General features: G+C 39.0%; 6 protein-coding genes across 6 annotated transcripts; 2 read left to right on the top strand and 4 right to left on the bottom strand.

Moving 5' to 3' along the window:
- Positions 1 to 1076: 1076 nt before the first annotated feature.
- On the bottom strand, positions 1077 to 25052 carry maco1b (macoilin 1b). The gene is made up of 11 exons (XM_041812667.1): positions 24753 to 25052; positions 22948 to 23089; positions 19967 to 20093; positions 17709 to 17832; positions 13476 to 13654; positions 12388 to 12949; positions 6220 to 6378; positions 5422 to 5604; positions 5186 to 5306; positions 4308 to 4482; positions 1077 to 3300 (listed from the first exon to the last, which is right to left on the bottom strand). The coding sequence occupies exons 1-11, from the start codon at positions 24830 to 24832 to the stop codon at positions 3098 to 3100; spliced, it is 2055 nt and encodes a 684-aa protein (XP_041668601.1). The 5' UTR covers positions 24833 to 25052; the 3' UTR covers positions 1077 to 3097.
- Positions 25053 to 26075: 1023 nt separating this feature from the next.
- On the top strand, positions 26076 to 30606 carry rhd (Rh blood group, D antigen). The gene is made up of 10 exons (XM_041813382.1): positions 26076 to 26277; positions 26618 to 26804; positions 26989 to 27139; positions 27961 to 28108; positions 28246 to 28412; positions 28583 to 28720; positions 28803 to 28930; positions 29023 to 29102; positions 29274 to 29347; positions 29524 to 30606. The coding sequence occupies exons 1-10, from the start codon at positions 26127 to 26129 to the stop codon at positions 29590 to 29592; spliced, it is 1293 nt and encodes a 430-aa protein (XP_041669316.1). The 5' UTR covers positions 26076 to 26126; the 3' UTR covers positions 29593 to 30606.
- A 144-nt stretch (positions 30607 to 30750) lies between these two features.
- tmem50a (transmembrane protein 50A) lies at positions 30751 to 34927 on the bottom strand. Its single transcript, XM_041813383.1, has 7 exons — positions 34788 to 34927; positions 34153 to 34256; positions 32490 to 32602; positions 31949 to 32016; positions 31594 to 31686; positions 31306 to 31366; positions 30751 to 31198 (listed from the first exon to the last, which is right to left on the bottom strand). Exons 2-7 carry the CDS (start codon positions 34252 to 34254, stop codon positions 31153 to 31155), a joined length of 483 nt encoding a protein of 160 aa, XP_041669317.1. The 5' UTR covers positions 34255 to 34256; positions 34788 to 34927; the 3' UTR covers positions 30751 to 31152.
- Positions 34928 to 36752: 1825 nt separating this feature from the next.
- On the bottom strand, positions 36753 to 38741 carry mgst3b (microsomal glutathione S-transferase 3b). The gene is made up of 4 exons (XM_041812089.1): positions 38501 to 38741; positions 38271 to 38393; positions 37920 to 37992; positions 36753 to 37200 (listed from the first exon to the last, which is right to left on the bottom strand). Exons 1-4 carry the CDS (start codon positions 38624 to 38626, stop codon positions 37100 to 37102), a joined length of 423 nt encoding a protein of 140 aa, XP_041668023.1. The 5' UTR covers positions 38627 to 38741; the 3' UTR covers positions 36753 to 37099.
- Positions 38742 to 39734: 993 nt separating this feature from the next.
- On the top strand, positions 39735 to 42979 carry rsrp1 (arginine/serine-rich protein 1). The gene is made up of 5 exons (XM_041813380.1): positions 39735 to 39941; positions 40394 to 40973; positions 41069 to 41235; positions 42444 to 42518; positions 42641 to 42979. The coding sequence occupies exons 2-5, from the start codon at positions 40415 to 40417 to the stop codon at positions 42797 to 42799; spliced, it is 960 nt and encodes a 319-aa protein (XP_041669314.1). The 5' UTR covers positions 39735 to 39941; positions 40394 to 40414; the 3' UTR covers positions 42800 to 42979.
- Positions 42980 to 48308: 5329 nt separating this feature from the next.
- syf2 (SYF2 pre-mRNA-splicing factor) lies at positions 48309 to 56067 on the bottom strand. The gene is made up of 7 exons (XM_041812085.1): positions 56018 to 56067; positions 55643 to 55741; positions 54106 to 54231; positions 53368 to 53485; positions 51479 to 51569; positions 50934 to 51032; positions 48309 to 48738 (listed from the first exon to the last, which is right to left on the bottom strand). The coding sequence occupies exons 1-7, from the start codon at positions 56033 to 56035 to the stop codon at positions 48573 to 48575; spliced, it is 717 nt and encodes a 238-aa protein (XP_041668019.1). The 5' UTR covers positions 56036 to 56067; the 3' UTR covers positions 48309 to 48572.
- Positions 56068 to 121896: the final 65829 nt, after the last annotated feature.

Raw genomic sequence — 121896 nt, 5'->3', positions numbered from 1 at the left:
CTTTTAATGTCTGATGGACACTTTATATCTCTAGAGGTGGAAGTCGATTACTCTTTAGTTCCAGTAAGTCCGGGGTTTAATAAAAAACAACCAGACAAGCTTTCCCTTTCTAGAGTGTTTACATCTGCAGCGTAAAGGCTTTTTTTTTTTATTCCCGGAGTTCCGTTGCTCATCTGAGGAGTCTCAGTTCTGTAAGATTCAGCAGCTTGATCCACACTCATTTCAGCATTTCAAAGTGATTTCACAATTAATTTGAATCATGTGTGCCGAAACAACATCATGACGATATATGGAAGCTCACTTCCGCTGCTTAAAAAAGAAAAACATAAAAGTCTGGCAATTCTTTAAAAAAAAAAAAAAAAAAAAAAAAGAACCGTAAGTCAAAATTATGAGATAAAAGTCTAAATTCCTTGATAAATTTTCTCAGAATTTAGAATTGCCAAACGTATCTTTTTAAGAAGCAGAAATGGGCTTCCATATGATGATCTGCTGGAAGAAAAAAGTAAAGCCTTTTAAGGTTTAAAAAGGAAACAACTTTTAAAATACATGTTTGGTTTTTTCAATGCTTTTCAGTTGGTTTGATGTTTTCTGGTGCATTTCAAGTCTTCAGGGAATCAGACCACTTATTGGCTTTTAACAATGTGCCCAGTAGATTTGCAGCTCAAGTTTGAATGTTTGATCTGTAATGGATTGTTGGCTGCATTTTTATGCAGATATTTGAGACAAGTCTTAAGGCTTCTGTCAATATGGGTTGATTTATCAATATGGATCAATTTAAACCTTTTTTTGTCCAGTGTTTTACCCTTATGCACCAAATCCTGCTAAACAGTCAATACACCTATAAATGTAACCCCTTATACACAGATTCCACATTTCTAGGTAGAATTTGTGAATAAAGATTAGCATGTTAAGCGCTGAATCTGCTTGATCTTACACAAGTTCAACCCAGCATCCACTTCAGGCGGTTTGATTTTCATAACAAAGTCCAATCAATGCAATTTAACTTTGACAGAACAAATTATTAGTAAAGTGTACGGACAAACAACTGGATTAAATAAAGGGGAGGAAAGCCAATCTGCAAGAAAAAAATGTTTATTCCTTGTAAACCTCACAGAGCGAGACCACAGCCAAGGTCAGACCTGGGGAGAAACAGAGCAGTGACTGTGGGCATAGAAAACAAAAAACAAAACACTTTTCTATACTTTCAGCAATCAGCTGACCAAACAACTGACTTATCTGTAATTTCACTTTTTTTTCAGGAGCCAATGACAGCAATCTGAGCACAAAAAGCTTCTCCATTTACAATAGGTGAAAACCACACGCATAACAATGACCATTTCAAATGATATTGAAACCACATCAGACTCGAGCGATTTTCTCCCTGCAGGAAAATAACAATACCAGAAACAGATAGTTAAGAAAACTGCTTTAAAACAGCCACATGCCCAACAGTTGTAAATACTGTAACATTCACAAAAGAAATTTGACTTTCTAGTCCTTTACTTTAACTACACAGTCTACTACAAACAGGTGACCACGTCCTCAACCTGCTTAACAGAAACTTTCACCAAGTGATATTCAAACTGGATATTTAACAAACATGTTGGCCAATGTGTTCACAGTACATTCTTGAAAACATTTCTAGAGAAACAAGCATTTGAGTCTTGGCACACAAACTGAAGTTGAAGATTATTTAAATAAAAATTATAAACTTCTATATTAAAATTGGCATTTCCAAAACATTGTGTACATTGTACGGTCTGTCTATACAGCTTCCCTTTAAAACAGCTTGTTTTATCTATAGTGCAACTTTAAGTTGGACTTGAAAAATAAAGGAGAGGGCATCAGCTACACCTACAGATTTGGGGCTGATCAGCAGTAGAGATAGCCTGCTAGTGGACATGTTATAAGCTGGAGACCTGTATGTAGTAGACTCTGTGGTGGCTAACATGCCAACAGACAGACAGTAGGCTATTATGAGTACGGTGAAAAGTCTTAGACTTGGTGCCATCTACTGTATCTATTAAATGTTTATTTTTTTACATAAGGGACAAGGTTGCCCTCATGTGGACACCATGGATCAGCTGGCATTAGGGAGTCCAATCAGCATCCAAAGGCAACTTTGTCCCACACTCATTCAGAAGGGTTGGGCCAGCTGGATCACATTATCAAACTCACTCTATGACATCAACTCAAGGCACTGCGATTATGACAACTAATAAAAGACAATGCAGAGTATCGCACAGAAGCTGGTATACCATACAGACTTCTCTTACTGCACTCTTTCAACTCAAAAAATACAGATGGGGAGACCAAACGAATATTTTCAATAATGGTTAACAATAGAAGCTGCTTGTGTCCATTTAAGTTCAATGTTTATGTTCCTGCTAACAACACAAGATCCTTTCAAATGTGTTAAAACATCTGAATCTTGAAGAGTGAACAGACTAACCCACACAACACATTCCAAACAAATTACCCCCAAACACAAAAAGCAGCTGAGCGCAGGGTTAATTTACCAAAAAATAAAGATCAAATGTATCAGGAGTAAGGGTCTGTGCCATCTTTGCACTACATTCCTCTGGTTTTTCAGATGTTGCCATGTTACCTTAGGAGAAAAAAAATCTGTCAGCAGAACAGGGACACAAATAAGGCTGTATGAGAAAATGTTTTGCAATTTTTTAGGAAGGGAAAAAGATTAACCTAAAGTTAAGAGTTTTCCCAGTAAAAATGAGCAGGGAACTGGTTTTAGGTTGTTGCAGCGGTGGCACTAGTAGAAAGAGAGAGCAACAACCATGCGATGCATATATATACCCGATTCTGTGAGGTTTCACTGAACACTGTAGAGAAAACAAAAAGGGACTTCCTAGTTGACAAGTGATTTCAATTTGAGTTTTTTTTTTTATCTTTTGTATCAACTACAACAAATACAGTCACACAATACAACATCCTTCTGACCTGGCGTGGAGAAAAATAAAACCCCAAGAAAGACAATGTTCTCAGCTGCAGACATGCTGAGCAGATTTGGAAAATGGTGGCCCTGCAGGGGAAATAAAATGACAGGAGGATGGAGGGAGGCATGGGCGGGACAAAGCGTTCACTTTTTGAGTGGCTGGTAAACAGAGGCGTTGGGGTCTAGGCCAGAGGGATTGGTGTCCATGAACTTGGAGGAGTAGTGGGGGGCAACAGGGGTCATGCTGCTGGTGTCAGCTGTGTAAGAGATGCTGGGCATAACGGCCATCACTTCAGCTATTTTCTGCTTCAGATCTTTAATCTCCTGGTCCTTCTGCATGATCTGACCTGAAAACAGAGACAGCAGCAGCTTAATTAGATAACCTTGTGGTTATGGCCCAAATTTTTGTAGGTGTGTTCATACTGTTAACCCTCTGAGCCCTCAGCTATTTTTCTAACTGTTGTGTTTCACCGGGACTTCTTGTCTTTAAAAAGCTTGTAAAACATCAACCCGTGGTGCACAGTCAAGCTCTTAACATCCTTTTTCAGGACAATATGGGCTTTAAGAATATTTCACTTGGATTTTTAAAAAGTCTTGGGACTATAAAGACAAAAGAAAAAAGTTAATTAAAACTTGAAGACTTTCATGTATTCAACACGGTAAACAATATGACTAAGGCTTTGTTCTCCTATCTGTTGGAGACAATAGAGTGAAAAAATATCATTTTGTGACAAAAGTCTTCAAAATATTCACATTTTTACCAAAAAACAGTCTTTGCTCTTTCGTGAATGTTAGTCAGTTAAAGCAGTTCCTGTCTGCAGAGACACAGAGGAACACATCACAACCTCTCTCTCTTTCTCTCCATCATGACTCACTCAGGCTCTCTAAACGTGAGCACATGCGCTGTTTGGCAAAGCATGACGTGATGACGGAACAGCCTGCCATTGGTTGTCACAGCCCAGTCACAATGGATTGTGGGATACAAACAGACAATATGATGGATGGCAAAAGCCGCTAGCTGCAGGAGTGATTGAAAAATGGATTTAAAAATGTATAAAAAGACATTCAATACCGGCGTTACTGGTGTGGGTTTAATCTCTAAAGACCCCAGAAAGTCACCCAAGTTCAAGGCTCGCAAGAAAACATTCTGTCGAAGCTACGAAGGCATAGATAGTGTCCAGAGAATGGCACAACGAAGGGCTCTCAGGGGAAAAAAAAAACAAGTGGCTATGATTTATGGTTCAAAAGTTTTAAAACTTTGAATAACATTTGTCTCTTCCTGTCCTATACGACTACGCTGGGCTCAGGGGGTTAAGTGTCACATGTAAATGTTTTTTATGGAAATCTTGCTGACCTTGTGCAATCTCAAGTTGTCTTTTGGCATCTCCTAGTGCAGAGAAGAGGTCCAGTTTGATCCTGGTCTCTGCACTCAGGCTGTTCTCCAGGTGCTGTGTCTTGTCCTGCATGGCTGACAGTGCTGACATCAGTACTTCTGTGTCTTTTTCATTCTCCTTGTATTTATGAAGTTCCTGAGAAACGGTGGAAAAGAGAAACAGTGTGGTTTAAGTGAAGTTAATGTTTTTAAACAGTGTGAAAAGCCTGGATTTGTTTTCTAACAATTTAAGCTTGTGAAATGTTATCTGCAAGACACAGATGCAAGGGGCAACCTTTCTTTTTTTTTTTTTTAATCGTCAACACAAAAACTCATTACCAACAAAGTGCTAACAGAGGTTCTCAAAGCACTGTTTTAATTACAAGAAATTTTTAACATTAAATCAACGGGCTCCTCTTGGAAAGTCTTGACAAAGTATGTCCAATACTATACTGTCTAATGCATAAGCACCTGGTAAATGTTTACGTTTCAGCAGCTCTGTTCCTGCTAACTGACTTGGGATGTGAAAAAATTCTGCAAATCAGTATCTTAGTCAGATGTACCATAAGATTAAAATGCAGTGAGACAGACCTGCAACAGGTTACCATATTCAATCCAGCATTTTCCCTAATTGCTTAGCAATATCAAAAAGGTCCTGAAACACTGATTTTGAAAACACATCCTATAACTCAAATACAGCACTGAGAATTATGACATGACATGAAAATAGAACAATTTAACAGTTACATTGGAAAGTCTTTTTTTTTTTTTTAATTAAAACTTGACAGATGTGCAACCCCCAATGGGATAAGCAGTATAGAAAATGGGTGGATGGATGAAAAAAGTACCCCAAAACATACCTGGACTTTCAACTCAAGTTCTCTGATCTGGTCCTCCTTTAGCTTGATGTCCATTGTTAGTTTTTTACACTCTGTTTCTAATTCAGTGATCCGCCGCCGCAGTGTATCTGTGCACTCCCCTCTGAAAACAGAGTAGTCACTTTATGTCAATAATTATAAATGTTTACTAAAAGGGGGACAAGTCAAAGGAGTGAAAGGGTTGTATTAATTTCACATGTTAGCAAATGTGCAACAACCTGGATGCTGCTGCTAGTGCTACTGCTCTTGCTGCTGTTGCTTCTTCTAACTTCTTTCGCTTCTTTTCCTCTGCAAGCTGTTTCTCGATGCTGGCTCGAGCCTCCTGTTCTGCTTTGAGCCTCTTCTCCAGTTGGCTCACAGCCTGTTTGTCCTTTTGCTTTGCCTGCACAGCATTATGGAGCCTAAACATGCACAAGAACAGAAATCATAGAAGAGTGCATTTGTGATATACAGAATATTAATAACTTGGTGTTTGGTATTTGAGTTACAACCTTGTTGTACAACCATGTTTTTTTTTTTTTTTTTTGTGAAGATGCCTCTGGCAAACATGACTGAAAGTTTGTGAAGGTAAAGCAGTCATTAAAATAAAGATTTTTTTTTGCTATGACTCATAATTTCAGACAGTGGGTAACTAGTAAATTGGTAACTGGACTTGTGCTTGTATAGCGCTTTTCTAATCGTGTGACTACTCATTGCTTTTAAACTGCAGGTCACGCTACCTATTCACATCAATTACTCCACATTCATACACTGATGGCCATTAGTTTTTGCTAATCCCATTCAAATGGATCTATACACATTTACACAGTGCGAGCTAATTGGGGTTAACATTCTTGTGTCATCGACATGCGACTGTGGCAGCTAGGGATCAAAGTCTTGACCTTCCAATTACAAGGCTGCCTACAGTTGCCACATTGAGGTTTTATACTCTGTATACTGAAAATAGTAATGATCCTCAAAAAGAAGAATCCCTAGTGTGTGCTATCTTTAACCCACTGATTGGTATCCCCACTTACTTGTTCTGCAGTAGCTCATTTTCTTGGCGCAGTTGGCCCAGCTCGGTACGTATGGAGCGCTCAGCGCTGCCCAGCGAGCCAATCTGGCTGCGGAGGTCCTGCTCAACCTGCCGGCTGGCCTGCAGGTCTGCCTTTAACTTCTTTACATCCTGCTCCAATCTGTCCCAGTAGGAGGAATGAACAAAGAAGGGAAAAACGAATAAGCTATGGTGACAATCAATACAACTATTTAAAGTGCAGTAAAATGTAATCCTTAAATCAAACGTTTTTCAACGTATTGATGAATTTTTCTCTACGGAAATAGGTACACTTAAATTGTGGTCCTTCATCAAAGATTCACTTACAACATTATCTGCCTTAAAGTCAATATTATACACCATGTCAAGAACAGCGATGACCCTAATCCTAAAAAAATCACATTATCATAAGATCTTTGTATTACTATCTGCCTGCAGTAAATGGTTTTACAACTGATGGTATCACGGGCTGATCAGCATAAGAGTAGATTCCAGTCATTTCTACAAAGATCTGTTTTTGCCATGTGTGTAAGCCTGGTGTTTCCCATACCAGTCATTTGGGATAGTGGCCTAAGACCCACACCTACACCCATAGGCCACCATTGTTGTTTCCACTGAAGCACACTCTCTGCAGTGACAGTGACTTTTTGCTTTGTTTGTCTCCTTATACTCCTCAACAGGGACCATCAGTTAAAATTCTTGTAGTGCCAGTTTGACAAAATTTCCTCAAGGGAAGGTCCCAAATATATTTTCATTTAACCTGTAATGTAATTCAGTCTAGTTCATCAAAAACAATGACAAAACAATATTTCATAAACTGGAGGTAATAATAAAATTATGACAATCTAACAATATCAATAAAATACCAAAATAAATCATTTTTATAGCAAGTAAAAGAAGCTTTGAAGACTATTCAAAAACAAAATTAGGCTGCCTACAGACAGCTCTTGAAAGTTCCTAATTTACATTAAAAAGCTTAATTTAGAAAAATTAAATAAAAGGTGAAGTGTTGGTTTCCCCCTCTCATTTCTAGATATTCATTTTCAATGCCAATTTTTAAATTAAAAAAATCTCAAATCATTAAACAATTTTAAAATGAACTATTCACTGTCTTCTACTCTTAGTCATCTTGTTAAAAAAACAAAACAAAATCTGAGCTAAAATCAGGCCTTTATCAGACAGTCCTGGAGTCATCAAGGAATTTTTATGTCAAACGAAAGCCAAAAGAACTTCAAGGGAGCACTGTCTGTTGTTCTGCTAGATCAGAGGTCAGTGTGGTTGTTCAAAACAAGTGCTTTAACACGTGTTTCACATTGCTTGACAATACCACATTTGAAGATCCTGAGTGTACTGAAGTATACATGAAATGTTGATTTTAATCTACCCGTGGGAAGAATGAATATATAACTTGATTTATCAAAGTGAATATAATCAGAGGTGAAAAGCCAAGATAACTGATAACTGCTAAGGACTTGTTTGGTGTGCAGATCCAGCTAGCAACAATTGATAAATATTTAAGTGATGCTAGGCCCAAACCAGCTAAACTGAGAGAATATGATGACAGCTATCTCAGTTTGGTTTTATTGAGAACAGCGATGGAATACCAAAATGTGTTGTGTGTCTTCATGTGAAGCCATGAAGCCCGCCAAGCTAAAGCGTGATCTGATAAGAAAGTATGCAGAGTTTTAGGACAAAACAGAAGAATTTTTTCTGACGAAAGGGTGAGGAATACATCTGCCAGAAAACATGAACGGTGAACCTGACCAAAACCTCAGAAAAAGCACAGAGGGATTCTTATTAGGCTGCTCAAAGGATGGCAAAAAGTAAGAAGCCACACTCGATTGGACAAGAGCTTGTATTTAGGTTAAAGTTTAAAATACAGCATCTAGGAGTACCAATGGCAGTTAACATATGTTTAACCAGCGTGAGGGTTATGTTGGGGTCCTTGGAAAATTTTCTGCCATGTAAGGGGTCCCTAGCCCGAGAATAGTTAAAGGCCTATTACGGCATTTTCACATTTTAACAGCCAAGAGAAAACCATTTTTCACAGCCTTTGATCTCACCTTACTCCACCTAAGCTTCTGGAGCCTTCTCGATATGCTATTGCTTTACAGATCAATAGAGAAGAAGACTGGATGATCACTCAGTGCAGATTTTAGGTTCATTTCTCCAGTATGGGTCTGAATTTTAGCGCAGTATTGCAGAAATCGCATGCAAAACATTAAATTCCCGCAAGTGTCACTCTCATAAAAATCCTGCATAAAAACATGAATTTACGATGATTATTATAGTGCCCCATTATTATCACATCACAGAATAAGAAACATAAGCCTGAATCATTGGCCCACCAGCCTGCTCTCCCTCCCTCTCCTTTTTTTTGCATAAACACACACATGAATTTGGGAAGGTGTGAGTGAATAGTGGAGATGACTGTTTGACAGCATAGCGTCTTCCTCAGCTGGCAGCAAGCACTGGGGTTTACACCTTATCCAAGTGTGGATGTCAACATTAAAACCTTGCAGGATTGATATAACTTCTCCACACTCTATCTGTGCGTGTTGTAGTATCAAATGCTTAACGTCATTACGAGGCTTTTCCTTCAGTGAGTCACAACTAGATCGAGAGTAACACTTCACAAGTTGTGACAAAAGAAATTTATAAAACACAGAAAACAGAGATTAAACAGGTAGATGAAGAGAGAGAGGAGGAGAGATGGCATAGGCTAGGTAGATGTGAATGTGTATACGTGAGGGAATGTGTGTGGATAATATTGGCTAACTGAAGGTGAGCAGATTAACGTTGTGATCAAACCCCTAAATAAATGTCAAAATAAGGTACCCATTAATCCAACTACAGAATGCAATTCCTGAAATTGAGCTGTGGAATAGAAACCGGGCTGTGAATGCTGTAACTATCATGTAGTATTAGTGTAAAAAACAACCTATCCATTATAAATCAGGTAATGAAACCTGCATCTTAGACGAGTGTTCCCATACAGTCTTATTTATTGAATGGTTATAAACTTTAAATTTAATATTGATGCGAATACAATGAAACACAATGGAATTTATAATTATACTACTGATAATGATGCCAGTCATGTCAACCAGACATTAGACACCGAAATTCAGCAATGAAAAGCCAATATCAGAAAAGATAATAGGCTGGTGACTGGTACCATCTAATCCAGGGGTGGGCAACTGGTGGCTTGCAGGGCCACTAAAACTATGACTAAAAATGTTTGTCAACTGCCTTTTTTCCATGACAAAAACTAGACTAAGACTAAAAAATATAGCTCAGGGATGACTAAAACTAACTACAAGTAAGTTTAGTTTTTGTCTAGATGACTAAAACTAGACTAAAATGTAATGTAGTTTACGTCGGACATTCAAAATTGGTGCTATTTCTCCACTGTGGGTAAATCTGTCAAAAAACAATGTAGAAAGCAGGGACCCCAGGTTTGGCATAGAATGCATAGAACACATTACCATGACCTGGTACCAGATTTAGGTAAAAAAAAAAAAAAACGCTTGGACTAAAAGTAAAGCCTAAATCTTAGGACTTTTTATGGATTAAAACTAGACTAAAATGCATTTGAGTTTTCGTCGACTAAAAATAAAAAGGGTAGAAATGACTAAAATGAGGCTAAAACTAAAAGACATTTCATCTAAAGACTAAGACTAAGATTAAAATTGAAAATAGCTGCCAAAATTAACACTAGGTCATATCAGGCTCAGCCTAACTCAATACAGCCCCAGTCGTCAATTTAAAATACCCATAAATTACAAATTTTATGAAAAAAGGGAGAAAATCTACCATGAAGACATGAAAAATGTCTCTTAAAGTCTTTCACTACTGGTATTCGGTCAATTCTTTTATTCAGTTTTTTGATTTGATTAAAACAATTTGAATTTTGTTTTCAATTCTGGCTCTATTTTATTTTACTTTTAACTTAATCTATTATTCATTAATCATTCATCTATCATTCATTATTCATATAAATTCATTTTTAATATATTTGTTTTAAGTTATTTATTTGTTTAAAAATTAGAAATTGATTTTGAACTTTTTATTTGATTTCATTTTTCATGTTTATTTGGTTTGCATTCTTATTTATGCTATTTTATATATTTTACTTTTGAATTATACTTTGAATTGATATTAATTATTTTTTGTATTTCTTTGATTTTGTTTTTTATTTAGTTATGTCTTTTATTTTTTGGTTTTAGAAGATTTAATCAGCTGCAAGTGTTTTTTACATACACCATTATATGCAGTTGTGAAAAAAACATGCAAGTAAAATAACAAGAAACAATCAAATTAAATATTTCTATTAGCACTTATGGTCAAAAACATAAAGGTTCAACAAATGACCATTAAAGCAAAATATTCTTCCTTTAATTAAATTATTACTAATCACAAGGTTTAAATTGAGAATATCCAACAATCTGTGACAAGTGGCTCTCTGGCATTGGTGATAAAATTAATATCGCCCTTTTGGTAACCAAAGTTGTCCATCCCTGAACTAATCTATAATCCTGGAGAAAATATAAGTGGAGTTCAAATTGACTTATTATTCCAGAACCGAAAGTTATTGCCAGAAACTTGAATTTGGTGTTATTTTGGTTTCTGCAAACAAAATCAATTGTCTCATTCATCCCATCATCTTTGAGCAAATTATAACATTAAAGAATTAAATGAAAGAAAATTTTTCAATCAATCAAATATTTGAGTTAAATGTCAAGTATTTATAAGCTATTAAATGTGTGAACTTCTTCTGTGCATCTGTGTAATGTCAGCCCTTTCCACTGGCAACCACCGCAAGTATAATTCAAGCTTGTGGGGACCTTGCTCTGTATACAGTATGCAAATAAAGACAGATCCCTGTTCCCTTTCAATTGCCTTTAAAACACTAAATAATGATGAGAAACTGCACATAAAGCATTGATTATGTGGACCCTTATGACCATATTTTATCTTTATTTGTTCTATGCAAACAGAGACTCACATGACGCATCGATAACTTAATGGCACTGCATTACTATAAACTGAATAATAAATTCCTGTGTGTAATATCTCTGGAATGCACTACTGACAGCATTTGGAGGCACAGTTTATTTTTATATGTAGCTTTCCTTACATCTACAACATGCAAATATAGCCTCACTCCGTTCTGCCTGTCTTGTGAGTTTTTCATGCACTTATTCTTACTCTATGAACAGACCAGTCTGTTCTCTATTTCCCTGTAGTCTAAATCTTAATGCATGATCAATGTCTCTATATGCTGGGCCAGTTTATGATAATGCAATGCCATTAGGATACTGAGGTTTCACCCAAGTCTTTGTTTGCATAAAATAAGAAGGGGAAAATGGACATAAAGCTGCACATCATCAACACACTGTGTGTGGTCTGTCATTATTTTGTTTTTAAAGGCTACTGAAGGGGAACAGGGCTCCACCTTCATTTACATTTGTAAGTGGGATAGTGTTCCAGTGATCACTGAAGACAAGAGGCCAGGTGTGAACAGCGGTGCTTATAGCTATACAGTTATGATCAGCTCATTGCCAATATCAAGTAGGCTATTTAACCTCTCTCTCCCTCCTCCTCTCTGATAAGTACATGAGAGGCACTAATGAGCTCCACACTGGCCTCCTCACCTCTCCAACTATATTCACTTCGATCTACACTGCAACTAATTTCATCTTTCTATTACTGTCTTCACTAACTGAGGTGCTTATGGCTTCATATCAAAATGGCTTGACAGATGGCATCCCTAGGGAAACAAGTATGGGGAGGTAGGCAAATAAGTCCGTCTATGTCACTACCCAGAGTGCACTGCTGTGTGAAAGACAATGGATGCCTATGGGGGAATTTATAAATACAGATTTTTTTTCAAAAAAGACAGTCTGTATTTTTGCGCAATATAAATTTAAAGAAATCAGTGTTATTCAAGTAAGGTCAACCTGTTTTTGACATGCAAATTTCAGTGTCTGCCAGTATGGCATGGCACAGTAATTTTGGGATCTTAAAATAAAACGTTTTATGAGCCAATTTTTGTAACATGAACAGAAAAATATTGATAAACTTTCTAAAAAAGTAAATATACTAGTTTTAATTGGTGAACGTGTGTGTCTGGGTACAGGCTTCTTACCTTACAAGTGCTTCTGGCTTACTCAGCTGGTTGTTGGGGATACAGTTGTCTGTGGGATCCCTGTGGGAGCCACCTGAATTCCCCTTCCCAACTGTTAACTTGTGCTTCTTCTCATTCTTCCCTGTGGAAGAGGAGGCTGTTGATGCAGAGGAGGGCACGCTGCCGTTGGTGGCGCTATGGCCACGGGGCGAGGAATTGAGCGTTGCAGCATTGCTGCTAGCATTTTTGTAGTTTTTGGAGGAGGAGGATGATGAGGATGAGCAGGAGGAGTTGTTATCCTCTTTAAGCAACAGGTTCTCTGTGCTGCCCAGCTCTGTGGTCAGTCTCTTGTTGTTCATATGGTTCTCCATATACTCCATCTCCTGGAGTTTAGAGTCCACAGATGATGGTAGGATGCTGTTGTGCTGTTTTTTAGCATCCCCACCGCTCCTTCCCTCTTTCCCTTTTTCTTTATACTCTAACTCCGGCATTGGTGCCGATGTCTTTTTATTGGCTGGGGCACCATTCTGTGATACTGGAGGTGTGTCCACTTCAGATATTCCTTTAGCTGCTGCTGCTGCTGCTGCAGGTGTGAGAGAAAGATGAAGGGGAGAAATATGCAATAAATAAGAGAGTGTTCAAACTCAATGGCCAGAGTCTCCTAGGGCTCTTTAAACTTTGAGACAGGTATAGCAGCAAGAACAGACTTCTAATGCTACACAATCTGCCATGGTACATCAGGCTAGCTTATCTGGCATGAGAAATTAATGCCAAACAACCAGGACTAGAGGAAAGCCTTTCTGTGACTGAAGCACAGTTCACTTACAGGTTCTACCTTTTCCAGTACAGTTCCAGTACAAACTGATCAAATCTTACAGAAATACTCTGACAATGTAATACATGTGTTTTCACTGACTTAAGCCTATTCCCCAGCTTACCCATTCAAGAAAAACAAGTACTATAAGTAAACATCAATAAACTTCAAATGTGCCAATTTAACTACATAACAATCTAAATGATGTGATATTTGTTTTCAGCTGAAACAGAAAGTTTCCTCAAACCCTGGGGCTTCATATTCAAAATCTATGTATTCCTGTGGATTATCTTACCTTCTTCCGCTTCTCGCTCTTGCCTCTGAAGCATTTGTTGCTCTGGAGGCAGAGCCTGTTGCAGGAGTTGCATGTAAAATTCATTTTCCTTTTGCACCTCCTTCTGCTTCCGAAGGCGCATCTTATAGCTTACATAGCTCTTGAAGCCAAATCCAAGTGTGACCACTGGGTAGCCAATGCTACAGGAATGAAAACAAGAAGCAACGTCAAAATCTGGTTTAAAATACAAAATGTATCAACAGTGTCTTATAATTCTCTAAGGTATGACAAAATTTAGACTTTGTGGCATAGTTATGTAGCTTGGAATAGTCAAAAACAGCTTGTAATTCTTGTAAGTTTCTAATAAAATGCACCAGTTGTGAAAACGGGGGCCCATACCAATGTTCAAAATAACAATTTAGACATTGGCTGATAACAATATCCATGTTAAATCCATCACTTCTTTTGGTGTATTACTCCCACCATGACAGTTTTAATTTTGGAAGCTAGTTCAAATTGAATTTTAGTCGGTAGCTTCCAGTGTTAATTGGTTTCAGTCAAATTTGTGTTATTTTCACTCAGTTTTAGTCTTGGTTTCGGCAACAAAAACTCAAAAGCATTATAGTCTAGTTTCAGTCACTAGAAATTCCTTACTAGGGCTGCATATTGCCACTGGTTTCCTCAATCAATTTGATTTTGTTTCTAGATTTGATTTGATTCACAATTCGATCCAATATCGATTCATGTAGGGATGTTCTTAGTTAGTAAACCTTTTCTGCTTCAACATTTTAGAGATTCTCAGAGAACTAAAGTTAGAAATAGTGCAAAGAATGTTCCAACCAGGCACATCATTGAAAATATCAGGATCTGCATTCAAAATGGACTCCAAACTAGAAGAATTTACATTACTATTTTATCTTCATGTGACGCATCTTGCATATGGCCTTCCTTTGGTCCAGCTTGACTGTGTCTTTACAGTTTTTAAATCCAAAATGCAGACTGATGTCCTGTTTTCAGCTTTGTTTTACCTTCAGTGGAGCAGAGCTGCCAGGCTCCACCATGTTTATTTTAAGGCAGAGATAAGTTACTTTTTGCAAGTCCAAGTTGAAACTCTTGTTGTTAAATGAATAAAAATAAAATATAAGTAAATTTTATAAATTACTGTGCAAAGTTTAAGTAAGTCTAGAATCTATGATTGCACTGTTTCCAATTGGCAGTAGTAATTGTCACAAAATAGATTCTCACACTACATATTTTAAGATATGGTGCATGCAGACAACTATGCTCATTAATTGACAGAACCCACAGCACAGATAAAAAAAAGAAATGTGCATCACTAGGGCCCTATGAAATATGTTTTATTTTATTTTTTTCCAAAATTCAATTTTTTAACATTTCCACTAATTTTACCATAAAAGAGTGTCCTGCTTATGTAAATGAATAAAATGTTCACTAATTAACTAGAAATAACCTTAAATTTATTGAAAAAGGGCCACAGTTGGCCCAGGAGCCGTTGTTTGGATAACCCTGATATAAAATAACTACAACCAGTGTAACAGTCAGATATTTCCAATATTTTAAGACACATCCACGTGTATAATCACATCCTAACTGATGTTTATAATGTAAATGAAGAAATCCTTCTGTTCTCTCAAACACAGAGCGATAGTAACTTAATAAGAAGGTAACATTAAAGTTAAATAGTTAAAAGAAAACCTAAATTTTTCCTTTACTCTCACAGTATGTAACAGTGCATGCACTTTGATGCTGCATTGTGTTTTTACTCCTGACTGTAACAGTTGTCTCATCTCCCTCTATACATTGCTGTCTGTCCGTCTGCCTCATATCAGACCGCTACGTTGATGCAGACATGTAGCATGTAACATCATTTATACAACGTGACCTCATAAAATCTCTGATTCGAGTTTGAAGCCCTTGAGAGGTGAGCAGGTCCTCAAGTTGTGACTTCAGCTGTGTGTCACACCTCTCTTTCTGTGACTCTGGTGAAGTGAGGTAAAATAACTCGAAGCATGGATAAGTTTTCTTGTAGGTGCAACATTATGTCGCACTGTATTGCCCCGTGTTAAGCTACGTGATGTTTGCCAGTGTTCCGTGCAGCTGCTTTGACGTGCTGTTATTGTTTTTTTTTTTTTTTTTTTTTTTTTTGGGGGGGGGGGTTGAGCCTTTCTGAAGTAAGGCACAAGTTACGCCACACTTTAGTAAACCCCCGGAACATATTCCTTAGATATACGTTCCTCTTTCTAAAAAAACAGCATTTTCTGTCAAATTCATTCAATTTCTGCGTTAAATTGTAAATTCCTTTTTTATTGGTCAATTCTTTGATTCAGTCAACGATTCCCTTAACGCGGAAATCATAGGGCCCTACATCACCTTATCTTTTTAATAATGTACATTGTATGAGGTTGTGAATGTTATATTATGCTAACTTCACAGATAATCTAAATGTGATGCATGGTTATTACTCATGTCTGTCTAAATAACTAGAGATCCTCTTCTTTTTGAGTGCTCCATCATTTCCCCGCTGTAAACTGCAACAGTGTGTGTAATTGGTGTGGGGAGGGGGCTGTGAAACAGAGGAGTAGAGTAGTAAAATCATCTGTAGCTGCACAGGTGGAAGTTTACGTATAAGGTAGAGATATCCAGCTCGTATTGATAACACACCTAGATATCCTAAACAAAATGACTGGGTGGAAGCCTCAAACCTCAAACCAGAGTCTAAAGGCTTTTAGAGGCGAATGCAGGTCAACTTTTAAGCTGCATGAGCCATGTAAGTCTGAGACTGGTAACGCGAGGAGCTGCCAGGAGGAGGAGAAGGCCTATAATAAAAGATCGATCTCTGGGTATATGAATCAATATCGTAATTGAAAAATGAGAATCAATCTGAATCCAAGAATCAATTTTTTAAACCCAGTCCTATTCCTTACAGATTAATCTTTAATTTTAGTAAAAAAAAACAAACAAAACTATTATTTCCTTTGAACTGATTTAATTAGTCATATTGTAAAATCAATATAAATGTAAAAAACTTAATAATGCACAATCGATACCTTGATTACTTTAAAATGTACTGAAGCACATACTGAAACACCTTGAATGCTCTTTCACCTCATCTCTGCATGTTTTTTTACAGGTTATATGCACAGTTGAATAATCACCGATTTTGAACAATAAACAGCCCATCTCTAACATTTTAGTTCGTTTTAGTTTCATTGGCATAAACTAGAATGATTTTTTAAAATCTATTTTCAGGCGCGCCGGTAGTCAAGTGGTTAAGGCGCATGCCATATACACAGGCGACCCGGGTTCGAATCCAGCCCGTGGCACTATTTCCTGCATGTCTCTCCCCGCTCTCTCCCCTGTTTCCAACTCTATCCACTGTCCTATCAAATAAAGACCAAAAAATAAAATCTTAAAAAAAAACAAAAACAAAAAAAACACTGTATTCAGCTAGTGCTAGTCTTGCAGTCCTTATGGAAAAAATGTAGTCCATGAATATTTTTAGTCATTTAGTCAACGAAATTAACACTGCAATATGTCAACATTTTCTCTCATGTTAAACTGTAAAAAATAGATCACTTTTTTTCAAGTATATCAGATATCTACTGATATCTACTGAGGTCATCTTTCTTTTCAAGAGTGTCCTGGTTTGTCTAGCAGGGGACTTCTTCTGCCCAGTTAAAAATCACCTGTCTGATTCTGCTGTTTAAGTGTGCTAGATGCAAGCATTAATTTGACTGCACTGTGGTACAGGTTATTTGGCTGACACCAGTGTTAAACAAATGAACCTGTGCTACCTACTTTCTATGAGTAAAACTGCAGACCTTCCTTAGCCTGTAGAGTAGAGGTCCTAAAAGAATTTTCAAACATGTGAAGACTGCATATGTCTCAATCTCTCAATATAATGAGTCTTTTGGAGAATCACAGAGAAACTTGGCCTGTTTTTTTTCTTCAAGTGCTTTTAAGTGTCGTATTGACTGCTCATCAAATAACTTCTTTGTCGTTAAGCTTTAATAACACAGACAGATTGGTTATTGAACTGAAGTGACTGCCTTGGATGCACATTACATGTTATGTAAATATACATGATAGGACAAATATTTTTCTGCCTAGTGAGAATCCATGGTGCAATTACAAGAACTGTTGTTTTCAGCCCGTCAATTATGATGGGCTTTGTCACTCATCTAGGCCTTGTCATGCATTTCAAACAAACCAGGTCCATCATCTTTGGCTCACCAGTGTGCAGCAAAGGGACGGCACAAGTCCACATGGAAGTTCTTCAGGTCTTTGAATCTGATTGCTGCCTCTATGTAGACAAAGAGTATCCATAGAGACACTGTGGGCAGACAGACTCCTCTCTCTGAGAAAGAAAAAAGAGAAAAAAGAGAGGAGGCCAAGAATGTTATTAATGGCAAAAAGCATCCGTAGTGTGTGCAATCTTAAATACATACAAAATACTTCAGATGAATATCAAAAAAGTGTCCAAGTTAGTACAGAGTAGCTAATCAATGTTTAATTGTTCTTTAACAATAAAAAGACACCTTTATTCTGTGCTGTGATCAAAGTCTCTAAAGGCTGTTGAGGCCATACTGGTGTGTTAAGAATGCGCCTGTGCCTAGGGTTTTTGTAAGAAAACATTTTCAGGGAAATGGATTTCCAGGTCTGATTTGGACACAAATTTATCATAAGTTAGAAAGCTCAGAAAGAAAATGGGGGCCGCAATGCGTTACTCCCTCCCCCAACTCAGACTAGGATTTCAATCCGACACCTGGCCTATGGTCAACACAGGGGGATACCGCTAAATTAGACTGACAACTAATCCGCTGAACGCAGCTCAATTACAAACAGCATGCCAAATTCTTAGAAGCAAGCTAACTATTGGCAAATAGAGCAACATAATGTGCAGGGGTACTGCACAGACCTTTCCCGAGTAGATCAACAAGTACAGTGCTACTGCTAAGAATGCATGTGGTCTTTCACTGAAAAATAGAGGAGTGAATATTTCCGTATCTCACGATTTGATTTGATTCAAAGTCTGGGGGTAATGATTTGATTCAAGACACATTCACTATTTGTTAAAAAGGAGTGATAATTTCAGCATCTAGTCCAGTCTGCTGTGCAATAAGGAGCTTTAACTTATAAACCGACATTTAAAGGATAATAAAATGAGTTTTAGATTCAAGATTATGCATTTTTCCCTATTTGTAGCATTCTCATCAGCTAATTACAGTAACAAATGGTCACAAAGTAAAACCTAAAAGAAAAGACACCATTAATTTGTGTTTAAATTGCAAATATTATAAAATGTATAGTAAAGTATTTATCAGAAACTTAATGAAAAGATCATAAATCCAAAGCCTACACTGTTGATGATGCTTCAGGAAGCAGGTGTTATGTTTTAACAAGTGACTGTGTTAACTGATGACTTTTCTGCTGAACGTGTTAGTGATTGTTAACATTGTTAAAACACTGAAAAACATAATTTTGTCTTAAATAAGTTTAGAAAACATCAACTTAATTGAAAAATTCACAAAGGGGACTCTTTGAGTTTACAACAGGCTATGTTATTGAGACAACCACAGATACATTTGACATGTAGTCAACAATTAACACAGTCACTCATTAAACCATAACATCAGTCTTTGATGCAAAATAGATGATACATCTTCTTATCTAATTGTCCGTGACAGTTAGCAGCTGTTGGCTGTTGATCTACTTATTCTAAATCCAGGTGAATGTGTCTGTATGACTTGATCTCAGACATATAAAACATTCCTGAAGTACGCTGTATTACTTTAGCAGTACACATAGCTGACATGTTGGGTTAGGTTTTCCTCTTACCAGAGATTGCAGAATCCAGAATCCAAATGTTCCTTTTGATAAAACAAGACAGGCTGAGTAACTCATGCCAACTTAGTAACTCATAAACGGTGTTAACAGTTTGTCAGTACGTCAGATGCAGTAACGTAAGCATTATGACGCAAAGAGCTAGTGTTGCTAATGCTAACAGCGCAGCTCATAAGCCACACACCTCCTATTGTATTTGTGCATCAGGAAAGGTGGAGACAGTGCACGGAGGAAAACATCAGCATCAGGTTTGCTGTGCTCAAACGGTCTGTTTTTGAAAATGCACGTCAGAGTCATTAAAGTATGTTTAAAACTATCCTTCAACAATCTGAATTAATTAAGAATCGTAGAAATCAATATTTGCGATTCTGATGTAAATTGATTTTCTTCAGCACCTCTACTGTAGATAATTACTTGTATTAATATTTCATGTTGAAAGATAATTCCCCCCCTTCCTCCCTTTCTTACTTCATTCATTCTCTCTTTAGGTAATGGTATGTTAGGTAAATTTTAGCCATTAAATTAGTTGCTAATTTTATTTAGTTTTTCATGTGAAAACTTCCGTCAGGTTAAGAACGGGCATACCCCCATTTCTCATAAGAAGTAGTTTAAAAAATGTTAAGACACCTTTACACTGAAGAGATTACCTGTGTGCCAAACATACTGCACCCACACATAGGTACTGGCAGCGAAGAAAAGCCATTGCACTGGGATGAAGAGGAGGCAAATGATGTCCGAGGTAAACGCAACACACACAAAGAATACTGAGAAGGCCTGTTGGGAAGAAGACACATGGTTACAAAAAACCAGCTGAAAATGCAGTCAAGGCAAACTGTCTACATTTGTGGTTAATACTCAAAACCTTTTAGTCTGAGAAAGTGGAAAAAAACCCTCATGGACTCAGTTAAAATGAAAACTATAGGCATTTTCACAGTTAATTTCTGCAGCAGCCATGTAACAATGACCTGTTGTTATGCATTGACACATTTATTTTGATACCACATTGGCATATGTGGGGCCCCCGTTAGTTCACAGAGCACTACAGGGTTACACTCCTCTGTTGATTCAAATGTTACTGTTTTTACCCGTGTTACAAACTCTAAAGTCAGCTGGGGGGATGAACATTTAGAGTTCTTCAGTGGCTTACAAAATTGCAATTGCAATGTCAGGCAGTGCAATAATATAAACATATAAAAGGCTGCAATTATTTCTGAATAAAGTTGTTCTTGAGAGGTTTATAAATGTTCCTGCAGAAAAGACTTCAAGTTTACCTTATAACACTACTGCACTATGAAGAAGTACCTTCTTTAAAAAAAGGAAAAACTTGTGGGTTTTTTTTTTAATATTTGGTTATTTTGAAAGCAGTACCATAAAAACTTCAGGTTTTGTATTTTTTATGATAGTTAATATTTGTATGTTCTGAGTTGAGTAAACATGCTCTAAAATTATCATAATTCTCTGAATATTCCTTGATAACCAAGCAGGTACCTCATGATACCAATTTTGTAATATATTGCAATAGCAAATAGCAATATTGTCCAGTAGTGCTGGTTGATTAATTCTGTTTCAATTATGCTTACAATTTTAGTTTCCCACAATGACAAGAATTTCAGTTATGGCACATTTTAGGAATGCATTTAGGAGTAAAAATGTGATGTGTTTTTTTGATAAGACTGTCAATGTTTTAAAATAATGATTTTATTCTGAATTTGTTTCTGGGGCAGTTATTTTGATATTGAGGTCACTTAGCAAAGTTGTACAGTCATTTTTTCAGGAACCTGTCAAAGTTTCTTCAATCATAAATAGAGGTGAGTGATAGGACGATCTTAGATCATAAGGAAATAGAATGTATTGAAGCGCTACAAAGCACAGAAATCCCCATATCATATGCTCTACCTTTACAGCTCTAAGATCCCTAACCCCTCCCATTCTGCTTCCTAAAGGAGCAGGGATTCAATGGCTAAAGAAGAAAGTGAAATTCAACATTTAGTCCTTCAAATAGCATTAACTGCCTTACATGAACCAATCCTGTAGTTACAATCATTTAGTGGATAATATTCTGCTCTCTCTGTGTTTGATTATTTATTTAAGTTATTAACAAGCCTTTTCATAATGGTATAATATGATGGTGTAATATAATGGTGTTAAAACTTTATAAACAATAAAATAGATTAACAAAAAAAAAAAAAAAAAAAAAAACTAAGGAAAACACAAATCATAATCCTAAAGTGGTGGAAAAGGCACAAATTGGCTCCATAATATTAAATCAGAATTCTTAAAAGATATGGCAACTGCTTGAAATATTCAGGAAAACACCTCCAGACTCTGCTTACCTGATGGTAGAAAAATTAAATGACAAATATGTAAATATTTCATGCACTGACCATCAGGTTGTTGTAGAAGAAAAAAGAATTGACTTGTAAATATAATACTTGTGTTTTTTTAAATTTTGTATTGGAAATAAGTTTTTTTTTGTTTTCTTCTGTGTTTGGACAGTAATTTACAAATTGGCCTCAAAACAAGAATGAAAAGGAATCATGAGAAAATTGAGATTGGGATATAGCCTTTAAAAAATGTTGGTATGAATTTTTTTCCATGTCGCCCACCCCTAATCATACATCACAAATGCCATTTTAACACACTGTTGTAGTTTAATTTAAATCACCAGGTTATGAGTGATATCTCTTTATGTAAGACCTCACTGTCTGTCTCCTTCTCTCACTCTTCAGCACATGTATTATTTTTTTGTGCCTGTTTTTTTCCTAAGCTCACATTTTAAATGTAAAAAGGATCATTTTCTCAAGATTAAACCACAGCTGCATGGTATGACAAACAACCAGTAAAATGAAGAGTGATTCATGTATTTTATTGACGTGCATTAATTATTTAGTAGAGTAAACAGCTCTTCAGCCTTTCCTGTATAGAATCAGTCCTTAAGAAATCTATAAGACCAAGAAATTTTAACACAATGTTTAAAAAGCTGTGGTTGCCATTTATGACAACACAGCAATTTACTTAAGCCTAGTTATTTGGAATTCACACGCAGATGTAAAATCTCTTATTGATTGTGCTTATTAATAATAATATCATTATCAATCCAAATAATTTTGATTATAATTTTTTATATAATCAGATCTGTTGCCCAGTATAATCAAAAGCACAAATTATTGCCAAATTGTGCAGCACTAGTGTGTATATTCCCAGTTGCAGCAGAAGAGAGGATGAATAGAGGGAATTAGACTGGCCTGGATGGCATGTCTCCCCACTTGATATTCATATTTTCAAAAATATATACATTCCTTGGGCCAGGCAGTGCACAGACAGGAAATCCTTTGAAAATAGCGCTTTCTTGGTACAAGGCAGGAGTGCTCAAGCCCTTTTTTGTCAATGTGTGCATGTGCCTGACATTAGTTATGGCAGAGGCTGCACTGAGGCAACTGCCTTCATTTTAAAGTGCTGTGGGACACACTGCTATAAATGTATCCATAATAAGAGTAAATATCTAAGGCCATTTTTAGGCTCTAGGTCTAAGTAAGGGTTGCTAGTTATACTGTAATAAACAGAAAAGAGAGCTTTGTCTAATATCCAAGTTTAATAAGAAAAAGGAAAAAAAGACAGAGCCACTCACCAGCCCCTGGTATCGAAAGGAGTCGTACACACTCCGGATGAAAAGCCAGAATGGCCAGAGGTATTCAAACCTGAACTCCAGCACAAAATCTGCCAGCAGCACCAGAGCCCACACCACCAAGAACTTCAGGTACAGGAAGGTACTAAAAATAGACAAAGAAATAAAAAAAAAATCATATTGGTAAAAAATAAATAAATAAATAAATAAAATTACAGAAATTTCAGAAACACAAGATGTATTTAAACAGTTTTGGGTTACAGTGAGCAAGCTGATGAATATACAGAACAAGCACACTAGTAGATGAAAGGGATTCAGCACTCTTGCATAGTGTTGCTTTGAAGATTTTAGCATCATATGCTTCTTCTTTTTATTCTATAAATGGTTGATATAATCCATACGCATCTATCTTTACATACATCTTATATCATTTATCATATCTAATAAGGCTAAATGATTTGGGAAATAATAATAATAATAATACATTTTATTTGTAAGCGCCTTTCTGAACACTCAAGGTCACTTTACAGATAAAAAAAACAACAGATAAAAGCAAACACAATATAAAATGGGACAAAGTAATTACAGAGAGTGGGCTATCCTGAACAGGTGAGTTTTGAGTCTGGATTTGAAGAGAGAGAGAGTCAATATTCCGTATGTCTGGTGGGAGTGAATAAATAATGTCATTGTGATATCTTTATTCATGTTTTTAAGTTCCTCATCTTATTTTCAACCAACACATGCAACAAATCATTCTATATCTTAACCAGCAAAATATTAAATAGATTAAACTAGGGAGGAATTACTTTGACTTATAAAGCAAATTCGATATGATTTGATATATTGAAGGGTATGATGATTTTTATGTCATTCTTATTTTGATTAAGAAAAACTTAGAAAAGTAAAGGAAGTCCGATGTTTTGTAAACTATTCTAAAATACATCGATGTTTTATGATGGGTGGAATAACATCTCTGCTGCAAAAAGTGGCATTAGACTGGTTTTCTGCGAACACACATACATACAGATAGATAGATAGATAGATAGATAGACAGATAGATAGATATTTGTTATTATTTATAAGTGCTCTACTTTTCTAGTTAGGTCCAAATGACACGTGTGATTGATCAAATACATAGGAAGTTACAGAGGCAGAGGACCTGGCAGGTGAGGCTGGAAAGAGCAGCTTAGCTAACGTTGTAAGCTTCCCAATTCATAACAGCAAAGCTGTCCCAACTTAATAGCGCAACAGCTCTTCGGAAGTTTGACTGTAATAACTACGCTTCAGATAGCCAAATGCGGCTTAATGCTAATATACACAGCTGCTGGATAGGCATGAAAATAAATAGGCAATCTTTGACAAAGCGACTGTAACTGTGTTAGCTAACACAAGTTACCTTAGCTAGCTAACAGTCAACGGCTAATTTTGACGCAGCCAGTAGTGACAACTAACGTGTGAATACGGTAGACACTTCATGATTGTTTATTTACTCTTCTAAAACCACAACAACGTATCCCACACAGTATCACTGCTGTGCAGGGGACGCTGTGGCATATTTCTACACAGGCTGTTTTGGGGCCTAGCGCTACAGCTAGCTTAACATCTAACATCACTTGCTAATAAGGCTACAACGAAAACATACCGCTAGCACACACTTAGCTTTTATTAGCGACATGCTATGTTAAGAGGTTAGCTTGAAAACATAAGGAGGTTCAGGTTACACGGCTAACAAGCCATAAGGATCCCCATTCAATGCCCCACATAATGGTCGTGAGAAAGACCCCCTTCTCCAGACCCCTATAACTTACCTGCCGTATATACCCTCTGTGATTCGGTTCCGTTTTAACGGCCGTCGGAGTTTGCTGCAGTCCGCATTGCGCCGCTTCATCCTCCTCCTCTTGGCTTTGGCCTTCGAGTAACCACTGTAATCTTATCCAGTTTTCTTGTATATACGGACAATGATAATGAATGAAGTGGCTGTGGTATATACCGCTGTTATTATTTTTCCCCACTGGAAACAAAGAAATAAATAAAGGACTCTATTCGGGAACCTCCTCCTTTTCTGTTAGCGCAGACTCAATAAGCCCAAACCGCGCTGTATCTTCACGTCCCCTTGGTTGACAGCTGATATATCCAATCAAGCCATCCGCTGAGGCCTCTCACTGACGGATATAGAGATGGACCATTTATGTGGCTGTGTGGCCGGTCGCTCAGTTCCCTTCCACCAAACACAACAACGGAGCAAGCGGAGGCGTGGGACGCTCTGTGCGTAACAGCAAGCCTTTAACCAATCGGATTTCTTTGGACAAATCGGGCATCGCTGATTGACCAATGGAATGATCGAGAAGGCGGGTCTATGTCTCTTAGAAGGTTTTGTCTTTGGTTTATTATGAGTAGAAAATACGAAGTCTTTGGGGCAAATCTCCCTTTGTGCATGAAACAAAACATCCATTCCAACATACGGGGGTTATTTATTGGAGAGCCACAGTGAGCGGTTCATGACAGGCAAGCCGTCAAGCCTGTGGACCTTTCGCACTGCTTTTGTTTACAGGTTAATGTAGGTCTAATGAGCGGGTTAGTGTCGGATGCTATTATGGTTTAATAACCAGCCCCCACCACCAGTAACAACAAAAAGAAAAGCACGCTCATTTTTTTTTTTTTGCAGTTCCTTGCTTTTAGCTTGTCATTGTCTCAACGGTCATTACAAAGAGATGGGGAAGGAGTAACATCATTAATTGACGTAGGCCTATGGTAGCAATTAAAACAAAAACAGCTAGTTTCATGTGATGTAATGCACACTGATACAAGATGTAAGCTGACCGTCAGTAAATTATGACGTTTTCTTAGGCTAATTATTTTGATTTAAGTTCAATCCTTGAAAATAGCATTTGCACAGAGGGAAATGTGCATTTTAGCCTACGTATAAATACAATGTAAATCCTATAAAATCCTATAATTTAGGAATTGTTTCCGTTTAACTGAAATTGATACTGGATTTTGTAACATGGGGAAATAGATAGCAACGCCTCTGGACATCAAAAAACGTATTCAATCTTGATGTTGTGCTGTGGGTGTAATAACAGATATTTCAGTGCTTTGGGGTTGCGCCCACATTAAAAGCGCCAGGGGGGCCAGACCATCGTCAGTCTGAAGAGAAGTGGACGGTGTAGCCAACGTCAGTGATGGCTCCTCGGTACGCACCAAGCCTTCGGTGGCGCCTGGCGCCTTTGTTGCTTTCTCTGCAGGTGGGATTTATTGCAGTTTATGGCTTTTACACCGAGATCAACAGCAATGAAAACATTCACGGGATTACATTCAGCAACTTCTATCCAAGTAAGTTTCAGTTTGGAAGGAAAGTAGCTATTTGGGATATTGCTGCTAGAACATAATGTTTTATTTTGGAAAAAAAAAACATTAAAATAGGCTATATAGCATTAGAAGCATACAAGGTCATTAGATATTAATTTAAATTTACAAGTTTGAATGGTGGGGTGTGGGTTACTGCTGCTTTGTAATGATAAGCTCACACAGTTGACAGTTTTCCAGGAGCAAATGGCTGGGTTGCACTGACCTGTGGATCTTAAACCCAGCAATTATAGTATTTTAACAGACTGTATTGTGATGGGTATGAAATGAACATTTTTCCAGGCAAACCATCTCTTCTCTCTTGCAGGCTTACAGGACTTGGATGTTATAGTGTTTCTAGGGTTTGGATTCCTATGCACTTTTCCAGTGCGTTATGGTTTCAGTGGCTCTGGGTTCAACTTTCTTGTAGCTGCAATGACCACCCAGTTTGCCATCATACTCAATGGAATTGAATCCTGGTATTACAGAGGAAAGATCAGAATTGATCTGAAAAGGTAGACTACAACTTCATGCAATTATGTGTTTCGATAAACAACTTTTCTTTCAAACCTCTCTTGTTTTTAAAGTTAAAAACCTAACTTAACAAACAACTATCAAGCAATATCTACAAAATCATGAAATACACACAAGGATTTTATGTGAAAGTCCTACTTATTCAAATATTTTGTTTTCTTACAGCTTAGTGGTTGCTGAGATGTGCACAGTATCAGCCCTCATTTCTATTGGTGCTGTGCTGGGGAAAACTAACCCTGTGCAACTCATCCTTATTGCCTTGCTTGAGGTGTCTGGATTTGTCCTGAATAAATGGATCCTTCAAACTCTGCTGAAGGTCAGCACCTGTCTGGGTTCACTAGTCCACAGGGGTTTTAATGTTTGTGTTACTCGAAAGTTCTATTAAAAACTGAAACTGAAATCCAAACTCTATGTCTTAACACCCTAGATATGTTGGAATAGGTTTCCTGTGAACACATGAAAGCACTGAGATCTATATGTGACTGAATTTTGGATTTAGACCATTAGAACGCTGTTCACCTCTTTCCTGGCTTGATTTAATTTGGGCAAATATAGGAGCCCACGACATCTCCGGTCTCTAATGCAATGATATAAAATCACCAGCTGATCCATATCGATACGGTCTGTTGCTAGCCGATATCAGTCTTCAAGATAACATCCAGTTACATGCTTTTTTTCGTTCACTGTGAGGTAAATTCCACAAATATAATATCCACGGTTGACTACAGGTCATTAAAAGTATCATAATGGAGAGATTTGTTCCAGAAAACAGTAAACTTTATCTACTCTGGCTCAGAGCTGTGCTGTGATCAGAAGCATTTTTTAACTTTAAGAGGATCATATTACTTGTGAGTGAGCGTAGCTTCAGCTCATTCAACTGACACGCCCACACTATCCTAGAGCAGATTTTACTGCCTCATTTTTTATTATTTTGAAGCTTAAATTTGTAACTTTAGATATGTTTTTCATGACTGAAATTTAGCCTGGATGTTCATAACACAGTTGCAAGTCAAACAACAAACCTAAAATGCAGATCTTTTGTATCATTTTACAGGGACTTTAATATCAAAATGTAATTTCTTTCCAGTTCTTTTACTCATACTTACTATGGCTTACTATGTTTTTTCCCCACTCCAGAGCCAACCTTTGAACAGCATCATGCAGCTTCACATCTTCGCAGCCTTTTTTGGACTCACGCTTACCTGGATGCTGTATAGGAAAGAATCTGAGCAAGGATTTGAAAAAGAGAAATCTGACCACAAAACAAGATTGTTCTCCATGTTGGGTATGTTTTTCTAAGTGTGCAGCCAGATATGGTTCTAATGATGATACATCAACTGGACTGCCTCTCCACCAACTAGAAATAACAGTTTAAATCACAAAGGAAAATCTGAGTGTCAATCCCCTGTCTCTGCTCTCTAGGAACTGTGTTCCTCTGGATGTTCTTGCCGACTTTTAATTCGGTGCTTGTAGATGATGCTGTGAGGAAGATGGAGGCAGTGTGCAGCACCTACCTGGCTCTAGCTGTGAGTGCTGTAACGGCTGCAGCCGTGTCTGTCCTCTCCAGTCCCAAGGGAAAACTCAATCCGGTATGATCTGAAAGTTGATATTTCTACTCCACCTTATGCTCCTTCAGGAACACTCAAATTCAAAAGCACATGTACTTGTAAATGCACGAGGAGCCAAAATTGAAACAGCTTAATTAAAAAATCTCTAAATGTAAGCATGACCAGATCATACAGCTCCACCCCTCTGACAGAACCATATGCAGACATGCATCCTTGCTGGTGGTGTTGCTGCTGGGGTTTCCATTTCAGTGATTCATCAGCCATGGGAAGCCATGACTATCGGACTCACCGCAGCCCTCATCTCAACCATTGGATTCAGATATCTCAAGGTTTTAAAAATTACATTTACCAGTACATGCTGTGATTTCATCATCTAAACATCACAACTACTAATGAGGTCTTTCTCCCCAGGTCCACATGCTTCTGGCATTTCAGTGCCATGACACTCTTGCAGTCCTCAGCACACATGGACTCCCTGGTCTACTTGGATGGCTGGCACATCTCCTCCTTCAGCTTAAAGACTTTGACAATCAAACCATGTAAGAATGAAACTGTCATCTGATAAGCATTTCACAGGAAAAATATATGAAATGTATGTAGCACCCTGTCTAAATGGTCTTTCATCTGCTAGGAGAATCCGGTTTGCCATTTTTCACATTGGTACACTTCTCACCACCATCACTCTGAGTCTGTCCATGGCAGTTATTACAGGTATATCTTCTTGTCAATACTTTTTCCATAATCTAGAAAAGACAATGTGGATGCTTTTGTAGCAACAGAATGCCATAAACAATGGAATTTCATACCACGTAGTTCTGGTTTTCATTATCAATTCAGTATGTTGTCTGTTTATGCCTTTAAAATGCTGTGCATTATTTAAAGGGCTTTTAGTCAAACTGAACTTCTGGAGACCAACCCCAGACAGGAAATGTTTTGATGATCAGGCTTTCTGGGAGGTACGATATCAAGATATTTTCTTAACATAAATCAAAGTTGATAACAGGAGAGTATTGCATATTAGCAGTGAAAGGAACATCTTTCAGTATCAGTGCTAAATGATAATTAACTTAATGTGTGGGATATAGGTAAATTCAGAATGTGGTAATAAACCAAATATTTTCATGTTTTACAGTTTCCTCATCTTGCAGTGCTAAAGTACAGTGCGAAGAAAGAAGCCAGTGCAGCTCAATCCTTGGAATAAAAACCATTTTTTTGTTTTGCTTTTTTAACAAGTATATTCAAATTGATTTTTCTGCATGGAAAACAATGTTTTCATAAGTGCAAAAATACATAAATGAAACTTATTTTCTGCTCCTTCTGTTTTGGTTTGATAATGATGTAGTTGCCAGACACTCCAGATCTTATAGTTTTGACTGTACTAAAGAAAATAGGTAACTGTTGTCCCTTAAAGTCCCTGTAAAGTGATAGAAAATATCTGCATTTTAGGTTTGTTGTATGACAGGCATATGTGTTATGAACCACCAGGCTAAAATTTAGTCATGAAAAACATCACTAAGGTTATAATAATCAAGCTTCAAAGTCATGAAAAATGAGGCTGTAAAACCTGTTCTAGGATGATGTGGGCGTGTCAGTTGAATAAGCTGAAGCCACACCCACTCACAAGAAATATGATCCTCTCAAATTTTAAAAAGAAAAAGATTCTGATCACAGAACAGCTGCCTGGCTCTGTGCTCAAGCAGAAAGATAGAAGCTGGGGATTAAATTTACTGTTTTCTGGAACAAATCTTTCCATTATGATACTTTTATTGACCCACAGGTTATTGTGCTTGATAGATTTGTGAAATTTGCCTCACAATGAACAAAAACAGCATGTAGCTGGCTGTTAACTTTAATGAAGGCAGTGACATCAGCTGGCAACAGACTGTATCGAGATGAATTGCCTGGTGATTTTATATCATTGTAGTGCTAGAGGGGTGGGGTAATTCCCCATCAAGACCGTCGATGTCATGGGCTCCTATATTTGCCCTGCTCAAGTACAACCAAGCCAGGAAAGAGGTGAACAACTTTCTAAGTCTAAATTCAAGATTCACTCACGAATAGATCTCAGTGTTTTCATGTATTCTCTGGAACCCTACTCCAACATATCTAGTGTGATAAGACACAAAGCTTGGATTTCCCTTTTTAAAGACTCTACATAGAATTTTTCTGGTAAATACATTCACAACAAAACTGAGAAACACTGAAAACCTTGTTGACTAGTGGTCAGCAGTTTGAGCCAACAAAAAAATCTGATGACTGCAGAGTTTTAGAGGTAAACTGGTGTTATTACAGGCGATTTCAAACAGTCCTCTATGTTTGTATCAACTTTACAAGTACAGTTCAATGAAACATTTTATACTATAATAATATAGAGTTTTATTTTCTCCATAAGAGACAGTTTTAAATTAAGGATGCCACAGAAGTAAACTAAACCAAAAAGGAAATGTAGACAGTTCCGTAAGTAAAGCTCACAAAACAACGCCATTTATACACAAGATGTAAACCATTATAAAATAATGGCTACGCAATCTGAGTGCAAAAAGACACATTTAAAGATGTGCCACAGTCAGAAACTTTTAAAGCATTTGTGAAAATGGGTGCTTAGTTATGATTAAGCCATTTTAAAGCAAAAAACATAAATAAAAAAGTTGATTTGAAGGCTAGAGAAGTTTATATAAAGAAAATAATCACTAAAGCATTCTGTGTGATACGATGCAGAAAGCCGAGTGTATAAACTGTTGACATCAAGTCAGTCAGTCCATTATTGCCAGAGATCTTCTGTGCGTCCAAACTTGAAGACCAAACCCCTATTCAGTAGAGAGGAAGATAATCTTAGAAAAACATTCTGACACAGTTCTTCTGCTCAAGGATGCTTTGGCATAAAGCCGTATATTGCTAAAGAGAATTAACTTACCCAAAGAAAATGAATGCATTTTGGAAGAAAATGGCGATACCAGGGTAAACAACTGTCCTTTCTGGAAAAAAAGAAACCACATTACCATGTTATTTAAGTTGTAGCAGCTGATAATCAATTTAGAGTGTGTGACATTTTGCAGCCTTCATACAGCAAAAGCCAATTAAGTTAAAGCTACACTTTTTCAACTTTTACATTTTTAAAAGGAACTTCTATATTACTCAGCATTCAATGTCTTGGCACATATTGACTACTTCACTACAAGCAAAGCAGACAAACAGGACTTACGAGACACCACAAATCCCCCAAACAGAATCCACATGGAGGCAATGAGGGAGCCAAAAGCCAGCATGAAGCCAATGAAGAGCCATACTCGAGCACCTGCAAACAGAGATAAGAACAAGTCCGTTACTGGGTGAAACCACACAGCACTTTTCTTTTGATGCATGTAATAATCCTAATACCCCATGTTGTCATCCTAATAAAAAACTCTAATATGGGGGTTATAATGTAGTGCAAAAAGAGTGTGTAGTATGAGAATATTCAGTACAGAAACCACCATTTTGAAAAGGAACTTGAGAGTACTCTGGGTAAACAATATGTACTCAGAAAACAGAGTAGAATCAATTTTTATTATACACACCTGTCTGTCCCATGCAGCCTTCACTGTAGCTGTCTCCTCTCACTTGGCCATTTGAAACGGCATTTATCCTAAATTGGTCAAAAGAAAAAAATATATATCAGAAGCTAAAGAGAATGTATTTTTTACCAAAAAGCTTAGAATGACACATCACTGTTATTTTAACAAACTTAGTCATACTCTGTCCATTGATTTCAAGACATTCTGAAACTTTGAAGGATCTTACAAACAGAATCTTGCTTGTAAATGCAATCTAGGACAAAAATAAGCATCACAAGTTGCATATCCTTGGTTTTAGTAAAGTCCTGCGGAGTTGCTTAGTTGACATTTCGATAGCTTAGTTGATGCCTTGATGAAAGTATGAAATTTCAATCCCCCTCCACCCCTCTGCAATATACAACCCCCAGTATCATGCAAGTCAAAATTTAGGTCATATAACAAGAATCATACCATTTCCATGACAAGAAACAAATTCTATTCTAGATGTGTGAATAAACTGGAGGCTATTTCCTATTACATAAACAGTCTATTAAGTCTGTCTTACATGAGAAAGGCCACAGTAGCAATGACTCCACAAGTGTGATATGCATGATGAAAGTCTGCCTCGTCAGGATAGATCACTGCTGCATCAATGATGATCCACCAACCAGTGAAGAACTGTAAACAGAAGATTGAGAGTAAGCACAAGGCAATCAATGGGAACAGTTAGCCTTCTTGTTAATAAAAGTTATATAGATATCAGAGCTGTCAAACAATTAAACATTTTAATCATGATCAATGCCAGAATTTCTATAGTTAACTATAGTTGACCAATCTCCTTTCTGTCACATTATTCAATTTCCCCATTTTGCCTTTAAAATGATTTTGGTTTCATTTTAGATTTCAATATTGTCTTAAACTAAGTGTAACTGCCCTCCTGGATATAGACCTTGGGTAGTCAATATTATGACATAAACTTATCTACCATTAAAAAAGAGCTTCATATAGATTGAAAAGGTGAATGTTTGAAAATACAAGATGAAGATTACGTTTTTACTTGTCCACTTAGCAAGTGAAAAAGCTAAATGAGAAATTAAGGGACAGTGGTGTACTGATTTTACATCACTGACATCAGGAAGACTCTGCATTAGCCAAAGTGTGCTCTTAAGTTTCACTGAAACATATGGGGACTTTCTGAAGAAATTTTGGTATACTTTTAATGGAATACGTTAGAAATGTGTCTAAGAATTTTCACAGAAACTTTTGCAAACTTCTTTGAAATTTTAAGGAATTTTTAGGATTTTAGAAAGGAAAATTTCCAAGAAATTCCTGCTCAAAGACAAGGCTGAGTTTTAATCTATCACAGTGACACTCAACGTGTGGCTCCATTAAATAAAGGGAAACTTTGACCTCAGAAATTAGCCATTGGAAGTCACATTATAGTTGGCTTTAATTGTCAACTTTTAAATTTGTCTGCATATTTCCATTGCCATTATTTGCAATTTTTGCCAGTTTTAATCCATTTTTACTGCTTTAAGTCCACTTTTAGCACATATTTTGCCACTTGATGCCCATTTTTTGACTCATTTATCCTGGTTTTTTTTAAACTATTTTCATTTTTTTCCCCATTTTTGCCACTTTTCACCCATTTAAGCTGCCGTTTGCCATTAAATGCCACTTTTTTTCCCAAATTGCTGTCACTCTTTGCTGCTTTTTTGCCCATTTTAGTCATTATCCACTCATTTTTTGGTCGTGTTTTTACCACTTTTAGCCACCTGTTACTAATTTTTTGTCACTTCTCATCCAAATTTTGCCCCTTTTTTGTCACTTTTAACTCAGTATTTGGCATTTTATGTCGATATTGCCTCTTTTCACCCTTTTTTGCTGCCTTTTGACCATTTTGCCCCCTTTTCCTTATTTTTATTGCCACTTTAACCCATTTTTACCACTTTTCACCATTTAGATTATGGCTACAATAAGTAGAAAAAAACAAAACAAAAGCTCAGGTCACCAGATATATTATATATACAATTACATTAATTATATATATTATTTAAAAGATACATTATAGCCATGTATCCTGAACATCTACTACAGGAATCCACAACCCCACAGACACTATTCACTAATAACTATAAACAGAAGCAAACCAGAAACACAAATATCAACTTCACTCGATGCAGATGAAGTGTTTATCCACTCTCATCTGAGAAAAATCAGTGAGGTACCAGAACTCCAGCAGCTACAGATGCGATGGTGTTTCTCCTCTCTCCCCAGTCCACATTGCACTCGCAATCTCCGCACCGGATTCCGTCCAGAAAACCTGACATGACTATGAGAAAGGTCGTTAAGTTTCACAATTCGAAGATGTGAACACAAGTTAACATCAAACATTTTACACTGTCACTGTGACAACTCAAATTGTCCAGTTTGCATAAGTCATGTTCAACTCTCTAGAAACAGACACGACCTCTTTAAAAACAACGTAGTTTTATATGCAGTCGCTGGAATGTTACTCTGAGGTCTGATGTCTAATTCCCCGTTTCGTTTCCGTTTCGAAACAATCACAAAGTTGTAGTTTTTGCTCAGGCTATGTGACGTCTGCATGGCAACAAAGTTGTCGAGAAATCTAGTTTAATATTACAAGCATAGCGTGTTTTCGTTGGTAGATGAAAAAGCATAGCTATGTAGTAGAAGCCTTTTGTTCATAGCTTGTGTACTAGCAAACACTTCCTGAAAGGCTAATACTTACAAAGATGACGCTAAAATACCCACAATACAAACGACAGTGTCAGTACATAACATAAATACACCCAAAGATAAAATATTTTGATTTTTATCTTACTTTCAAAGGCATTCTTACCTTTTATTTTCGTTTTTTGATGTAGACCCCTTAGATAAGCTCGATTAGCTTCCGAGAGAGAGCTCAGTCATGCACATGCGCAGTTAATACACACCCATTTGGTGCAAGTGGATCAGACCTGCCTGCGACCGACGCTGTTTATTATGTTGCATTCAAGTGAGTGAAGGTAAGAAAATAAAGACAGTACCAATCAGTCAAAACTGACATACCATTAATGATGGGACAACATGTGCATATCCAAAGCAAATCAGCGGTGTTTTAAATACCACGCGGGTAATGGACAGCTGAATGTTGTGGGTAATGAAATACGACAGAAACCCATGAAAAAATACTTCATTGTATCCACAGGCGTTAGTCGGTAATGCCAAAGGGAGACATCGCCTAATAACTTGACCACTGCACCACTTAATCGAGTTGGCGGTCTTTATTTATTTATTTATTTTTTATCTGCTTTGTGTTACTTTGTAAGGGCTATACAGCAGCGCTGTTGTCATACAGCAAGAAGGTTCCTGGTTCAAATCAGGGTTTAGACGGGGCTTTTATGTGCGGAGGTCCATGTCCTCTCCACGCCTTCCTCACGCGCACCAAAGCTTGTTTGGTTGATTGGTGATTCTAAATTGTGTGTGGGTGTAAATGTGAGTGTGCCTGGTGGTTTCTGTGTCACCCCTGTGACTGGCTGGTCCAGGGTAAACCCTGTACTCTTGCTCATTGAAAGTCAGGAGAGTCTGGCTGCAGACATCCATAAACGCACGAGCATTGCCTGCTCCATAAGGTGTATGCACTTAACAGTAAAAGTAAGTCTGATGTCTGCAGCCAGGTGCCTCTCATGAAGCTAGGATTCGTCCACACACCCACTGCATCCTAGAACAGCATAAGCGGTAGAGATGCTTTGCTCTGTTTTGCTGTGTCCTTACTCTAGTGGAAAACTCACAATGAACCCGGGCAAACCTTCATCAACAGTTTATGACATGTTGGGTTCTGTAATTCAGACATACTTCCCTCACAACTGTATTTGATGAAACAATGTTTACATCTTATATAAAAAGAAATCTCAATTCTAAGGCCCACATAATTGGTCTTTATACATAATGAACAGGCCTACCGTAATCTCAAGAATGTAAACTGTGTATTATATGTTTCTTGGAATATAGTAGGCTATTCAAATTTCTTTGCTAAGAAATTGATAGAAGTTATTCGCCCACCCCTTAGAAGGCTTATTCAGCACACAGTATACGTCTTAATAAAATGTATTGGTCTACTAAACGTTTTATTAATTATTTTATTTGTCTTACCTCATAAATACATCATTCCAAATAAAATCAAAGTATATCTATTCAAGATTGGTCAGATACTAAAACAATAAATGTAAGTATGTCCCAACTGCAATCAATGAATGCATGTTTTGTAATTGTGAGGGAGAAACCACTCAACATCTTTTTGCAGCCACTGCTTTTTGATTTAGAGAAATACCTTTTAGAAATACTTGGAAAAGACAGAAAAACTTATTTTTGCAATTCAGATTTATTAAAAATGGTTAAGTACATTTGATTTTGATTGTAGGTACTTATCACTTACACTAAATGAGATGCCTTGCTTTCACAATTTAAAAGATTCATATTTAAAAGTATTTTTAATCTAAAATTTAAACATCACAAACAAGAAGCTGACAAATATAACTGCTTGATTCAGAAACTTCAATACCATCCTCCCAATTAGTTGATGCACCATGTTGTCTTTTCATGTTAGTGTTTGTTTCTTGTTAAAAAAAACATTGTTTTATTATGTCCATTTCACATACTTGTTCTTAATTTAATGCAGTATCATGCACAGGGAAGTGTAGAACTTATGAGCATGTATGTTCATACAGATTGTATTTGAAGTTTATGTTTCTGTAATTGATCTAATAAAGTTATTTTAAAAAATCCAGGCAATACATTATTTGACTCAGTGGTGTGGATGGTGAAATAAATGTTTATGTCATTCTTTTTATTAAAACCTTTATAGAAAGGTGTGATTCTAGATTCAATAGCATTTTAGACATTGAAAAGTGTGAGCTATGATGCCTGTTGCCGGCCCTTTAGTTTAGGGAAAGCTCTGTATCTTGGGCTGCAGCATATTGTTGATGAGATCATCAAGAAGCCAATCACAACAAGTATTGTCGCATACAAAGTTAATGGTCCAAAATATATTTTGAAATTAGCATAACAAGTATTTTCCAACTGTCTTAAAGATTTGCATTTCCAAATATCATGCCATAAAGCCTCATTGACTTAACCATTTACACAGATAGGAATATAAAATGCAGGAATGTTTTAAAAGAAGCCAAGTAACTGCAAGGCAACACATATGGAAAGAATAATGACGCCAAAATATCCAATGTAGCCATAGACACCATTCATCCTTTTTTCTGGATCTGAAATGAAACATAAAAACAGAACAATGAAATCTTCAAGGTTAAACAAAATAAGAATGAGACAACATGTAAAAGTCTCATATTTGGAGATTTAAAAATATATTGACTCTTTCTTCCCACACCCAGAAAGTTTACCGTCAAGTAGACCAAATTGTTTCATAACTGTTATTTTTATCTTAAGCTTGAATTCATATTTTATTTTCTATAAAATATTAAAAAGAAATGGATGGAGAAATCTGCTACACATTAGTTTAATGATAAGAAGCTGTTGTATTTTAAGGCCAAGCCTTTAAATGCAACATGAAGCTTTTTTTTATTGTAATGAACTGTTGTGACTTAGAGCTCTTACAATACTGTTGGGTCAAACAACACTCATCAATACAGGAGTAATTCTATCCCTCATGTAATGACTAGTAATTTAGTTGTTGATAAGATAACGGTCAATTCATGACCTTTGACTCACAACTTAAAATTCAGACCAATCACCAAAATGACTATGGTGTTTTTCCTTCATTGTTGCCCCACTTGGATAACTTTGATATATGTTCTAATTTATGATATTACATCCTATTAAGTAATATAGCTACATGTTTTCGAAATTCTTATCATATTGGATTTTAAAGGTTTTGTCAGACAAAAAATAATGGAGGATCTGAGTGTAGGAATAAGGCAAATTCTCCACAGTGCCTCAATCAAAACTCCAAAGTCTTAAAACTGACCTCCAGTGTAGTAGCCCCAGGCATATGAAAACCTGCTGGTAACCCAAATTGCTCCGAGCACTGATGCTGTCAACTGAGCACACAAAGGCAAAAAAGGTAAGGAAAGATGAAGTAAATACAGAGGTAACTCTATGCAAATCAAAATATGCTTAATCATTGTGACTTTGTATTGCTTATCTAGAGAATCTGGGACAAAGATCATGAGTCTTTCTGGAGCCTCCCACTCGTGTTATCTATGTCATTGACATTTCACATCATTTTTAGCTCAAGAAATACATTTCTAGGATTCAAATCTACAAATAAAAACTGATTTGTTTTGCAATGTTTGTGTGTAATAATAACAATACATACCGGGTAAGCAAGGGCTGCTATGGTCTGGAAAACAAGCCACTGTGGGTACACCTCTAAGGTGTTCTGGTGTGCTCTCTGGATACAGTTGAACACCTGCTCCTTGTCACTGTACATAGTGGGATACTGCAAAGTGAAACATAAGGGTCGTCATAAATTAGTCCGACAAAGAACTTAAAACTTTCCCATTACAGTTTTAAGTGTGAATTATTGCTTTATTCATTATCTTTTACCTTAACATTGAACTTGTTCCTGGCAGCCCCAACCTTAACAGCTAAATATCCAAGCATGATCCAGCTGTAAAGGTAGGTAAATATGACATATCCGAAGCTGGACGGCAACACAGTCAGGATATCCATGTTTGACGGATATAGTAATCGGTTTGAATGCGTTTCAAGGTAAAATGTCGCACAGGCATCCGCGAGGTCTGTTAAATAACTTTAACACCCTTTGCACAGAAGTCAGGAAGCGCCAAACTAAACGTTATTGGTTGCATTAAATATCGCGAGATCACAGAGACGTTGTGTATTTCTGTTTACATAAAGGGTGGAAGAAGAAAGGAGCAGACGTCTGCTTGTTTCTTCATTTTTTGGGCACTCTCTTTTATTTTCACTCTTCATTTTCCAAAGTAAACTGTCATTTAGTGGTGTCAATATTCTGCTTCTGTCTCACAACTGTTGTCAACCATAGACTACAAATAGAAATGTGTGTGTCAACCTATGGTCAACCCAAATGTTACATAGTGAGAATCGGAACGAAGAAGGAAATCAGTTCCTTCCGTTCCGATCTAAATTAATTATCAGAAACAAACTGCGTATGATATGATTGAATGATTGGATACAACATATCGTGAGCGATGTACGGTGAAAAAAAAACATTTTCAAGATAAAATCGACTTCCTCTGTTCCTCTCATGGTGATATGTTGTTTCAGAACGAGTTGGTTCAAAGTGTCGACTCTTTTAAATGCGCGACGATCCCTTATGGGAGCCGTTATTTTTTAATGTGTGAATACTTATGGTATTGATTGACAGGTATGACCTTTTCGCCACACCACTCTTTCACAAGCACACCATGCATTTAGGACTCCTGCTTGATGGTGTTACATTAATGTTTTATACAGCAGCATCATTCAGCCCAGTCAGAGAAGAGGTTTCATTTGATCATCAAGTTGTTTTGGTGAAAGTGTATTTCACTGAACAATTACATGATATTTTCATTAAATAAAAAAACAAGTATGATAGGAGTAAATATCAGCAAAATCGTTGGTGGGTCCAACGAAGCCAAAATGGTAAAAAATGTAAAGGAGCCGAAAGAGCTAGCTCCAATTGCTGAGCTGAGCCCAATGATCCAGATCACTTAAAAGAGCTTGAATTCCCATCACTGTCCTCTCAACACTGACCAGTCAAGACAAAGAGCCGTTGGGTTGTCGGATCACGTGACTGGAATTTTCCAGAGTCTACTAAATCCGTTGCTCGACTGGCCCAGCGACAGTTGGAGTGACGACGCAGTAGAAAGATCTAGGAGGCAGTTCACTGACTGCCGTCGGTGCTTTTGTTTTGTTTACCAAATTCGACGATTGTGGTTGAATTCTCCTTCGCTACGTTTTGAGAGGAACGTCTCAGCTGTATTTCATTCACGTTGAAGGAACAGTTTCTCAATCTTCGAACGACCTGGTAAGAAATTGTACTTCCGCCGGCATGGCCTTCGCCATAGTTTTTCGAAGCTGTTTAAAATTAACGTCAAGCTGCATGTTTGTAGTTGTTTTGGTAGCATTTGTTTTAATTTAATAGACGGCGTTGTAAAGTAATTGTTTGTGGGTGATTGTTTTTAGCCATTGGCGAACATATCTAATTGGTTAGCAGTGTAAGCTAAGCTACACAGCTAGCTTTAGCTACACATAGCTTGCGTCATAATGGAAATTTCCAGCAGTTCTCAGTCAGCCGTTACAGCTACACACTGTTGCTTCCATCGCTAGGGGCAGCACTGCGAAAACAGTTATGCAACAAAGACTAAAGGCTTACACATTCCATTGTGGCGTACATTATGCATTTAAAGTGATGTAATACGCTTGAAACTGTAAAAGTGATATTCAGTCTCACTGGGGTCTTTTCTTGTCTCATTTCAGATTGTGTAAGAAAGCAACAACATGGCAAAAGAAAAGGATTCGCACGCTGAAATGGCATATGCTCGCAAGACTGATGGCATCAATGTGATCTTTGACAAGAATAGCCCTGCTTCATCTCGTTCACGCTGTGGATCAAGTACCAGCTGTGAAAGTGACTGCTCTTCTGATTCTGGACACTACAGGGAACATGGTAGCAAAAGAAGGGGCCACTATAGGTCTTCATCTTCCTCATCTTCTACATCTTCATCTAGCAACAGATCTTCACGCTCTAGGTCCCGCTCTCATCCTCGCTGCCACAGACAGTCCTCTCGTTGTGGCTGTGGTGGCCATCCCAGATATGGCCGTAGCAGATACCTCCGCTCTCCACCACGCCGCTACAGGGCACGGTCTCGCTCTTACAGCCGGTCACCTTCACCAGACAGGTACTCTCATCGCCACCAAAGGTCTCATTCCAGGTCCGTTAACAGTTGGAGCAGGTACAGCAGGGCTGCAAGCCGGTCTTCACAAGCCTCTTCAAGAACCTACCGGAGCCAGTCAAGTTCTACATCACCAGTACATTCTTCCAGATTGAGTTTGAATGGTAAGTTAATTTACTGGTAAGTTAAACAATGGAATAAATATAATATGCAGTGAAATTAATATGGTAAACCTTCCATTTTTGCTTGTGTTCCACAGACAAAAGAGAACTCTTGAAAGCTGCAAGAGAAAATGCAATGAAGATCTTGGGAGTGGAGATTCTGGACCTTCCAGACAGTGTGAAACCCATCCTGCCAGAGCAGTCAGAATCCAAACCAGAGCCTGACCCAAGGGTAATGCAACACCCCAAAAAGATTATTTTACAGGTGGGTGTCTCTGATTAATGTCAGCTTGAACATACCACACACCAAAGATAAGGCTGAAGAATTAATAATGTTGGCCAAGATAATATTTTCATCTTTCACCAGATGTAAGTACAGGACAGTGAGTGTAGGAAGAGATAGACTAGTTTTCTCATTACACTTGTGCTCAACATTCCACTCCTCGCTATGATTTTAGAACATGTGCAGCTTTAGTTGTACTAAAGATTTACAGATTTACTTTTTACAAAGGTTAATCCTAGTTTTCCCATTTTTTTGTATCAAAGTTACAGAATGTTCTGAACCTGTAGTACAGTTAAAGTGGCCTGTTGATAAGCCTGAGGTGTATGATGTGTTGAATTTCCTGTGTCCTGTGTTAACCTTTGGATCCCTGCGGGAAAACAGAATACTCTCTGTATTTATTCCTGTTTTCATAGATAACATGACAGTGGTCTTCTTCACTCAACGGCACCTGGGATTTAAAGGGCAGTCATGTGACTTGGGTGACAACAATGTGTTTGCGTAAAAGGTTAATTGATGTTCGATATTTTAAGTTCATCAATTAGATGTTTGCTATTTAACACCTATATATATTTTTTCACATTTTAACATTATGCACACAGCCCATATATATCTTATTCAAATAAATTGATGCTACACTAGTAGTTTAGATGTTGTTTTACGATAACTTTTATTCTAACAGAAATTCGTTACATTTTGATTTAAAAAAATGTTTGTATATGTGCTTGCAGTTGAAATGGGTCATTGTTATTTAGCAGAATCCTCCAGTTGCTGGTGTGCAGGGACTGGACTGCATTATAGTGACTATTCCTGTCAAGAGCTAAAAACAGATGAAGAACTCCACTCCCTATACCAAAGATAAGTTGGTACACCTGCCATGAGGGGTTGGGAAACCTATGCCACCATCATTATGCGACTGTAGAAAGAGAAGACATTCCTTTTTTACTTGTTTTTTTTTTTGTTTTTGTTTTATTCTGCCTCAAAGGTCTTTCTTTGGGGGAACTTTTTAATAATTGGGCAGTTAAGAAATGCAGTTTGTTGTAGTTAAAATTTAATAACACATGATGTCAAAATTCCTTGCTGTAGAAGTTAAAACTTTTAGCAGTGAACTTTATAAACAGTTAAAGCTTGCCCTGCCTACAGTTTCATTCACGTATCTGACAGGTTCTGCCTTTCTTGTCTTTTTGAAACAGAGCAGTGAGGAGGAGCCTGATGATCCACCCAGCCTGAAACTGTCTCCAAAAGGGAAAATCTCTTTCAGCATTAATGTAAGTGACTAACTCCCTGATGACCTGAACTGCCACAGTTATAAACCATGTCAAGCTTTCAGTCATCTTAAATATATGTTCTGTTTAAATGTATATTTTGTCCTCTGCTCTTGTCTCCTCAGAATTCTGTGGTCAAACCAACAGTGGCAGTGCCACCTGTAGCTAAAGTGACCCCCAGAATGGACAGCTATGAAAGCAGGAAGCCTTATGGCCACTGGGTTCCAGTTAAAACAGGCAGAACCTCCAGTTCACGCAATCATTCATTTGCCACGTCACATTAGTGCGGCAAAGTATATGGACTACTGTAAATAGCTTGTACATATGTGTAATTATTTCAATGATGATGTTTTCTTTCAGATGTTAAAGTGGGAAGAAGTGAAGAATTCACTCAGGTGGGATTAATTTTTTCCACTTGTTTATTTTGTGTTTTTCATTGATTCCAATAAAGTATTTGAAAAACAGTGAGTGTGTTCATTTTTTCAAATTACTGATATGCTTTGGCCTTATCCATTCTGACTCTTTGGAAATGACTTTGAAACATATCTTACTGGCTATAGAATAATTTAATCAAATTGAGTTGGTGGCCTTTCTTAAGGGAAAAAATATGGCCAACCCAGCCGCCTGCCAAGATCTGTTATTATGAAACTATAATTTTGAAAATACCATATCCTAGCAGCATCTTTGATCCAAATAGAACTTGAGTTAGTAAATGTCTGTCTCTCCATGTATAAGTACAATAGAGTTTAAAAAATGCTAACTGCTTTCTATTGAATGTTTTTTAATTAGCTATTACCAGTGGCTCATCCTAGCAGTTTTATTTCACTGCAGAGTCTCATGTTAGTCAATTTAAGTGGTATGTTTATATAATGCTGCAATCTCTGCTGTGACCACTTGATGTCAGTATAATTGTGGAAGAGCAGTGACTCGTGATGTAGTTAATGGACGGTACCAGCCAACCATAAGAACTTTTACAGATGCAAAGATAACATGCCAATCTATCTATACTTACTAATGATTTAAACACATTTTAAATTTACTTTACTATTATTGATTTGATGAAAATGATTTATTTCTGTACTCAACTAGAAGAACATGTATGAAAAATAAGCCTCAATTACCAAAATCTATAATTTTTCATAATTATGTTTTAAGGAAATATAAAAAAGAAATCTACATAGGACTCATGACACTTTCTAAAACTGCTAAATTGTTTCACCTGTGCTAACTTCTCCTAATAAGCACAGCTAAACACCCTTCTTATGCCCATATAAGGACATTACAGTGCAAAGTGGTGTGCAAAAACAAGGCACTCAGGCGTGAGAGAGAAGCAGCAAGCAAAACGTCAGCAATATCCAAGTTAAACCATAAAACCAACTGTAATACTTCAAAATACGTAGTTCTAAAGTGAATGAAGTGCTGCTCCAAGTGTCATCAAAAGAGGGAGTAGTAATTATATTTCTAGCACCAGTAGTGAATATTAAATATGCTACATTTATCCTGTCATAGCAGCACTCATTTGTACAAGTGCTCTACATTGTAAATTTTGTTCTAGCTAAGATCAAAATACAGATAAAATTTTGATGAATATCAGAATCTTCTTAAAACCTGCAGAAGTGTATTTCAAGAACAAATTTCTGCTTAAGAACAGTAGGTGAATGAGGCCCACTAAACTCTAACCATGCTGGGAAAGAAGAAGTCAAGGCAGAGAGAATATCAGTGAGCAACTTCTTAGGAACTGCAGAGCCATAGGCTAAGGCTATTTATTTCAATTCTATAATGTGTCTTCTACTACATAGACTTCTTTGTCATTGGAAAGACTGCACTTGTGTCTGAGATTAAGAATGAATATTGTCCATAAGGCTGGCATCAGAGGATAAAAACAGTTTTTATGGCATGCAGTATTGGTCCTGGTGGACCTCAGCCTCTTACCAAGAAGGAAGGGCTACATAAAGTCCATGTCTGGGGTAAGAGGGATTTCTTGCAATTTTACCTGCACGCCTCAAATTCCTGGAGGTGGAGGGCCATGGAGAGATGGAAGACTGCAGCCAACCATCCTTTCTGCAGAGTGGATATAATGCTGGAGCCTGTTCATTTCTCCTGCTGAGGCTGCAGCGTACCAGACCACTGCTGATGCTGTATGTGCAAAGGCACACCAGCACATGTATTTTTAACGTAAACCAGGGTTTTAATGTTGACCCTGTTTTTTGGAAATGTTTTACTCTTTTGAATATGTCATAACTGTTTCTTTTATCTGCTGATTTGGGTCTCTGGAAAATAAGAGGTTGATGCAGATTTAAGAATATGTAGTAAATTTTTTGTCTTTTATACAGAGCCAGAGCTACAAAGGAAGCACATGCTAATACTGCTGACTCTAGTGACCCTCTATATTCAGAATACAAGCTTCTGCCATCGTGGGTATAGCCTTCTAAGTCTAGTTTTAGGATGAAATATAAAATTCAAGTGCACTTGTACTGTCTTGTACCTGTGCAAATGTCAATTAAAAAAAAATCTATGCCAGCAGATTCAAGAAATTGTTTGTTACTGGTATCACCAGCTTCTTAAACAGCACAAGTTGACTTTGTGACCCACAAAGTGTGTGTTCAGTGTGTTTTCCAGTGCTCTTTTTTTACATGAAGTTTGTGCAGTTTGTTTTTTGTTACTGCTGGCCTATAAGAAGAATCAAGTTTACTTAGAGCACAGATAAAGTAGAGCACAGTCCCTCATACTAGCGTTTAATTTGCTCTGCCCCACAACAGATGGATGCCTTTATCATCAAGGCATTTTGACATAAATGTTTGGAAGTGCATTTCTGATTTTTAACCCTCAGGATCAGTATATAGCATTGTTAAACTGCCAGGGACTCTAATACATAATAGAAAAAGTATGTTGGGAATAAGACCTACACTTGTACTGTACATCTTTCTACTGCATGGGTCTCAAAAATGATTGCAAACTATTTACCATTATTTTACAGTTTCTATTACAATCTTGTACATGTTCTTTCTTGCATGCCTTTATATAACCTGCTATATGTCTTGAATTAAAGCATGTGCTTTTATTTGATCAGTTCTTGGCAAATGTTAGAAATAATATAATAAAACGTGTGATTTATTGCCAGGATGTGATTTATCTATTGGCTTTGATAACATTTCTTCCAGGGTTTCTCAGGCTGATATCAAATTACATGTCACAATCTGTTGTAATGAAAAGGTAAAAACTTATTTTTGACTGCCAGACTTCATGTCTCCTGCTGTAAAACCGATCTGTATCTCTGATTAATTACTTAGTGAGGAGATAAGCCAAGCAAACACATAACAATGGCTGTCATTGGAGGCTGAGTAGAAATATAACAGCAGAGTGTGCATGTTTACTTCATGCAATTCAGGATAAGTGGTGTGCATATGAATATACAATAGTTCTCTCCACTTACACATTTTGTTTTTTTTTCCTTGTTGCTGCTAGTTGGCCATTTGTAAAGATTTTGGCAAAAGAAAACCTAATCCCATCATCAATATATATTTGTTTTCTAGGTTAAAATCAAACTTGTTAAGAGAACCTTCAGTGGCATTTTGCTTTCCTTTACAATTATTGATGTAGTTTTTTTCTCATACAGACAGTATCCCAAGGGAAATCAGATAAGAATACCAAAATATCTAATAATTAACCTGAACACCACAACCCTTCCCAGCAGCTATCAAGAAGAGTCACATGTCGAAGACAGTATTTGAAAATGCCTCCTACCTGTCATTGCTTAGCAAAATGTAACATGTATAACATGGCAGCTTGCATGCTTTATGATGGGGAAGACTGACGCAGCCATGAGAGATATTAGAGTATGGCATCTTATCACTTAACATAGCACAAAAAGTAAAGACATTTGTTTTTGGTAGATTATATCTTTGTTGTAACAATGTTTCTTGGTAATAGATCTTAAACTGTTGGAAAGCCTATTTATGTCCATTTTAAACGGGGCCACATTTGTATGAACATGCATTTATTGGATGAGCAGCAGAGCTGAGTATGTGGGTTGGTCCGTGGAAAAATGTGGCAATTTAACAAACAGGAGCCTCAGCAGCGTGTGGAAGAACCATACACAGCCACAACAACCTGGCGCCTTTTCCTCATGCTGGTCACACACCGCTGTGGGATGGCATCCCATTCAACCAGCATTTGTCACAAGTCAGCCAATGTGGTTGTGTTGGTCACTTTGGCACAAACACCATGCCCAAGCTGATCCCACAAGAGTTCAATGGGGTTGAGGTCAAGACTGCTGGCAGCCCACTCCATCCTCTCCACTCCCAAATTCTGGAGGTAGTCCCTGGCCGTTTTTACACAGAGATAAAGACGAAAAGGAATGCCCGTCTCCGTTCCGCAACGAACAATTCACACAAAGGTTTTACAGAGTCGTGCACGCCCAAGTTTACACACACACACCGGCGCCCCGTAATCAGACGGCATTCGCTGCCCGAGCTGCTGCTTTTGATGAAACTTGAAACTCTGGATTTCTCTGTTCAAAACTGATAAACCCCACTCTGTGAGGGCAAGCATTGCCATCTGGGAGGATAAGTTCAGTCTCAGACTGTGGAGTTATGGGATTGCCACAAGTTGCAAAATCTTATCTCTATATCTCTCTGCATTGAGATTGCCTCCAATGATGACAAACCTAATTTTTCCAGTGAAGGAGATGCCGCCCCACACCATCACACTGCCTCCACCAAAAGATGTTACACTATCAGTGCAGCAATCAGCACCGCATACTCTGTGTGTTCTCCACACTTGACCCTATGATCTAACAGCCATAGGCAGAATCTGGACTCATCGCTGAACATAAAGTTCCTCCACATGTTCAGGTTCCAGTGCACGCGTTGCTGACACCAGTGCAAACGGTCCTGATGGTGAAGGGCAGTCATGGCAGGCCTCCTGGCAGCCCTATGAGACTGGAGATTTGTTGTGTTCAGTCTGTTGCGTATTGTCTGGGTAGAGAGTTGTCGGCCATATTGTCTAGCAAACCATGACTGCAAATCTGTGGAAGACATCCTATGGCTCCTAAATGCTGACAGAGTGAGGAAATTGTCTTCTTGGAGTGTTGTCTTCTTGGTACATCCCCCTTATATATATTGAACTTGGCCTTTGGTTTGCAGATGGTACTAGGGCTCACTAACAATGAAGCCGTAATTGTTTTTTTGCAGAACACCAGCTTGCAGTTGCCCTATCACATGACCCTATCCAAATCACTCAAACATGGCAGACACTTATTGACCACTAGTAGCAGGGCCCATACTCACAGGGGCTAACAAACAGCTAAAATAAGTTCAGAATTGGTTAAGATTTGGCTAATTTTTCAAGGGCGCAACCCACATACTCAGCTCTGCTGCTCATCCCACAAATGCATGTTCCTTACAAATGTGGCACCATTTAAAAGAGAAATAAACAGGCTTTCCAAAAGTAGAAGATTTATAATCTACCAATTATGAATTTCCTTACTTTTTGTGCCAAGTTTATAAAGGATTGATTAAATTCAGTTTTCATGACAGCATAAACAAACCTGTTGCCATCTGTCCCTGTAGAGGATGCATGCTTTTATTTGTCTTTGGGCAAGGTTTTTTTCAAAGGGATGTAAAAATGAAATGCTTTATTTTAGTTATTATCTGTGTGCAGCTACACTGACATTCTTCTGGTATCTTCTGTTCAGCATGCCTTAACGTCTGATGTCGGTTAAAGGAAGTTTAAAATATCTACCCCATAGAATCACACGCAGCCAGCCCACAGGAATAAAGTGTGCTAGATTAATGGGGGTTGAAGATGATTTATTTAAGAAGAAATGGAAAAAGATAACCACAACTGTGCCTTTTTAAACTCAAATACTGTACAGAGGGACCACAATTTACATATCATACAAATAACTGAATTATGTTTAGCACAGAATGACTAAAGTATTGTGTAAAATTGTTGCTTTATACTACTAGCTATTTAAGATATGTAGACGTGTAAAATAGAAATTACATAAAAGATCAATCCAAGACTCTTGGATAAAGACAAACCACCATCCACCCATCAGACAGCTGTGCCTCTCTCCAAATTTTGTTTGATCTCTGCGGTGTATTTGCCATAGAAGCGTTCAGCCTTCTTGTTGAACTTGGCATTCCTTTCATTGATGTAGTCGATGTCTGCATCGTCATTGTAGGCCCTGCGTCGACTGTATTTGGCTCTCTTCTCAATCCTGAAAGTTACAAACAAAAACAGCATTTGAGAATTTTTTTCAACCAGTTTGGCCGGTATATATGCCTTATTTCAAAACAATAATTGGCCGCATGCAATAATTTGAGGGTTTGCATCTGAGTTTCCGTTGTCAAACCAAGCCTATCTCTGAGGGAGCTCAGCGCTGCTGGAGACTATGCAGGGAAAGTTTGACCAGAACATTCTTGAAAAGCAGAATTTTAATCTAAGGGAGGTTTTCCTGGCTAACCAAAATCTTAATATCATCAGCGGTATGGAAGGATTTTTGAGTTAGTCATCGCTGCAAGTAATGAGGAGGTTGAAACAAAGGAAACTGTATAGCTGAGCGGCTGAAACACCGATGCAGCAGCAGAGAGAGAAAGGTCCACGCCCAGCAGAGCTGGAGTGGACTTCGATAAATCTACCTATGACCAATCCTCAGATAAAGTTGGATTGTAGTCAACACAGTATCACATCGTGCAGAATGGCATGGACAACTTGGAGCTGATAGCGAGGGCTCCATCCCTCTGTAGCTGGTTGTTTAGGCCTGGGGTGTCCTGGCTAATTAGCGGAAGCAATCTTGGATAAGCCATCAATGAGAGGAGGACTGGACAGGACTATCTGCTGTGGAGCTTTTGTCTTTTCAGGACTCCAAATAAACCAAGTTGGTTGGAGTTCCAGCTTTAGCAGAAGTTACAGTTATATCATCATGAGGACTGATATTAGACAACTGACAGTAAGACTCATTTTCATTTGAAATGTAGAGTTTTAACGTGGTGTCCAGTTAACATAGCACTGGGGAGTTATGTGTCTGGATGCTTCGCTGTTGTTAGTGGAGGATGGTATTTAGCTGTTGTAAGCTGCTAAGTTATGGTAGTGGCCAATGTGCTAACAGGCTAACGGTGCTAATGCGAAGCTAACTGTTGTTGTTTATGAGTTTAACGTGGACGTATATTGTGTAACTGTTGTGTGTGTGTGTGTAAGGAAAAGTGCACAGCTTTCATTTTCATACTCTAAACCATGTACACAAAGAAAAATAAGAGAAAGTCTTTGTACAGTCATTTCCATGGTGTAATCACGTGTATGTGTCTACCAGTTTTTAATAACAGCGTAATAATTACTCAGGTTTACTGTTGGCTTGGTTTCTACAGTCTTGGTTTTGGGTCAGGTTTGGAAATAAAAATGTGTCCTCAGTCCCATTTAGCACAGACTTGTATGTATCAATGTATCACAGGATTTCAGATTTATGTGTTTTTGCTGCTTTAATGTAGCAAAATAATGTTAAAGCAAATGTCCGGTAGTTGTTCTAAATGGCCGGAATTCTTGAGGACTGCCTGTCAATTTGACCGGGGACAAAAAAGTCTAGCAGAAACTCTGGTTTGCATTTGAATTTGGCAAGGAGAGTGGCAATGGAAACTACACACCAATGCATACCAAAAAGAAAACACAGTCAACTGGAGCTTCTAGTCTTGATTCAATGAATCTTCAAAGCATTGTTGTGTGTCATACCCTGGCAACTACTCCTTGTCTAATGTCTCCCAGTCACATCTTTTATACTCCCGTAAGACTTCAAATGCAGAAAAGCACAGGAAAAGACCAGGACAAATGTCAAAGGGATTCTTGTAGCAAAGACAGAAATGTAACAAGGAACCAGCGGAGGGATTTCACAATCTGAAGCAGCAGTGACTCAAATAGGTGGGACACAGAGGGTACAGTTTGGTTCCTCCATGCAGGGTCAAATAAAGGTTTGTCAAACCATATTGCCCCACTCACCTACCGTCAAAAACTAATAATCATTACTAGGCCATACATTGCCAGCCATGGGCTTACTAGTGCCCACTCCATGCATAGAAAATAGTCTACTGCCCGGTTGAAGCTGTTTTAATCAGTCTTAACTCTGTAGTGCCAAATTCTTAACATCAGATGGACACTGATTCACACAAAACGAGTGATCATAAAAGTGGGGGGAGGCTGTAAAGTCACTTTTTTAGTCAAAGCTTACACAAAAAATGTTATTTGTTGTTGTTTCATAATCCCTGTGGGTCACACCTTCAAGTTGGAAAAGTCAGAATAGGAAAAATCAAGTCCATGTTATTTAGTGTTCATTGGTTTGGGTTGATATTTAAAGGGTTGAGTGAGAACAAGATTAAATAAGCAGATGGTCAGGAAAGGATATGACTGTATTAGAGGGTGACTTACTGTTTCTCAACATCATCCACCATGCGGTCAATGCCCTCCTTTGTGGGAACATGGGTGCCGTAAATTAGGCTATTGGATGTGGGGTGGAAGTCCTCACCACTGTGGAGCACCAGCAAATTGATTAGAGAAGCACAACCACAGCTAATCAACATTTTACATACTGTTAGGAACTTTTCAATCCTGCTATTGTGACTGAGGCTATATTAATGTGAGATGATGATGTTGCCTCAAGGCTAAATGTGTTGGTGGATCTGTCATGGTTCTGCATGGGTCAGCCTTAAAGTTTATAACCTGTGGGCACATTCTCTACTTCAGTCTGGCCTCGGATTCTAAATGCTTTGTGCTCATACAAATGGGTAAATTCTGAAGTGATTACAGTAAACAATTTGTTTCAATTCACTTTGCTGTAAATTTCAGTTCTGGTCTCAATAGCAGGATGTTCTTGTCTACTGTCTGAGTTATCTGTGTACCTGTAATCACTATTCAGCAAACCAAATATAGTGTTATGTTACGGCGAAGAAAAATGGGTCAAATGTAAATCTCACCAGTCTTCCTTCTGCTTCTCGTAGCTTTCCAAGTCTGGTCTAATTTGCTTGGTGAGCCTTTGGTACTGTCGGAATTGAGCCTCGGCATAGCCTGTAGTCCGGTGTGTAAAGGAGAGAAAAAATTTTAGTGAGTTAGAATTACCAAGACAAACAGAAAGAAATGTGAGCTAAGAGGGATGGGCTGCAAACTCCTTCTCCCTTCACTGAAGCACCGCAGAGGATCCTTTTCTTTCTAGAGGTTTTAATGTAACAGAGGTCAGCCATACAGATGAGAGTCACCCAGGCCACTCATTCACAAAGTCTGGGCCAGGGAGAGTTTTTATTTTTGGTTGAATATGATTTTATATAATGTCTTTGCTACAGTATTCAATGTGACACTTATTTCTGCAGTATACATTATAGCCATATGGACTCTACCCTATAACACTAACCCTCTCCACCAAAGAAACAAAACAATTCTATACCAGCAACTGAATGGCAAAAGAGCTAAGGTCACAGTAATTGGTGCCTGGCTAATAAAAAAGAAACGCAGTGTTCCAGACCAGACAACTAATTAAGGCCCAAAGGGTCAGGCATTTGAAAAAGGCCTATGTAACAGAGGTAAAGTGGCTTCTTATTGTCTTGTTAGATGAAAGCACTGGGTCAGGACCACACTGAGTCTAAAATCAACCCAATTAAAGCTAGTACTAGCTTTCAGTGGAAGACAAAGTTGTTGGATTGCGATGGCTTGAGCATTGTAAAAAGGTGGGTCATCAGAAATAAAAAAGTTTTGGAAACACTGCCCTAAGCCATGCTTACTCAGGAATCCACCTCTTACTCCACAGTAAAGGTGTAGAGTTTGTTATTTCTTCAACAGACTATTTTTCTCTGCCTCTGGTAAGATGCAAAGACATCCTGAACACTGCTTGGGTTGTGTCAATTCTCCATCCTGCCCGATGGTGCCACATCTATGCCTTACTTCAGCCCCAGTAATGGCCCAAGCATGTCTAAAAGTTCTGCACAGTACTGCATATACCACCACAGACCAGTTCACTATGGCAACACAGTAAGAATACTGGATAAATAAAATTCTTACGATCTATCTGACTGGTAGTTAAGGATAAAAAAGCCTGTTACTATGTTCTCACTGAAACCTCAAAACTGAATATTGCAATCTTGATGCTCGGAAAAGATATTTACTCTGGATTCATGAAGAAATGCCTTCAAACGATTTAATTTGAAAAAGACGGCATTGTTTTAGTCTGTGATTTTTTAAATGATTTACAAAGCTTTTTTAAATTAATACAAAGTCTGTAACAATATGTAATGATAAGAAAGCTAAAATCCTTTGGTTCCACATAACAACAGTGATCTTTGAGGCCAAATGAAGCAATGACTAATGGAAGCAGATGAAACGATGTAATTGTCCCACACCAGCGCATACCGTGTGTCACAGCCTTTTGCTTTTTTATTTTGACACTCATAAATATTTTAGATCTGCCACCCAGCTTTAAAGGCTGCACCCCCTCTTTATTTGGAGATGTGGTCTTCCCATTTCTTACTGCGTGGTTCTCAGCAAACAGACAAAGAAAAAGAATGAAATGATCCATGGATACTGTGTTAACAGCTTACAAGCAATGTGACACCTTTTGTTATGTGTATTTTCTATCTGCTTTATTAGTGGCAGACTCCTCTAAAGAAAATAAAGGACTACATATTTGCAGGACAGAAATCATCCAGAACATAAAGGTTATGTTCAAAACCTGACTCATGTAATAGCATTACACTATTTTTTTGTTATTTAAAAGAAAAATACTGGCAGTAACAACCTATTGATGTGCTGACACAGCTTTTGAACATGCCACACACATTATAACCCAAGTAAAACAAAGAGTAAACAAGCAACCAACCTGCAAATCCTGTATCTGGATTTTTCTTCTTTTTCTTTCTCTCCCACCGCTCTGCATCATCAGCAGTAATTTCCAGCAGTTTCACTCTGTCATAGTCTTCGCCCCTGGCAGCACATTCCTGAAAGCCAGATATTAGTCATTGTTTCATAAACACAAAGAAGGGATTAATTTACTTGATTTAATATTCATATCCCTGTATGTGTCTAGGTAAGACATTAAAACAAAGTAATGAGAAGTAAGGCCATACATCAGAGTCACAGTTATCAGCTAACTGGATGTTTGCCTAGTTGTTTCATAGTCTTACAGCCACTGACTCATTTGGACTTCCTGTGTATTAAGTTTACATGTTTAGAAAAAAAGCAAATCACTTTGCTAAAGTCAGTGTGCCTCTGTGCTGTGCAGAGGGCTGGGCAGGGCTCTGCCTCAACTATCCCAATGACATCCTCATTTTACATCATGCATTGCTGTCCTCTCAAATCATCTCAACTGAATTCCTGTTTCAATTTGTCAGAAAATCTTATGAAAAATGTTTCTTCGTACAGGGAAAAAAACACCTATGCCAATATTAGTGAGTAAACCTTATTTACTTTTCACCAAGCTGATGACAAAGTGCTGGGGTTTGGGGATATCAAATGGATTTTTTAACAGTTTGATAATCTGGTTATCGGCATTTGGATAGATTTTCTCATTTTCTGATAAATCAAGTGCTTCAGAATGTATGCATATTACACATAATACCTTTTTCTTTTCATCCACAGCAAGCTCCCACTCCAGTCGGGCTTTCTTAGCCTCCCAGTTTGAGGGTAGTTTCAGCCTTTTGTCCTCCTCCACCACTTCCTGGTGATTAAGTTTACGTGCTTCATTCTGCAGTGAAAAAATCATCAAAATAACTTGTTACAAAAGCAGCTGTTTGAATATGGAAGCATAAAAATACCAGTCTAGCAACTAATGACATCGAAGGATAACTAGTTTTTCCAATAAATCACATAGACAATGCCGCCATAGTGCAATAGTCTAATTTCCCCCACCATAGTCTAATTCGCCCCATCAATATAACATTTTCACTATCACAGCTCCAGCATGCACAGCACCAACAAACGCTGTGTTTGACAGAGCTAAAGATACACATAAACTAGAGGAGCCTTGGAGGATAAACATGGAGCTTTCTCTGCAATTGATGCTGTAGGATCAGCGTATATAAGCATGCTGCTCATACACATACACAAGATTTTATTGTCTCTTCATCAGTCTTGCACAAGTGGGCTGGTTAGCGTGCTACATTCATCTAACATTTTGGTTGTATCCTTTCCTGAAATGATAAAACATCAGCATTTGAGAGTGTATTTACAAAGACTGGGCGTAACTTAACAAGAAATATATACCATTATTAAAAATCAGCAGATATAAAGCATGTAAGACCAAGTATTTGTTAGATATTTTATATTCCTCCAGTCAAAAGTTGCAGTTGTAGAAACTCCTCAGTTCCTATATTGTATTTATCAAATAATTATGTTAAACAAAGAGGAATAAACAGTGTTGATACTTGTAGAATGAACTTAACCAAAAAATAAAATCAGAAATAATTCTAATAGATAATTTAATGACAAACAAATAATAATAAAATAAATCATTCAAATTCCGGCATAAATTAGGGAAAATGTTAAATCAAATAAAGGGTGTAATATAAAATTTCTGGTGAAGATATATTTTATATTAGGGATGATCATACAGGTCACATGGCCTACATGGACATTTTTCAAAAGTAAAAAGTTGACAGCAAATGTTTTATTATGGACATCATTTCGAAAATCCATAAAAGAAAGGGTTAAAAAGATTCTTGATTTTAATGACTGCTTTTAAGCACAAAAACTGGTATCATCTTAAATCTTTCCCAGGGGGACAGAGGGGAAACAGCTGGAAATTAAAGTTGGCTAATCGACTTGGAATCGGTGCATCACTTGTTAAAGTACTACAAGAACAGAAGATTGTTCACGAGAAAAAAAATCAGAGATTTCGCCTCTTAATCTAACTCCCAAAGTTCAGTTTGATTACGTCAATATTAATTTTAAAATGTACATTTTTCTCACGGGAGAGTACGCCTCGAGACTCCCTAGAAAGGTCAGTGACCACCACCACCGCCACTAGTCTCCTAAGAAACCTTTGTGGATCACTGGGGACGTCACCTGGTCACCTGGTTCCTCTGATATATTTTCCCTCAACAGTCCTAAACACCGTCTATTCACGCGGTTGTGTGTTGAACATTTCTAAAACTCACCCGTTTGAAATGTAACTCCCGGAATTTTCTGAGTCTCGCTTCTCTTTTCTGGGAAGAAAGAGTTTCAGTTGGTTCTTCTTCAGTTACTGCAGCAGAGTCCTATAAACAACAGTAGTTATCAATATTTATTATAGACAGACAATAAAGTGTAACCATCAACAAGAGTTACATGTATGATGGAAGAATAAACACAGTATGCGACGAGCTAAAGAAAATTCGCTATCTTTAGTGGCTTAGAACAACAGGAAGTGATGGTAAACAACATGTACAAAACGGAATAGCATTCTTCTTCGGTGTCATGATTTCCTACATTAAGCCAGTGTCATCAAAAGTCAGTTAAAAGTGATTTAAAATAGAAACGAAGATCCTACGAACCCCACTACAGGACGCCATTGTTGTAATGGTGCTACAAGAAAGGGAGAAACAGGAAGTTACTCTTCTTCTATTTGTTTTGACAAACCAGTTTATTAAGGTATACTACCGCCACCTACGGGCTGGAGCTTGTAGCGGTAAAGTGGGGTAGAGAACGTCTCTTCTAAAATGTTCTGTTTTTGTTGGTTTTGTTGGTTTTAATATTCATAAATGTATGTCCAAGCATTTTAACATCTTCACATCTATCTTTGCTCTTTTAAACACTGATGTCAGTACTCTCCTTTCTTCCTCATCTCAGATACATTCCAGTAGAACATGTTGCTCTGACTGGAGCTGTTCACAGTGTGTGTAGCTTGAAATAAGCTTAACTTATATACTTATATAAAAGTTAAATAGATTAACAAAAAAAAAAAAAAGCATCATATACATAGTACACATCAGTGGGGTAAATGCAGTAGTGTTGACACAGCTCAGAAAATCATTGTTTTCATCTGGGAGTTTCAAAGAATGGGGATCCTCTTTGCACTTTTTCCTTGTGACTAATGTCTTGGCTATCGCAGTCAAATTTTAATCAAATATCACTCCTCACATTAAAAATATTCATTGTTAGGTTAGGTTTTCAATTTTCAAGCATTCCAAGAAAATCTGAGTATGATTTACATTTATTTCCCTACACTGCCTCAAGCATCTCTGTAGTGTTTCTTGAAACATTAAGAAACAAAAAATAATTAAATGAGCAAATATGAGACGAGGCGTGCAAGCACAAAGCATCATCAGGGTCAAAAGAGACTTTTTTTTTTACTCTTTTAAGATTTTGAAAGCAGCATATAATCATGGAATAAAATCCAGTTTCAGTTTGAACCTTAACAAAGGTTTCTGCCAAGAATTCATGCTTTTCTTTGTTGCTGATTGCTACTTTATTACTTGCCAACAATAGGATCCTTATTTATTATTTTTTATCATTCACCATATATCAGTGAACAATGTCTCTCTTCCTATTATTGCAGTATTTCCACCAATCTTCCTGTTTAGTTTCTCTTATAAACTCCCTATTTTTTATCCATTTGTATTTAACTGGTGCTTCCTATAAGTGATGTTTTTTTTAACAGTTTAAAAGCTGTATTTCTTCTTTTAACAGCATTCTTACAGTTTCCAGCCTATCGCGGTACAATTTTCAGATAGGAAGTGTGACATTAGTTGATATCTTGAAGGGCAAACATACAGATCAGAATTAGATTTGTGTTTTATTGCTAAGAACATTTCACATACAAGGAATCTGACGTGATGTTTGGTGCAAACAAATAACATAGGAGAAGAAGAAAAATGCCAAGAGGAAGTAAACTTAAATACTGTAGATTATTATCTAAAAATCTAATAATGAAATAAAAATATAAAATACAATAATAAACATTAAAAGAATGTACAAAGATGCAAAAAAAGGAGAGACCATACAGATGTATACTGCTGAATAGGTTATGGTGCAATTTTCCAAAGGATATAAAACACACAGTGCAGATATAAACAGAAGAGAAGTCCAATGTGCATTAATGTAATACGCAGAATCTGTTTAAACATGCATCACTTTCATAGCCTCATTGTTTTGTCTGAAGTATGCATACAGGAGTAAAGTTTACATTTTCCTCAGCATTGGTGTAATAGGAACTAAGTGTTCATGTGTGTGAAACAATTACCTTGCCCCCTTTATAAAATAAAATAAGACCAAATAAAATAAAACCAGTCCAAAACGGTTTACATAAAGTTTAAGTTTAAAAAAAAGTGCAGGACCACTTTCAGTATTAATCATTGTTCTCAAATCAATGTATAATCATCCCATAATCTGCATAGTTTTCCCAGAAGGCCTTTGGACATATGACACTTTGCACCATGAGTGAAGTTACCCACTCAGTTAACAAATTTTTATCCGGAGGAAGTAACATCATCAGTACTGATGGTGCACTAAACACTACAGAAGAGCACTTCCTGGTTCTGTGAGCAGCTTTCAGTCATTCTTTCTTGTAGTCATTGAAGTGACTGGATGGCATGGATCTTCTCAGTGAAGTATGTGAGATAAAGTTGTGAGAATTGCAGTGGATAAGAAACATGAAAGGTCATGCATGGAGTCATCATTGTGCCACACAGAGAGTCTGTTTGGACTCCACCAAATTCAATTATTACGGCTGTTCAGTTATTATAAATGAAATAAACATATGTTTACCAAGAACACTTGTAGTTGCAACAATTTCTGGGAGAAATAGTGTATTTTCTGGAAAAATTTCAGGGGTGCCAATACTTTTGTCCATGACTGTAAAAGGGCAAAAAGCTGCAAAACTGTGTGTGAGGTGGCAAAAATTGGTTGACAGTGTCAAAACAGTGGCAAAAAGATTAGTTCAAAGTGGCAGAAATTGACATAACTTGACAAAAAGTGGCAAGAAATTACAGAGTGCCTAAATTTAGTTAAAAGTGGCAAAAAAATGGTTAGAAGTGGCAAAATTGCTACAAAAAAAAAAAAAAAAAGTGGCAAAAAATTATATTTGGTGTCAAAAAAGCATTAAAAGTGGCAAAAAATGTATGTTAAGTTTAAAAAATTGGTAAAAAGTGGTAAAAATGTGGCAGAAATTGGTAAATGGAAAAAAATGGGTTAAAAGTGATGAAAAGAAGTTGCTAAACGGGAAAGGGGTTTTAAAAGTATTACAAATAAATAATTTCAACATCAGAACCCTACAACAAGTTTTGTTGATCCAACAATCATGTATTGATCTTAGCAATAAATCACATCCAGGCACATTTCAACCAGGGAAAGCCTATTATCTGGGTTTTTCAGGTGCCCAGCAAACTCTGTAGGTACGCCTGCATACTACTATTGCATTTTACTCTGAGGAATCAGTCAGATCATAGAACATAACCTGGGACTTCCACATGTGATTGTAGTCTGATCAGAAGAGCTAAACTAAACACCGTAAAGACCTACTTTAGCACATTTGACTTGACAATATGAATGTACTCCCTGTTTGATTGCATTATACTAATAGAGCTCCTTTGGAGGATGTAATTAAGTGAAGTTTATAGTCTTAGATTAAAGCATCCCCTAGATCACAGGCATTGCTAATGGAGTGATGCATTTCTGCTGGCAACCAGATGGGAGAACATCACAGAAGAACAAAGCATCACAGGCTAAAGTAACTGGCAGGGCTCAATGATCGCAATGCAAAAGAGATGTCATCTTCTAAGTAGATCAACCTTGTAGTAAGAAAGAGATGCTGTTCAGTAACTGGGGGAGGGGGTGTCAAGCAAACTGCACTTAAATGTGAATTCATGATAGTGTCACAAAGTTTGTAAAACATGAGGGAATGAGATTTTAAAATTCTGTATGTTTCGCTAAATTTCAGTAACTTTAAAGTGGTTCATCACTTATTTACAGAAATATATTCATGCCACAAAACTTTTTAACTCTTTAGGTAAAGGATCAGGTGTGAACAGCACTTTTCAGTTGCAGCCACCAATTCTCTATTGGATTGAGGTTTTGGCTTTGACTCTACCTCTCCAGAACAGAACTATTTCCTGGTAGCTTTTGCTGTATCCTTTATGTCATTGTCCTGCTGGAAAATAAATCTCCTCCCAACCGTAGTTCTCTTGCAGACTGAATAAGATTGTCCTCCAGGATTTTCCAACATTTTTCCACATTTTTTTTTTACCCTCTACCTTTACAAACCTTCCAGGGCTGGCTGCTGAGAAGCATCCCCACAGCCTGATGCTGCCACCACTGTGCTTCACTGTGGGGGTGGTGTGTTTGTGGTGATGTGCAGTGCAAACACAGTGTCTTGTCTGATGGCCAAAAAGCACCATTTTGATCTCATCATACCAAAGAACTTTCTTCTACTTGACTGTGGAGTGTCCCACATGCCTTTCAGCGATTCCCAGTCGAGATCTAATATGAGTTTTGTTCAACAGTGACTTCCTCTTTGCCACTCTCCCATAAAGCTCTGACTGGTGAAGAACCAGAGCAACAGTTGTTGTATGCAGAGTCTCTCCCATCTCTGAAGCTTGTAACTCCTTCAGACTAGTCATAGGTGTCTTGGTGGCATGTGTCACTAGTCTCCTGTCATATCCAGGGGATGTTTAGCACCTTGGAAATTTTCCCCTGCCTTATATTTTTCACTTACCTTTTCTCTGAGTTTCTGTGAGTGTTCTTTTGTCTTTATGGTGTAATGGTAGCCAGGAATACTTATTTACCAGTGACTGGACCTTCCTGACACATATGTCTTTGTACTACAATCACTTCAGACACACTTTCTACTCTAATTGTGAGACTATTGGCACCAATAGGCTGGACTTCTGTTGAATTAGGTCAGTCATAAAAGGGGTGAATATTTATGCAGTCACTTATTTTACCTTACATATTTTTTAATTAATTGGCATTACCATGTAGTACTCTGTTTTTACTTTGTCATAAAGAGTTGCTTTTTTTTAAAAAAATTTTTGTAAAAAAGAAGCCAAATTATATTGAGTATGATAGATTTATAAAATCAATAAAATGGTCAAACATTCAAAGGGGTGAATACTTTTCAGTGTTAATTTTGGCAGCTATTTTTAAGTTTAGTCTTAGTTTTAGTCACATTTTAGTCATTTCTATCCTTCTTAGTTTTAGTCTAGTTTTGGCTGATGAAAATTGAAAACATTTTAGCCTAATTTTTGTCCATAAAATGTCCTCACACTTTAGTCTTTACTTTTAGTCCAAGCATTTATTTTCTTGCCTGATTCTAGTACCAAGTCATGGTAGTGTGTTCTATGCACTCTGCCAAACCTGGGGTCCCTGCTTTCTACAGCTGAGAGGCAGAAAAGCTATAGAAGCATTGTTTTTTGACAGATTTACTCACAGTGGAGAAATATCATGGATTTTGAATGCCTGACGAAAACTACATTACATTTCAGTCTAGTTTTAGTCATCTTTACGAAAACTAAACTTACTTTTAGTCCGTTTTACTCATCCCAGATCTATTTTTGTTAGTCTTAGTCTAGTTTTTGTCATGGAAAAAAGGCTGTTGATGAACATTTTTAGTCATAGTTTTAGTCGACAAAATTAACACTAGTACTTTTCTAGGCCCTCTATTTGGCATTCATTAACAAGCACTGTTATCTTGCATTTTCAGAGTTCCTGTACATCGCTCATGGGGGGGCTTGTGCTTCTTGCAGAGCAAGCAGCTGCTCCACATCTGGAACTTAATATAAACATCATGGCCAATAAAATCCTTCCATTTCCTTAATTACTATTCCTGTCATTTCCGCACTAAATGAAACGTTATTAATTTCGGGCCAACACAAACATGCTTCTCCAATACGAGGAGCTGCTCCTGAAGAACTGCCACCCTGACTACACGCTGCTGTCACTGGACTGGAACCACAAGCTCCTGCCTCGCTCTGCCAGCATGCATTTGTGTTAATGTGTATACTCTAGTGTGTGTGTGTGCTCTGCAGACATGAACGGAACATAAGATGGTGTCTTGTTTTCCATCTCATCCAAATGTTCTCTCTGGTGCAAGTTTAATCCTCATGGGGACAGACAATCTTTTCATGCCCATCCTTCTCCATCTTTACTCTTTTCCTGCATCCAACCCCTCCCTGCCCTCTGCATTCTTGCTAAGTTATTACAGTTATTTTATGTGGTTATGAATATTTTAAGGGGGAAATTGCAATTTCTTACAGGGTCATATGCCACCAAACAAATTTTCAACAGAAATATTCCTCACAACACATCTTTCTTAGCTGTTCCGTTAACCATCATGCATCCTATTGATTTTAAAGCCTGGACTGCTGATAGATATATCCAAAGGGCATGGATGAAAGGAGTGAATATAGTGCTATATAGGGTTGCAGTCCTTGTAAAATGCCTCGATCCAAAAGCATCTTTGTGTCAACAGACATACCAATGTATGAGTCCTTAATGAGCTTGACTGACTCATTTCCAACACCCCCAGGAGGCAAAATAATCCTTATATCATGACATATATGATTTGAAATGCTCTGATTCCAAGGCCAAGAGAGGAAAAGGATTTGGTGAGCGACACATATACTTAGACAAAAAAACGCATGCATGCACTCAAATACCACCAGTTTTGTAGTCAATGCTTTTTTCTCTACCACACACAATTAAAGTCCCAATTAAAGGCCATTATGGGTTTTCCACTAGCAGCAACCACAGGGAGAGGAGCTCCTCAGCCCGTACATTGTGGGCACACAGATGTCTCCTGTGTTGTCATCCAAAGGAACTCAGAGTGATCCACAAACTTTATGATCATAATTACTGATCAAAATTAAAGCACAACAACAATATAACCCAGAGGATGCAATAAAAAAAAGTTTGAGCTGTTCCGGTAAAATCGGCCAAGTGGGACTATCAGAGGTAAGTGTTTGTGAGACGGTCACCCCGAGGAGAAAAGTACACGAAAGTGATGACAAGCTGGGACTAACACAACTGCTCCATTAGACTTTTATTTACCACAAGAGGGAGACATTTCCCTTATATTTTACCCAAAACATCCTACAATCCTATCAAATCTGAGTGAAAATGTTAAAATCATTTAAAAAATCAGACCTAAAATTCCATTCTGTTTCCAGAAGGATGCAACTACTCATACATTTATGTGTTTATATGCTCCATATCTGCTGTGAAGCATCCTTTAACCACGATACCCACACACAAGTTCAACACAAGTGTCTTCCCTTGAGCGGGGCCAAAAACTGTCATGGGTTTCCGTGTCTGAGTTCCCATCCTCTTACCCAGTGACCTTAATGAGGGAGTAAAGTTCTCACTTGGCCAAACAATACACTATTGTAGAGAGATGTGATAAGTGTTGGCCAATCAACAGCCTCTGGACATGCAGCTGTGCATAGATGAACAGTCTTCTCTATCTGTCCCCAGTCTGACATGCAAAAATCAGCTGCTGGATAACCACACACACACACGTGTCAAAATGCATGTGGGCATGCACGAAATAGTGAATCCCATTCCCAGCCAGCTCCCTGAGAACCTAAAATCTATTTATTGCAAAATGGCAGTGGCTCTTTTCATCTCCACTTCAAGGCGCCGTTGATCTAATTTAGAATCTGATGATTAAGAAACCGGTGCCAAATATCCTAAACAAGTGTCAACAACAACGCCACTGTGAACAGCAAAGTGATAAATGAGTTCTTTCTTCATGGTCAACAAAGTTTATTCTCTGAGCTATTCAGGGATTAAAGAGGTCTTTTATATTCATGAACAAACTCATTTTACCAGGCAGAAAATTAGGATTTAGTCATTGTCAAGGTAGAGAGTATTTTCCCCTGGGAATAATGTCAAAGTTGAGTTTGCAATGTGAGAAAATGTACTACTCTTGCACAGATGAGTCTTATTAGATACAAACATGGATTTTACATTCACATTTTGAAGTAATTTTACTTTGATTCAACAACATTGATTTGTATTTTAGTCTAAACTCTACCGCCAATGGAAACAGCTGTTAAAAACAGATTTAGCAGTGGTGTTGATGTAGGAAATGTTAATCAAGAGTAGGTCTCACTCTGACTTTCAAATGTTTTAATCTAAAAAATAAGGTTAATAAGCAAAATATGAAAATAGAGTAAGGCATGTGACATGCAACAAGCCAAGGAATTGCTCCTAACAGTGCCTAAAATAAAAGTATTGCCCCTGTGGATGTTTTACCGTTTTATTGATTCTATAAACCAATCGATGTCAATCGCTGTCATACAACAAACCTAAACAGATTTATTTTCCCTTTTTAAAGTGACTGACCTAATTCAACAGATGTCTAGCCAATTGGTGCTTTTAGTCTCACAGTTAGTGAAACTGGGATCACCTAAGTGCAGCGAATGTGTCTCAAGTGATTGTAGTATAAAGACACTTGTATCTGGAAGGTCCAGTCATAACTAATTGATATCCCTTGCTACCATTACACCATGAAGTCAAAAGAACTCTCCAAGCAACTCAGAGAAAAGGTTATTGAAAAGTACAAGTCAGGAACTTTCTGAGCTCAAGCTGAAATAACTTCAGATGCTCACAGAATAAGGAAATATCTAATCTTCACAAGAAAACTCCAAAGCACTCCATATATAAACAACAAAAACATGTTCCTCTAGTTGGCAGGTTACAAAATGCAGGTCTGACATGACTGAGGATGTTATGCAAACAAAAGCAATGAATCACACAAGGGAAAGAGAGGAAGAAGGACTAATGGCTTGCACAAAACCATGACAATGATGAAAGCAATTGCTGGTGTCTGAATAGGTTGAAAAAGAGCTTTTCAGTGCGGTATTGGCAATGTTTGGTCTGTCAAGTTATTACGTGTCTGTGGGTGACTTTCGGGCATTAAAACCAGATGCACACAGGGGAGAGCTGAGCAGGATAGGAAAAATAATGACAGAAATTCCAGAGTCAGTAAACTGTCTCAGAAAGACAATCAGCAGTGATGCAGGGTTGTATGTGTGAATAAATGTGGACTCTGATCTGCTCCTCTTGAGAGAGGTAGGCAGCACCCTGTGGAAAACTATCAGACTGGAGGTCCAGTTTCAAAATCTTGTATGCCAAGTGGAAACACAGTGTAAAACTCCAATTCTAAAAAAGATGGGGCGCCATCTAAAATGTTAATGAAATAGAATATAAAACTTGCAAATCTCACAAACCCATACTTTATTCACAAAAGAACATTACCAACATACCAGATTTTGAAACTGAAAATTATTAACTCACTTTGAATTTGATGGCAGCATCACATCTCAAAAAAGTAGGGACAGGGCCATGTTTACCATTGTGTAGCATCCCCTCTTCTTTTCCCAACAGTCTGGAAACATCTGGGAAGTGAGGAGACCAGATGCTGGAGTTCTGGGAGAGGAATGTTGTCCCATTCTTAGCTTCTCCACAGTCTTTGGTCTTCTTTGACTGTTTTTTCGTTTTATGATGTGCCGTATGTTTTCTACTGGTGAAATGTAATCTTGCAGGCAGGCCAGTTCAGCACCCAGACTCTTCTACTGTGAAGCCATGGTGTTGTGTTAGGTGCACTATGTTGTTTATCATTGTCTGGATGGCAGCATATGTGGCTCAAAAACCTCTATGTACTTTTCAGCATTGATAATGCCTTTCCATATGTGTAAGCTGCCCTCACAATAGGCACTAATGCAACCTCACACCATCAGAGATTGACGCTTTTGAACTGTGAGCTGATTTAAAACTCTATGGTCCCTCAACTCTTTCATCTACACGACATAGTATCTGTGGTTTTCACAAAGAATTTCAAATTTGGACTAATATGACCACAGAACAGTTTTCCATTTTGCCTCAGTCCATTTTAAATAAAGTTTGGCCCAGAGAAGATGGCAGCATTTCTGAAATAGCTTCCTCTTTGCATGATACAGCTTTGACTTGAATTTGTGGATTGCATAGTGAACTGTGTTGACAGACAATGATCACAACAAGCGAATATTTTCATGTCTCATTTTCAACATCTGATATGTTGTTCATGTCCTATTGTTAATAAGAAATAGGTTTATTATATTTGCTAATCGTTGTACTTGCACATGCCCCAACTTTTTTGGAATCTGGGTTGTAAAATAAGAACAATCAAAGTCATATAGAGATGAAAATTAACTTCAGGATAAACAAGCATGAGCCATGTGTGAACAAACAGAATACAGAAACTAGATCTGTGCCATTTTAAAGTGAATACAAAGAGAGAGTGCGTTTAGCTGAGTCCATTTAAGCCAAAAGTCTCTTAGGGAATGCTTCTAGCCAGACATGGACTCCCTGATGGAGGTAGCCAAAACACTCTTACTTCAGGTTAGTCTCTCGCCATGAGTAATGGACCCGGGTGTTTTCAGACTCCCATGGCCCCTCACAAGCTCCACTGAGCCCCTGTGATGAAGTTAGAGAGGCAGAATGAGCACTAGAGCACGGAGTGAATGAGCTATGCGCTTCTCCAGTTGCTGTTGAATGTAATTTTGGATCGTATTTCAGCGGAAGCACAACTGACAGAGGAGGAATCTATCGAATATAGCTCAGACATCACAATAATATTGAGTCTTGTTTATAAACACACATTTAGGAAGCTTCTGGGGAATCATTCGTTTGAAAGTCCGAGTGCCGAGCATGGAGCGCCTGTGTCCTGAGAACAAACCATAAAAAGAGGCGTTGAGCTGGTGCCTCTTGGTAAGAGTGAACCAAAGTGTTGCTATCAAAACCTAGAGGATTTTGGCTAAGTACTCTGTACTTCATCGATTTAGTGGGTATTTGCATTATTTAGAACTGTTGAGTAAAGTCAGTGCACTTTTTTAAATCAAAAAATGTATTAAGACTAAAAAATGTCAACAGCCATGCAAGATGTACTGTGAGACTGTACATGTTGTTTTGTTTGTTTTGTTGGAGATAAAAATGCAAATTTTGCAATGAAGTAATATAAATAGCTCTTAAAAATCCAGTATCTCAAAATGTTAGAGTATTGTGTAAAAGTCAGATTTCCTCAGCCTTTATTCTCTCTTGCTCTGTATCAGTAAACACAACCACAATCATGGGGAAGGCGGCTGACATGACAAATGTCCAGAAGACAATCAGTAGCTGCGTTTCCGTTACCCATAAAAATGAGCAAAATCTAAATAGCGCAATTTACCAGGCTTCGAAAATGCAGGGCCAGACAAACTGGATAACTGTTTGAAAAGTCTGGCTAGGTCTGAGAATAAAATATCCTGCCTGTACTGTACATTTCAGGATACAGCCCCAAGAACCACAGACACCCTTAAGGCAGTATGGGAGGCAGAACTGGGTGAACAGCTATCGGAGGATACCTTGAACAAAAGTTTGAAATACGTGCATGCGTGGTTTATAAACGCACGTCATCGTCTAATACAATTTAAAATATTGCACAGACTGCACTACTCAAAATTGAAGCTACACAAAATATTTCCTGACATTTCACCAGACTGTGATAAATGCAACCTAACAGAAGCGACTTTGACACACAGCTATGCCCCGTGCCCCAGGCTGCAGAATTTTTGGACTGGAATCTTTAAATTTTTTTCAAAGATTTTGGGGCTGGAGATTAAACCTGATCCACTATTGATTATCATGGGAGTAGCGAAAGAATCAAAAAGCTTACAAGTTGCTCAACAGAATCTTCTGTTGTATGGGCTTATCACTGCCAAGAAACTCATTCTTTTATTTTGGAAGAAGAAAGAAGTGCCTACTATCAAATTGTGGTTGACCAAACTGACGGACACACTTCATTTAGAAAGAATTAGATTCATTCTCAAAGACAAATTGGATAAATTTGAGAAGAATTGGTACCCATTAATCTCCTTTTTGCAGAGCTGCACAATCCATTTAACTTTGCACATATAGGTTCGGGTGACACGCCATGGGTGGGTTGAGGTTGGGGTCAGGATGAGAACAGTTTGTCATTGTTCTGTTGTTGAGTTTGTACCTAGATAAGAAGACTTTTTTGCCTGCTACTAAGGATAAAAGGACTTATTGATTCCATTGAATATGTCAGGTCTTGATAGCTTTATTGTATGTGAAGAAAAAAGCAAAATGTTTTTGTGGATGCTATGTGAAGATCCCCTTTTCTTTAATAAAAATATTTGAAAAAGAAAGTCTAAATAGTGCAAAAAAAAAGAGGAGGTTCTTCAGGTGTTTCGATATAGAACTATGCATAAGTGCAATGGAAACACCTTTTACACATTTACAAGTCACAGGACGTAACGTCACATGACCAGTTCACTCCGAGACAGAAGAGGAGATGAGACTTTTCTTAACATTGGACTGATTTATCCTTATACGTGACTTTTGCCGTACATGCAATCTTTGCCTCTGAACGATCATCCGTTGCCTTCATTTTTGTTCTAAATTGCCAAGGCAACCGCTGTAGATGAAAGTCTCGCGAGATGAGATTTTCGGAGAATTGTGAGGCTCATGCCCAAAACCACCTTCAGTGGAAACACATCAAAGTGCAGTTGTACTTGGCCAAAATTTAAGAAATATCACTTTCATTTTGTGAAAAACTGTAATGGAAACGCAGCTATTGTCATCTCCACCAGGAGAGTAAGTAACAGAATCTCTGGGGAAATGCCAAGAGGAAGACGCCAGACTCAACAAAACAGACAAGCTGAGGTCCCATCCACATGGAGATGAATTCAGGAGTATACGCAAAAGTTTTTTTTGTCATATTGGCATTTCATCCACACAGAAACAGCATTTTGGGGGCCGTAAGTGCTACTTTTTGAAACCGGATCTCAGAGTGAACAGATCTGTAAATGCTCACCGTTTCGTCTCCGTGTGGACAGACAATCTTTCTTGAAACGTCATACATAGCGTAGCCCTTTTATGCCACATATGCTGCATATGCCACATATGCTGTTTGTTGAACCAAAACAACAATGGCAGATTACAGGGTTGTGTTCGTGCTGCAGAAGCTACTGAGCTTATTATGGCTTTTACAGCAAAATTTAATGCTCCTTTACCACCACCAAGAACAGCAAACACCAGATGTTCTTAAATCCAGCACGGAGAACAACCAGAAGGGCAACCAGGAGAAAGTTTGTGGCAGTTTTCTGTAATCTTCTTCTCTCTTTTGGTGTATTTCCCTGGCAGCGTTACGATGCCACTTACAGGCTTAGCATATATACTACAGTGTTTCCAGCTGTTTTCAGTGTGCTTAGGCAGACATCTCCTGAAACAATCCCGTATTTACAGAAAACTTTTTCAAAACAAAATGGAAATATATCTTTTTCGTCTCTTTGTGGACAAGGCCTAAGCCTGCTATCAGAGCAACCTGGGCTTCGTAACACCCAGCAGTGCCACAGACTGATTGCCTCCATACCACATCACATAGGTGCAGTAATTTGTGCAAAAGGAGCTCTGACCAGTTACTGAGTGCATAAATGGTGGTCTTATGAGATCAAAAATTGTGGAATAAATAAAATCATTACTATTCAAGTGTCATTTCAAAATTTCATGGACAGGCTTATTGATTGCACTCTCTGGATTAGTGCTACCAGTGTGGCTAAAATGAGATGATTAACCTTCACCTGGCGGACGAGACAAATCTCCATTCATTTACTTGTCATCCATGGCACCCTGGTGTCTTCTCCTCAGTGGCTAACCACTTCTTGGCTCAATCCTACTTTACAGCGCCATTGCTTTTATAATATAATCATCACTGCCTGCCAAGCCATGAAGGATGATGTCACTTCCACCCTTGGTCATGGTGGTTTTGGTTTGGCCACTGCTATATGTGACAATTTGTGCCCTAGTAGGAAGCTCTGAAGCATCCAACTTGGCAACCAGCCATGACATCCGCACCCTCATTTCACGGTAAAGACATCCACTCATGGAGCTGAAGGTTCTGATTCACTTGAGAGCTCTCGACTGTGCCCCAAATATTATTTGTGTTTTATTTAATGCTGCTATCATATTCACTACTTCCCCATTACTCTATACAGAATCTCCAATCCCTGTGGCTTTGTCGTCATGCCGCATGGCAAAAAGGAGGTGCAGGCCCAGCACTAGCTAATGTATGACTTTTGCAGAGGAAACACAGCACAGGGGATGAGAGAATGTGGCAATGCACTCATGGCCCATTCTGCACTGTTTTTGAGGCTGCTTTTCTTCTTGTGCCAGGTGGGTGGGACATGAAAGAGGGCAACACAGAGCTGGTGGGTGGGTGCAGGCCTCAGATCAAATACAGAGACATGGAGGCTGGCGATAGCAAGGCCTGGTGGTGTGGACGAATGTCAGAAGGTTTTTCCTTTTTTTGGACCGAACTGATTTAAATTACACTTGTAATACCATTCATAAAATTGCTGTTCCTCGCCCATCTCGACCCACAAGAACTGTGATAATGACATTTTTTAAGTGTTGCTTTAGTTTATCCTATGACACATGTCACTATTTCACACAGGATGGCTGAACTTTGACAAAGGCTTGTGTCTAAAGTGTGATTCTGCATTCTGTATTTAAGGTTGGGGATTTCACATGCATGGCTGCAGTGTTACTAAGAGCAGGGGTAAAAGCCTTTGTTGTCCCTATAGTGTCTCATTATCTCAGCCCTTCTAGCTGAGGCGTGTGGGTTCCCGGCTGGGAGCCCCAGCCCAGAAGTGGTGGTGAGGATGGGACAAACCAACCACCGCTCACATTCTCTGGCCGGATGGAAAGGGAAGAAGACGACACTCTTCAATTGGAGGTTTGGGTCTGATGGCTTCCCCTTTTGAGGGACTTGACTGTCCCTGCTGGGAATGTGGTCTCTTTAACACCCATGCCTGAAGACGGAAAGAGAGTAAATGAGATGTTAAAGTAAAAAAACAACTAAATAATACACTCATAGATTCAAGCGCCAGAGACACGGCGTGAAATAATAGATTTGAGCTTGAAGGAGCATTTATTATGGGGGTGGAGTTTAGAGAAACTCAAAAAGGTCAAAGTTGAAACTTTGGAAAGGCCCAATCTGTCCCGAGCTCTTAATCTGATTCAAACATAACAGAAGTTTGAATCACACATGCAAAACATTACAAAGTATGGGGAGAAAAATACCATCCAACTCTGCAGGTCACCTTAAAAATACACAGCTTCAGAGACTTGGAGACCATGATGACTACCTTGTGTTGACTACAGTACTGTAAAAAAAAGTATTTATCCCCTTTCCAGCAAATTTGCCACACTTAAATATGCCAGATCATCAAAAAATTGTACTATCAAACAAAGATAACCTGACTACGCAGTTTTTATATAGTAGTTTCCCCCTTTTTTAAATCATGAATTAACTCTGATTAACTGAAATTTTAGAAATCTGAGTTTAATTTCACCAGTCACACCCAGGCCTGATTACTGCCACACCTGTTGAATCAAGAAATCCCTTAAATAAACCCTGCCTTACAAGGGTAAGTAGGCTGAAAGATCTCAAAAAGCAACACATCATGTTGCAACCTAAAGAAATTCAAGAAGAGAAGAGAAACAAAGTCATTTGCAAGGCTTTGGGACTCCGGTGAACCATGGTGAGAGCCATTATACACAAATGGAGAAAACTTGAAACAGTGGTTAAACTTCCCAGGAGTGGCCAGCCTACATAAATTACTCCAAGAGTGCATCAAAACTTATCCAGGAGGTCATCTAAGAACCCAGAACAACATCTAAAGACTACAGGCCTTACTTGACTCAGTTAAGGTCAGAGTTTATGACTCAAGCATAAGAAAGACACTGCTGACCAAAAAAAAAAACAAAAAAACCCACAAAGGGTGGGGGCAAATTACTTTTTTACGCAACACACCTTGTCTGCATGTTTTGCCATTCTGTATCACCCTTACCCTTCTGGGCTGCAGCTGGCTGCTGTTATCAGGACAAGGTAGCGACTAGTTAATGAACATAGTGGATGCAGGATTTGGCTTCAAAGCCTTACAGATTTATTTAAGTTGAGACTTACATCACAGCTAAAAGGAGGGCCAGTTTTGGTCGTCTGTAGTTTTATTGTCACTGTTTGCTTGAAATAACTTGCTTTGAATGTCAGTGTTGTGTTCAAGTTTAAAATGTGCATATTCTTAACCAGAATGACGTTAAAGAGACACTTTGTGTGAGAAATATGCGTGGAAGAAATATCAATGTTGGTCAGTGATCAAAACCAGACATTCTGCAGAGGATTCCTGACAATTCCACTGAAATGTAATCGTCTTTGAAAGCTGACCATTTTTTCTTTTAAATCCACGAGTTAGGCTAAATAAGCTTTTTTGTCTCACTCCATAATATACTCCCATTCCCTGTTGCACACTCCCTGGTTTACAGTTGAACGCAATCGCTTTATTGGCGTACTCTTCCTTTCTGAAGTAATGAGGCCTTGTCCGTCTTTGTGGTTACTATGAAAACTAATCATTTCTGTTTCCTTGTATCTTATTTCATTCGTCTGCTTTAATCACAGTATGGGAGGCGCCACTGTTACCCATGAGTGGTGTCTGCCAAAAGAGCAGAAATGTAGATTTGGCTGTTTGGAGCTGGCACTGGGGCAGAGACATCCGTACTACGTATTTAATGACCACGCCGCAGTTCAACTGATCCAAGCTCATCTTAGAAGATCTGCTTGCTCTTTTGATCTTTTAATCAGCAGATGAAGTCAAGGGCAGAGACAGAGACGGATCACCTGTGGTTTAAGGAATCATTCAGAGCTGACTGGCTTTTCAAACTGATATGGGGTGAAAAAGGTTTGATCTTTGCTAGATTGGTTGCCTTATTAGCTAAGTCTTGTGTGTGGTGGAGGAAGGGCAACAAAAAGGGGTGTTTGCACTGCAGGAGACTTATGTGCATGAATTCCTTCAAACAAACATAAAAATGCACTTAACATGCATATGTTTCATGATATTGTAGTGCACTGTGCACTGGGCACTGTGGCAGTCTGAGGCCGGTGAAGAGTTATGGCCTTTGTCTGCTCCATTAATTAACAGCCATTCAGACAGGAAACCAGAGCCAGCTTTCCAGTCAGCTTTCATGTCTCATCCCATTTGCCTCCAGAAACCTCATTTTTCATTATTTACTATATCAATTCCAGACTGATGATCACCAATATTATATATATGAAGCGGGGTGAAGCCTTTTGGAAAAGGTTTGAAGTGCAGAACTGTTTGCTGTTGAAATATTGCCCTGTGGAGCGTGTTGTTAGTGAAACCCTCAGTGGGCTGTCACAGTGTGACATGAAAAAGGCAGCCTTGTACGGCTACACGTCCAGGCGTAACAATAATGAACCACAGGGACTTGGAGAGCAAGAGGAAAGTGGACGCAAGTGTTTTATGATCTGGCAGCGCTGTGGACAAAGCAAATAATCGCCAGACACAGAGGAGCAGGTAGTTTCACTTAACCTCTGCTCGGGGCTGAGCGCCAACTTAACTGGAAGCACATGGCTGCAGATAGAGGGAGGGGGACGAGAGAAGCAGATTATTTCTACGAACTGGTGCGGCTATTAGAGACCCTTCAAAGTGTTAAGGCAGCCAACCTTGCGACACCATTAGCTGTCCCGTTGCTTATTTGAAGAAGTCTTGTTGGTGCCTCGGTATACCTGCATGATTATGGAGGAGAAAGCATTCATCTCGTGGACTGTGGTCTGCTGTTTACTGGATGTCTGTGGCCTGTGGCTTTGTTTCTCTCCCATTAGTGAGTTTGGTGTTGTTCACGAGCCGACTGGCCCTACAGTAAATGCTGCTTATCGGTCAGCCACTCCTGAGGGCACTGAAGCCGCAGAAAAGCCCTGAGAGGATGTACAATGGATGCACATCAAGGCCAATGAGAGTGTCTGCTCCTGTACACATTTATGTGTGCTATATGGGGACATCCTCTGATGCTCTCTTGTATGACTAAGCAACTCTGTGAAAGGGTCAGATCTAGGGGCAGTTACCATCCCTTCCATCTCACAGGCCTGAAGACGCTGCCACACCACACAGGTTTACTTCTACCCTGGCCAAGCGCGACTATCAGGTTCCCCATGTGGTTCCGTTCAGACCGCCAGGGGCTCCTGCTACGGACTGCAGACAGCCGCTGAGGCCACAGACTGAGAGTGGTACAGCAGAATGGCCCCACAGGCTTGATATGCAGGAAGCTCAATAACCCACATCATGGTGCACACCTCATCTCTATCAACTGGTGTCTCTTGGACTCCTTGGTGTCTGACTGCCTTCACTGAACGTGTACTGAAACGATTTACCTCAGAAAGCTACAGATAACATGAGCAACTATCTTCTATACCTTTATCAGAAAATCAAAAATCATCGGTGTTCATTCAGCTCCCATAGTGTTAAATTTAACTCTTTATCAGAGATTAATTAATTCTCACTGATTTCAAGTTAAATTTATACTCTGGAAAGTGTTTAAATGTTAACTCCCTTAACACTCACCACGTTATTTTGTAAACATTAAAAGAGTACTTTTTAACACAACATGTTATTTCCTTTCAATATGGGGTAAATTTAAAGTGTTTGCTATTTTTGACACATTGCAATGCACTTTTCATACTTAAAGACTGCCAGCTTGGGGACTAACTCAGTGGATAACTTCACTCATGGTGCAAACATTTCGACTAGCAGCTACAACAACAACATGGTCCATCAGCATTAATGTAAGCAGAAAGGTAGGGAGTGACTAACTCAGAGGATAGCTTCACTCATGGTGCAAAAATGTCTAACACAGTGTTACTCAACCATGCTCATCCAAAAAACCAAATTGTTGAAAAAATATCTTTGCAAGAGCCACAATGTAGGTGGTGAAAAGTGGCAAAAACAGGTTGAAGTAGCACTAAAAATAAGCTAAAGGTGGCAAAAATTATCAAAAAGAGGCAAAAATGGGTGAAAATTGGGAGAAGTGGAAAAGGGGTCAGAAAGCAGCAAAAATGGCTGAGAAGTGACAAAAAAAAAATGAGTTACAGGTGGCAAAAAAATGGTCAAAAAACACACAAAAAGTGACTGAAATGTGCAAAAAGCAGTCGAAATTGGCAAAAAAGGCAAAAAATAGTAAATAAGTGGTATTTAATGGCCAAAAGTATCTTAATGGGTGAAAAGTTGCAAAAATGGTGAAAAGGGGCAAAATGGGATAAAAATGGCAAAAATGGAGGAAAAAGTGGCAAAAAGAAGTTGCAAAAAAATAGGGAAACAAGTGGTATTTATTGGCAAAAGGTAGTTTAAATGGGCAGGAAGTGGCAAATAATGGTGAAAAAGGGCACAAATGTGATAAAAGCAGCAAAAATTGATTAGAAGTAGCAAAAGAAAAAAGGGGAAAAATTTGCAAATAAGGGCAATGGAAATATAAAGACAAAAAAAATAAAGTTTGACAATCAAAGCTTTCTGTATAAGTTTGAAAAACAAACAGATTTATGTGACTTGCAATGTATAATTACTGAGGTCCAAGTTTTTCTGTTTTTAAGGTTTTCTGGGGAATAATATTCATTTATTACATTAAGACATAAACGAGCCACAAATCATCACAAAAGAGCCACATGTTGAGTATCACTGGTCTAACACAACAATTGTACAGTGATCAGTGATGTACTACAGGCAACACTGAAACATATCTAAAACACTCTGCCCAAGGGCATGATGGGAAAAGGTTGCTCCGATTTGAATTACCAGTTGGCAGAGTTTAAATCAGTTGGCTCATGATGGTTAACACTGTCAAATAACTCCAACACTCGAGGCCATTTCTCTCAGAATTGTGTCAAATGACACTTTTGAAGTTAAAACAACTCTGACATGTTTCACTCTGTGACTTCAACACTATTGTGCAGAAAGTCTTATGATTAAAAAGAAACAAACCATGCAAACATTAAAGATGACCTTAAAGATTTATTACAACACCCTATATTCTTAGCTACATTATTAACAAAGAGTTAAAGATTGTGTCCTCCCATCTCTCATTGTTCTCCCTCCACTACTTACAGTCTATCATAGTGTACTTTTATTGATGAGACATGACAGCGCCCCAATTCCAATATAGCTTAGGACATTTGATATGTGCACCCCTCCCTCAAGAAACTGAAAAAAAGGAAAGAAAAAGATTCCTTGCTCTCCCTCTCTCAGTCATGAGACTCAGCTCCATAACAGCAGGCCTTAATTTCTCTTTCCAGTCATGGAATATGATAATTTTCTTATTTGCAAGAAATATCAATTGCTCAAGGCGGACACATAATCATTGGGGAGGAAAGGAGAAGCTACCTGTGTAATGTGCTTAACAGGCTAACCCATTTAGCCGCAGGCGCTGTTTGAAAATGAGAAAGTGCTGATGGTCAAAATCAATTTTCTGTGTGTCCAAATTACTCCCTGCCTGGCTTTGAATTTCACCTAAATGGCCAAACCTTAAAACACTGATACTAATTCTATAATATTAGAGGCTGGTGATATAGTTCGAGTTATTGCTAATGTTATTTTGCTGTATTTATTGATGTAGTGAGATGACTCGAAGGCCGGGGAGCAGAGAGTTCTGTTACTGCCTCAGTGTCTGTCTGTCCACATCTACACTGCACAAGCAGCCAGTAGGCAGAACAGTTTATTTGATTTTTGGTGCCTGCAATTGAATAAATCCAATCTATAATGAGAACTAAAAGACAGAGAAGTTTGTTTTCATGGTAATGTCCACAAACAGTACAACCTCTAATGCAAAAAAGTTGGGACGCTGTGTAAAATGTAAATGAAAATAGAACGCAATGATCTGCAAATCTCACAAACCTGTATTTTATTCACAATAGAACATAAACAACATATCAGATGTTGAAACCAAGACATTTTACCATTTCAGAAAAAATATTAGCTCATTATTAATTTGATGGCAGCAACACATGTCAAAAAATTAGGGACAAGGCAACACAAGACTGGAAAAGTAATTTGAACTAATGAAGGGTAAGGGTTATGCATGATGAAAACAATAAATTACATCAAAAGCAATTAATCCATAATAGCATGAATCTGAATATGAGGGTGGAATAAGCGTTATGCTATAAAGGAGGAGGCTGGGGTGGAGGAGGCTAAGCTTTGCCAGCAGCAGCATGTTGCATCAGTATTAATGCAAGCAGGGATTAGTGAGGAGTACCACATATTTACATACACCACTGTGTTGAGAGGAAGAGCTGTGATTGAGCTGGCTGTCAACTGATCATGGCTGAACGAATGACTACCATGCCCCGTATGAACTAACAGATGTCAGTATCAGGGGCGTAGCTAAGGATTTTGGGCCCCCAGAAAGAATATTACACAAGGCCCCCCTTTAAACAGCTAGCCAAGCAACAAATGTTGCATCATTTTTTTTTTACAAATATCCATGCATTTTAATGTAATTTTGCACCATAATTTCCCCATTTATGAGCAATAATTTTACTATGGTTAAACTGAATTTACTTGCATTATTTGCAGCGCTGGATTTTTGTACATTTTTAAGGGTGGAGCAGGGCCCCCCTGCTGACCGATTCATTAAGTTGCTTTTAATTTAATAATGCCACTAATTACTAAGAAAAAATAAATAAATAAAAACACATTGTCATTGCAGGCCTCTCAAAGGCCCCTCCCTACTGTGAGCCTGTGTAATCAGCACCCTTTTCCCCCCTGTGCTACGCCCCTGGTCAGTATCATGACAGGGTATAAAATGAGCATTTTAATGAGTAAAAGTCTCTCAGAAGTAAAGATGGGCAGACTAACGAACACTTAATGCTTTTTAGTGCTGTATTTGTTTTATTCTAATGTTTGTATCTCTACAGTACTATTTATAAAACTTAAAAATTCTTTATTCTTCTTCAAAGTATTGTTATTGTTTTATGAGATGAGAGTGGATAAGGTAAATCTCAATTCATTGCATTGATTGTACATTGTGCTTTTTAATGCATATGACAAATGCAGTTGAATTTAATTGAAACTTGTGGAAAAAATTCATAAAAATGTTCCTGAACACTTTCACTATCCCAACATCTACAGTACATAATACCATCAAAAGATTCAGAGAATCTGGAGAACTCTGTATGCATGGGACAAGGCAGGTCAATACTGGTGATCTTTGGACCCTCGCTGCATTAAAAACAGACATGATTCTGCACTGGAAATCACTGCATGGGCTTAGGAACACTTCCAGATATCACTGTCAGTCAACAAGTTTATTACACCATCCACAAAACCATATGAAAACACAACCTATAAATACCACCATCTTCTCTGGGTTTAAGGCTCATTTAAAGTGGACTGAAACAAAAAAAAAATTGAAAACTGTTCTGTGGTCAGATTAATCAAAATTTTATTTTATTTTATTTTTTTTGAAAGCTACAGACATTGTGTCATGTGGACTAAAGATGAAAGGGACCATCCAGCTTGTCATCAATGCACACTCCAAAAGCCTACATCTCTGATGGTGCTGGGTTGCATAAGTACCTGTGCTGTGGGCAGCTTGCACATCTGGACAGACACTGTCAATGCTGAAATGTATATAGAAAAACATATGCTCCCATCCAGACAATGTCTCTTTTTATTTCAGCAAGACAATGCTGCAACAGCAGGCCTTTGCTGTAGAAGAGTCCAGGTGCTGACCTGACCTTCCAGCATTAGAAAACATTCAGCACATCATAAAACAAAAAATCCTGCAAGGAAGCCCCAGGACTGTTGTAGCTAGAATCCTGCATGAGACGACAAAAGGACAAAACTCCTCTCCCAAAGACTGTTGTTAGAAAAAAAATTATGCTACATGATTGTAAACATGACCATGATCCTACTTTTTTGAGACATGTCACTGCCAACACATTCAAAATGAGTGGATATTTTCCATGAAATGTTGAATCGTCTCACAGTTTAAACATCTGATATATTATTTATGCTCTATTGTGAATAAAAATGGGTTTATGAGATTTGCAGATCATTGCATTTTGCTTTTCTTTATATTTTACACAATGCTCCAACTTTTTTTGAATTGATGTGCAACGTGTTGTGCAATTTACCAGGATTACTTTGTACAAGTAAGAGCAAACACAGAAAACATTCAAACACAAACAGAGGGTTGCTCATCCAAAGATTTTAACTACAGCTGAACTACTAACAAGATCTTCTCTGCAATAGCTGTGTTTGGAGGCAAACTGGTGAGAGGCAAAAATACACTTTGGTAACTACGGGATAACAGTATATCCATCCAGGACATAAGGATGTTGAAATCAATGATAACTTTAAGGGTTGCATGGCTATAACTTGCAAGTGGATGACATTACTTTGCTAGGGACCTACTGGGACAGACATGACTGACTTTTTTCCCCTTAAAAACAGCTTTGCTTGGGACTATAGATCTGTGGATTCAGGGTGAGGTTGGCTTGTGGCCATGGCACATGAAACTGGGCTAGCCACATCATAAACAACAGCTGTGTGTCAGGTCTGCTTCTGTTTCAACATCACCACACTGGCCACCGGCCGGAGCCGCACATAGGTATTATGTCCATGAGACTTCCTGCAACAGGACGGCCCAGTAAACACCAAGGCCACTGTCCAGGAAGTCAGGTATCCTGCTCCAAAAGAAAGACATAAAGGAGTAAATATATAGGAAGGAATTTCTGAGAATAGAGCCTCGATCTGTCTTTGAATGGTACTGATTTTAAAATTTTCTTTGCTAGAATTTATCAGCTTCTGTGAGCTGAAGTGCATCACCTTATCTTTCCCAGAGCAGTTTCTCAGGGCTTGGGATTGCACATGTTTAACAGCAATGATTTATTTCTCTGCCATTCCCACTGCACAGATCAGCCTAATAACCTGTGTCAGCTCTTTACGCGTGAAGAAGGTATACTGTAACCATTTGGGCAGAAACGGGCTGGCTTTCCCGATATTGACTCAAACGCACTGAGAAGAGAAGGAGGGGAGGCGCAGAATAAAGTGACACTAATGGAACACTGATGACAAAACAAAGCGCGCACAGGGACCACTTTCTAGCATTTTTAATTCTTAATGCCGTCGCCTCTGGTTTCACGTTGTCTTGGGCTGAGGTAGCAGCTTGCACCAGGGCGGATCTGGCATGAGGATTAGGATTTCTTCCAGAGGAAATGATCACGTGATTTACTGTTGCTGGAGAGGCGCTACAGGTGCAAGCACATGAGAGAGGGATAGGATGACCGAAAAGTCGTCTCTTTGGAACCACACTATGCTCCTCACCCCGCCATGGAATCAGCTCTATACTGACTGGTCTGAGAGACCAGAGTGTCACTCTATACTTTGAAAACACACTTTGATGGCAATTAAATATTAATACGAGGATTCATAGCCTGAGAGCTGTATCCACATTACACGGAGCATGCAAATTGTTCCAATCAGTGAGCCAACTGAAATAGCATCTGGAGAGCTGTAGAAATAAGCCTATTAGTGTCTTTGTTATAATTTATAGAGAATAAACATATTAAAAGGAAAAATGGAAAATACAGTGCATTGCATTCAGAGGGTATTCAGACCCCCTTCACTTTTTCAATTTTGTTATGTTACAGCCTGATGCAGCAGTTGAAAAAAATCACTTTTATTCTTGTTAATCTACACTCAGTACCCCATCACGACAAAGTAAAAGCAGAATTTTAGACATTTTCTCAAATTTATTAAAAATAAAAAACTGAAGTATCACATTGACATGATTTTTAAACCAATGCAACAACACTTGAAATTTAGCTCAGATCCTCCCATTTCTCTCAATCATTGCTGAGATGTTTCTACACCTTGATAATAGTCCACCTGTGGTAAAATAAATTGATTGGTCATGATTTGGAAAGGCACACACCATCTAAGACCTCACAGCTGTCAATACATATCAGAGCAAAACCAAGCCATGAGGATCCAGAAGGACAGCTGTTACTGACCAGTTTCCCAGTCCCTGCTGCCAAAAAAGTCCCCCACAGCATGATGCTGCCACCACCATGCTTCACTTTTTGGATGGTATTGGGCAGGTGATGATGTTAAGCCATGATGTCAAAGGAACTGCCATCAGAGTTCAGAGATTATTGATGAAGACTACAAAAAACATTCTGCTGCACTGAAGGTTCCTAAAAGCATTGCGGTCTCCGTAATTATCAAATGGAACAAGTTTGGCACAACAGGGACTCTCCCAGGAGCTGGTCACCAAAAAGTGAGCATTGGTGGAGAAGGGCCTCGGTAAGAGAGGTGACCAAGAACCTGATAGACACCCTAACTGAGCTCCAGAGATCCTATGTGGAGATGGGGGAAAGTACTAGGACAAGCATCACTGTAGCCCTCCACCAATCTGCGCTTTATGGCAGAGTGGCTAGACAGAAGCTCACTTGGCGTTTGCAAAAAAGCTCCTAAAGGACTGTCAGACTGTGAGAAACAAGATATTCTCGTGTGATAAAACCAAGATTGAACTGTTTGGCCTCAATTCTAAATGTTATGTCTGAAGGAAACCAAGCACTGCTTATCGCCTGCCCAACAGCTGAGCATGGTGGTGGCAGCATCATGCTGTGGGGGTGATTTTCAGCAGAAGGGACCAGGAGACTGGTCAGAGTTGAGGGAAAGCTGAATGGATTTAATTACAGCAATATCCTCAATGAAAACCTGTGGTGCTCAGGACCTCAGTGCCAAACACATGAAAGCCCACTTGGAATCACAAAAGTCTTCCATCTCGGCAATCTGCCTCAAACCAGTGGAGGGCTGCAGTAACAGCTGTCCTCCTGGAGCCTCATGACTTGGTTTTGCTCTGTTATGCATTGTCAGCTGTAAAGCCATCTTTAGAGAGGTGAGTGCTTTCCAAGTCATGTGCAACCAATTTGATTTACCACAGGTGTTCTCCAATCAGGTGTAGAAACATCTCAGCAATTAGATTTTTTCTCACTCTACAAAACAAAGTCACACATTTCCGAGCACTTTCACCTTCAAACGCAGTCGTCTGCCTTTTCTCTTGGTTTCCTATTCCCCACCATAATCAGGCCTGGTTTCCTCCCAATAGGAAAACCTCCTTCTTTCCTCCTCGCCTAGGTCTGTCAGCAATTCTGTGTGGGCCTGAACTCAACTCAGCCCATGGCCAAAAATATCCCCCCATTCCCCTGAATGGGACGAGCCACTAAGACCACAGACACACCGCCCTAAAAATACAGAGACGCTCAGCCACAGCTCGGCTCATTCATTCATTAGCAGCAAACGGACCTGGGAGATCACAGAGGCGAGGAAGCCCAGTGGCCCAGTGGAGGACTGCATGCACAGGGGGATGTGTTGAAACATCTCGACAGTAGCTGAGAAAAAAACAATCTCTTTCATCAAGAAGAAAAAGTTCAGACTCTTAAATTGGGCGAATTCAGATAAGTGCCAGATAAATGCATTCAGATTTCAGCCTGGAGACAAATTCTTTTTTTTTTGGCAGGGATTGAATATCACGCATTGGTGGTGGCGTGGGAGAAATTCATTAGGAGTCATAAAGCTGTCTCACCAAGATGATTGATTGGCCTCTGGCTGGCTCTCACCGATAAGCATCGTCTCGTCACATAGTACCACCCATTATCTCCCTGGTCTTATTAAAGAGTGAGAGAGAGAGAGAGAGAGAGAGAGAGAAGGTGAGAATGAGTCTGTTTAATTGCAGCAGTATTGTTTAATAATGACAAGTTATTTGTCTGCATTCCTCTCCTGCTATTCACTCAGTACGCTTCCCCACAGCGTGTGATGCCAACTTGAGCTTTGGGCGGCTGCTCGATGTGTGGGCACTGATTCTTACACATTCCTTTCCTACAGCGTGCCAACAGACTGAACAGGCCCAGGCCAAATCACATGGTGCATGTGTACGCTCACAGCATGAGTCTGTTTGTCTGTATACATCAGCAAATATGAAAACAGTTTCATGAAGATTGAGTTTCTATAGATCTGTTTTGTGCTTGCATAGAAAAAAATAATTCTGCATTCTTGTGCTTCTCTAAGTATGTGTAACAGAGTGTGTGAGTCTGAGTGTTAGCACACGTGTAAACAGCTGGCAAGCCTGCCTGTGGTGCTGTGTAAACAGCACTGAAGGTATTCTGGTTGAGGTTACAAGGTGGGTGGGGGCTACGGTGGGCCTGAATGAGGCATTTAGTGCTGACAGTTAAAAATACCTCAAACTGGACTAGCAGCGCTGTTGCTGCAGCTGAACGCCAATATGCCAAGATGCTGATGCCTACCAAGTGCCCCGCCCACTCCACCCACACACATGCATCTTCACACATAGAGCACATCAAGTCTGATATTCTGTGGCCAAACATGCCAAACCTGATTTAAGATAATGGTTAACCAAAAGTATGAGTGCAAGCCCGGGAGTCTTCCCACACATGAAGACATGTGGGTTCTTCAAAGGCATAGGATAGTTGTTTGATATTCAAAAGTAAATAAGGTCTTATCACACGAACTATCATGCTGTAATGATGCTCTGTCTATCTACACTCCACAATATTAGAGGTAGATTAGAAGTAGAGGATAGATTTATGGGTGTCTAGGCTTAGTCATAAAAACCTGTGCTGCAATAAATACTTTAGTCTAAGATAATCAGACCAAAGAAGTTGAATATACAAACTGTAAGATTATAAATGATGACAGGAAGAAGAACCACTGTGTTTTCATATCAGTATTGTTATCAGCAGGATATTCAAGTACAGATAGTGCAGTAGTAAGTTCTCTGCATTTCAGTATTAGAAGCTATTCATTTCACAGCTTCATTAATGTATGATGTGTTAAACTGTTGCTCTAAGTGTTAACACTTTTGCATGTGGGCTGGTGGTGGTGAAGAAGCTAGCCCTATTGCCTCACAGCAAAGCAGTTCCTGCTCCATTAACCCACAACAGGGCCGTCCTGAGTAGAGTCTGCACGTTTAGGAAACTCCTCATACAGTACAAAGATGTTCTCTTCGGTTAATTGGTGACACTTGGATGTTATACCCTTTAACTGATTTTATAAACAAATCATGGTCAATCTGATTTAGTTCTGTGGCCCATAAAAAGAAAACCTTTAATGAAACTGAAAACAGATTTCTATTCAGTTGAATAAATATATGGACGATAAAGTAAATGACTGTATAAATATATGCACGGGTGTGAATCAGGCATGAGCAGCCCTTTTAAGTCCAGCCACAAATTCTCTATCTGCCTCTCCAGATCACTCACCTTGTTGGCTTTAACCCATTTTATCTGTAGCTTTTGCTACATGTGCTCTGTGTCATTGGCTTGCTGTAAAAAGCAGTCTTACAGACTGAATAAGATTGTCCTCCAGGATTTTCCTATATTTTGCCATATTCATTTTAACCTCTACCTTTTACAAGCCTTCCAGGGCTGACTGCTGAGAAGCATCCGCACAGCATGATGCTGCCACCGTGCTTCACAGAGGGGATGGTGTGTTTGTGGTGATGTGTGGTGTTTAGTCCGCCAAACATAGTGTCTTGTCTGATGGATTTAACTTGTCCTTGGAGTCTCCCATATGCCTTTAGGTGAACTCTAGCTGAGATTTAATGAGTTTTCTTCATCTTTGCCAGTCTCCCAGCTCAGCTGCTGAAGCTTGTAACTCCTTCAGAATAGTCATAGGTGTCTTGGTGGCCTCTCTTACTTCTCTCCCTCTTGCATGGTCACTCAGTTTGTGAGGATGGCCTGATGTAGGCAGATTTACGCATGCCATATTCCTTCCATTTCTAGATGATGGATTTAACTGAACCCTGGGGCTGTTTTGTCTCCATCCTCTACCTTGTACTTTTCTATAACCTTTTCTCTGAGTTGCTTGGAGTGTTCCTTTGTCTTCATGGTGTAATGTAGCCATGTATACTGATTAACCAGTGATTGGACCTTCCAGACACAGACATCTTTGTACTACAATCACTTGAGATGTATTCACTGCACTCAAGTGATCTCCATTTCACTAACTATGAAACTAATAACACCAAATGGCTGGGCCTCTGTTGAATTAGATCAGTCATTTTAAAGGGGGTGAATATTTATGCAGTCACTTATATTTACATTACATAGTTTATTTAATTGACATTACTTGGTAGAAACCTGTTCACTTTTGCTATCAAGATGAGGGATGACTGACTCTACCACTGAGCCCAGCTGGTATCTTTAGATACATTTTATGTACTCTTACTTTTATAATATGTTTGGTGCAACCAAAATGTTTAGAAGTCCAGAAAAGTTAGTCTAAAGTTAGAGAAAATCAGAGTCAGAGAAATATCATGTTAACAGTTTTCCCATAGGCTCAGGCTGAGCTACTTATATATCAGGACTGAAACAGCAATTTAATTTCACTGATTCAATCCAGCCATTAATTCATTTTAGTCAGAGGCAAATGGAGAGCTGTTTGCTGTTTATCAGGCTGTAAGGCTTCCTCTTGCTCACTTAATGACAGCATTACAGTAATATAGGTGTTTACGATAGGTGTGGGGCTTATTTAGAGTTAATAAAACATTCTCTTTCCTATGTAATGAAGGATGCTGTTTGACATAAGTGCTTTTTGTTTGTTCTATTTGGTCTCAAGTGTAAGGAGAGGACCATTAATTTGAGACAAACATTTTTACCAGTGGTTTGTGAAAGCCTTCTCTGAAATGTACGTGAGGAAAAGCCTTGATGCACAGTTCCTCATCCATCTTAGCACGACTCTAAACAGCAACATAATAACTGTAATGGCATTCTGGAAATGGAGATCTTTTAAAAGCATAAACATAACATAAACAACAGCAGAAAAATGAGAAAGTTTTACAGAAATGACATGCTAGGACAGCAGGGTATTATTGTAAATAAAGATATAAATTTGATATTTAATAAAAAAAAAAACTTGTAAAAAATGGTGTTCATACTTTTAAGATCAGTGAAATGATCAGAGCTGTCATACAACTGGGAAATTTAAATGTGTGATTGACACTGGTAACTAAAATTAAGGTTCTGTTGTCTTTTATTTGGGAAAGTTTTGCAAGGGGGCGAGGAGCCACATATGGTAGACTTCCTTCCCAACTCTCTGTAGAATCTGAGGGACTTTTCTCAGCCAATCAGTGGAGATTGGTCCGTCTGGGTGGGGTGTGAGTCTCTGCCCCAAGTGAAGGAGTTCAAGTATCTTGGGGTCTTGTACATGAGTGAGGGTCAGTAGTACTGTGGGCGTTGTGCTGGACCTTTGTGGTGAAGAGGGAACTGAGCTGAAAGGCAAGCTTTCCATTTACTGGCGGATCTACCACCCAGCCCTCACCTATGGTCATGAACTCTGGGTAATGACCAGAAGAATGGAATCGCCGATACAAGAAGCTGAAATGAGTTTTCTGTAGAGGGTGGCTGGGTTCAGCCTCAGAGATAGGGTGAGGAGTTCAGACATCTGGAGGGAACTAGGGTCGAAGTCGCTGCTTCTTTGCCAAGCACAAGCTTTATGTTCAAATGTGGGCCATATTTATTTTATTTGCTGTGGGCCAATTGCATTTGTTCCCCGGGCAACATTTTGGACACCCCTGCCTTAAGAGGTCCCAACCCCCACTTGGGAACCACTGCTTTATAGTGTAGTTAGACGTTTCAACAGGTTTGAAAAAAAACCCAATTGATTCAGTGGTAAATCTAACTTAACTCAACTTATACAAGACTCTGAAGCCAGTCATGTCCTGCCTCCAAAAGAGGTCAGAATCTAAAGACAACCTCACCAACTGCAACATCCACAAACCTGGAGGAGACACTGGAGCAATTTCAGCTCACTCTGAGGTCTGACCTGTTTGGTGCCGCATGTCCTAAGTTTTACTGAGAAGCAGCACGTTGATTCCGCTTTGTGTCATTATGTACCTTAAAAAGAATTATGTGTATAAAACAAAAATTTTGTGGGGCGTGGATGGCCTGGTGTTTGGGTTGCACCCAGCGTGTGTCTTCTCTGGCCTGTGGCCGCTTTCCCACATGTCTGTCCTGCTCTCTCATCACTTTTCTAGTTCTGTCCGCTGCTCTCTTCTCACTAAATAAAGGCATGGAACACCCAAAATTAAGCTAAAAAATAAAAGATATTAATGAATACAAACACAAATTTTGGGTTTGAATAAGTTCTTACTATGTCAGTTAATACTAATTTGACTTTAGAAGTGTTTATTTTTCCATTATTAAAATTTTGATATAAATATACTTTATGGATTTTTTTTTTTTTTTTTTTTTACCATAAATGGGCAAGGAACCAAAAATGGTCACTTCATTGGCCTTGATTTTCACCACGATAATAAATATGAAGAGTTCATTTGCAAAAACAGTTAAATGCCATTCTGGTAAATAATGAAAATAATAATAAGATGATAAAATTAACACTTTCAGTTGAGCTGTCTTCTGATCTAAAATCTTAAAAAATTATTAATTTATTATACTTTTTATAATTTTACTTAATCAACTTCAGTCTGATTGATATTACAATGAAAAAATACATTTTATGACAATTTATAAAAACTGAGTTAACTGTTTGTGCAAATGAACTCTTCATATAAATATACATCACTGGCATCAGGCTAAACCTTGATTTTATTTTATTTTTTTATTTTTCATAAATCAGTGTTTTTCGCCACCCCTTACATCTGTCAGTGGGCTCCAACAAATTTTGAAGCCTTATAAAGACTTTTCAGCCTGTCAGTGTTAAACTTTTTTAATAAGAGCTTTTCATTCCCTGAAAAGTGTTGATTTTGGACGAAGAGGTCTTGGCCTGACACCAGCGTCATATAAGTGACAGAAAAAAAAAAAAAAGAAGTCTTTTTGATGTTTTTGATATTCAAGAACCGAAATTTACAATGTCCGAGTATTTCAATGAGTGCCTATAAAGGGTTAAAGAAGAGTTATGCTTGACAAATATGCAACAGAATGAGTGTTTTTGTGTTAAATGTGCTCGTTTTCCTCTTTGGTTTTCAGGAGCTCTTGGATTGGATTGAGTGCAGAGTGCATGAACGGGTTCAAAAAGCAGCTATTTAAAAGTTTCAGCTAACAGGACCTTCCACAGAGCTTAACCGCTTCAAACGTCAGCCAAACAAGATCCACATTGTTCAATGGCATGCCCAAAGGGACCATAAGCCAAGCATGAGCCCATAAACAACTTCTAATTGCTTTAATTATGATATAATTTTAAAAATATGTTTTAATATTGGGTCAATCTTTTTACCCACAGTGAAGTGGAAAAGACTTGGGCCCACAGTAACAAACTCAATATGTTCATTATATAAACACCTTAAAGAGCTGAAAAGGAGAGAGCGGGTCAAAATGTTGACATTTAATATAAAAAGTATAGCTTACACTGAAGTGCAGCAAAAAACACCAAACGTTTGGTGCAATGATTAAAAAAACATCTGTGTTAATCCAGACATGTTTAGGATACTGTAATAAAACTGCTTTTTCCTTAATTAGCTGACAGATGATGTTCAGGGGAAGCTGCTTCCTTCCTGGATAGAGGCTTGGGTAGTAATGCAAGATAAGAGGAGAAAAAACATCAGAATCAACAAAGAGGTCATTCAAGAAAATCTGTCAGCCCCCATTTTCAAGATCGGATCAATCCTTTTACTCAAGGCCCAAAATATCAACTGTTTACACAAAGAGGGTAAAAGTGTCTCACTCCTCTTGGATGTGTCTGTAATAGCAGTCTGATGTAGACTGCTAAAATCTCTGCTTGGCACAAAAACATGCAAACGAGGGGAAAATGTTTGACCTCGACTGTGTCAGGTCATGTCTCATTGTATGGGATCAGCTGTCACATGGAATTTAATTTTCTACTCAAAGGGCAATTAGCAAAGGAATTTCAGCATTTAAATAAAGCTTTTTACATTTTTGACTGGCCTATATGATAGGCAGAAAAACACATTTCACTCCTTAGTTTTTTTCTAAAAGGTTTTGAAGTTTCCAAGGATTTTGTGCAAGATTCAATTCAACTGAAATGCAATTGATTTACTTCCCAGGTGGATTTCAAAGGCACATAGAGCAGTAGCGTGAAAAACGAGACCAGAAACAACAGAGTGCAAAATAGACTGAAGTAGAAAATTAAATTAAGAGTAGGCTATAATGTAAGTGGTCAATGGTCAGATGAAAAACTAAACATTTCTATTCTATATGAACAAAAGTATTTGGCCACACCTGTTCACTATTAAACTAAGATGTTTCAGACCTGTTGCCACAGGTACATCAAATTAGGCACCCTGCCATGGAGTCTCCATTTGCAAACACTTGTGATACTAAATGGGTTAGTGAAGATCTCAGTAACTTCAAGCATGGCACTGTGATGGATGCCACGTTTACGATAAGATGGTTTATGAAATTTCATCCCTGCTGGATATTCATCAGTCAGCTGTGATACTATTAAAAGTGGAATTATTTAGGAACAGCAACTCAGCCATTAAGCAGAAGTTCATGTAAAATCACAGAGTGGGTCAATGACTGCTAAGCTGCATGGTGCATAAAAGCCACCAACACTCTGCTGATTCCATAGCTGAAGAGTTCTGAACGTCCACTACATTCATGTAAACACAAACACTAAACCTGGTTATAAAATGTTTCATAAAGCTGCTATGTGAGCTACTTAAACAACAGAGGTAGCTAATAAAGCTAGGTAGCTAACATAGCTATATAGCTAAGGCTAAACTCGCAAAGCAGCTACATTAGCTACCCAGTTACATTATCTACAGCTATGTGAGCTTTAGCTACCTTTGCAAAAACTTGCATTGCTAAAGCTAACTTAGATAACTCATAAATAATACAGATGAGTAGGTAACGTAGCAAAAGCCAAGCTCACAAAGCAGCCATGTAAGCTATGTAGGATACATTATCTGTGGAGCTACAGGAGCTTTAGCTGTTTGCTAAAGCTCACATTGCTATAGCTATTTTAGCTATAGATAATGTGGATGGGTAGCTAATGTAGCTAAAGTCAAGCTCACAAAATAGCTATGTAAGCTATGCAGGATACATTATCTGTGGAGCTACGGGAGCTTGAGCTACGTTTGCTAAAGCTCACATTGTTTAAGCTAGCTTAGCCACCTTGACTTATGTAGCAACTCTATTTGCATAGTTGAAGAGCAACATTCGCTTTAGCTAAAGGTAACAAAGCTAAAAGGAGAAGCAAGTTCTTTCATCTTCCTCTAAAACAGCACATAATTTAATCCAAGATTAGTCTTCAAATCTTTTTCTCTGTTTTATTTACAAAATGTTGCTTTGTCTGATATGTCTGTAACGTGATTATTTCATGAATGTAACTGCAAGACTTTGTTTATGAATAAAGTTGAATTTGTCAACTTTAGAGAAGAGACTTTAGAGTCTGGGTTTGGCGGATGCCGGTAGACATTTTGGACAATGCTATGCTTCCAACTTTGTGGCAACAGTTTAGGGAAGACCCTTTTCTATTCAAACATGTTGGTCCTGCACAAAGCTAGGACTATGAGAACATAGTTTGATAAGTTTGGTGTGGAAGAACTTGACTAGCCCATACAGAGCCCTGACCTCAACCTCTTCAAGCACCTTTGGGATGAACTGGGATGGAGACTGCAAGCCAGGCCTTCTTGTCCAACATCATCTGACCTCATAAATGCCCTATGGAGTAAATGGATGCCAAGGAGACGAACAAACTTATTGATAGAGAATATTTTAGCATCAGCGTTGCATTTCAGACACTCTTAACCCAGTCAAGCCAGATTTGCAGCCTCAGAAAAGTTTGAGGAAGAGCCAGGAGAAGGGTGTTGGCATCCTTTTAGGCGAAATGTTTGTAGCGATTGGCAGTGGTGCTAGAGCTACTTGTTAAAGGTCAGAGAAAATGAAGGAGGAAAAAACGATTGAGGAACAAGCTCTGTTCCAATAAAACAGTTATGTAAGCCTGTGAACTGCCTCTCCGGAACAGTACACACTGCACGCCACGCTTTAAGAGGAGAACTAGAGCAACAACCTTCTCAGAAAGCTGATTCATACGTTCAGCAGATACAGAAATTTTCTGCTTGCTGAGAAAGACTAGCACTGTTCTTATTCTGTTGTTTAGTAAGGTCATGACTTAAGGATTTGAACTTTGAATTTTGGGTGCACTGTTTACGTGGAAGAATTGCCCATTTATAGCTGACTCATGGTGCCTCCACTCACCCATGCAGCTTTATTTTCAAAAGGCCCAGATTCAGCATATTTAAAGCTGAAGCTGTGTCTTAGGAGAGCTCCTAAACGTGTGTTTAATTTGCAGCTATGACCTTGGGATCATGTCAAAAAATTTCAAAAAGAGTTCACTCCTCATTAGAGCAAGAAAAGTGATAGAGGAACGAGGGGGGCGGAGGGAGGAACTGAGAAATAAAGATAAATGGGACATGAAGAGTACAGGGAAAGAGTGAGAAAGTAAGAAGGAGCGTTTCGGTTGATGCGAGCCAAATGACAGCCATTGGGACACAAATGTGAAAACTTAATGGGCCTAGCCTCTGAAGTGGGCCTCCTCGGGAAAATGAAAAGCCTGTGAAGCTGGCTGCCGTGATGGATGAAGCGCTGCGCTTGCTGGTCCCTGACAGATTCTGGGAAAGCGCCTGAGCCGTCTCCAGGCCTGATAAAGAAACGAGAGGAGAGCCAGTGCTGCTCGTCTCCTGGTTGGGGTGGCAGAGGAGATTAAATGATTTTCACAGCCTGATTGCTTGATGATGTTGTGACTTGCTTTGCATCCATCCTATCACTACTTTATTTGAGTATAAATATGCTTAGCCATGATAAACCCATGCATGCTTGGCCTTGGTGGTGAGTTACTACTTCTCCAAGTCTTACCTCTTACTATTGATACACAAACCTGAGACTGGATCTGTGTCTCTCAGTAATTGGTACCATCTCCACAGAGAGTGACATCACTGGAATCATGGCAGAGCTGATAGGGACCAGATGGTTAAGAGACAGTGACGGGCCACTCTTGAGCCTCTGTCCTCTTCACCTCTCATCCATCTGGTTTACTTTTGGTCGTTTGTTTATCATATCTGTCAAATCCTTTGGGTTTTGCCCTCCTCTACTGTCATCACATATCTTTTATTGCTGTTGGTTTTCAATCCAATTGCCATTTACTAAATCAATATGCATTCACTTTCACTCACACATCTTTCAAAGGTGCTGTGATTGATTGTGCAGGATCATTTACCCTTTCAAACATGGACTGATTTAGTCTCAAAATGCCGTGTTCTATTTTATGTAAAGCGACCTAACACATCTTCTGTCCTGCCCTTTCTTCTTTGATATCATTTCCCAAAAATGATATAATACAGTATGTCCAGATAGGCTGCTTCCTAATGAAGGTCAACCTCTTCGGCCTTCACACATCCACGTACAGACAACAGCGGCAAAGAGACAAATTGATCCAAGGGAACGGTGTTCATTTCAGATTCCTGTTAGGATCCATCCAGCCCATTGATTTCCCCATCTCCTGTGATTAGGCAATTGAGGGCAACATACCAGCGTTCCGATGGGCTTGATCAGGAAGACCTGCCCCAAAGGACAGTTGATAAAAGCAGAAGCAAAGAATGTCTGAAATACAGGGATGAGGGTTAATTTTGTCTAAACCCTGTGACCCTGTTAAAATGTAATATAATATATAAGGGGTTTATAATAAAGATGGGGCAGATCAATTACATCAAATCAATCAGTAGTTTAAATGCAATCAGAAAAAGTTGAAAAGGTTAGGTTGCCCATGTGCGGCAGCTCCAGGTTCAAGTCCAAGGCTACTGTCCAGCAGGGCAACTCATCCCTGTTTCTGACTCAGTCCACTTTCCTCTATAATAAAGATATAAAAGCGTCAAGTGTGGGAGTTTGAATCTTGGCCACCTGCTTGGAGGACCACAGCTTCAGTACCCGGGATGCTCGGTATAAATGCAAGCCCTTCTACTGCTCTTCATTGTTTCATAAGAATGTTTTGTGGCTCCACTTTTGGGGCCTGATCCTAGATCTGGCGACACTTGAGCCCAAAGTCTGGTTCATTTTAGTCAGTGCGAAAAGCAATGAACCACGCTTGGGGACCGTCTTGGGCTCACTTGGGGAGGTGGTCTCAGGCACGATTCAAGTGGACTTGTTTCAAATAAGATGTGAATGCAACTGCACCCTCACGAGACAGAGAGTTCTATCATCTTTATGACATCTGTAAAAGCAAAACTTCCTTCCCTGATCCATTACTACTCACCTTATGAATGAATGCAAGTTGTAGTCAGTGAGTAGAGCTGCAACCTGGGCCACCTCTTTCAAGGTCTACAGCATCATTACCTATTACACTCAGTGTAACTGCAAGCCTTTCTACTACCCTTCATTATCTTATAAGAACGTCGGAGTCATTCTGTCTTTCATACTGTAAAGAAAGTAAACTAACATTACTTTTGCCATCATAATGCTATCTAGAGACAATGGCTTGGACTGCTTGAATGCAAACTTAAAAATTCCTTAAATGTACAAAAAATTACATGGCAAGTGAGAAACATTAAGTCACTTTTAATAGGGCCTCACAAAATTTTGAATGCTGTTTTCTTTAGCTTCAAAGGACACACTTGCTTGTTGATGCAATTCCACACTTCTCTGGAACTTATACAATACTGTGCAGAACTTTTAGGCGTGTTTGGACCAAAAACTGAGGCTGAAGTAAGGCGTAGATGTAGCAAGTAAGTTACCTAAAGGCATTACTGGGTGGGAAAGAGGATTGACACAATCCAGGTCGTGCTCTGAATGCCCTTGCATGATACCAGGGGCATTGGAAAAATCACAAAGTCTATACCTTTAGGGTGGAGTAAGGGGTGGAAGTACCGTGGAAGCATGACCTAGGGTATTGTCGGGTAGTAGGGTTGCCATGAGCCCCTGATCTTGCTGTTGATGTCCCAAGGCCTCGAAAACTGCTGGAAGTCTCCAGACATATTAGAAGGGGTGGAAGACCCAGACAAAAGAGATGCCATCTAGCTTGACCTTGGTTGCCAAGCGACACGTGTATGTTGAGGTGTTGAGCTTGACACATGCCACCCCTCCATATTTCTGTCCTCACAGCAAAAAGGTACGATTCCCCCACAGCAGAGCCTTCCTGTCTCTATCTGTGCATCCATTAGTTCTCTCTAGGTAGTCCCGCTTCTTCTTCCAGTCCAAAGACAAACTCCAAACTGACCATAAGTGTGAGCGTGTCTTGTTGTTTGTCACCAAACTGTTTTCGGTTTTTGTTACTAAAACTATAGAGGGTAATACTGACCAGAATGTGACTAAAACTAATGCTTTAAATACTGGGATTAAAATGGCTTGCATATACCCAAATGCAGTGCCTCAGAATATAGAAAACTAAAACAATGAAAAAAATGATCAGATGCTTTGATTTAGGTATGATCATAGTTGTTTAGGGGACAGGTAAATAAAGGGCCACCAGTGATGACAACCCTTGTATGCCTACTATGAGATTTTAAACTGAGGTGAAATCAGTGGTGGGTATTCTGCTTAATTTCTGTGATTTCCAATCCCAGAAGACAGAATTCAGACTTAAAGCTTGTCCATGCCAACGACACAGATCACATGCAAAAACCTGAAACCTCTCCTAAACACACAGCCAAGAGCCCAGCAGTGGATCCAGTCACATTAACAGACAAAAACTGTGCAGGCATTCTTCCATGTCTGTGTAAACAATGACACACCTTTGCTCCAGCTTGTACCCTCCTACCTCCTGCTGTCTTTAAAGCACAGACAGAGTGAAGGAGACAAAACAGGCCTCTGTCACAGCATAGACGTACCGCTTACAGTCAAACCTGCTTTAAATTCAGGGCTTTTCACTGTCTTGTGCAGTCCTTAATCCCAGCTTGGCCTTGGCTCTGTCTGTCTCTTTTTCTCTCTGGTCTCTTTTGCTTTCTCTCTTCAGAGGGATAAAGCAGCAGTTGAAGAAGTAGCCCACCCTAGGGGTTGAAAGCTTGTATTCCATCCAAGCCTGAAAGCTGTTTTCACTCAAAACATTGTCAGCGTGCCCAAACATGTCAGAGGAAGTTATTTGTAACAAGGGGGATAGGGAACTATCCTTTAGATCTGTCATCAGGCTCTAGAGGAGAGGCTTGCTGCTTACTGGCCGCACGCCTCCGCTAGCCAATAAGAAGGAAGGAAATAAAAACAAACAGTTTGCTCTGTTCCGGCATTGACAGTTCAGACTGGTATCATCAACTTTCTAGCATACTGTGAGCAATGGCAACACTGTCTTTGAACATTTCAACCTTCTTTTTTTCCTTTGCTTTTCCATCTTTGCTATTAGTAACCACTTTAAAACAAATCACCTAAACATTTGTTAATCTTTGATTCAAAATATCACAATAACATCAGTATTCAAACCCTTTGCAACAACACTTAAATTTAGTTCAGGGTCTTCACATTTCTCTTGATTGTGCTGAGATGTTTCTACATCTTGATCAGATCCACCTGTGGTAAATTAAATTGACTGGACATGATTTGGAAAGACACACGCCTATCTGAAGAAGGCCTCACAGCCATGAGGTCAAAGGAACTGCCTGGAGAGCTCAGAAACAGGATTGTTGCAAGGCACAGATCTGGGGAAGGCCACAAAAAAATCAGTTGCACTTGAGGTTCCCAAGAGCACAGTGGGCTCCATAACTCTCATATGGAAGAAGTTTGGCACAACCAGGACTCTTCTAAGAGCTGGTTGCCAAGCTAAACTGAGCAATCAGGGGAGAAAGCCTTAATAAGAGACGGGGCCAAGAACTGATGGCCACTCTGACTGAGCTCCAGAGATCCTTTGTGGATGTGGGACAAAGATCTGGAAGGACAACCATCACTGCAGCCCTCCACTGATCTGGGCTTTACTATTCTCTTCTCCCACATCTGGCATTTCAGTCAGATGTCAACAAACATGGCTGAGCTTGACTACATTGAGAGAATGATTTCTCAACTTACCAGGCAATCTGACCTCATTGCTTTCTTTCCTCCGACTGAGCTCCTTTTTCCTGTGCTGGCAGAGCAGGCAAGTTGCGCCATATAGCTGGGATCGCCACGGACAGACTCCACAAGTTTCTCCTCCATTTTCCACTTGAACAAACCTCCTCCCAATCAGGCAGATCCTTTGGCGATCCTCCAGTGACGTATTTCACATACACCACTGGAGGACCTACAAGCTGATTAGCCATCGCATGGCAAGTGATTTGCTTGAGTTTAGATTTTTCTCATCAATAAGTAAATGAAGCGAACAGTGCGTTGAACGCAGTGTGACTTCGCCTCATTCTTGCCACCCATTTGTGGCATTCGCCCTGCCCAGGCTGAACTCGCATTTGCTGCGTCTTTACATTGAATTTACATGTATGCGTTTTTTTTATACTCACATCTGGTGTGAGCACAACATAACAGTGGAGCATGGTGGTGGCAGCATCATGCTATGGGGGTGTTTTTCAGCAGCAGGGACTGGGAGACTGGTCAAAGCTGAATGGAGCAAAGTACAGAGACATCCTCGATGAAAACCTGTTCTGCAGCACTCAGGACTTCAAACTGGGCTGAAGGTTCACCTTCCAAGACAACCATGACCCTAAGCACACAACCAAGACAACACAGGAGTGGTTCAGGGACAACTCTGCGAATGTCCTAGAGTGGCCCAGCCAGAGCCCTGACTTAAACACTATCAAACATCTCTGTAGCTTTGCAACTGAGTTTGCAAAGCTTGTTGTGTCATATTAATAAAGACTTGAGGTTGTAATTGCTGCCAAAGGTGCTTCATCATAGTACCGACTCAAGGGTCTGAATACTTGAATCAATGTGATTTTTCAAGGTTTGTTTTTAAAAGTCACATATTATGCAAAATACACTTATGCAGGTTTTTCTAGAAAAAATATATTTGCCCCTGGCCTGTCCACAATCCCCCAAGAATCAGAAAAAAAGCATTCTCCCCACTCTCTTTCTCCACCAGTCAGAAAATGTGTGCTAAAACAAGCCGTTCTCAGATTTTCCCCTCATGATGTCATGTGGGGAGCAAGCACTGCCCCCAGGTTCAGTTGGCCCTCACCGCTTGGAAGAAAGTTCCGCCCTCCTCTACTGATCAGCTGAGAGGAGGATCAGGAGAGTCACATCCATTAAGCCACACCCATTCCATGAGAGGGGCAGAGTCAGGGGCGCAGCCAGACTACTCATTAATATTTAAAGCCAAAGACACAGTAACAGCTCATTCTAAGCATGGCTGAAACAGAGGGGTTTTTAGACTTACAAAAATCCATTACTGGAGTGATTTTTCAGTATCAGACTTCCCAGGCATGTTTTGGGGACCTCTGAGACCAACATAAGCTTGTCTTAGAGAGGTAAAATATGTGACCTTTAATAGATGAGGCTGCAACATAACTACATTTTAAAAAGTGAAGGAAGTCTGACTACTTTCACTGTACTGTATTTCAGGCAGCCACAATTATCAGTAATTACAGTTTGTCCAACAAGCTTTCTAATAATATCAAGAACAAACATTATTAAAAGATTACAGCATGAGGGCAGACAACAGGAGAAGTCATCAATCAAATGTTGAATGGCTGCCATGGCATGTGTGGCATGGTGGGACGCCAGTTTGGAGAAGCTTCACAGAAAATGACTCATGCTTTCGGATTTGTTTGTTCAGTTTCTGTGTGTCCCCTCCTCCCTCATCAGGAATGTTGAAGCAGGGAATTTTACAACTGATTGCTGACTCATTGATGAAGAATAATATGGAAATCATGCATTGTACAAATACAGCTGACATGCTGAAACATGGGGGAGAGACAGCATAATCCTTCAAAAATTTAAAAGGCACACATGTAAAGCACACTCGTAGTCAAGTGGAAACTCCCCTTCCGCAAGCCGTGCCCAATCAATTGTTGTAACCATTATTCAGCATATGTGGCTAATTTGTCCCCGGCAATTTCCATCATGGTCGGGTGATGGTCGACAGAGAGAGATAGAACAAAGCCCAGGCGGTCATATGACAAGTCCCAACCAAACCATGGCAACCACAAACACACAAGATAACTGTCAACACTTTGGCCAATCCAGCATCCCATTCTGCTTCTATTAACACACCCCATCATGATTGTACTGGAAGGATAATGGCTGAGAGCAGTGCAGCAACAGCAGAGGCTGGACTCAGGCTGACATGCAAAACTTCTTCTGTTGCACTAATGCTTCTTTATGAATGCAGATAAATGTGCTGGAGCCTGTGGTTGGCAGAATAGAAAGAGAAGAGTCGCTACTTTATTCACAATGCATCTGAATGGGCTGACAGATGCAAATGGACACACAGGCTCTGTGGGTAATAGCGGCTGTATGGGTGTTAGAGGGGCGCCACTGTGGTTGGACTGGGCTGTCTGGGAGCATAAAGTGGCCTTCTCATGGTTCCCCGCTTGCCTGGGTGGTCTGACTCTGGTGTTAGTGTGTGTGTGTGGACAGGGACGGACATACACTCATCCGGCAAAGGTGTGATGAGTGAGTGTGTGTGGTTGCAAAGGGTGGTAAGACAGCCTGGGCAGTGCCCACACATGTAGGGCCACAAGTCCCACTGACCATCCTATTTAACCCATTAACACACCAAGCCTCCATCTATGCGAAACAAATATTTTGAAAGAGATGGGCAGACGACTGGGCGTCTCTCTCAGACTGTGTTACTTCTTGGTGTTAGGCACAGGATGGCCTCGTTATGCTCAAACAGGACCTGGGGAAACCTCAGCCATTTTTAGAGTCAGTCTGCCCCCCTGCCTACCCAAAACCTCATCCTGACAACTCTGGAGGCAAATGCTAACGCTGAAATATAAGATGGAGGAAAAGCAATGGAGAAGATTCCATGGGTTTCTAAGTTGTGGCCAATAAGAGGGGGGAAACTTTTTTACGACCTCATATGAGTTTTCAGCGGGATGATATACTACATGTGGCTCTCTAAGTAATGTGTCAAAAAAAAGTGTCATTCTCTCTCCCTCCACCCCCTCTCCCTCTCTCTCTTATAAGTGCCTAACTGTTTTGGTTTCCCAAAATATTTTCAGGCCTGAAGAGCTGCTTTTATATATTTGTTGCCCTCGCTGTTTGAAAGTGAGAGTGTCAGCTGAAAGGGACCATTCAGGGTCAAAATCAAAGAAGTGGCTCTCTATTGAGATGGGAGGCCACCTCAGCCCTCAGAGTTAAGTTTAGGACTCTACAGCATCTAATATCCAAAATCTTTATCAGGAGGGCCCTTCAGCAGGATCCAGCTATCTAAACTAACTTCAGTAACATGACTGCTGTTGTTCAACATCACCAAATCAACCAATGCCGGATTTTTTAATCAAGTACAAAACACATGACCGACAAAAAATAATCCACAAAGTCTTTTATGATAGTAATTTCATGAAACTCTTGTTAGAATGTCATAAACAGTAAGACAACAAGTTTGGTATTCACGTTATTTATTGAACAGTGCATGTTTAAAAAAACCCCTGCTCTTGCAGTTTAAAAAAAATGATTTGAACATGATTTGGACTTTGTCAAACAAGCAGAGCAGCTAATAAACTTCACTCATCTTGTCTGCACCTCTCTCTCTGTTACCGATGTTTTATATTACCGTGGTAACTATAAAAATGTCATCATGTTTGTCCGTCTTTAATAAACGCTGCTGCTAAAATATGTTAAATCCTTAACTTCTTGTGGCTGACCGTCTCTTATCAATTCTAAAAAACTTCCCAATAAACAAAATTACTCAATTTAATTTATTTTGCAATTTTCTAAGAGACATACATGAACTGTAGTAATATCACAATACATTTAGGATCTTTAGGGTAAATTTTAAGGTATTCTAGAGTCTTGAGTTATTACTAGAAATGGTGGTTGAATCATATTTATAATTGTGTATATTATGCATGTCATTTGAAATTGCATTTTAATGCCTGGGCCCCTATCAACAAGTTCCATATAGCTTCTAGGAGCAGGGTTATTATAGTTAACTAAACCTAATTAAATAACTAAAACTAAAATGGTATAAACATTTTAGTTAACTGAAACTAAATAAAAACTAAGCTTTCAAAAGAAAAAGAAAAAGAACTAAAACTAACTAACAAAATCCTGAGCTTTTTTAAACCAGCTAAAATAGAATAAAACTGAAGAAAAAAACTCCTCAATTTTAGTCTTTGACTGCAGCATAATGACTGACATGTATGCCCAAGCCTGGAGAGAGAAATCCCCTGATTTGAATGGAGAAGACTTCACACAATGGTCATTTTTGCTTTAAGGTTTATATAAACATCAAAATTGAATAAATGAAATGAAAAAATGATGAGCCTTTGGGTCTTGGCCCTGACAGGTATCCGATGTTGCAGAAGAAAAACTTAAACTAACACTAAAACTAATAAAAACTAAACTAAAACAAAGAATTTTTGCAAAATAAACTAAACTAAAAACCCAGCAGGAAAAACAAATTAAAAATAAACTGAAATGTAAAACTAAAGGTAAAAGTGAATTTAAAATAAAAACTGATGAAAAACTAGAAACTATTGTAACCTTTTTGGGAGTCCCATTTCAAAAATGAGTTTTTTATGAATTATCATGATGGATTCTATTTGCATTTATTGATTTTGTGATCAAACTGATTAACTGTGGTACATTTAACATGAAAATGGAGGACTAATATATAAAAATGATACAAAATAAAAAGCAACACAGAAATGAATAGTAAAGTACAGTGTTACTCAACACTTCTCAACCAAAGAGCCAAATTGTTGAGAAATACCTTTGTAAGAGCCACAATCGAAGGGTCAAAAGTGGCAAAAATGGGTTAAAGTGGCAAAATGGTCAAAAAACCAGCAAAGAAGTGGCAAAAAAATTGGGTGAAAATAGGCCAAATAGGCGGAAATTACAAAACCTGGGTAAAAGAATGGCAAAAATGGTGAGAAAAATGAATTAAAGGTGTCAAAAATGGTCAAAAAGCAGTAAAAATGTGACAAAAAATGGGTCAGAAGTGACAAAAAATATGGCAGAAAAATTGATTAAAAGTGGCAATAAAAAAATGGAAAAAAGGGGAACAAAATTGCAAATGAGGGCAATGGAAATATACAAACAAAAAAATAATGGTTGACAAAACCAGCTGCACACGAGTGGGAAACAATCTGATTAATGTAGCTTGCAATGGATAATTTCTGAGGTCAAAGTTTACCATTTATAAGGTTTTCTGGGTAAAATATTCCAAATGAAGACACAGAAGAACCACAAATCATCAAAAAAGAGCCACATGTGGCTCAAGAGCCATGCGTTGAGTATCACTGGTCTAATATCTCCTGAGAATGCTAGAATAATTACAAAATAATGATAAAAATAAAATATCTTTCTTTCAGAGCCTTTTGAAAGTATCATATTTATGAAAATAACTCTTCTCTGATGCCATAGTTTTCTTGCTGACTGAATAAGATCGTACTATATTTTGCCGCATTCATTTCACTCTTCACCTTTAAAAGCCTTCCAGGGCTGGCTGCTGAAGCATCCCCACAGCATGATGCTGCCACCACCTTGCTTTGCAGAGGGGATGATGTATTTGTGGTGATGTGCAGTGTTTGGTGTCCACCAAACAAGATGTCTTGTCTGATGGCCCAAAAACCATAATTTTGGTCTTGTCAGACAAAAAATGGAGTTTCCCACTTCCCTCTGGGGAACACTCGTCAAAATTTAATCTGAGTTTTATTCAACAGTGGCTTTCTCTTTGCCAACCTCCTATAAAACTTTGACTTGTATAATTGATTTTAAAGTCCTTTTAATTGTTTTTAAACGCTGTACATAGCCTTGCTCCTTCATACATCACAGACCTCCTTTCATTTTGTCCCTACTAGATCCCTTAGGTCCTCAACTACCTCACTTTAAAATGTCCTATGTGTGACCCACACAAGCACCGGGGAGAGAGCTTTCTGTTTTTATGCCCCAGAACTTTAGAATTCAACCCCCTGGACATCAGACTAACCAGCTCCATTGATGTTTTTAAAAGAAAACTGAAGACACATCTATTTAATTTGGCCTTCAACATGAGCTTATTTTCCTGTTCTTTTATATTTTTACCTTAGTGTTATCATTGTTTAATCTATGATTTTGTATTTTACTGACTTTTTAATATTTTAATCTCTTTACTGTATTGATTTCATTTCCTCAATTTGTTTTATTCTATTCCTAACTGTCTTTAGTTATTTATTTTGATCATTGCTGTCTGTCTGTTCCCTGTAAATCACTTTGGGCTACATGTCTTATGTATGAAAGGTGCTATACAAATAAATAAAGTTGAGTTGAGTTGGCGCTTATAACTCCTTCAGAGTGGTCATAGGTGTCTTGGTGGCCTCAGTTGTCTCCTTCTTGCACGGTCACTCAGTTTGTGAGGACAGCCTGATCTAGGCAGATTCACACATGTGCCATATTCCTTCTGTTTGTTTATAATGAATTTAACTGAACTATGGAACGTTTAGTGCCTTGGAAATACTTTGGTATGCATCCCCGTACTTTTCAATAACCTTTTCTCTGAGTTGCTTGGAGTGTTCTTTTGTCTTCATGGTGTAATGGTGGGCAGGAATACTAATAAACTGGACCTTCCACACACAGGTGTTTTTATACTACAATCACTGAGACACATTCACTGCACTCAGGTGATCCCCATTTCACTAGTTGTGAATTTTTAGAAAGTGTCTCTGAACAGTTTTTACTTGAATGCTTATAAAACTCTTCTTTCCACTGGAGTCGACTTATTAGAAATGCTTTGTTGTTTACATGTAATGTTCTCTGCTTCCTCCATGCATGCATGCAGAGTTAAGAGAGCACCATTCATTATTGATCAGGCTATCTCCAAATGTCCTTATTGAGTAATAAACAGTCGTTCACAGACAGTTGGTGCATTAGTGTTAGAAGGAGCCAGGCGGCCAGCAGCAGCCTATCAGTCACTATCATTCCAACGTGACAAGACTGATTATAGGTTATTATTTAGCTGTATTGATTACTGCCAGGGGGAGCTGAGAGCTCTGGAAGAAACAGTTTCTGAACTTTACAGCTCCCTGCACTGTGCAGTCATAATATCAGACAGTTAAAGCTGCTTAAAATCTACCCTCAGACTGAGTTCTTCTTGCTATACTCTGATTCAAACCTTATAATACCCATTTCTAAACGTTTCTCTGAGCTATGTAACTGCACTCCTATATTTATGATCAAATTCCATCGGTGGTTTTCAGCTTTTATCATCACAATAATTATGGCTCTCCATTTATTGAGTAAGCTTCAGTAGTGGTAGCACTTTGCGATGCCAGAGCAACCCCAAACACACCACTTTTGGGGGCAAAAGGAACAGCTGACAGGCTTTGGAGGCCATGCGGGTAACCTATCCATCCCACTCTATCCACACACAAACACACACCACCACTCACTCCTCCAAACCAATCATTATACCCATCCTACCCACAGCTTGAGAGTCTTCAGGTCCATAGAACATACTCAGTTGTGGTTGAAGAAGCACTTACATCCACTCAGCACTCCCTGCCCAAGACAATGCCATTCTGGTGGGGGAGATCTTCTTTTAAGAACTTCCTGTGATCATCCATCAGCTGGCTAAAAGAAGGATGGGCATGGTGGCCAACCTCAAGCCTAATGCAAGTGGCCTTTCTGGACCGGCTCCTAGGCCACCATTGCATCAGAAGTGATGCCATCAATTATTCATGATCCACTGGGTTTAATATTTAATCGTGGCAACATGTAATTTACACTTGCACTCGAGAAATCACAAGGTACAGACCAAAATAAACAAGTGTATTTGTTCCAAAGAGTGCAGGGGGTGTTATATGAATCCTATCCGGTGGGCTCTGATTTCACTGATAATCTTCCTCTGTAAAACACTAACTGTATTCTTGATTTGATTCATATTGGGAAAGTTTAGAACAACCAGCTGTTAATGCCGTCTTAATCAATGTGACCAAATCAATAAAATTTAAGAATGATCCTTTTTTCCCTTCTTTGCTCAGATCAAACCCAGAAGGTGAGAACAATCTTTCATAGCTTTAGGAGAAATAATCATCAAAATGTCCTTGCTCTTTCAACACGTCATTCCTAGGGTAATTATTTTTTATAATATATAAAACATGAACTCATAATATGAGGTATAACACCAAAATACCTGGTGTGATAAACTTTAATGCCACTTTTGGGTCCAATGCAATAAAAACAGTTATACTGCACATGGATTGGCCAGATTCCATGTCAGTCAAGAGGTGAATCAATCTTACAAAGTTTCAACTGATACACTTATACTCATTAAGAGAATGACCAGACCAATCAGCATCATTTGACGAAGATGAAGCAGTAGCTATGGGCATGGTTTTGTTGAAGTGACTGCAAGTCTGTAAACAGCTGGTGATGAGATTATAGCAGATATCAGACATTTTATGAGAACATCATTTCTTTTTTAAAAAGGTAACACTTTACACAAGGTACTCATATTTTGCATAGATACTGGGAGAAGAATGAGGACTAACTTCTAGTTATCCACTAGTAAACCATAACTTAACATATAGGTAAGGCAGGTGGGGATTAGGGAAGGTAGGTTTAATCCCTGCATCTGCTTGGACTGAATGCATCCAGCTCTTTAACAGTGGTGGTCTGGGGTGCAGATGGCCAGCGTTAGATCATGCCCCATACACGCAGGCAGCCTGGGCTCAAGTCTGGCTTGCAGCTCCTTTACCTTATGTCTCTCCCCTGTTCTTACATCTCTGTTTCTGACTCATCCACTGTCCTCCACTCTACATATAGGCATACAAATTCCAAAAATATATCCTTAAAAAAACAGTGCTGGTGTAATGTCAGCATTCGCTGTGCGACTGAAACGTGACCAAAACTCAGGGTTTTTGTTTTTTGTTTTTGCCCGGACTCCGGTCGCACATGGCCTGAATTGTCTCACTAATGAATGAGATCAGGACAGACCATGACAAACATCAAAGAATTTCCTTTTAAAATTCCTCTTTCTATGTTTTTCAGATGTGTTTTTTGCTCAAATATGAACACAGACGAAAACTCATTTGCTATCTCACAGGCACCTACATCCAAACATGGCATCTCAAGCAAATACAGATAGCAGTGAAACAATAAAAATTTACCATCAGCTAAAGTGATGGGAATTTACAGTAAGCTCCTTTTGGGGATCCAGATCATCTGACTCAGCTCAGTCAGAATCTTTCAGCTCCCAAACAGCTCCTCATCTGCTACCCTACCATGTTAGCTTTCATTAAACTATATTTATTCAGGAATGCTTTTACCCATAACTGATACATGCATTTATTGTCCCAAAATTATTCATTATAATAAATCCAATCCATAGACTTTGTCTCGTTTCTGCTCATTCTTTTATCATAGACATGGATGGCACATCAGAGAGGTCTTCCTTCTTTGGTCATGGTAATTTCAGATGCTGTATTAAAGTTCACACAGGAAAAATGCCCTGGCTTTAGGAATCTGCTCGTGGCTCTGCTCTTGCTGTGCAGGTGTATGCAGGCTTATGACTAAAACATCAGACATGTCATGAATTCATCCATGCCAGAAGAAGTTATTTGCACCAATTGGTGCAAGGCAAAGCGCTCTCCAATACTGATGTGTGTAATAACAGCAACATACAGCTAGTATGTTCATTTTGCAAGTCTCTGTTGGCCTGTCTGGTGCTTTAAAGGGGACTTATTACGCAAAATACACTTTTTCAGGCTATTCTAAAAAAAAAAAAGTGCCCTTGGCCTGTCCACCATCCCCGCAAGAATCATACATGGTTTTTAGATACGCAAAAATCCAATACGAAAGTGCTTTTTCAGCAACAAACTTCACAGGCACGTTTTGGGGACCTCTGAGACCAATATAAACTTGTCTTAAAGGGGTAAAATATGTGACCTTTAAAACAAGCTTGTCTTGGTTTATCTTAAGCCCAGTTCTCCAGCAATTCATATCATAGTCAATGATTAGTCAAAGATCCAGGTTGTTAAGGTCAGAGAAGCAGCTGTAAACTGTAGCAGCATAAATCTCTGGTAAGACAGCAAAAGCTGAGCTAAATCAGTGATAGGCGCACTATTTCTACCAAGGTCTTCACAATAAAAGTCTGTAGTTGTTATTTTCCTAAATGAATATGCCATCAAATGCTTGTTTTAGAAGGAAAGGAGGGTTGTTAACCTGAATATCTCTTTTAAATTTTGTATTACCATGATATAATACTGTTATCACGATATGGTATTTAGGCCATATCGCCCAGGCCTAGGTTGTCCCAAACACCAACTATATGGTGTTGCTTTGATGGATGTGAAACACACACCCATATCACAGATATGTGAAACAGACTTTATGTCACGCCAGGTTAATACATACAGACATACTGTCCTTTATTTTATACAGAAATGCCAGGATCTTTTTACAAGACAAGAGAAAAACAAGATCACTGAGGTAAGTGAGGCTGCAGAATGTCCTGTCCCTTTATTTCTGATAAAAACTACTTGCGTTTGCCACGGGCTGTTCACGGCTGAGTCCTGGCAGTTACTGTGGTTTTAAATGAGGTGGTGAACTTTGAGTTAACACCTTTTCAGGTTACAGATGATTTGAACATATGTTGTGAATTTGGACGAACAGCACGACGACCTCTGACATTTGGAACACCTCCTTATTAGTCCTGAGGAGAAGTTAACGAGGCCTACTGGGGAGAGGGTCATTAAAATGAGGCCAGTGGAAGCCTTGCTGACAGAGGTGAGGAGCGTGTATGTACCAGTGATAAATATGTGGCGTAAGAATCTTTTTCAGAATTCATGGCATGAGTTTACTGAGAAAACGTTTAAATATTTCCTCTAATATTGGCAAACTATATCAAAAAAGGCATTAACATAAATATGTTATTATGGAGAGGAAACTGGTATCTGTGTGATATAAATACACATCTGGAATACTGTAAAAACATTCCAGTGCAACATGTTAAGAACAAATCCAAACTGAATAAGTTAAATCACAGCTACTGCAGACCACCTTATTGATTATGCTTGTACTTGTGTTTTATCGTCTTTCTGTATCAGGCTGCTGAGCTAAAAAAGAAAAAAAAAAATTCTAATTAATGTGTAAAAAAAAGAAAATAGATCACACACTGAAAAGCAAAAATACCTGTGTCCTATATCTGACAGAATATATATATATATACTGGCAAAAGAATATTTTTTTTAAATGTCAAAAATGTAAACACGTATATATTTTTCATAGTTATTCTTATTTTATGCTGAAGAATAGTTTAATCTAGCTGATGACAAAGGTAGAATTCATCATGTCAAATCTTAACTCTCTGAGAACTATGCTATGTTTTAAACCATTGTGTCTCACCTGGACTTTTTGTCTTAGATAGTAAATTCTAAAATAGTAAAATATCAATCTGTGGCACACAGTCAAGCTCTAAACATCCTTTTATTGCAGGACAACATGGGCTTTAAGAAAATGTGTGCTGTGGTAATGTCACTTGAATTAAAAAAAAAAAGATATGGGACTTTAAAGATGGAAGAAAAAAAATGAAATGGAAGTTAAGACGCTGAAATTTTCTTCTCTTGGGGACCAAAAAGTTCAAAATAAAAAAAAATAATTAAAAAAAGGTCCTTGCGTTTTTTGGAATTAGCTCCTTTTGAGTCATTATTCAAAGCAGTTCCTGTACATGTCACAGCCTCTCTGTGTCTCTTTCTCTTCATTATGAGTCATTCAGGCTCTCTTCTCCAGTTTTTAAGCTTTCGAAGAGGCTCTATTTGATGATGGAACAGTCTGCTATTGTTTTTCACAGCCCATGAGACATCTGTTATAGGAACTCGAGATGGTGGCTAACGCTAAGCTAGCAGCAGAGACAATCAAAAATGGATAAAATAATGGATAAAAAGTAGTCAATATGTGAGTTACTGGTGTATTTAATCTTTAAATACTCCCATAAAATCTATCAAGTTTTAGGCTCGCTTGAAAAGCTCCCGTTAGAGCTATGAAAGCATGGATAGCGTCACTGGAATGGTGAAATGGAGGGCTTTCAGAGGAAAAAAGTAAGTGGCTATTGTTCAAGAGTTATTAAACTTTGAATAACATGTGTCTGTTCTTATTGTATACAACAAAGCTGAGCTGAACAGTAACCTAATATCTGAATAATGCATAGTCAGACAAAAGCAACCATTCTTGGATAACTGTGAATAAGAATTTTAAAGTCCCTGTTAAATGATTAAAAAAAAAATCTTCATTTTAGGTTTGTTGTATGTCAGGCCACTTTGTTATGAACCACCAGGCCAAATTTCAGTGATGAAAAACATCTCTAAGTTTATAAAATCAAGCTTCAAAATCATGAAAAATGAGGCAGTAAAATCTCTAGGATGATGTGGGAGTGTCAGTTGAATGAGAAATTTACCTGACAATGAACAAAAACACAGCATGGCTGTTAGCTTTCGGTGTAGGCAGTGACATCAGCGAACAACACTGAGATGAATTTATCAGTGATTTTATGTTGTTGTAACGACAGAGGGGCACGGTAATTCCACATCTAGGCTGGTGATGTCTTTGGCTCAGACATTTGCCCTGCCCAAATAAAACCAAGCCAGGAAAGAGGTGACCAACTTTCTAACAGTCTAAATATAAAATCCAGTCACACATAGATCTCAGTGTTTTCACATGTTTACAGCAACCTTATTCCAACACATCTAATGTGTTTTGACACTAAGTTTGGACTTTAAGCAGTGGTTCTCAACTGATTTAGCATCAGCGCCCACCACAACCTCCTCAAATTTCTTATATTTTTCAATCAAAGCCAATATTTTTAATAAAAACTAGGGCAGTTTGGACATGTAATGGAACGAAAAATATAACAGAACAAAGAGATGAAGACATTTCCTCCAAAATAAAAGCACATCATAGACTTTTTGCCTCATATTCTGTTTCCAAGCACACATCTGCAACCCAATGAAAATGGCTTCGCAACCCACTTTTGGGGCCCGACCGACAAGTCGAGAACCAAAGCTTTAAAATATTAAATGGGAACATCAAGACAAGCACCTTAAATGTTCCTCCTGTAAGTACTTGAGTGATTTTTTTAAGGATTACTTTTGGGCATTTTGCTTTATTTTGATAGGACAGCTGAAGAGAAATGAAATAAAGTGAGACACCAAGCAGTGCCGAGACCAGGATTCGATCCCAGCCTCTGTGCACGGGTGTCTGCTTCACCCACTGAGCTAAACTGGCACCCTGAGTGATTTTTTTTAACCTTTCATCACCACAGGATTTATTGTGTAAGCCTGGCAATACACTGGTAATAAGGACAGAATAAAAACATGGATTTATAGGTTTCAAATGCTGAAATACAAATCAATGAAAGCAGCTTTGCCCCAGAAGATAATGGGACAGTTTGAATCTCATTAAAGCAGTGGTTCTCAACCTTGGGGTTGGGACCCCCTTTGGGGTCGCAAGACACAAAGAGGGGGTCTCAAGATTCCCTAAAAAAATAAGATTATTTTTTAATTTCCACTGTTGCCACTTTACACCAATTTTGTCATATCTTAACCAGTTTTTAACATTTTTCCCACAAATTTTAACACATTTTTGCCATTTGACACTTATTTTTGCCATTTTAAACCCTTTCCACCACTTTTTTCTGCCCTTTTTTGCCACTTCTAGACCAATTCTTGCCACATAAGCCCAAGATTACCTCTGTTAACCTATTATTGCCACTATTAACCCAATTTTACCATATTTTGTGCCCAATTTTCCAATTTCAACCACATTTTACTATCTGATATGTCCATTTTTGCTAGTTTGACCAATTTCTGTCAGTATCTGCCGTTTTTTTCTTTCTCAGTTAGCACTATTTTGCCAATTTTCTTCCCAGAGATCTTACAGATCTCCACCCATATTTTCCAATTTAAAGCATTTTCAGCCACTTTTTAATTCCTTTTAACCACTATTTATGCCTATTTTTTGCCACTGTAACCCATTTTTGCCTTTTTCGGTTATCTTTTGCCATTCTTGTATAATTTTTGCCACTTATAACCCATTTCTGCTACTTAAAGATCCAGTTTCATCACATTTTTCACAATTTTTTGCCATTATTAACCTATTTTTTTCCATTTTTAGCCAATTTTTAATTTTTTTCCCCCAACAACATAGATTTATATTTTCAAGAGGGCTATATACTACACAAATGATTTAAAAAAGAGATTTGTTTCATTGATAAGAGTGGTTATTTTTTCAGGTTAAATATAAAATATGCATATCACAGCTTAACTTTGCAATAGACCATGATTTTGTTGACCTCCATGGGCCCCCAGTTTGGCTGGGTCCCAGGGCCATTTATACCCCCTTATGGACGCCCTTCTCCCCACATGACTATCATTGAATGTGCATGGCTGTGTTCAACCACCTTCAGGTACAGTGGGGGTCCCCGGTCTCTGGCACCTTTATTTTGGGGGTCACGGGCTGAAAAGGGTGAGAACGACTGCATTAAAGGACTGTAAGGGTTAAATGTCCCAGTTGATGGTACATCTGTGCACTTTAAAATGCTTTTAATAGAAGTGGTAAAAACTGAATAATAAAAATGCTTTTTTAAAAATGTTATCAGATAAAGTGAGAACAATGCTGTGCTGAATATTTGCCTGCATCCTCTTATCTTTAACAGAGATGTCGTTTTTAAAATGATCATATGCCTTTTCCTTGAGTTCACCTCTCGTGCACCCAAAGCAGTGAAACCACACCATATGCTTTCAGGGCAGTGTGCTTACCACTGATAAACATTCCTCAGACTGTGGTGGAAACAGTTTTTTTTAGTTGCTGTGTGTGCCTTTGTCAGCCTTGGAGCCTTTGAGTATGACTGAGGAGGAATGCATGTAAAGCCAAGCGGTTCTGAGGAGCCCCCTTTTTAGCTGCTGCACCACTGGAGGGCACTGCGCTGTCTGCCTTCACACAGAGCGCTCTTTGTTGGGAGAAGCTCATGCTGCAGACTCTGGTGGAGATTAATGAGGTCAAAGAGATGGTAAATTAGATAGCTTCAAGTCAATGCATTATATTTAATGTAAAGTTTAGATCTATGTTTTATAATACCCTAGGAAATAAGGCATGGTGTTGTTTAGAAAGATCAGCCGATGAGATTTAAACAGGCTCTGTCTGTATTGCTTCTATTTTATGAAAATCATAGGTTGATTTTAAAGAGGAATACTAGAGAAGTGTTAAAGTAAAGTCTGTTTAGTACATTTCTATGCAAGAAGAAGCACAACACACAAATGCCACACAACGTGAAGCCTTTACCACAAAGCTTACAGCCATGTTCTTCTATTTCCTGTATATTTAGATGTTTTCTGGGGGAAAAATCGAGGGTATTTTCCAACATTGGAATGTTTGAGTTGTTTTAAATGAAATAGTTTGGCCTCAACACCTCGATCCCCTAAAGCCACAATGTCACAAATACTTACATTCTCGATGGATGAAATAAAATCATGGTGTGCAATGGCAGTTGGCAGGATAAAAAAAAAAGCTGCTGCATAACCAGAATGAATCCGCTGACTCGGGGTTTTGCAAAGCTCGCACCAGTGTTAAAAACTCCTCTGCAGACATTCATATGCTGGAAAGAGAGCTGTTGAGTGGTTTGAATTGAAGAGAATTGGTGGTTAATAATTACAGAAAATGACAGGATGGGGGTGGAAATAAAGTGTTTGAAATGTGGGTAATATAAGAGTTGGCATCCTGGGTGATGCAAAAAAAAAATTAAGCAAAAGAGTGAAATTCTGAAACACCACTAAAGGAAAAGTTGGAAAATCCATTAGACACAGTAGAATTCTGCATGACTGATAGGCCTTAATATGAGGATTTGATTCGATGTTGAAGGTCAAAACCACCAGCAGCCCCGTGCGCCCGGCCCTACGCGCTGCAGAAGCTGCGGCTTCATTGGAGGCGGGCAGACGTTCAAGCTTTTCTTTGACGCTCCACCCCACAAGCCGCTTTTATAGGCCTGTTTACTAGCATGGACTTCCAGAGATCTTTATCCGGCACGCCTTTGATTTGCCAGAGCTCTCATCCCACATCCCATATGCAGCAGCAGAGACATGGGGCTTTCAAGGCGCACAAATAGAAATCTGGCAGTCATTTCACAGTCAGAATTTTTTTTGTCCCCTTTCTCTCCATTCACCCCTTCATTTGATTCCTTTAAATCCCCCTCCCGTTTTGTTTCTTTATACATAATTACAGAGACATTTTGCAGATGTTCCCTCTTTCCGTTATCCAGATTTGAGGAGACGAGGAGAAATTTGATGTTGGGAAAACAGACAAAACAGTACAATCATTTTGCCACACTGTTATGAAGCAAGGTTAATCTTTGATAAACAGAAGAAAAAGTGTATTTCAAACAGAAACAGAAAGATGCAAAAGACACAAAGTGAAGATTGTTCTCAGTAACTCTGCATTCTTTTTAATGATTGTATGCTTTAAAATTGATCAAAGTGGAATATTTGTAAAAAAAAAAAAAAAAAAGCTGGTACCAATTAGGTTTACCAAGACAAAATCCAAACTGTAAAAATAAGTTGCACAGAATTGGTACTTCTACACTTTTGCCTGAGGCTAATCTCTGCACACAGGGGTTGTCCTTTCCAGCATGTTAGGTACTCTGGCTTCTATTTGTAGCGCATTAATAGTCCAAGATAAACACCTGAGTGTTGAGAATGTGCCTCTAGTGATTGTAGTATCCCTGGCTACCATTACACCATGAAGACAAAAGAACACTCCAAGCAACTCAGAGAAAAGGTTTTTGAAAAGTATAAGTCAGGGGATTGATACAAAAAAAATTCAAAGGCACTGAACATCCCTCGGAGTTCAGTTAAATCCATCATCAAGAAATGGAATATGACTAGAAGACTTGTGAGAATCTTGTGAGAGCAGTTTGTATGATTTCAATATTAATTTGCATAACCTGATGCAGGTGTTGTGCTCAGAAAAGCATCCTTAGAATCACATGTCCATCGCTGAGGAGTTCACGCTTCCTGGAAGGATATAGGGAACACAAACACCGGCACTAAGTTAAGTCACTTTACTGCACTTGTGCTCCTTCATTTGCATTCATGCCATGTTTTTGTCCACCTTGTCCTTCCGTGCCGGAGCCAGGAAAGCATGCCGCGTCCAAGCACAGAAGAGTGAACTCATGCTGGTCAAATGTACTGGACTTTTAGGCTCAAATGTACCCAGGCACAGTACAGATTGCCTAGTGTGAGTGCGCCCTAACTCGGTGCTGGCAGTTGTGTTCCCGTATATCATTACAGGAAGTGTGGACTCCTCAGCGATGGGCATGTGATTCTCAGGATGCTTTTCTGAGCACAACACCTGCACCAGGTTACGCAGATCAATATTGTAATCAAATTGACTGCTTACAGCTGTTTTTTCATATTACTTTCTTTGATCCCAACATAAACAGCGAAAGTCAAAAAGACGCATCATTTCCTAATTATTTGATGAACACTAGAAAATGAACAGTTTTTTCATTATTTGATTTGGTTTTTAAAACTGAGAAGTGAATGGATTCGGATTCCCTGGTTCTTTACTGGTCACAGCTTCATGGAGAGTGTTGAAGAAAATCCATATTTCATCTTGACTGGTGTTCACCAAAAGGCATCCTCACTGTGGTGGCAGCGTCATGCTGTGGGGATGCTTCTTGGCAGCTGGCTTGCCACTCCAAGAAGTCCCAAAGAAACGACAACACCTTCCTAGAAAGGAATTCTAGCCTAGAATTCATTCTCGAGCTACATCTGAATTACTGAGAAATTCACATCTTCATTGAGAGGCTTACACTGTCTACCAGATGACGATATGATGACTGTTGATGGCTGCCATGACTGGCAGTAATATTTATCTAATCTAGTTTCTGTATTTACACAACAACAAATGAGCTGACACGTTTACCCATGGTTACCACCAACTGGGCCAAGCACAACTCCTCCCAAAAAGATTGACTGGACAAAGCTAGTACCTGATCCAGACCGCCAGAGGAACCCTGTCACATGACCAAAGTCACAGGAAGTCTCAGAACAGTAGACATAACATGAGGTTTGCCAGGTTTAATATACCAGTGATTGAGCCTTTCTTTATTTTTCCCACTCTTATTTCATCTGCCATTTATCAAGTGCCAGGACCAGCTGCTCCATCCTGGTTTGCCTAACTTGCCTCCCTCAGGTGTGCCTGCTCAGCTACTTTCATATGGCCAACCTAAAATCTGCCAGTTGGAGGCTATTAAGAATACAAACTGTGTGGAGAAGGCAGGGAAGTGAGTCAGGCTTAAAAAACATCTCATTGAATGAACTCATTAAATATGACAGTCCTGGTAAAAGGAGTGATTTTCATAAACCAGGTGAGGTGTGGATGGTAGAAAGAGAGGCAGGCCTGAATGAGCAAATAAGACTCAGCAAGTCCGTGGTATTTAAGTTTCTGAGAGAGAAAAGCTTAACACAGTGCCCCTTTCTCATAATCCTCCTGGGGTTTCCGTCTTCTGCTCCTTTTCTTTTGTGGTATAAAGAGATTATGCTTATTTGGGCCTGGCTGTGGCCCTGGCTCTGGCGATGTGGTTTATCCAGCTGCTGTCAATCCCGCAATAAAGGTTTGTGCATAAAGCCATGCTTGATATGCGTGTTGTGGCACTGACCAACCCTATATCAACCCCACCACCACTTTACTCCAATATTTTCCTCAATGCTTTCTGGTTTTCAAGTTAAGCCTTTTCTTTTGCAATAGCATATTTATAGAAACACTGGTCAACTAAAGCCCTTCACAGACAAAGGCATAGGGAAACAAGCCAAACAGAATGTAAAATAGGGTGAAAGACAGGGATAAAAACAGAAGTTAAAGCAAAGTTAATGCAAAATCAATTTCAAAATTAGTGTCTAAACACACCAGACATGCTGGAAAAAGGCTGCTCTAAACATGTGAAAACGCTGAGATCTGTGTGTGGCTGGATTTTTTTTTTTTTTTTTTTTTTTGGTTTATTTTGGGCAGGACAAGTGTAGCACCCATGACATCCCCAGATGCTAGGTGAATTATCCAAGCCCCCTAACACTGCAACGATGAAAATCACGGAGCAGTTTTTCTAAATTCAGGCTGCTGTTAGCTGATGTAACTGTCTTCATTGAAAATTAACAGCCAGATAAATGCTGTGTCTTTGCTCAGTGTGAGGCAAATTTGCCAAATCTACCAGCAACAGTGGCCTACAGGTCATTTTAATTATCATAACGGGGAGATGTGACAGAAAACAGTAATATTAATTCCTTACTTCTACTCCTCTGCTTTGGCACTGGCCACAGTGCACAGTGAGGTCAGGGGGCAGGCTAATTGCTGGAGTGCTTGTCTATTTTTCTCTTGAACCAGGTGCAGCAGGAACAAAGATCCTGTGTTTGAATCCATATTTTATTTTCCTTTAGTCCTGGATGAATAAAACAAGCAGCTGTGGCTTTGTCTCTCTCAAAGCAGCTACCATTATAACCCTCCTCCTTCCTAATGCTAACTTTCAGGGCAGTATCAGATGTTCTATTCCAGCCAAGCTTGTTGCAATAAAAGTCTCCAATGCTAATCACCATTTAAGACTTTTATTTTGAAGACCAGCATCAGGAAATAGAGTTTCAGCTGCAATGTAATAACTCAGACATCTCATGAGAAACACAACTTCACATAATCTAGAAATTAGATAATATTATTTATACTTGTAAATACAGGATAAATACAGGATGATAAAACGAAACTAAGACATTTTAACACTAAAATGTTCACCTGTCGTGACAAAAACAAGTTTGTTTACGTATTGGCTCAAAAAGAGAGCTGCAACATCCAGTACAACATCTGTTGAGTCCTCCATTCACGTTGTCAGGGGGATGTATTTTACCCTTTTGAGACAAGTTTATTTTGGTCTTACAGGTCCCCAAAACATGCCTGTGAAGTTTGTTGCTGAAAAAACACTTCAGTATTGGATATTTGCATGTCTAAAAACCCCTCCGTTTCAGCCCCGCTCAGAACAAGCTGTTTCTGTGTCTGTGGCTTTAAATGTCACTGAGTTGTCCGACTCCACCCCTGACTCCGCCCCTCTCAAGAAATGGATGGGGCTTAATGGATGTTGTGGACAGGCCAGAGGCAATTTTTTTTGTTAGAAAATGTTGAAAAAAAGATTCTCGCATTATATGTCCCCTTGAAATTAGAGAGAGGATCGTCTTTTTCTCTTTAAGCATAAAAAAAAATCTTTATGATATATCACTCTGTGAACTACTGCATGCTTTTGTCTGTCTTCCTTCATGTTTGTTGCTGTAGAGGCAAGAATGTAAAATAACTGCATTATAAAACATAACACTTGTACAAACATATTCTCTTACATAGGGGGAAATTACTGTCCATGTGAAACTTTTGATTGAGTTTCATAATATCAGCAAAGGTAACAACAAGCAATGTAACCGGTACTTTCAAACTCCTTTTTTAAGAAAATCTATTTCATTTGCTTAACCAAAGTCCAAATCAGTTAGTACATTGGTTAAAGAGCAGGGGTGTCCAAACTTTTTTCACTGAGGGCCACATACAGAAATATATAAGGATGTCAGGTCCTCTTTAATATCCACAAGGTGAGGTAGCCTATATGAAAATTTGTGAAACCAAAACAATGCAGGTTAAGTTATGCTTAGTGACTGAGTATGTCTAACTGGCAAAAACTTAGAGCAGAGCAGGCATCAGTGCCAACAGAGTGACACTGATCAAGTCAACAGCAGAATAAAGGAGGAGCTGGGGTGGAGGAGAGTTGCAAGAGCCGCCTCTAGAGAGAGCAACAGAGCAGGGCCAGACAATAGTAGTTTAAATAAGCCAGCATGAAAGCAATAAGCCAATCAGCTGGCTGTCAGCTTGCATGATTGTGGCAGTGCTCAACTCTGAGGCCTGCCTGAACTAACACTATACACTCAGTTTAACTGCAGTCAAGGCCAATAGCAAATAATTCCTTGTTTTGGGGAGGCCAATCAGATTTCCCTGTTTGGCCTTAACTACCGCTGGCTCTGCCCCAGAAATATTATTGGTACTGCTGTTTGCTGCCATAACCCATCAGGGAGTTAGAGAAAAAGATATTGATGTTATTTGTCTGCAGTATGTCTACCTGGTCAAAATGTTAACAGAATTAGCATGGTGCTGAAACTATGAAGTACAATACAGTCAAGCACATGCTTCATGTTCAAATGTGGGCCATTTTTCTTTTTATTTCTAAAATTTGCTGCAGGCCAATTAAATGGGACTGTGGGCTGCATTTGGCCCCTGGGCCATAGTTTGGACACCCCTGTTATAGAGCATAGTTAAATCAGTTTATACTTCAGTAATGTCTGAAAGCTTCATAAGTTTTGCTGCTTAAGAGGAAGTGAATACTATGTAAAATTAAGGGCAAACTTTTTTAAAAACACAGCATTTTCAGAGGCTTGACAATTTCTTAAACTTCTAACATTTGAGAAATTCACTGAGCAGATTCCAGAGGCTGACAGGAGGATTCATCAGTACGATACATAAAAAAAAGAAATCCATTGGGCATGATGTAATTATGCTGGATTGACTTTGTGTTTGATGGAATTTGAATTAATTTACCAAAAATGAGATGGATGCTTACACATAGACTGTTTCTCAGGGGAACACTCTAGTCAGTTTAGTTTGAGTTAATTTTAACATCTGTTAGAGCCAATATGACCATTCAATCTTTGTTTTTGATTGTCAAAGCAAGGTTCTTCGGCAGTCAGACTTACACTATAATTTAACTAAAGTTAGCCTATGAATGCCAAGAGACTGAGTTGAACCTATTAGTAAAGCAAAAGTAAAGACACATGGAGCCCTTTCATATTAGTTGAGACAGTGCCATGTCCACATAAGTCCAATTTAAATCTCCCACACTAACCACTGCCTACTGTACTGATCAAAACATTACATAAGTCTGGTGTGGTGGTAGGTTAGGAAATCTGGCTGAAATCCAGTGGCTTTCTAGAGGCCCTGGGTTTTCTCTGTGCATTAGCCAGGATATTAAAGGAAATGCAGGCCGCCACAGGCTCCACTGCTGTGGTTTGCCATCAGCCGGAGCAAATCTGTGTGTTCCAGTGGCACACGCTCGGCCCAGTCTTGACATGAGGACAGAGTGTGTTGGAGAAACACTCTGGAGAGTTGGGGGGTTTGAAGGACCGCTCTGCTCCGGTTTGTGTGGCCTGTCAGGGACTGATGACATAGTAGTTTTTTATTAAACTCATTAGCCTTAGAGACAAAAAGCAGGCAAATGTATGGATGATCCCCCACCCCCAAACACATGGACATATGCTCCACTCCAGTCCTGCACACAGACCATTACCATAGCCACAGGGCAAGCTAATTGGTTGTGGCAGTTTTTTGCTTGGGCACTGGGCGAATGGGACAGGTAACATTCAATTACAGCCCAAGTTCAGGGTAAGAAAAATAAATAGAAACCATCATGGTGAGTAATTGTCAAACTTTCTGTACTTCGTCATAGTGCTCAGATGTTCATGTGTACTACATATGTATGTATATGTGGGCATTCATACTGTGCCTATAAAAAATATTCACCTATGGGATGTTTTACCCTTTTATAAATTTTATAAATCAATCATAGTCATTATAATTTAGCCTTTTGGTTAGCCAGTATTCTTGGCTACCATTAATACCAAACAAAGAAACACACCAAGCAACTTAAAGAAAAGGTTGATGAAAAGTATAAGTCAGGGAATGGATACAAAAAAATGTCCAAGACACTGAAGATTCCCTGGAGTTCAGTTTAATCCGTCATCAAGAAATGGAAGGACTATGGTACATGTGTAAATCTGCCTGGATCAGGCTGTCCTCATAAACTGAGTGACCATGCAAGGAGGAGACTAATGAAACACCTTTGATTTCTCTGATGGAGTCACAAGCTTCAGCAGCTGAGATGGGAGCGACTCTGCATAAAATAACTGTTGCCCAGGCTCTTCACCAGTCAGAGTTTCATGGGAGAGAAGCAAAATGAAAACCACTGTTGAATAAAACTCATTACCTTTTGACTAGTTTGCCAACAGATACATGTGAGACCCCATGGTCAAGTGAAAGAAAGTTCTTTGGTTTGATGACACCAAAATGGTGATTTCTGGCAATTAGACAAGACACTATGTTTGGCAGACACCGAACACTGCACATTACCACAAACACTCCATCCCCACCGTGAAGCATGGTAGTGACAGCATCATGCTGTGGGGGTGCTTCTTGGCAGTCAACCTGGAAGGCTTGGGTATAATGAATGGAGCAAAATACAGGAAAATCCTGGAGGACTGTCTTATTCAGTCTCCAGGAGAACTTCAGCTTAGGTGGAGATTTATTTTCCAGTGAGACAAACATCTGAAGCATTCAGCGAAAACTACACAGAAGTGGTTCAAAGGCAACAAGGTGAATGTTCTGGAGTGGCTGAGTCAGAGCTCAGACCTCAGTCTGGAGAAAGAATTAGTGGCTGAATTTGAAAATTGCTGTTCACACTCAATCCCCACATAACCTGACAGAGCTTGAGCAGTTTTACAAAGAAGAATGGAGTAAAATTGCAGTGTCCAGATGTGCAAGCCTGAATGAGATCTATCCACACAGACTCAGTGCTGCAATTGCAGCCAAAGGTGGATCAACTAAATACTGACTTGAGGGGGGTGAATTTTAATGCAATCACTTATTTTACCTTGCATATTCTTATTTTTACCACATGACATCCCTGTCTTTTATCTTTCAGGTGGGGTCTCCTGATAAATCAAAAACTCAACACAACTCCAAACAACAAAAACTTTCAGGTGCATGATAGAGAACTGAACCAAACACAAAAATGTCCTTTTTGGATCTCCCATTCTGGGCAGAGGCAGAGAACAGACCAAGACAAAGTTGAAATCCATAAGGTAAGTCATAGCGGGTCATTTGTCGACAAGATTCCAATGATTTCCACAGTGCATTTTGAAAAGACTGGACAAACTGCTGAACCAGAGAGAGAAGTTTTGTTATTATGATGTGAACTGTTAACCTCGCAAAGCAGATGGATTCGCCTGTTTCTGTGTTTCTTACTTGCAAATCCATCTTGCAAAGTTCCCATCTGAACCGTTTGGGCCCAGTTAGAGTGTGACACGACCAATCAGTGTCGAGGGACAGTACTTTCAGGTGCAGCAGAGTCATGATGTAGCAAGCAGCGAGAAGAGGCCGGTGCAGTTATGGCAGAAGAGATTAGGGTGGATGCTGCTAAAGCGCCAGTTTTATCAGAACTTGGTGCTATTTCATCGTTAAAAGAAGAAAGAACAACATTGAGTTGTTTTCTTTTCAAAAATGACAAAAGTCGTGTACTGACATGTCTACAGTCGCCATGGTTGGCGTTATCTATGGAGTTTACTCCTTGGTGGCGGCTACGACATCACGTGTTTTGATGCTCTGATTGGCCCGTAAAGATGTAACAGACAGAATGTTCATCCAATCACCCTCAAAGTTTTTTTTCAAAGGCTCTACCCTTTCCCAAAACCCTCTATGACTAGTTTACCAGATGGATGTGTGAAACACATCCATCTGGCATGTCAGGTTAGCCGGCTGCTGAAGGAACTCACTGTTGTGTATTGTGGCATGGTTGTGCCACATCTCACATACAATGCAGGAGTCCACTTAAAACTGCGCACAAGTTGACCTCTTCAAGCGGACAAGCATGCCTGAGTGTGGTATGTTTGCACTCACACTGACCAAACTGAACGGGACTTTGGTCTCAAGAGCACTCAGACCAGGGCCAGGGGTCCCTAATGTGAGAGCACCTTAAAAGGGTATGTTTGTGTGTTGATTGTCTCAAATAAAATCAACAAATTATCAAACTCATCATCAACTCTATCATAAACTATAAAGCCTCAGACTGTTGTACCCTCTTCTATGTTTTAATTTAGATTAGAAGATAACTAATCAATATAATCAGACTCTACCCTGCCCTCCTTGTACCCCTGTTCAACCCACTCCCTCTAGCTAACAGGAGAGGTCTTTGTTGCACCATGACCCCCCTCGTTGTCTTATAGCCTGGCCATTGCTGACCATGACCACAAGGGCAATGTGGCCATTCACAATCTGCGTGTCCACAGCCTCCACAAAAGCCCAGGTCTGCACAGACAGACGGAGCACAGGGTTGAGCCTTCTGCTCTGCGGTTGAGCTACAGCTGGGACAGTCACTCTGGCAACTTGACCTTCACCTCTGGGCCTGACTGTGGCTTTGGAGGATAGAGAGGGGGCAGTGCCCTGCGCTGACTCCTGTGACTCTGTTGGTAATGGCATTGATTACTGCTCCAGGATTTGCAACTGTGTGTATTAGTTCAGGCATGACCATGTGAGAGCTTTGCTAAACTGATGGCCTTGAATAAGGTACAAGATGGATGGTGTATGGCCCTGTTGAGCATTTTGAATGATTCATGGTGATGACAAACACTCAGTACCTCTAGGCGTAAAATAGACAGTTTGTAGTCCCTTTGGTTGCTACACCCTCTCAGCTCAAACTCCCTTGTGAAGGACAAAGGGGCTTTTAGGGCTCTGATAAGGATGAAGTTGGAGCTATGGGATGATAAGTTCTCCCTGTGTCAACTCAATTACTTCCGTCATTAAGGGAAAGATGTAGCGGAGAGTTACAGTACACTAATCCTTCAGTACAAGAGATGCAACAAATTAGATTCAAACATTAGCTGATAAAATGCACCTTCTGATGCTAAAGGATGAGAATTTATTGATAAAAGTTGATCAACACAAGCTGGCTGGGCTTTAAAGCAGAGATCTATACGTGTTTGTCTCAATGATGGGCTGTAATTTGAAATGAAGTGTATACTCTTCCACAGAGGAACTGATCTCCTGGGTCCACTAGTGAACATTAGGAGAGGTCTGCAGCTCACACTCCACATGAATATTTAAGGACAAACTGGGACTCCTCCGTTTTATATCCCAAAGGGGGTGATGAAGGCCCCAATAACCTCGCTCCAGCTCTTTCTTCTAGCCATGACCTCTGGCACCTTTCTGCATTTCCGCTCCCGGATTCTTTTCCAATATCCCTTTTGTTTTTCCACAGTCCACCAGATCTATTTTATTTGTCCTATCCTGCTGTTTCATGCTATCATTGTGGTTCCACAGAGCTATAAGAAGCCACAGAGGCAGATGAAGGGATGAGCACTTGTCTTTTCCCCTCTCTCTACCCTGCCAAGCTAGCAGGCTGCCATGAATGTTGGAGATTGAGATGCGGTAGACGATGCAGCAGCTGGTTCTTCTTTTTCCTTAATCACTCCCAGAGAGCCAGCCATGGTTTGATTTGGTTTTTTACAGCCCGTCCTTATTTTTCACATCAGCGACATGAATGCCCCCCCCAGAACCCCTCCCCCTAGACTTTTGATCAAATTTGCACCATATGCCTTTGAAGGGAGATGAACGGACTGGCGGGTCTGCTTCTCTTTGACTTCCCTTCCCCGTGCGAGTGGTTTGATCCAGCCCCAG

This window comes from Cheilinus undulatus, linkage group 18 (genome assembly GCF_018320785.1).
Source record: "Cheilinus undulatus linkage group 18, ASM1832078v1, whole genome shotgun sequence".
NCBI lineage: Eukaryota > Metazoa > Chordata > Actinopteri > Labriformes > Labridae > Cheilinus > Cheilinus undulatus.
The sequence above is the reverse complement of the archived record's forward strand: the minus strand, read 5'-3'. Positions and strand labels throughout refer to the sequence as shown.

Coding starts and splice junctions, on each gene's coding strand:
- maco1b (XM_041812667.1), bottom strand. CDS start 24,832: ATGAAGCGGCGCAATGCGGACTGCAGCAAACTCCGACGGCCGTTAAAA. Junction 23,090..24,752: donor ACAGAGGGTATATACGGCAG/GTAAGTTATAGG, acceptor GTCTATTTTTAG/TACCTTCCTGTACCTGAAGT. Junction 5,605..6,219: donor AATGAGCTACTGCAGAACAA/GTAAGTGGGGAT, acceptor GTGCATGTTTAG/GCTCCATAATGCTGTGCAGG.
- rhd (XM_041813382.1), top strand. CDS start 26,127: ATGGCTCCTCGGTACGCACCAAGCCTTCGGTGGCGCCTGGCGCCTTTG. Junction 28,413..28,582: donor CCAAGGGAAAACTCAATCCG/GTATGATCTGAA, acceptor CCCCTCTGACAG/AACCATATGCAGACATGCAT. Junction 28,931..29,022: donor GACTTTGACAATCAAACCAT/GTAAGAATGAAA, acceptor TTCATCTGCTAG/GAGAATCCGGTTTGCCATTT.
- tmem50a (XM_041813383.1), bottom strand. CDS start 34,254: ATGTCAGGTTTTCTGGACGGAATCCGGTGCGGAGATTGCGAGTGCAAT. Junction 32,603..34,152: donor CTGTAGCTGCTGGAGTTCTG/GTACCTCACTGA, acceptor TTCTGTTTACAG/TTCTTCACTGGTTGGTGGAT. Junction 32,017..32,489: donor GCTACTGTGGCCTTTCTCAT/GTAAGACAGACT, acceptor TGACCAATTTAG/GATAAATGCCGTTTCAAATG.
- mgst3b (XM_041812089.1), bottom strand. CDS start 38,626: ATGGATATCCTGACTGTGTTGCCGTCCAGCTTCGGATATGTCATATTT. Junction 37,993..38,270: donor TAGCAGCCCTTGCTTACCCG/GTATGTATTGTT, acceptor TTGTGTGCTCAG/TTGACAGCATCAGTGCTCGG. Junction 37,201..37,919: donor CTGGGGCTACTACACTGGAG/GTCAGTTTTAAG, acceptor GTTTCATTTCAG/ATCCAGAAAAAAGGATGAAT.
- rsrp1 (XM_041813380.1), top strand. CDS start 40,415: ATGGCAAAAGAAAAGGATTCGCACGCTGAAATGGCATATGCTCGCAAG. Junction 40,974..41,068: donor TTCCAGATTGAGTTTGAATG/GTAAGTTAATTT, acceptor TGTGTTCCACAG/ACAAAAGAGAACTCTTGAAA. Junction 41,236..42,443: donor CCAAAAAGATTATTTTACAG/GTGGGTGTCTCT, acceptor TTTTTGAAACAG/AGCAGTGAGGAGGAGCCTGA.
- syf2 (XM_041812085.1), bottom strand. Junction 51,570..53,367: donor TCCAGATACAGGATTTGCAG/GTTGGTTGCTTG, acceptor ACCGGACTACAG/GCTATGCCGAGGCTCAATTC. Junction 48,739..50,933: donor GTGGATGATGTTGAGAAACA/GTAAGTCACCCT, acceptor TGTAACTTTCAG/GATTGAGAAGAGAGCCAAAT.